The sequence below is a fragment of the Saccostrea cucullata genome, unplaced genomic scaffold (assembly GCF_032062105.1).
Source record: "Saccostrea cucullata isolate Sc308-1 unplaced genomic scaffold, CSIRO_AGI_Scuc_v1 ctg432, whole genome shotgun sequence".
Classification (NCBI taxonomy): Eukaryota; Metazoa; Mollusca; class Bivalvia; order Ostreida; family Ostreidae; genus Saccostrea; species Saccostrea cuccullata.
Window position 1 is genome coordinate 26,708 of NW_026931879.1, and position 133,651 is coordinate 160,358.

Below are 133,651 nucleotides of genomic sequence, written 5' to 3' on the forward strand. Positions count from 1 at the left end.
TTTGCCAGAATGCATAAAACTTGGATTGAAGAAGGGGTTTGGGGTTTTTGTCTCTAAACGTAATTTTAAATTGAATTGTAGTTTTTTATGAAAAAAAAAGTTGGTAAAAATGTATATTTTTTCCCCTCAAAACATTTAAGAGCCTTTAAGGTTTAAGTTTCAAAACTACCTGAATAAACTTTTGATGTCCCATTTACTGATCGACATGACTTCTTTCCCTAACGTACAAACGTAGTTCCTAAAACAAAATGCATATATATTTCTTTTATTAACAATATGCGAGAAGTTTATATCCATGTACATGTATTTGCATAATTGTAAGGAAATAAAATAGATTACATGCCATGTCTTGCCTTTGAGTTCTCAAAATTTGCTAGAGTTGTTCTCAGTGCGTTAATTTCGGCATCTTGTTCCGCAATCTTTGTGTTCAGCTGTGTTTGTATGGTTTGGAACTGTTGCTCAAGAGCTTGCAGTCGTGAGTTCATGAAGCTTACATCGTCTACCAACATACGTCTGCTGCCAAGTTGACGATTCTCTAGTAATGCTGACGTTACTGACAGGAGGCTTACGGACAAGAAGGTTAAGATAGTCATGACACTTGTATTTAGGCCGCAATGCGATGTCGTTGTTTTTCTTTTATGTATGACGACTCAATCGTTTCTTATCTTCATTTCTGATAAAATATTAAACGTCTGCAGAGTGCAAAATTTAGAACTTTTTAGAAATTTGGTATGCAGATTTATCATAAATGTATTTATGTTAAGTTTGGTTTTAGGTACGATCAAGCTATTTTCAACAGAGTTTAGCCATTTTGACGAAGTAAAATATTTTAAGTATTTAGGGGAGGAGTGCTTTGCAAACATTTCTTGTTTTTTTTTCAGTTTTGAATATGCAAAACCTTTATATTAGACATTTTAAATACTGAACAAATTGGTTAGTATTTATTTGAAATTTTGCATTTTAAATGTGATTACATGATACAAACAACACAGGCAACAGTTTGGGAATCTTTGTACGGTGGACATGGCAGTGAACCACATACTGCCTGTACCGGAAAAAATAGTCTACCATCATTATTATACTGTCGAGCACCATCTGTCATATATTCAGGATTTCCATGAAGACACAGATATTCAGAGCCGTAATAAACAGGGTTAGTCAGACTTGAATCAGATGTTAAGAAACCTGAATATTGCTTTGTCCAACCAAGAGGACATGAATGTTTTGCAGGAATCATCATAGAAGATGATGCATGGTGGACAAAACAGACAGCACACGGTACATCGTCATTAACAGCAATATTTTTAAAAGAAAAATCATATTCTGATCCATATAACCGACCAAAGCCTGAAGAAGAAGGAAGACCAGCCGGTGCCGACTCTGGATCATGAGGCAGACAGAGTGTATTCACACCACTTCCTGCTTGTCTGTAATCTCTACCCGCAGTAAATCCTACAACATACATTATATAGAACGAATTACCGTAAAAAGACATCTAACTCAGATCAAGAGACAAGACAGATGACCCAGACCCATAGCATCGAGAGTAAAATTGAATATTGACCCGAGATTTTATAGTCTGAAGTATGATTTAGCGATACCTGATATGCGGTGACATTTTTAGAAATGAAAATCAATGGTCATTTATTAATAAATATATGACGAAGCAAAAAAAATTGATATTGAAAATACAAAGATCAATAATTTTTAGAGATATATCAATTTATACAGTAAAAAATAACTGCCTACGAATGTTTTAGGTAAACTTTTACAAGTGATTAATGATTGATTGATTGATTATTGTATTTTTACGCTGAGTCGGCAATATTTCAGCCAAAAAAAAAATTTGAATACTGTATGAATTTTTTGGGCAAATCTCTCATGGCGGCAACGTTGAATGAGCCCACCTTTTTTTTTTTGAAAGATAATCCTAAAAGTTTGCAATAAAATATACATTTTTTTTGTTTACAAAAACATGGAGCGAAGACCCACTTTACCTTAAAAGTACACTTTTATGACAAAACATTCGCATCATCTTTCCGAGAAATACTTCCAAGTCCATTAAGTCAAGGGTTATATTACAAACATGATTTAAATGCCCCACTTCATCATGAGCCGTGTAACATAGTGGTAGCGCGTTAGTCTCAAAGCAATTTGATACGTCGGATTTTTATTGCTCGGGAAGAAATTTTTAAAGATATATACTATCGAATATTTACGCTTATAAAAGAAAAATTTTTACAAGCTTTTTTTCTCTCAGAAAATTTTTTATTTCCCATAATTTCATAAATTTCAATAATGAGAAGTTAATTTAAAACTCTTTTACACTACCAAAGGATGCTTCCAAGTCATGGCTTTGTTGTTTTTGAGAAGAAGGTTTTTATGACTATGACTTGGTGCTCTTGATAAGAAGATTTTTAAATATATTTTCCTGTAATTCTTTTATGTGGTCTCCCATTGTAGCCCACCCTATTTCCGGGGGTCATCATTTGAACAAACTTGAATCTATACTATCTGATGATGCTTCAATTTCAATATGATTAATCATTGCTTTGTTATTCTTAAGAAGAAGATCATTTTTTAAAGATATTTTTCCTATTTATTCCTAAGTAAAAAATCATTGTGGCTCCACTTGACTCTCATTTGAACAAAAACTTTTAAATATATATTTAAAAAAAGGTTTCCTATTAGTTTGAACTTGTTTGGCCCAGTTGTTCTTAAGAAAGTTCCCATCAAATTCACTATTTCTGAATCATGTTGCCTTAAAGATGAAATCTTCCATATCAATATGATCCCCATAATCAAGGCTTTGCTATGTGGCTAGTTTGAAGATTAATTTTAAAAGATGTTTTCCTATTTATTCTTAAGTAAAAATGTGATTCCCCATTTTGGCTCCACCCTACTCATGGAGCTCCATGGTACTGGAGAAGAAGTAAAAAGTTTAGAAACAGACGAATAGACAAGGTGTGATCAGAAGAGCTCACTTGAGCTTTCTGCTCAGGTAAGGTAAAAACTACAATTACCAGCATAGACCAAAGAGGTTCCGTTGACGACTGGACATGTCTTTCGTCCCCATCTTATGTAAGTCGAACCTGTGTACCAATTAAAAAGAGGAATTGCACGAAATGTTTCATTAAATTCATGCATTTAAAACACTTATACAGCAAATATCAAAATGAAAATGACATAAATTATAAATCTCTAAAAAATTTAAAAAAGGTAATCAGAGATTACAGAGCTCACCTCAACGAATGTTTGTCTTTAAGTAAGGCAAAGTCCAACATTAAACTAATAATCTAGAAGTGTTCATCCCAAGATCACTCATCTGGAAAATTTAGATGCAAGCCCGATAGTGTGCATCACTAGATGTATCATCCATGCAAGTTTGGTTAACATAGTGCTTATAGTTACTTCAGAATGAACCTGCTCAAAAAACTTTAACCTGTTCACTCATCCGGAAAATGTATGCAAGAGCAAGCATCTGAAGCAAGCAGGTAATATGAATCCTTAGATGTATCACTCATGCAAATTAGTCAACATTATAAGGGCTTATAGCTACTTGGAAAAGAGGCCTGCACCAAAAACTTTAACCTGTTCAATCATCCAGAAAATGTAGGTCAGATACAGCATCTGAAGCAAGTTTGGTAACTTATGCATCCTTAAATGTATCAACCATGCAAGTGTGGCAAACATAGGGGTAATAGTTACTTGGAAGTAAGATCTGCCTCAAAAACTTAAGTCTTCTCCAAAAATATTAATCCGGTCAATCCTTAGCTGAAATTGCAGCATCTGAATCCTTGATTGGTACAATGAAACACACTAGAAGCATCTTGCTTGCATTTTAGATCAAATATAGGCTTCACCAAAAACTTAAAGAGACAAAACACCGACGCCGAAAAACGTCGGTAACCCACGGGTGATTCACATCGATTCTCTCTATGAAGCTTGCGGACTCAAAACCCGTGGTTTGCGACGATGGGGTATCACATAAGCTCCCCCCAACTTCGTCGAGGTGAGCTAAAAGTCGTCGATTTTCTTTTATTCTTTAATTTGCCATTCAGCATCGTTTTTAAAGCAATTCTATACAAACTTGTAAGAATGCAAAATTACCTGAAGTTCTAATGCTTAGTTGATTTTTCAAATCCTGAATTTCTGATTCCTGAGAATTTATTTTAGCGTCTTGGGCCGAGTTCCTAGTTTTTGTTTCAAGCAGATCTAATTTTAAAGCCTGTAATTCATGTTCCAGGGCTTCTAGCCGTGAATTCATCATGTCAGGATCGTTATCACCGGAAACAGAAATTAAGCAACTATATAAAAAGCAAAAGAAGAAAACTGAATTCATGACAAGGAACATATACTCTCAAGGTGGAAAGAATATAAAATTCTTCGCTGTAGGCTTAATTCTCCTTATCATTATCAGTTTGGTTTGGTTTTGATAAGGATATGTGTGTGTCTATTAACTTGAAAAATGGCCATTTATTGCTTTATTTCATCCAAACCAAATATTTTTTTCTTGGTTTGCTGTACAGGAAATCTTTGGAAGACATGATATTTTTGATAGAGATATCGAAGTTGTATCTTAGAATGAGACGGGGAACATAAAAGATGTGATAAGGATTTGGAAGGACTCAATTGCTCTATTATTTGTAAAATTTGACAAAGTTGTAAAAGAGGGTCGAGACATCATTTCAAATCATGCTTTGGTGTCTAGATATTGAATTTAAAAAACCTCTATAACTATATAACATTTGAAATCAATTCAACAAATTATGCTGTACATGGTGTCTAGATTATTAATTAAAAAAAAATCACTAACTATTACCACATTTGAAAAACACTTCATCAAATTATGATATGGTGTGTTGCAACCACTATTGAAATGCGACCACTATTGAAATAATTATTTCAATAGTGGTTGAAAGTCCATTTCAATAACAAACATAGGCTACAACCGCTATTGAAATACGACCACTATTGAAATAATTATTTCAATAGAGCTTGAGAGTGCATTTCAATAACAAACGTAGGTTGCAACCACAATTGAAATACGACCATTATTGAAATACTTCTTTCAATAATGGTTGAGAGTGCACAAAGGTTGCAACCACTATTGAAATACGGCCACTATATGACATAATTATTTCAATAGTGGTTGAGAGTACATTTCAATAAGAAACATAGGCTGCAACCAGTATTGAAATAATGTTCCATTTGAAATTAAGTTTTCAATGGTGAATGAAATAATGATTTCAAAAGTGATTTAAATAATTTTTTTGATAGTTGCTGATAATCAATCAAACACAAAAACCACATTGCAAGACTTATTGAAATAACTTAATTATTATAAACTATAAGGATTAATTGTTCATTATGTTCTCCAACATTTCAATTCATTCATTGAGTTTACTATCAAAATTACGACTACATGTACTTGTAAATTATTGCTTCAAAAGAAGTTGACAATACTTTTGAAAACACCACCACATTTTAATAACTATTGAAATAACACCCACCATATGGTAATAAACCAAATACTGACTTCCCTAGAAATTTAGTTATTTATTGTCTTGAAGAGTAGACTTGGCTTTACTATCCAAATTTGTAGTGTAGGTAATCCCATGAATATGAGCGACAATTACGTTCTATTCTATATTCTTTTTATTAAAAATAACTATATTTTCATCAGAAAGTTTGTACGCAAAGTTATCAGTCTTTCTTCTTTTTTCAATGTAGTCTAGGTATTCTAATTTCTACATCTAGATGTATTTATGATCCTTTCCTTTCCAAATCAACGACAAAAATGAACTTTATATTATTAACAAATTATTTCAAAATAGCATATATTAATTGATTGTTGGTTTTCGCCGATTCGACCAAATTCAGTGGGAGCTTGCTTATAACTTTTGCCTACAAGTAGGCCAGTTCAATAAAAAGTGTCCGTGTTACTGTATTAATTGAAATTTCTACAAAAAAAAGGAAAACATAAAACAACTTTACTTGTCATATTCTAAACTCAATAAAATAGTTTATTGTGTTAGAAAACAGAATGTGTAATTCATCCTCATATTTGTTTTATAAAGGGTACTTAACACAAACAAAAATTTGATGCATGGATTAAAGATTAATTAGAAATTAAAGTTTTTGAACACAATACGTAGTATTGGGAGGGGGCATGTGCAACTCCCAATTTTCCAAACATTATCTTTACTGTTGGAAGAGACAGGTTGGTTGCTCCACTACTTCTTGTTATAGCATAGATAAATCATGGGAATTTGGTAATGTAAAATAAGGAGATGGGTGAACATGACAAGCGAAAAGCCTATAGCAACGAGTCAATTTCTCACACTATAACACCATTTTTCGATATGAGTAAGCTCCATTTTTTAAAAAAGTTAATCCCCAAAGTTTGCATAAATATATACACTTTTTAGTTACCAAAATTATGGAGCAAAGACCCACTTTACCTTAAACATATACCTGTATGACACAACTTTTGCATCTTTTCATTGATTCTAGTAGTTTTGGTCCCAACCATTAGGCCCCAGGGGGCAGGGACCATAAAATTCTTTTTAATAATAATTTTTGTTCCCCTTCATCCATAGATGCTACATGCCAAAACTGGTTGAAATTAGTTGAGTGTTTTCAGAGAAGAAGCTGAAAATGTTTAAATGTTAACGCACGACGACGGAAAAAAAGAGATAGCAATAGGTCACCTGAGTGACTCTGGTGAGCTAACAAAAGACAAAAGAAACTTATAATAATTATGTTCCCCAAACGAAGTTGGGGAACATATTGTTTTTACTCTGTTTCTTATTATTATTATTCTTATTATTTTTCTTCTTCCTGGGAAAATTTTGTCCACGAGTGATCTTGTAAACTTCACATCCGACATAGGTGAAACCTTTTTAGGGTCAGTAGGCATGTTATGTAGAGTTGCCGAATGAAGGTCATTTTGCGCGCACGTGCTTGCAAGAGCGCGCACGTGCAACACGTGAAATGACCAATAAAATGGATATTGCCGTAACTTTTCTATTTTTTGACGAAATTTTTTGAAACTCATAATGTAAGGATACATTAGTAGTATAGACAAGATAGCATGGTCAAAATAGCAAGATCTCACGCGCATGCACGTGTGCTTCGCTCTGATTGGTTGAATTTAAAGTCTCAATATCTTTCTTGTTTCTTGTCATAATCCTTTGAAATTTTTAACATAGACCTACATTATGAAGATCTACCGCATGATATATAAGAATTTTCATGAAAGTATGCGCATGTGCGCGTGCTGCAAGCTGATTGGCTGAAACTTTAAATGGCTATATCTCCTTTGTTTTTTTGACGAAATTCTTTGAAATTTAAAATATAGTCATGCAATGGGATATCCTACAAAATGATATAGAAAAAATATCATGAAATCACGCGCATGCACGTGTGCTGCAATCTGATTGGCTGAAACTTTAAATGGCTATTTCTCCTTTGTTTTTTGACGAAATTCTTTGAAAATTTAAATAAAGTCATGCATTGGGATATCCTACAAAATGGTATTCAAAAAAATCATGAAATCACGCGCATGCACGTGTGCTGCAATCTGATTGGCTGAAACTTTAAATGGCTATAACTCCCTTGTTTTTCAACCAAACAGGATGGGATTTAGAACATAGATAGATGTAAGGGACTCCTACAAGAAGGTATGATCATCATGCACGTGCACGCACGTGCGTGCATTTGAAACGAGTATATTTAAAAATACACTTGAATGAGTGATTTTTATTACTTTTGGACTGAATGCTTTAATATATAGTATATTAAAATATATAAATAGTGTAGACAAGATGATATGGTCATAACGCACATGCATTCACATGCGCTCGGGTGCAATGCTAAAAAATGAATATAATTGGTATCCTTCTGGGAAAACGTTGTTAAAGTCAAAAATGCACAGAGTTTGGGAGTTGGGGAGCGTTTGGGGAACATCTGTAACGGTTCCCGTTACAATTAGCACTAGTTTATTTTTTGAATGGACATTTCAATACAATTTTCATGTACACATTACTATTATTCATATTGCAAAAAAAAGCATATTTACACTCTCTTAACATAACTGATACTTGATACATTCACACCTTAAACATTTCCAACAAAACTGATTCATTACTCAATTATGCTTTTCTTAAATTAAAGCCTTCAAGATATCAACCTGACATATGAATTTATTAAAATCAAAGTAAAAACAACAACAAACATTCACTACCATATGTATAAAAGGTAACATTTTTACTCTTTGACAGTTGTAAGGAGTAAAAATGCATTTTGAGCAAATTAGCTACATTTCTGAAACATACATGTAACTGATAAACTGTTGTGTTTTTTGAAATCCCTCCATGGATGAGAAAAGAACAGTAATAAACCAATATTAATCAATGATTAAATATAAAGAGATCCATCAGCAGGGCCTATGTATCCTACAGCAATCAGAATCACGTCCACAATTGTCCACACCCCCAGACCCCCGAAACTAAACAGCTTCCCCAGGGCCTCCTTCCACTGGCCCAGGTAAAAACGGTCCACTCCAAACCCTCCAAGTGTAACACTGTAATAAAACACAGAAAGGTTTAGACACAGAGAGGTAAAGTATGTAACACTGTAATAAAAATCAACACAGAGAGGTAAACCATATAACAATGTAATGAAAAATAATAGAAAGGTGTAAACTATAAATCGTTGTAATAAAAATCAAAGAGAGGTGTTGCCATGTAACACTGTAAAAGAAACACAAAAATGTAACTATGTAGCCCTGCAAAAAGAATGAAATAGAGATGCAACCATGTAGACCGAATACTGTAATAAGAATCAAAGTGAAATGTGATGGCAATTAAAATCAAGAAGAAGTGTAACCATGTAACACTGTAATAAGAATCAACAAAGATTTAACAGTGTAACATAACAGTGTAACACTGTAATAAGAATCAACAAAGATTTAACTGTGTAACACTGTCATGAAAACACAGATGTGCAATAAGAATGAAAGAGAGATGTAACCTTGTAACACTGGAAATAGAATTAAAGTGTGGTGTAACCATATAACTTGTAATACCGTATACGAATCAGAGAGCGGTGTAACCATGCTACAGTATAAGAATCAGAGGTGTAACCAAGTAAAACTGTGAAAATAAAATTGCAGACGTTTACCCATGTATCACTGTAACAGGAATCCAACAAATGTGTAACATGTAACACTGTTGTTATCTAGCATTCTATATGTATATGTACATTTATGATTTATCTATTGAAAACCCTGTTGTTTATATGTATACCTTAAAGCCAGTGCTGTTGACCACTTGTATCCACTTGTCCAATTACAAAACTTTCGCTTTTGAAAAGTCCTGTTTCCTAAAGAAGATAATAAAAAAAGTTCACTGTTTTAAGATACATATTGCAATCCAATTACTTTACATGTGCATTATTTTAAGTTTGTGTACAAGTTTGAATATTTATTTGTAAAAGAACATTGATAAATGTAAACTAATTTAATGCAATACCATTTTAATGAATATGTATAATACTGTTGTTGCATTAAACAAAATTATACAATGTGAAAATACAATCTGTGTGAATTAACCATGTGCTCATATATTTACCTAGACAAAAAACATTTTCCTTGACCTGACACTGGGACACGTATCGTTTGCGTGGAGCATCCCTCACAGCACAGGTTGCATTCACTTTACTGCATGTGTAATTGGATTCATGCAGCTGGTAGCAATACCTGCAGTTTAATTTTCTTATTTGTTCCCTAGAGCCCTGTGCCAAACAAAAACTTTTAAGGATATTTTCAAATTGATGTAAGTAAACAAAGCTGTTAAAAATATTCTGAATATAATACAGGGGATTCCTTATTCCTCAGCCATTCATTAACTTGCTTATGATGAAGAGAAGATCATATGGCAAGTCAATACAAAGAAATGAAAGACAGAAGAATCAACTGAAAATGGAATATGATATCTTCAGCTTGTAGTGCAAGTACCGTATATACTCGCCTATAAGTCAGTATTTTGGGAGTTAAATATTGGTCTAAAACTCTATGTCCGACTTATAGGCGAGTCAAAAAGAGATTGGTATTTTTCTGGAGGCTAAAATGTAGCATCTTATGTGCATGTCCGATGATTATCAAAGAAAATGTCTGGATATATAAGATAATCTACTATGTATTCTTAGATTATATATATAAAATACAAGTATTTATATATTTTAATAATTTTATTTGTATTTTAAGTGAAGCATTGCCTTTTCTAAAAAATAATTCAAAATTAATATCAGTGTCATTTCGAAAAATATATTAATTGAAACCAGGTTAAAACATCTATGGATGTACTTGAAATTGTCACCAGATTTTGTCAAAAAATTGTATCGACTTATAAGCGGGTCAATACCAAATCAAACCAAAATAACGTCAAAAAATACAACCGACTTATAGGCGGACCGACTTATAGGCGAGTATATACGGTAGCTGCAGATCTGTAGCTCACTGGTATGAAAAAATTGGGATGGACAACCAGAGAGCTACAATGCCACCCATTGAAAAAAAGTGTATATTTATTGCGCAGAAAAAAAGTGTGTTATTTCTCTATCTATTTCTCTATATCAAACTGCCATCTAAAAACATCATTAACTGTATATTCTAAGCATCTTTTTTACTTCCAAGCTCGTTCATTTGAACAGCCAACTTGTGCCAATACCCAAGCGAAACATTTCCCAAAGTCCCTGTTAATAGCCCCCCTGAGCCTCATGACTTGTATGTGCTGTTTTGTTGTGGAAGTAGTTAAAGAACATCTTAGGAACACAGTTAGTAATATTTTGAAATATACATAGAAATAAACCAAGAAACAGCACACTTTTACTGCACAATAAATATACATTTTTTCAATGGGTGGCACTGTAGCTTTCTAGTTATCCAACCCAAAATTTAACAGACAAGCGAGCTACAGATCTGCAGCTTATAGCCTAGAAGTCTTCGTGCAGTAGCTACATTCTGTTACAGTATGTGTAGTTTAAAATATATTTATGTATGTGTCTGACGTAAATGGTAAAATCCACTCTTAGGAGGTATAAAGTTTAATATCTGTAAACATGGCCAAGACAGAGTAAATTCGATGGGTCATTTCCATACAAGTAAAACCATAATCAAAACCCAATACCAGTACTCTGATACCTTAAAAAACTTAAATTATTGCCAACATTTAATTAACTTCTATGACTGAGTCCCTCCTTACCACGCATTTTACGCCCTCTTTCACTGTACAATTCACAGAAGTATCATCTCCATAGGTACAGTGATAATTGAACTGGCAATCGAGACATTCTGGTCCTAGTGAGTGACACTGAGCCCCATCTGGACATCTAAGGGGCACCACATGGGGAGTGGGAGTTGACACTTCAGTAGGAGTGTATGTCAATGACGAGTTTCCATCTGGAGATGTGTTCTGTGATGTAGTGGCATTAATCTCAGGTAAATCTGTGACTGTGTTAACAGATGATAGTTTTTCTGTTGAACCTGAAGTATTTTTTGTAGAGAAATATTTAAAACAAATAAAGTTCTAACCAAAATAGGCTAGACAAACACCATAAACACCAATTTTCTGACACCACTTCCTCATGAAATCCAGTCAAAGCGCCCCCTAATAAAACCATCCCGGTCAAAGTGTTCCTTGATTTTGGTCAAAGCGTCCCCTGATTTTGGTCAAAATGTCCCCTGATTTGGTCAAAGCGCCCCTTATAGAATTTTACAGTAAAATGATGTTTCAAAACCACCCCCAAATATTGGTCAAAGCGTCCCCTGATTTTGGTCAAAGCGCCCCCTACATGTTTTTCTTAGAAAAAATCGTCTTGGAACCATCCCCAAGCAATGGTCAAAACGTCCCCGATTTTGGTCAAAGCGTCCCCTGATTTTGGTCAAGGCGCCCCCTAATATATTTTTACAAACATGTTACGGAATAAAGCAATGGTCAAAACGTCCCCAATTTTGGTCAAAGCATCCCCTGATTTTGGTCAAGGCGCCCCCTAATATATTTTTACAAACATGTTACGGAATAAAACTGTTTTGTATTTATAATATTATCATTGTTTTGCAGTTACCCGAAAAAATTCTATAAGGGGCACTTTGACCAAATCAGGGGACATTTTGACCATTTCTTGGGGATCGACAAGAAAACGTTTTTTTTCCCCTGTAAAAATATATTAGGGGGCGCTTTGACCAAAATCAGGGGGCCCTTTGACCAAAATTTGAGGGCGGTATTTTTTTCTATAAAAATATATAAGGGGACGCTTTGACCAAAATCATGGGACGCTTTGACTTAAATCATGGGATGCTTTGACTAAAATTGGGGCACGCTTTGACCAATATTTGGGGACGATATTTTTTCTATAAAAATATGTTAGGGGGCGCTTTGACCAAAATCAGGGGGCGCTTTGACTAAAATCAGGGGACGCTTTGACTAAAATTAGGGGACCCTTTGACCGGGACGTTTTTATTAGGGGGCGCTTTGACTGGCTCCCTTCCTGATAAATAAAATACAGTCCCACCAGTTATGCCTTTTATACTATATATTGTCATTGTTTAGATATGTTTTGAATAAAATTTTGTCACAAAAAATTTAGAAGCCGGTTTGATAACTCCTAAGAATATACAAAACAGTTTAGTAGTTTCCTAAAAGATATAATAATTTTATTATTAACAGAATCCTTTTTGCACAAAAATAATCTTATCATCGATTGCCTCATTCAGTTTAAGAAGTAAATTAATTCTAATATCTGACGGTATTTTTAACCATTGTCAAGTATTTGCATTAAAAGAAAAAAATTTATCGAGGAAATTCGAAATCATAACAAATCGTCCTCGTATCTCTCTGAAATCGCCTTGACTACAGAATGAATAGACTAACTTACTTTGTGTGACTGAAGTAACAGACAAGAAAACTGATGAATGTATAAAGAAAACGAGTATGATTCGTGTCAGCTGCTGTTGATTTCTTTTGATGACATCCATTCCGTCATTTTTTTTCCCGGAATACGTAAACAACGTAGTATTTGATTGGATAAAATCATCCAAGGTAGATCACTCTAATATTTTGATTGGCAAGAGATAAAATGACAGCACCTGTTGTATACATTACCAGAATAGAAACGTTCAGCGCCTGTCATAGGTTACACAGGTAGATATATAAAGTTAACTACAATGCCTGCTCAATAGATTTTTTTCTATATACTTCCATTTTTAAAATGAAAATACCAATTTAACGATTGTGTTCTGAGGAAGGTAGAAGTAGGGAAATAGGTCTGGCGGTAAAATCTAAATACTTGTCATTATTTATCGAGTAAATTTATCTTTTATTAAATATATCTACTTTTAAGGACTATAAAGTTAATGTTTTACCAAACAAAATGAGAGAGAGAGACCAACTCCTGTAATAATTCACGATCGATATGAAAGATTTTCAAAAGACAAATGCAATCACAAAAGGAAAAGAAAAATTAAACTTTGTACTTCGTTAAGCCATGAAAATGTTCTCATTAATTGTTTTAAATGATTATTTATTCTAATTTGTTACTTACAATTGATTATAGAATACATTGTCAATCAGGTCAATTACGGAACGTTTCTCTTGTCTATTGGCAAATATTTTGGAAGTAGCAAGTGCTTGACAAATCATGTAATGTGTGTATTCAACCTATTCAACAACTTAAAAAAAAAATAAGGTAAATTGTCAACTTTTTTACTCTTTCATTTTTAATTGAATCAGATGTAGTAAACTGTTCACTAGCAAAAGATACCCTTTCCTGTGTTTGTATAGCGCACGTGCGTAACTTCGGTCACTGATTGTCATGTACCTGATTATGTAATATGACATAAGAATACTACACACCTGTCACTAGATCAATTATTTAATCACTGTGTATACACAGTAAACGTATTATTTCAGATGTCCAATCACAATAAAATCAAATTAATTTTGTCTTTATTCTTTTTATCATAAATAGTAAAATATGAAACTTTCAAAACAGTTTGTTATCTTGTATACACAAAAATGAAATAAATTTATAATTTTTATTGATTTTATTAAATTTCTTTAAATATTGCAGTTCTTTTCTGTGCTGAAATGAAAAAGTGTATAATGAATTATTTTCCTCAGAAATAGTGTGAACATAATTTAATGTCATTAATTTACGAACTGGATCGAGCAAAACTTTAATTCATACATACAATATTTATAATATACGTCTATCAACCATTCCCTTCGATCCTTGTGAATTATACAATGTACCAGGGACATACATAAGTCCCTGATTATACCCAGCATATAATCTTATAGTTAAATGAATAAAAAAATAAATTTTGATTAAAGTCATACATGGCATATATTGTTGTTTATATATACTAAACGTAAAATCTTTTTATTTTGATTATACATGTAACTTAATATATACATTGTTCATATAAGATTTTCCAGTAAAATTACACATGAGTCCTCCTTTTTTAGAAATCAAGAAAATACGTCAATGATATTACAAACAAAAATTTTATATGAAAGAATAACTTATTGTTAGAAATATATATAAATGAAAAATGGGAAAAATTAAAAATAAAACTACTCTGGCACGTGTCTGTAATCAGTGAGAGTTATCTTTCTTTGGTACATGCACAAATACTTACGCTAAAATTATGAAATTTTAATTTGGTATCTAGGCTTTAGAACAGTTAATTTCATCAATATTTAATATTTTTTTTATTCTTAACAATATAAGGGGCTTTTCGGTGGCATTTCGGTGATTTCTCTGGACATTTCGGTGATTGCAGGGCATTCCGGTGATTCGTAGTACCGGTCTTCAGGTCTTGCTAGTACAGTCATTTTACACAAAACGAATCGGTTTCTAGTTACGTATTAAATACAACCCATATCTTTGAATTTCCAAATTTTCTTTGTTGTTGTTTAATTTGTATTTCTAAGCTCTACAAACAAGTAGTATAAAAATTTCCAAAATATAAACGGTACAGTGACATATAGCTGTCAAAAAAACACCCCCCTTTTTTCCTAGTTTCGAATCGATTTTTCAGTATCGAATCAGGTGCCCTCTATTGTTGATGACTTAATAAATGAAACCGGTTGGTCGAAATTATTGTAGTAATATACGTTCAAGAAAATAATTCTACATAAAGTATATAAGTATTACTTGTTGATTCAAATGATTATTTTTCTAAAACTAAACAATATGAAAAATGTTGCATTTTATGAGAAACTTTTAGTGACATGCGTTATTATAATTAAATCAATCATCTCTGAGTCATAATTTTCATGGAATATTTTTGTTTATAAATAGTTTTGATAGTATTTTCACTCCTGTCAGCTTTCTTTGTTTTTTTTGCATCCCGTAAAACGGCATTTTTCGTTCTTCCAAAATTCGTAATTCGTAACTAAGAAAACAACACGTGGTAAGTTTAGATGTTAAGTTTCATTCAAAAGTCAATTTTCCTTGAATTTAATATTCTATCTTTTTGTATTTATCCTAAATATTGATTACATTCACAATCTGGATCGACAACATATCAAATTTTTTATTTAGACGCATTTCTCGACACACTTTCGTTTTCTTAGACTTGCACTTGCGCGTGTTAAAATCTACAGTAGTGTAGGTCATCGGTTCAAATTGTAAATATTGTGGGAAATAATCATGCAGATATTACAAAAACACAACACAGTGATAGAATATTCATCCTTTTATTGTATTAACCTAGTAAGATTTTAAAAACCCTTCACTATGTTTTTCTAGAATATTTAAATAAAAAAAATATTCGATACTGGCAAATATTAGTTACTGGTAATATGACTGTATTTCCAGAAAAAAATTTATATATGTCTTGTAAATCATTTCACTTTACAATTATAGCTTGGAACTTGGGGAGGAAGAAAACAAAACTATATTCGGAAAATGTAACAATCCAAACGGACATGGGCATAATTACAAAGGTATGATACAATTGATCTTATCTATTGGATCAGTGATAAATGTATCTATAAATGTGTGATAGCTCAGAAAAGGGTGCTTTATATTCTAATAATTAAGAAAAGTGGGAACAGATGTGAAATAAACATTTACTGATGTCTCATTTAATGTATTAAAAAAAAAAATATTTCAACTTCGTTTTTTCAGTGGAAGTTACTGTCAAAGGACCGGTAAGTATTGAAAAAGTCTATTCAAAATTAATAATTATAATAAAATCCCTCTAAGATAATCCCTCTAAGATATTTATGCCCGGCCTGCCTAATTGAAGACCTACAGAAGACCTACAAAAATGTGGGTTTATATACAGCAAAACTGATGTTATATTCTGATTAAGCATGTCCTAAATACATAAGATACACAAAAAAGTTTTATAAAAAGAAGTTTTAAAGTGTATTTTTTAAGCGTGGTATGGGGAACTATTTCTGGGGCAAAATACAGACATTAATTTTTTACTCCCAACTGCAACCTTACTGTTCCCTTTATTGTGTTTCACCCGATAGTGTAAAAGTTTCAGCTTTGTAAAGTTTTAAAATTTTACTGATTTTATTGACTAATTATTTTTTTTTTAACAAAATAGAATTGTCTCTGACTGAATATTTCATTTTATGTTTTAATCTTTGATGTATTTGTCTAAAATATCTCCAATTATTTTTTTTTCGTCATTAAATATAATTTATTTAATTACATTTTTCTGATAATTACATTTTCTTGATATGTTTTGGTGAACAACTGATTTGTTATTTACCCGAGTTATTATTCTTGCTGTAGGTCGTCTGAGAGAAGAAATAGTTCCCCTTACCAAGCTTAAAAAATACACTTTAAAACTTCTTTTTAAAAACTTTTTTGTGTATTTTATAAATTTAGGACATGCTTAATCAGAATATCACATCAGTTTTGCTGTATATAAACCCACATTTTTGTAGGTCTTCCTTAGGTCTTCTCTAGGTCTTCAATTACCTGTAGGTCTTCAATTAGGTATTCCCATTTATGCCCCTGGATCAAAAGATTGTGGGGTATATTGTTTTGTCCTGTCTGTTTGTCTGTCAGTTTTTCTGTCTTTTGTCAGCTTTAACCTAGCCCATAACTTCAGTGGGTGGGGTTATAGCTTTCATATTTCACAGGTTATTCCTTATGAGAAGACCTTTCTTTGGGTGCCATCAAATTTGACCTTTTGACTTGACTTTGGAGTTTGACCTACTTTTACAAAAAATACCACACTTTAATGTGTTTAACATTGGCCATAACTTTTGAACAGTTGAAGCCATGCAGGGCTTTCATACTTCACATGTGCATTTCCTGTGACAAGACCTTTCAGCTGCTATAAAAAAGTTTTGACCTTGACCCAAGAGTTTGACCCACTTTTTAAAAACTTTAAGTTTGGTCATAACTTTTAAACAGTTACTGAGTTAGAACTAGGGCTTTCATATTTCACAAGTGTATTCCTTGTAACAAGACCTTTCTTTTGGTTCCAACACTTTTGACCTTTTGAGTTTGACATGCTTTTGAGAGAATTCAAACCTTGCCATTAGCTGCCGGATGGAGGTTTCAAAGTTTCACAAACACATCTTGTTTTTCCAATACTTTATCTCTCCCTATTTTCATTACATATGTTGTTTAATCCTATTGAATGTAATAAATATGAATATTTATGAATAAACAATTGATAAAGGAGATTTATAAAAGTAGCAAGATGAGTTTGTGAAACACTGATTGCAGCTTGTGGCAAGAGTTAAACTTTCTCAAATGCATGTCAAATTCCAAGATCAAATGTCAAAAGGTCAAAATTGTTGGAATCCAAAGGAAGGACTTGTCATAAGAAATAAATCTTTGAAATATGAAAGGCCTAGTACTAACTGTTTAAAAGTTATGGCTAAGATTAAAAATATTTAAAAGTGGATAGGGTCAAGGTCAAAAATATTTATACCCATTGAAATGTCTTTCACACTGGTTACACATGTCAAGTATGAAAGCCCTAGCTAGCACTAACTGTTCAAAATTTATGACCAAAGTTAAAGTTTGGTAATTTATAGTAAAAGTGGGTCAAACTCCAAGGTCAAGGTCAAGGAGGTCAAACTTGGCTGTACTCAAAAGAAGGTCTTGTCACAAGGAATACACCTGTGAAATATAAAAGCCATTAACCCACTTACTCAAAAAATATGACCAAGGTTCAAGGTTTTACGAACAAACAGATTAACATCTGAACAGACACACCAACAAGGCAAAAATTTATATCCCCAAATCTTTGGGGCATTAAAAAGAGTGTATACATATGTGGAGCAAATAAAACTTTGTTTATTTTTTGAAAAATCCCTACATGTATAAGAATTGATTTAAGGCTGCAAAATACAATGTACTTCATAACTAATTAAAATATTTTGTAGGTTGATCCAGTAACAGGAATGGTCCTGAATATTGTAGATCTAAAGAAGTTTATGCAGGTATTTATGTTTTCATTAATAGCAGTGATACTAAAGCATAAATTCTGAGAGAATTTTAAAAGCAGATAGACCAGGTTGGCTGCTATGGGGTCATTTTAATAGATGATGCCAATTTTTAGGGGCCAAAAAAAATTAACAGTTTCATGGATGGAGTATTGCCTGGTCAGACATTCCATGAAAAACATAGGCTAGGGATCCACATTTACTGAGTAGTTTTGATACTAGTAAGAGTATCCAAGTCCACAAATATTGAACCCTAACATTACAATACTGTTGAACTTAGTTCTCTCAAACAGAGATATAAATACTTGGAATATTTCAAAGTGATTTGGCAGTCACATATGCCCCCCTCCCCAAAATAATTGGAATTTTTCTAAGTCAAAGGAACATAACTCTGTCCAAAATGGCCGATTCTACCCAAAAGAGAAGTTGACTTAGATATTCTTATGATAAATCTGTATACCAAATATCATTTTAATTTGTGCGACCTCTGTGAAGAAAATGAACGGAAACTGACAGACAGACCGACCGACAGATTTTTGATAAATCTGTACATGTATACCAAATTTCATTTCAATACTTGCAACCTTTGCAAAGAAAATGAGCAGAATTTTTCTAAGTCCTAGGGGCATAACTCTGTCAAAAATGGTCCATTCGTACCCAAAACAAAACTTGACCTAGATATTCTTATGATAAATCTTTTTACCAAATTTCATTTCAATATGTGAAAGCTCTTCAAAGAAAATGAATGGAAACAGATGGTGGACAGACAGACAGACTGATCAACAGACAGCAGCAAAGCAACATTCCCCTTCCTTCTTTGAAGGAGGGCATAAAAATGTATGGAAGAAAAAGTGGATCCCCCTCACCCACTGGATCTAAATGTACCTGCTTTATCATTTTCAGGATGCCATTATGGACACACTGGATCATAAAAACATTGATAAAGATGTTCCATACTTCAAAGACAAAGTGAGGTAATCTTTTGTTGTACAAACATTAAAGTTAAATGTATGGTATTTCAGTGATATTTTGTGACCATGCACTTTTATATCTTCACAGTACAACAGAAAACTTAGCTGTGTTTATTTGGAGTGAATTACAGAAGAAAACACCTAAGGACCTACTTTATGAAGTCAAGATTCATGAAACAGATAAAAATGTGATAGTCTATCGAGGAGAGTGATAGAAGGATATTGTGTAATTCATGAAAAAATTTGATTTGATTCCCATTTTTGCTGCATCACAGTCAATGAAACGGGTAAGCAGATCAGGAAGACTATTAAATGTATAAACTTAGTAAACTTGACAATGCTGCAGTTTTTAAAATTAGATTTTGTTGTACCAATTGTATACTGTACAGCATTATTATTATTTACATGTAGTTGTATTTTTCAGTGAAAAAGCTTATTTATTTGTGAAGAAGCGTTTTTTGAGTGTGTGTGTTAAGAATGGGAGTACCGTATATGAATGTAATGACAGCTTTGTACATGTAACTGTGCTGGTAATTGTTTAATGTGAATAGCATGTAGTACATTTGTTCGTCATTGATCCTTAATCTTTTTTTGGGGGGGGTATTTTTACTACATATTACATTTATATTATTATTTAGAATGCTCTAGCATAATCTCATTTTTATCAAATACAAGATATTGGTTTTGTTTTATCTTTTTATACAAGTATAACCATGTTCCTTAAAATACTGTATAATCACATATTTTCGTTGGGTCAAATTTTCAAGGTTTGAAGAATAAAATATTGGTTTGTGGGGATTTGATTTCTTGGTTGGAGAATGTTTAGTAGTAATGCATATGAAATTTTACATTTTGTGGTAGTCATGAATTCTTGATTCTCTCCATGGCTCGAAAACACCAAAAATTAAACCCCCACGAAAAGTTAGATTTCACAGTTTAAAACATTTTTGAATGCTCATGATAACTGTAAAGGTATTACATTTAGCGATGTATTCTAGCGATTTTGGCGGAAAGCAGAGCCCACTAGTTCAAGTACACCGCTAAATGTCTTGTATATTAACTGTTTTAACTCGCAAATTCAGATAGCGCTAAATCAAATCAACGCTAACTTGTTGAAAATTGAATTCCCGCCAAATATCGTACACGCCAAATGTAATACATTTACAGTATGTACATAGTTAGTTTATGTACAGAAACAGCAATGCATAGGTCTTGAGACCTATTTGTCAACAGCAGCTTTTTGTGTTGATTAAATCTGAACAGTTTGAATAAAAATGCATGTAGATTTTTCGGTTTCACTTTGATGTATATCAGAGATGTTGTTAAATACGTATTTTTAAAAGATATTGAATTTGCTATCTTATGTCACCAGAACCTATAGACTGATCTGCAATTACATGACTTTGTATTCCCGTGTATTGTTTCACATACATCTTTGACTTCCCTGCCATATTAAGTTGATTATGGTACAAAACAGAAACATGCTGGGAAACAAAAGTAAAAATAAAGAACTGGTTTGAACTTATATAAAGTACTTAAGCAGCGAAACTTTACAACAGTAATAAGTAGAATAATGATCATTGACAAAGTCTCTTTATGTTCTTAGTGTAGTCTACTTGTGTGCCAAGTTATATTGAAATCAGACCAAAACTGTAGAAATATTTTGAAACAATTTTAGACATTTCTATTTTTAATAACCACGGCAACACCGTTCATCAAAATTAAAATTTGATACACAGAATTATGTATCTTAGTGTATTCTACTTGTGTGCCAAGTTATATTGAAATCAGACCAAAACTGTAGGAGGAGTAGCATTTTGAAACAATTTTACAGATATTTCTATTTTTAGTAACCAAGGCAACACCGTTCATCGAAATCAAAAACCAATACATAGATTTATGTATCTTAGTGTAGTCTACTTGTGCGCCAAGTTTTACTGAAATCAGACCAAAACTGTAGGAGGAGTAGCATTTTGAAAGAATTTAACAGTAACCACGGCAACAATAATCAAAAACCGATACACAGAATTATGTAAAGTCTACTTGTGTGCCAAGTTATATTGAAATAAGACCAAAACTATAGGAGGAGTAGCATTTTAAAAGAATTTCACAGAAATTTCTATTTTTAGTAACCACAGCAACACCGTTCATCGAAATCAAAAACCGATACAAAGAATTATGTATCTTAGTGTATTCTACTTTTGTGCCAAGTAATATTGAAATCAGACCAAAACTGTAGGAGGAGTAGCATTTTAAAAGAATTTCACAGAAATTTCTATTTTTAGTAACCACGGCAACACTGTTCATCGAAATCAAAAACCGATACACAGAATTATGTATCTTAGAGTAGTCTACTTGTGTGTCAAGTTATATTGAAATCAGACCAAAACTGTAGGAGGAGTAGCATTTTAAAAGAATTTCACAGAAATTTCTATTTTTAGTAACCACGGCAACACTGTTCATCGAAATCAAAAACCGATACACAGAATTATGTATCTTAGTGTAGTCTACTTGTGTGCCAAGTTATACTGAAATCAGACCAAAACTGTAGGAGGAGTAGCATTTTAAAAGAATTTCACAGAAATTTCTATTTTTAGTAACCACGGCAACACCGTTCATCAAAATCAAAAACCGATACACAGAATTATGTATCTTAGTGTATTCTACTTGTGTGTCAAGTTATATTGAAATCAGACCAAAACAGTAGGAAGAGTAGCATTTTAAAAGAATTTCACAGAAATTTCTATTTTTAGTAACCACAAAAACACTGTTCATCGAAATCAAAAACCGATACACAGAATTATGTATCTGAGTGTATTCCACTTGTGTGCCAAGTTATATTGAAATCAGACCAAAACTGTAGGAAGAGTAGCATTTTGAAAAATTGTTTACAGAAAGACCCGGACGGAACGCCATCGCATAAGCTCATCCCTAGAGCTAATAAAGGCCAAAGAAGATCAAAATAATATTTTTAAATCTGTAATATTCCTAAACATACGACTGATGAATATTGCTAGATGAATCCCTCTGCCTGAAGTATGTATGATCTTGTCCTTTCCAAGGGTAATAATTAATAAAAGCAAAAATAGACTAGGATCATGAAAATTTTCATAACTGATACCAGAAAGATAAACCTTATGTAACAGTAGAGGAGAAAAATGCAGCAGACCAGACCGGGATTGGACCCTGGTCCCCTGATTCTCCAGTCAGGTGCTCTACCCACTGAGCTATCTGGTCACGGGCAATCGAGCCCCTTGACCACCACATTCCTCCCTCCTTAAAGGTCTTTGGCACTCCATTCCAAAGACCCCAACCCAGACTCATCCCTAGCAGGCCTCTCACCTGTCAGTTCTAGGGCATGGCACGGCACCAGATGTAATAGGAAAGGAGAGAAATACAGCAGACCAGAACTGGGATTCGAACTAGGGCCCCTTGAATCTCTGGTCAGGTGCTCTACCAACTGAGCTATCTGGCCACCAACGATCGAACCCTGCCGACTTCCACACTTAAACACTTAAATGACAACTTCAGGACATAGTGTATATTATACATTTATTGACTGGGTTCAAGGGCAGTGTGCCTTTTGTCACACCCAAGGACCAAATTATTTATCGGTCTTGGGCAAACGGTTAGTACATAGTAATGAAAGAAAATGACTCATTCTTTTGGAAAAAATGTTTTTTCTTTCTTTTTATCCTGCATACTTGCTTTGTCATTTCATAGCTTATCTGCAACATGACCACAACATAAGGATAGATCTTTAATTTCACTTTAGTATATGTATTTGCATCCATCCTTGCCATACTGAAAATAAAGAAGACTGTGTCATCTCATTTTATCAATTTATTATGAGCACAATAGAAATTTACATTACGCAAGTCTCCATTAATAATAATAAAAAAAAAAGCAAAATACATCTGTACCATACTGAATGAGAAATGTACAAGAATGTTATTTACAAGGATTTACATGTGAGAGTGTTAAAAAAAATTTACACATGCATACAGTACATATAATTTATCTTTGAATACACACACATAAAAGTAGCTTTATTTTAAACACCAAACATTTGGTGATATTTTTTTTTTGAGTGTAGGCAAGATGTCTTGCACGGTGATTTGGTTTTATAAAACATTCAATACAACCAATTCCAACAGTTGATCATTTTTCAGGACAAGATGCCTGTTTTTATCACATCCGATGACTTATGTACAAAATAATGATACAAACAAAATTATGTAAGCAACAATTTGGGGATTTGTTGGTAAATGACAAAAGCCTACCACATAAAACGTGGTGTTCTGCAGAAAAAGAAGGGAGAGAACAAAAATCAATAGTTGGTTCTAAGGACCGTTTATATAATGAGGAGGCATGATCTCCTGCACCAATCAATTTTTTTTGTGCTGACTACTAAGGCACAAATATCAAATCCATTCAGTGAAAACAAACACCAAGCTACAATAAATACAATGGATTTACACCTTATATATAAAAATACCTTTACTGCCATTTCTTACAGATATATCCTCATAACTTCAAAATCCAAAACCTAGAATGATTTCCCCAAATAGCACAAAGACTATTTTAACACAGCAACACAACTAGTGAATGTACAGCTATGACCAATACAAAACGAATACAAGGAAAAGAAAAGAACTATGTACAATCTCTTTCTATAGGCCTTCTTGATATTTAAGAATAACACAGATTATACGATGGATAAACTATTTTCCTTTCACAAACAAGTTCTGCGTAATGCCTTTCACCTATGCCATTGTGAGCGACTCTCTTAACACCCAATTATTTATCAACATGATTTCACACTGTAGACTACACATCTACATCGAAAACTGAGATTACATCAATAACTCCAGTTCACACTTTTTTTCCGTTTTACTATTTTTTTGGTTAGATTTTGTGCTTGTTTTAGTTGTTCCAGTATCCTCCCCCCACACTGTAAGGCTTGGCTGTGTTGGCCTTGGACTGGGATGTATTTTGTGCTTGGTTACCTCGGCTTGCACCAGGGCTAGAGTCCTACAAAATACATACATATATTACATTTTTTCACACAATATCAAATAACTCAAATATAAACATTTCTTCTTTGACATGTAATAAATAAATAGTTGAAACTATTAAAAGTGAAAGAAGCATTTCATGACATGGAAATTACTGGAGGACCATCCCTGGGCCAATACCTTGGCTAGGTCTAAGTCTCCTTTCTCTTCCTGACTAATGAATATGTAAATAATACAGTTGTACATGTACACATTTGAATAAACTTGATGATTTTTATGCATGAATGATAAACGTTACATTGAGTATCTGAGCCAACTAGTCCCACTAAACATTACATCTCAATAGTTCAATGATATAACTCCAGAGAGAGGTAAATTTCCAATAGCATTTTTACCTGGTGAAGTCCAGGGTGCAGCATTTGAGAATGGGGCATCATGGGAACAAATGGAGCTGGGGTTCCATAAGGATTTGTTGGGGCTCCCATGGGGCCAGCTTGTGTTCCCGCTGCTAGAGGCAGGCTAAATGGGGGAGGGGTTCCTGCAGCAAATCCTTGCTTGTCAAATGCCTACAACACAAAGAGAAATTCATTTATACCTATCATGGTTAAAAAAGAAGTGGATTCAGTATATTTCAATTAGTAGATATGGTTAGAAACAGTAACTTAATAATACCTGTTTATTATCACAAACAAAAAGTGACAATACATGCTAATTGCCAGTTATGCCTTTCTCCCCTTTTTTAAATTTTAAAATCTGGCTAAAAAAATCATATTTTCTATAATTTGTACAACTTCAACAAGACAAAGATTAGATATAAGACAACTATCCACACTAATTATATTTCCCATGACCACCAAATCAAAACATGCTTTAGTGTCTGCACAGTAGAAGGAAGGTATATATTTACATCATGCGTTCGTTGGTGTCTGGGAGGATAGGATTTTGTAACTCGGTCACCCAAATTAAGCATCTGAAAAGCAAAACACTAACTTTCATGCCCATTAGTTATTTATCTTACCGATAAAGGGTACAATTTGAACAATACTTTGCACTTTAAAATATCTTTAAAAAGATCTATTGTCACCACTTTAATACCTAGGATTCCTACACATTTGATTCACTTACAATGTTTCAATATTATTATTCCTGTTGTTTTAATCTATTCAATTTACATTGAATCTAGCTTGTGAATACACTGCAATAACTTCTTCCATGCCAGTTTACACTTGTTGACGAACAGTATTTACAGGGCTACCAATTTAGTGATATTCAGGTACTAGTACTTATTGAATTTCTATAATATAAATGCTATATTCCCAAAATGTGCATTGTCAGTGCTTTTTAGAGTCTGAATAAATACAGTGTGTATTGATATTCTCAATCTATGTTATATATATAAATAAGAAATACAAAGTCATATGCATGTTTCTGATATATGTATATAACCTATATATATATATGTTTTGTTAAATGTGGGTAAGCCATAACCTTTCTACAACTACAATACTACTTTTACGTAAATCACCTTCTGAATTTACTAAATTAAACAAATGTTGATTAAAACAATTCTTATTCAAAATCATCTTTATATATATGTACATGTATATGCTATCTTGCAATTCAGAAAGTGATTTACCCCTCTTTTTTTACACCTTGTGCTTTGTTTACCTGTGTATGAGATTTGCCATATCCTGTACCAGTTAGATCTGCAGCTGTCACTGTTCCTCCTATACAAACAAAACATAACTATCATTAACATATCTTCTACTGGAAAAAAAGCATCATCTTTATTTATAACAAACTTCCTTACCAGTAATATTCAAGTTAAAAATGTAACCTTAACAATTATACCAATAACTTCTGATGTTGCAAGAAAACCATACACTTCTTGAGATGCAAATATCAAAATGTAACCAAGGTACAAGTACATGCATAATAACCTGATTTATTTACAAATTTATCTTTTATTGAGTTCGAATGTCTGTTTATACTGTCATTGTCTTAAGTTACTTTAACTGGGATGTTAAAATTTTAGCATTTGGGCCATATAAAATTGAAATCTTGGTTCTCAGGCCCGCGCGCATCCGTTTTGAGGTAGCCACATTGCCGATTTTATTGTATTTTTGATAAAATAAAAAGTTGGTATTGCGGTTCCGGGAAAAAAAATAAATGTATTCAAATATCACTTCCGGTAGCCATTTACAATGAGATTTTGGCTATTAATACGAGGACATTACCTACGATGTTTGCTGTTAAGCAATGGATAAAGCAGAAATTTTAACCAGAAATGGAAAGTATATCTGTGATTAAAAAAATTTCTTTATGTTAAAATCTCTCTCTCTCTCTCCAGGGAATTAAAAATAGCCCGTATAAATATTTAAATGTTGTAAATTAATACAAAATTCTCATCTCTCTCTTTCTCTCTCTTTTAGTTAATTCTCATTTATAACCTCAAAAACCTCAGTACATATAAAATCATTGCCCTGTCTCTGTTGTTAAAGAAATTTTGTTTAACAAATAGATCAATAAAAGAATCACCTAGCAGCTTATCGGTACAATAGCAACCTATACAAGACCTAATACTGCTTCCAGGTTAAGTTGATAATATTACCTGAAACAGAGGAAACTTTATTCTGGGACTGATTCAAATAGCTGGATTTAGAGAAATCTGATGGCTGGGTCAAGTCTTCATAACCTGAAATGGACATTCAATTCTGTCATTTACTGTCCAAATTTATCCCAGGTGTTCACACCATTCATCATTTTTTTTTAAATACATACATGTAATTAAAAAAATTTATATTTTTTTGGTACAGCAGTTTATTGAGACTTCTAATCTGAGTACTTGTTGGTCTTGCGTACCTTGTTTACTTCCATAGTGTGATCCATACTTCTGAAACTGAGCTGAGGCTGTTGTTCCAGCATGTGCTGTGTTTGTTACAGGGGGCACCTAAAATTGTATAAAAGTATATTTACATTCAACAGGTATTCCTTGTAAATTTTCAATATTTAATTCCCAATAATGGTTGTAAACAGTCAAATCCTGTGAAGGCCGAAGGTTAAAGTATATCATTCCCATTGAAGTTTATAAACTTGTTATTTATTACTTATATATACATTTGAGACAGACAATTGAATATTTTCGAATTTAATTTATTGCACTAACCGTCCGTCGTAGATTTTGAAAAATGACGCAAGGTGTAAATCGGCTTGCATGGCGGTTACGCTTCAAATTCATTAGGCTAAGGAATCTATTTCGAAGGGAATATTTTGTGAAAGGCTACTTGTGATCAGTAATAGTGAACAGATTGTTGTCTGGGAATATTTTATTCGTGAAAATGATAATCGATGCTGAAAAGACACAAGAAACACGTCCGAAGTTTGATGATAATTTTAAAAAGTTGGAGGAATTTCGGTCGCTGGAAAGGGATGGATGGATGGATCCGATGGACTGAGACACTTGTCCGAGCCAGTTAATTTGCAATTTGATCAAAAATATTCCACGGTTTCAGTAACTAAAGGCATACATATCGTAAAACACTGACAGCTTTATATTGAACTACGAAAACACCGAGGTGTTTGGCAGCTATTCATGGCATGATTGCAAAGATATTTTCCAACAGATTTACACATTTATTGTGAGTAAAATTTAAAGATAAAATAAAAGTTTATCATGAAAATTTAACCAAAGGTCTATCCAAAAAATAAGGATGACCGTTAGAGACTGTGTAGCTGACAAAAGTGAAGAAAAATGTAAACAAATGCTAGGCTCCTAGTTTTCTCTATGTACACAGGTTGAATCGATAGCCCAAAAACTTTATGAAATACTTGTTTACATTTAAAATAAAATAATTATCATTTTACCTGCTTATTTTATTCATTTTTATACACGAAAAGCAAGTAGAGCTAGTCATTTTATAATTTATGTACCGGTAGATATTATTGCACCGTGTGACTAGGTCACGTATTGCTTCTGACAAACTTCATACAGAATTGAAGATATTTTCTCTCTGTATGTTTATATAATGGAGAGATACCACAAATGTATATATTTCCCAATAATGGTTGTAAACAGTATACAGTTAAAGTATATCATTGAGGGAGTCAGCAAGATTCCAGTTCCCCCAAGAGCAAGCCTATTTCCCGAGGCACTTGTGCCAATGGAAATAGGCTTGCTTGAGGGGGACTGGAATCTTGCTGACTCCCTCAATGATATACTTTAACTGTTTTATTATACCAATACAAACATCTAAATCTTCATCAGCTAAAACAGCAAATCTTGAGCTTGCCATTTCTGATGTCGTTTGCTACCAGTAAACTAGTTCTTTTTGATTGATATGGGACCAGTTGACTCGCAATGCATTTCGATTCATTAATGAATATTCATGAGTTTATTCGGAACATTTCTAAGTTTGTCGTAAGTTTAAAGAAAATGCTAAGTGTTCTGAATAGGTGTGTATCAGTTCATTAAAAAAACGAACTTTTTTAGCAAGTAATCAGTCTGTTTTGCAGGGAATCGGTTTATTCACAGTAAATTTCAGGAAATCGGCAAAAGATATCAATTTACTTTTAAATAGTGAAAAATCAGTAGAGGTAGAATAATTTTAAATAGCTGAATGAGTTCTATTGGTAAGCTACAGAATAAAATCATCAATCAGTTTATACATCCATGTGTGCAACATAAATACAAATTGAAAGCACTTGTGAATTTAAATGCCATTATTAATAAACATTATCAATAAAAATTTTCAACTGTCAGATGCAGCGATGTAAAACATGCAACTCTAGAAAAATACCATGTAGCACTCAGTATGCACATTGGTTTTTGCTACCTTAATTAACTTTGAAGATACAAGAACTGTATACTTAAGGTCACACCTACACAAAATTTTTACCCAAACTAGTTTTGAATTTTCAATATGTAAACTTACATAAATTGTCCATAACAATTTCCATACATGGAGACAAATGAGGATAAGATATAATATATATCCTTAACTTTGGATTTACATATAATGAGACAGATGAGGATTAGGCAAAAAAAGGCAATATATCAGAGTATGACTCCTCCCTCATCAATTCTTGAGAGGAGATATGAAAATAATAACAATGTTAATCTTACAGGAAACATGGGGGTTCCTGGGAACTGGAAGCCTGCGGCGGCAGCAGCATTCGGTAGTACAGATGGGTAGTAGTATCCGTAGGGCAGGTTGATGAAGTGCTGCTGCTGTTGTTGTTGCTGCTGGTGTGTGGACTGAGTGGACGCCTGTGTCGTAGGAATGGGAGACTGGGCATCCACCCTTGTCAGCTTATTGTCTGTTCCTGAAAAGTAACTCAATCTTTACATACGCCTCTGCTTACCATTCTGTCTCCTTTCACACTTATTTATAGTTTCAGATTGCACAATTTTTTCGTGTTGCTTTACAATTTCTAACAGTCTACAGACACCAAACCATGACACAATTTTTTAGTGTGGTATTATAATTCCATTCCAATGACCCTACCTGAATATGGCACATTTCCAAGTGTTTGTTGGTCTCGTCCGGCTATTGTTGTTGGAACTCCAAATCCACTGAGATCATAATTGTAACCAGGCTTTATAAAAGAAAATAATGAAACATTTCACACCACAAACCACTGGCTGCAGATGAAAATTCTGGCAAATTCTTATTTGATCTTCAAATTCATTTTATGTATTCCTCCTTTACCCAGTAAATTCGAGACATTGATTTTCCCCTTGCTCATAAAACAAACACTATGAATTACATAGTTCACAAGTTCTGGTTAAAATTAAATTGAATTCAAATGCTGAGCAATATATCCACCCAAACTTTCAAACTGTAATAAGCTCTAAGGTAAGAATTATGTAATAAAGCAGTCTTTCAAAACTCTTCTACTGACAGTTAACAGATGCAGGAATGAACATAAATCATATTGCCAATTGATACAAAAATTGTCACCAAAAACAAACTACACTCACTAAGGGCAATCTCTGTTGAAGCAATTGTAGATCCTCATATCCATACAAAGGTTGTTGTAGACCCTGGAAAAACAGATTCAAAGCTCAAATATAATATACCACTTATGTGCAATTGAACAGAAGATAATAGATTTATCATTTAAGAGGTTTGCTAGTTTCCTGACTTAAGAGTTTCAGGTTTGATTGACTATCCCCCTTATCGTTTATACACTCACAAAGTACGGTAGTGTGCCTTGTCCGACAATATACTGTGGATTTCCTAGAAGAACCCCTGGAGGAAGGTTTGGAGGAGCTTTACTGCTCGAAACTGAAGCTGAAAACAAAGTTTACTTTCTTATTTGCAAATTTTCAATGGCATCACACATTCAATGAACTTTTCACTCATAAAAAGAAAGCAGCAGCTAAATTCCATCTTCAAAACACCTGCATTTTAAACTAAGCAAGCTGCAGAACTGGGCCAAGAATGACTGCTAGAAGCTAATGCTTTAAAGAGTTTGAAATTTCCTCTTACTACTACTATTACTGGTGATGGAGTAAGTTTTGGATACACTGTTACCGGCTGTAGACGGCAGGGACGATGACGTTGTCGAGGGCGTACTTGTTCCTGTGGATAACGATGCCGTGCTTGTTGTACTTGTTAGGTTAGCAGTTGTTGACGACGATTCATACTGTAAAGAAGAAAAAGAAAAATATCGTGGTTATTCTGTACACAAACAGATGTGCAAAAGTAGCAAAAGACATTTACTGATTAAAAAACTAAGAATCTATGACATGCGGAGTGGACTATACTCAGTACCACATACTTAATCTACAAAAGAGCAATAGTAAAATAGTTGGTACTGTGTTTCACTTCCCTTCATAGAATGTTTTTTTATATTGAGCTGCATTATTTAGTGCAAGAATTTCAAGAGCAGTCTCAATGTTTTGCTGGTTCCCTTCACATTGCATACTTCTTATGATTGCAATCTGAAGTCTGAAGTCAAGGTAAGAAAAATTCTGGTTCAGTTCATATCCACCTCAATTGCACCTCTCCATGTTTTTAGCTTGAACTCCAAATATCAAACGGGTCTAAAGATGTGCCTAGTATGGTGTTTTAATTGACCTTGAAGAACTGGGCCAAGATCAAATATTCAAATAACGTGTATTTCATTGATCTGTGTTCCAAGTATTCACATTTTTTGTCTAAAACTTATTTGTCGTCTGGATGTTTTTAAAACTGATCACAATTCAACAACTTGACCAATATCTACATTTTAAGGCATTCATACCATATTTCATATTTGAAGTTACAAAACTGAATGGTACTCAAGTTACAGCCAGGACATTTTTTTTCTCTAAATAGGCAATAGCCAAAGTCAGAAATTTGTTTGGATACATCTATTCTTAAATTTTTTTTCGTTGAAGTATTTCTCAACCTGTGTTACAAGTTTTTAAGTCTTCGTTCATTTAATGTTCTAGATATATTCAATGACTTAGGTGCAAGTTTCGTTGCTTTTATTTTGACATTGTAAATAACTTTTTAAAAAGAAATCAATGCATTTTTTAGCTAAAAAAATTCGGAGAAATTATAGACAGTAATACCTTTCTATTTACATTTTAAAATAAATTCTCGCTACAATCTTGCATCATTGATCTATGTTCCAAAAATAAATTAGTTCTCCATGGAAAAAGATTATAGATATTTTCAGATAAATCTGTTGTTTCCGAATTTTGTTTATTGTTTTATACATGTCAAATGGACTTTTCTGCCAGCCAATTTTGTTTTTTGTTTTTATCCTATCATGATAAGAAAGTGAATCTTACCGTAAAAAATTACTGACAAGGGTGACTTTCAATTAGGATAATAATACTCCATTGTTTGCATCATTTAATATTTGCGGAGTGTTAATTAAAGTCTCATTTTTCGATTAATAGCCTTATTTTTCAACTTTTCATTATGACTCATAAGAAAAACAATTAAGGACATAAGTATTCTTTAGAAAAATTTATAAAACTTTTTAACAAATTGTAGATTTTTTTTTTACCCAACTTGTTTTGAAAACTCATATATCATAGCACACTACATGTACATGGAAAAAGACAAAAAAGTTCATACTAAGTGACGCATGTCCCTAAGTAGCAAATTACAAGCACATTTATATTTCAAATCCATTTTATACCTGTGGTGATTGCCTTGTGTCAATTGAAGAATCTTTCACAGACATCTTGGACAAAGAATCTCCAAGTTTGTTGGGATTGAGAGGTGAAGTTTGTAAGTTAGATGGCAAGCTGTTTTGATGCTGGGATGAGCCATAGGACTGAGATGAGTATCCACTCTGGCTCTGTGACACAGTGGTGGACAGCCCCGACTGACTACTGTCTCTTTGGTATGAATTGGACTGGCTGACAGTGGCCGAGTATGCACCGGGGGGCTGCGAGTCCCTGTGGTAGGACTGACTATTCTGTTGGTAAGATGAGGGCGATGACTGATGATAGAGAGAATTCTGGCTGTTTTGAGAGGCCGGGCTCTGATTTGGGTATGTCGTGGGTACAGACTGATACAGAGAGTTCTGCGAGGACTGAGAGGTGTTATAACTACCTCCACTTCCGTATGAATTTTGATTGGGGAAAGATGAACCTGACTGTCCATAGTTTTGATGGTACTGATTTTGATACTGAGAAGCACTGGAGTTGTAGGAACTTTGACCAGATTGATACTGGTTCTGACTAGCTTGGTATTGGCTAGACCCAGACTGGTACTGGCTCTGGTAGGAGTTCTGTTGAGTTGTGTTAAAGGCAGTGCTACCCATTCCACTGCTGTTTGACAGACCAGTAGAATTGGAGAGTCCTGAACTTTGGAGATTCCCTGTGTTTGATAATCCAGATGAATTACTCAGGCCAGGAGCACCTGTTAGAGAAGATGGATCCCGAGAACTTGACAATCCAGAGGAATTCACTAATCCTGATGTGGTTGACATTCCTGTTGAGTTTGTTAATCCACTTGAGTTTGAAAGACTTGACACTGACAATCCTGCTGCATCTATTGATGCTAAGACTGAGGGATCTCGAGTAAGACCTGGGGCCTCTCGAGTGAGCCCTGGGGCCTCCCTTCCAAGTCCTGAAGAGTTTGAAAGTCCCGAGGAATTGCTGAGTACAGACTGAGATTGGTATGAAGACTGGTAACCACTCGGGCCAGCCTGAGAATAACTCAATGTGGAATCTGTTTTGCTCGTTTGCATGGAATCTGTTAAATAATGCAATGAAAAAGATTAAGTCCATGATTTGTTAAACATAATGGCTCATTATCATTAAGATATTTGCACAGAGTATTTTTTGAATTTTTTTTTACAATCAGTTCTGTGATTATGAGGTACTTACTTTGATTTGATCCCGGTCTTGTTGATCCTATCATTGGACTGGATTTCCTGTCCGTCTGAGATTGAGGGAATGGCATTGACTCATGAGGACTCCTCTGAAAACAGTGATTACCATTTTAAAACTTGTTAATTGTTTTTTTCAATAAAGAAAATAATTATCGTCCTTAACATTTTACACTTTCTTCTTAAATCATATATATTTAACACTAAATTAAGCCTTAAATTTCCTCAAAATAGAAATTTAAATATTACTTCCAATTTTAAAATATAGGTGACTTTTGACCATAAGGATCATCTTACCTTGTTCTGGCCAAGAGCTGGGGGCTCCTTCTTGGTAGGAGTTGTGTAGGGTGAATTATGAAACATGCTGTTTCTGGGAGATTCCTGACTGGCCAAGGATGAGCTGCTATTGGGAGGGGTGGTAATCCCCGACACCATCACAGATTCGTTTTGTTGAGATATGTGATTGTTCATTGAAGTATTTGTGCTGAAGTTAAAATATTTCTATGCCAATGAAATCTATCACATCTTTCATGAATGAGTAGTCAATCATAAAATCATTTGTGTTTAAGATAAAAACATTTCAATGTCAATTACATCTATTGAATCCATGTTTGATGGATAATTAGTCAAAAACATTAAAATTTGTACAGTCCTACTGTCCTTTGAAAACCCACTACTAGCTTTCAAAATTGAAAAGGTCTACAATAATAATGAAATCAAGTTACCTGCTTGGTAGGCTACTAGCCATGCTCTTGGAGACTGGTGAATCACTGGAGGATCCAAAACTAAAGAGAGAGGACTCAGCAGAGGACTCCCAGTTCCCAAACTGCACATCTAGATTACCCATCTGGTGATTCTGGTGTCCAGGCATCTCTACAGCTGAAGCAGGAATCTGAAGAAGAAAAGACCAGTGTGCTATAAATCTTTTCTGCTGCATTGATATTATTGTGATTTCATTTTCCTTGGACATATGCTAAATCCAGCTCTTGAGCAAAATTGGATTATTTCATCAAACTGAATAAGCCCAACAAATGCTTCGAACAAATTTTTACTTTGTAACAAACAATAGGCCTAGAAATGAATACCTTTGAAGGAGGAGGTAACTTTGACCTCTGAGGTTTAGGTCGTTGTTGCTGTAACACAGACTGTAGATTCCCTGTAGATGAACTGTCTGAACTGGAATTCTGTGAAACAACTGGCAGTAAATTACTGCTACTTATTTGGTCCAAGTTGGCATTAGCTGCAATGTTCTGACCCTGCTGTGTAAATGTCGACACCAAAGCATCCACAGCGGCTGAGGCCTGAGAATTGGAGAGAGAGGAGGTCATGTCACCTGCTAGGGAGCTAGGGAGCTGGGAGGCCAGGGAGGAGGTCTGTAGGTGATCGGTCAATGCTGAGGTTGTCAGGGTACTGCTACTGTAGGTAGACCGGCTGGACTCCTGACTAGAATACTGAGCTCGATTCCCAGAACCAATCTGTACAAAACAACAGGGGTTTAATTATTAAAAGTCATAATAGCTTTACATTTAATATATCAATAACTCTGACCCATTACTTTAGATCTGAATTTGTCAAATAAGAAATAACAAGGAAAGCAGATTTAACATTAGATTTAACATCGTCAGTTAAATCTGAATTTGTCAAATAAGACATACATGTAATAAGGAAAGCAGATTTAACATTATCAGTTTACTTACGCCAATTGAGTTTTTAATGGACTCTGTAGCTTCCTGGTTGAATTGGGAGATAAAAGCTGATTCTGTGTCATTGTTGGACTTTTGAAGTAGAGTTCCAAGATCTAATCTTTTAACAGTATAGTGGTGATTAAATAAAATTGTATTTTACAAAAAAAAACGTGCATCATACATGTTCATCAGACAAATGCCTTAAATTATTTCCTCAAAATTCAAATTCGTTTGCTGCTAATACATCTATGCCTATATCCTGAAAAATGCTGCTAATGTAAGCAATAAAAGAAAAACAAAAGTTTTCTTCATATAGGTAAACCCTCATCACAGATGAATGTTCAGCAAAATGCATTAGTTACAAGTTCATCATTGGAGATCTTTCATTAATGACTGAAAAATGCACATCATTGGAGTATACATAAAGCTGTTAGTATTGCATTTCTATAAATGCACATCTATGCTAGCTTGGCACATAAAGTTTCTTGGGAATGAATCTTCTTTGCAAACTTTTAAATTTACAGTTAGATTCTTCATAACATCTAAACGGACTCTGCCAGTGTGAATCCCTCATGATTTCAACATCCATGAAAGTTTGGTCAAGGTAGAGCTTATGACTGCTTGGGAATAAGCCAGTTGCAAAATTAGATGCAGCATCTGGAGTATGACTAAGAACTAGGCATTCCTATTTGCATTACCATTTCCCAGAGCTAAAAATGAAATTCATTTTACCTCTGACCAATTCCATTTGAAGAGTCATTTAAACTGCTGGTATTTTCAGATTTCTGAGTGTTTTGTGTTGATGCTGTAAACACCTTGCTTTCAGTTAGCTGCAACAAAGGAAGTATTCTTTAATCAAGAAACAACCCTTGAGGGCATTGAAATTACTGTAAATAGTAACAATCGTTTAGGAGATGAAGTATTAGTTATACATATTACAATAATTAAGTAAGTTCTACACTTTAATCTGATTTATATGCACATAAATGTTCACATTATTATCTTATATATGTTTTTGAATATCAGAGTTGAATATTCATACATTTCCTGTCCACTGATCTTCATTCCAATCTTCTACATCTCCCCAACCACCTGGTAGAATAAAAGGTAAAATGTAATATATAGAAGTTCTTGAGAAATACAAATGTCTAAAGGGATGATGGATTCATTTCTCCTCTGAAATTTGCATGTACATGTGAATACGAATATGTATGCATTGTTTTAATCCAATGTCGAGTTTTTGAAGGTATGGACTAGAAAATGTCAGCAACTAGTCACTAAAACATTTTAACAGTTCAACCTGAATTCCGTGTCTTATATTTGCATAATAAAAGTACCTATGGAGGTATTCTCTTTCTCAGCATTCGCTGCCGTCTCATTGGTCCATGTGTCAATCTGAGGACCCCCCTCAAATCTCTGTGGTCTGTTATAACTTCTGCAAAGAAAAAATACAACTTTTATTCCTATTTTACATAGATCTCGTTCTCTTAAAGGACCTGGCTTTTTTTGTGGTTTTTTTTTTAATTTTTTTTTTTTATTTTCCTGACCAACACTGGTGCATAAGATGTTCATTCACATAAAATCTATAAAGGAAATTTGCACTTTGTTTGTGACATTTCTTTTGACCACAGCTTGTTGTTAATACATTTATTTTTCGTATGTAAAAATAAGAAAAAAAAGTTTTTATAAATTATTCTCTTTTAAAATGTCAATCCAATTTATACCAGACTATTTTTATGTTTATAAAACCACAGAAAGAATTAAAATGAAATATTCATATTTTGTATGAATTCATGCTGTCAGTGTTTTGTTAAATTTTCTTAATCATATCATTATTCCATTTAGTACTTCTTATTTTACCTTATTTTTTATTTTTATTGGAGGGGGAGGGAATATTGATTGTATGTGTTCAATCTTCAAAAAGGGTAATTAATTAATAATGTTAACATGGTCCAATTCAACGTGGTCTTTGTGTTTTTCTGTGAAAAATGAAAGCTGCATGACCTTTACATAAACAACTATGACGGAGAAAATGCCTTTGTTTTTCCAGCACGTACATCATGCTATTTGCATGCTTTACATTGAATGCAAGCGAATTTGTCAAACATTCACTGTACTCATATTTGTGGATAAGGCGACCATAATTTGATTTTTAGTTTTACGGATTTTTTTTCAAGAAAGGTCCTCGGAGGACGAAAAAAAAAAAAAAAAATCAAAAATCATTCTAGCAACGACCTTTTTCACATATAAAAAGTCACACATTTCACTGTAGTATAAAACAAAACAATAAACAACTTACAAGATATGTTTTTTTAATATTAATACACATTACTTGTATAAATGTTGTTATTTATAAAAATGACAACTTTTAATTCAAACATTGTTTAATATGAGAACCATTTAATATTTGAAATTATATAAATTTAATTATGTTCTTCACTGTATAGTTTGCACATTCATTTGAATGTCATTTGAATAATAAGGGTAAATATCGAAGTTTAACTTGGCAATTAAAAGATTTAATAATATTCTGCAGACGATCTGAGTTTCAAGCTTTTAACTGATGGATGAATGGATTTTTCTCATTATAAGGAGCAAGACAACTGTTTCCTGGATTTAATAAAGATCTGAAATTGAAGGAATTGGAAGTACCTGTTAGCCAAACTTAAATCTTTAAACATTTTTAAAAATTACATGCGTAATCTATTGAGAATGAATTAGATGGATTCTTAGATCCTGCATTCTTTTTTTCACTCTTAGTACATATGATATCAAAGCATTATTGTAGTCCTGTTCCAATCTGCTAATATTATATTTTGAAATTCAGAAAACTTTATTACCCTGTTTAGCTACTTAAATTCAAAGAAGTCTTCTACAGGTACTGTCAAGTTGCTCTGCAGTTTCAAGGGCTTTTATATACTGGTGTTGATGTAGGATTTGCTAAGTCACTGAATCTCATAATACGCAGTGTTCCCTCTGCAGACTCTTTATTAGTTACCATGTACTTGCTTTCATTTCCTCTTTAAATTATTAATAAAGTACTATAGTTTATGTCTTTCCTGGTCACCGTATTATTTATGGTGGAATTGTTTTGTTTTAGGCGCATATAAACTTGTTTGCAGCAAAGTATCAAAAAAATTCATATCGTTATTTACCGCCCTTTTTTGCAAAATTTCCACATCTGGTATCTCTGTCTTTGATAAAAAAAAACACTTTTTATGAGGATAATGAGCAATTAGAACTGCAATTACATCTGGTAGCACAGTTGACACCTTGATTATTACCTGTTATCAGTGGCAATAAGCAGATTAGCTACCGGTAAACACTGCATGACAGCCATTTTTGTTTTGACTTGTCGGTATTTTACAAATCGAAGAAGGTAAAAAATGCCGGATATTTTCGAAATCGGTAGAAACAGCAATTAAAAAAATAGAGAGAGACATGCGATGGGGAGGTTTCAGAATTGGTAGACTCTCGATAAAATCAAAGTTGACAGCTCACCTTCTACCATTCTGCACATGTGTTTTTTTTTACGTTTCTGACTGATTTGCTTTTATAAAACACAGGTTTGACACGAGCGGATTGAAAAATTCCGATTTTATTTTTTTTTTGAAATGCAAATTTTTAGAGTCGGCGGATCCGTAAAACTAAAAATCAAATTATGGTCGCCTAAATCTTTACAAATACATAAAGCATAAAAGTAATACATGATTATCAACAGTGCCTCTTTAAAAAATCTATAAAACAAGTTACCAGAAGTGTCTGACTGTCACTCTTACCTTCCTCCTCCTCCACTGCTGCCCCCGCCTGCACCCCTGGCCCCTCCTCTACCCCAGCCCCTCCCTTCTCTGACTTTTACCTTCCTCCTCGTCCACTGCTGCCCCCTCCTGCACCCCTGCCTCCTCTCCCCCGGCCCCTCCCTCGGCCCCGCCCACGACTTCCCTCTCCGTCACGCTCTTTGTTACTGAATGTTCCAAAATTACTATCACTAAAAATAAATTATCATTTTACTCCAGTGAAAATATCATAATTAAACACAATGCAAGTATGTATTCTCATTGCAGTATTACACATACAATGACTTCATTTTTCATGTATTTCAAATGCAAGAGATACAACAAGGAAAGTAGCATCCTTATTTTTTCCTAAAATAACAATGATATTAAAACCTATGCCCTATTCCTTAACTTTTGCAACAAAGGAAGTATGTACTCATACCAAATAAAAATAAAACTGGACCTTTTTAAACATGAAAAACATCCCCTCTACAAATGTGATAAATGGAAAATAATCACTTCATTTTCAATGTTTTTTTGAAGAGAAGCATAAGATATGTTATTTACTAGATTTTATGTGCTGATCCAATTATTTTTCTGTCATCATTAAATTGGAAATGCTTTTCTGTAAGTTTTTTTTTTATTCAAATATAATGGTTTATAGATTATAAAGGCAGTTCATTGGCAGTTTTTAGTTGCCTTTATGTTTATTTTAAAAGAGAAAATACAAAATTCTACATATATACCCCCTTCTTTTTTTATTTATTAGAATGCAATACCACCTAACACATTTTTCCTTAGACCTAAGGAAATTTGCTCCAATAACAAGCATTAAAACTGCTGTCTTTATAATACTGATATTTATACTTTTTGGGTGATAATTATATGCTACTGATTATATCACATGCAAATGAATAAATATTTTTCATTGAAATGTAATCACTAGATTTAACTACCTCTCAGTATCACCGTTCATCTTGTCATTACGGAAGTAGTCTGGTCGGTCTCGGCCCCTCCCCTTGTTAGCCAGGCGGGGAGGGCGGGTGTCCGGTCGTTTGTTTCTTCGGTTGCTACTCTCGGGTCGATCCCGGCGGTCAGGTCTCTCGGATTCTGTGTTCTGTTCGGGTTTAGGAGCCTCCTCCTCAATGTGATTACTGGTCGGGTCTGATTTGGAGTTATTGGAGTTAGAGGAAGGGGTCTGTCTTTTCTTCTTCTTTGTTGTCTCCCTCCATTCACCCATTCCCTGAAAAAAGATATTTAAATGATAGAGACACATGTATGAAATATCATTCAAAATCATGAATTTCTATAAAGGAAGGAATCTGTTGGTTTTTTAAAACACTTTTTAGTACCTCCAACTTTCTACAATTACTAATTTTTGAATTCTTGTTCGGATGAGCTTTGAACTGAGTAATTCCTACAGGATACCTTGGGCATGCATGTATAAAATATGTGTTTGTTTAAAAATAAAATATTCTATTTTCAAAATTTTGCAATCATGTTACACTGTTACAGAGTTTAGCTATACAACAGTTAAAACTCGTTTTAAATAATTAGACTACTTGAATTCACTCTTACTAATGCATAGATTTGTAAAATTTCATGTCACTGGAGGTTTCATTTCTTTTTTGTACTGTTTATTTTTGTTCTGAATCATTGAGATGTCAATAAGCCATTGCTATTTAATCAACTGAACCTGATTTTTGACAAATACGAACAGTGTGATTTAACATGAAATGAGGGAAAATGAAACAAGTTTTACCTCCTCAAAATCATTCTCCAGCAGCATGTTCACTGCTCTGTCTGTGTCATTTTTGCAGTCTTGTAAAGCTATTTCACACACATTTTTGTCTCGTCCAGTAATTTCCATAACCTGAAAAATTCAAACATTAATAGAAAACATTCCTATAACAAATATTTTCTTTGATATTTCCTAGAAAATTTCTGATTTTTAAAAACAGGTGAGTAGTGAAACAGCTTGTAAAATCCAACAATTTACTCTGTTTGATCATAATATATCACTTGATGCAGAAAAGACATATATTTTGTTGGCAGTAGCTATACATTTCTCTACAAATCAACTTGAGAACTTGCACAATTTTACTTATTATACTTTCACCTTAAATACTAAAATTTGATTGGTTTTGACGCATTTAACAATCTGTAATGTTACCCTCAGTGTTAGCAATACATTTGATAATGGGTAACATTACAAAAATGTTATGTTCATGCAAATCAGGTGTGTATGGTACACCATAGAATTCTCAGAATATCAGTTGTACGTTTGAAAGAAGCCACACAAACTTGACACTCATGTGCACTCAATGGATGAAATTAACTTTTACCTCAACTCTTGATTCAGAAAATATTTTAAGGTCACTGTACACCTCTTTACCCTTAATCTTTGAGTGAAGTCTGAGCCCTTTGTATCAAGGGGAGAGAAAATATGCTCAGGACAAATGAAAATGGACAGAGAGGGACAGAATGATCACCATAGGGTACCAACTTAAAAATCCCTAACAACCCTGGGTCAAGAAGAATCCGCAGATTATAAGCAATGTTCTTCAAGTATAAATTGTTAATGCTTTTAATTCCTTTAAAAGTAATGGTCCTGGCATGATTGCAAGCAGATGGACAGACAAATGAATAGGGTGATCTCACGTATCCCCCAAATTTCTAGCCTGGAGGCCATAAAACTTAGATGAGCTCACTTTTACCAAAGGAACTAAAAGTGGAAAAGTGAGACTGAGATCAAAAGTGAGCTCATTTAAGTTTTATGGCCCCCTAGCCAGAGTAGCGAAAGCAAGATTATCAATAAGTCGGCAAATTGATCAAATTATGGATGAGACTTGATTTGAGTTGACTTAAACTTATTCAGTTTGAAACAGTTGAATAACTACCTGGTTGACTTTCTTTTCAAATTCTTCATCCTCTTTTGTCACAGATGTAAGCTGTGCTAGTCTCATTTGTTCTGGAGTGGCCTGTTAAAAAAAAAGGAAAAGCCTCAATATTTAGAGATTACAAATATCAAAATGATAGATGTTTTAAAAACTATAATTCCTCAGTCCTACAATTTTGAACAATATTACCCTGCTGCTTGTTGACATGTTCAACACATTATTTCCTCTCTTGTACCATATTAATTGATGAAACACTAACAAGTAATGAAAATTCATAACAAATTGTATAACCTTATATCTTTCAGATGAAACATAGACAATATACTGTAGAATGGAGCATTCAGGGTTTTTTATAACACAAAATAAAGCAGTTGGCCTATTTTGATTCATTAAGTCAGCATACCTTGGCCTTATCTGATGGTCCCTCTGCTCTTGACTGTGTTGTGTCTTTAGCAGTTTTGTAATGCTTCTCCTTATTTGGCCGGTTGCTGGCACGACTCGTGCTCAGTGTGGTACTCATAATACACTTTATTTACACACTCTATATACAATAGATATATCTGAAAAATAACAACAATGATTAGTATGCATTAAATTTGATTAAAAGCAAAATTAAATAAAGGCGGAATACAGGACTAATTATTTTGGTAAAACAAAGTTCCTAAAATATTCCTCTCCATGGTTTTTCACGATTCACTACAAACACATTTTCTTGTACGGTATGATCAAATATTGTCATTGGAATGGTGAAAGTTCAAGAGAAATGGAAGGCATGGTTTCATGAAAACCAACACTGCATTCTGTAACTATGACCATGATGACACAGGGCACAGCAATAAATTTTTACACCGAGAAATATGATAAAGAAAACATTTTCTTCGAATTTCATCATCAACACTAAATACACAGCAATTCTGACCAAAGACATGCTTACTATGCTTATAACCAAGACGATAAATTTTGTGAAATTGTAGCAACCGTACAAACCGAAAAAAGAACGGGAAGTTAATTCTATGACAGCAACGAATCTTATGTTCACTTACAGTATCTTCAATAAAGACATATACAACAGATTCGTCAAAATTTATAAAAATATTACTTTAAATATACTACACGTTCTGACACATCCCGCATTTCATGAATAACAAAACAAGGGATACGAACATGTGACGCCATGCTCGATATTCATTTACGCTTCAACTTTCGTTTCTGGTTGAGAAAAAGATTTACAACTACAAGATCCGATAAAATCATCACCTAAAGGATCTTGTTTCTTATACTCAGCTTTACAGTTTACTTAAAAGTGTTATTATTCATGTGATTTTTCCATCTTATTCCGTCATTCATTACCTGGGTCTCTTCGCTCACAATGGCATCGGGTCACGTGATGAAACCTAGAATTCGCGCCGCCATATATAAATTTTTCGGAAAATGACGTCACGTTGGATTTCCCTTTTGCTTCTTTTATAAGAACCCATCTTTGAAAAATGTCTTGTACAATTGAAAAGGATTTATTATTTTGAAAATTTAATAGTCAATAACACTTTATAAGGATAGACAATCAACGCCCAGGATTTGACAGAAATAGTGTTGAGAAATTGCACTTCCGGTTTGTTTTCCGAATCTTCCCGAATGTTAATAAATACTAGGGGGAAATAACTCCTGGGCAACAAGCTTACACTTGTCTGAAAAAAGGGAATATATACCACTTCTCGATTAATTTTTTCTACCGTCTTCAAATTTGGTTTAAAAATGAATTTTTAAACATAATTATACCTTTTAATGTAAAGCTATCTGAGCTAATAAGTATAGAAGGATATGGAAATAACGAACAGTATTCAATCTCAACGTCCATTAAACAAATATACAAAATAAGAGCAGAGCAAACACGGACCTCCGAAACATCAGAGGTGGGATCAGGTGCCATGGAGGAGTGAGCATCCCCTGCCGACCGGTCACACCCGCCGTGTGCTCGTTGTCATAATCAGGAAATAACGGAAAAAATCCGTGGTCAATTCAGTGTATAAATAATGGACTAACAATTGGTATGAAAAACGTCAGTCAGCATTTCATTCAATATGATAAATATTGTATTTGCTGACAAGGTCATTGTATCGACCATAGAATTTACGAAATGATGACTTTAAACGAGACTGTTGATATTCTTGTTTCATCAACTTGCTTGTCAATAATTTACCTCGTTTAAGAAATTGTTCATACGTAGAGCATGCTCTTGCGTATCGAATCAACTGAGATATAAATACTCCGTATGCAGGTGATGAAGGTATATTGCTGCATAAGTAAGGGAAGTTGACGATAGAAAAGTTAAAGTCATCACGTTTATCATATAGCTTGGTTGTTAGATTACCATTAGTGTCTATTTCAAGTAAAATATCCAAGTATGAAGCAGAAGTGTCGGACTCTGTGGTATCTTTTATCTCAAGCTCACCAGGATATATCGTGTCGACGTAGGAATGGAAATTATCATTATTAATTGACAATACGTCGTCGATATATCTAAATGTCGAGTTGAAGGCCACAGCAAGTGTTTTATTCTTTTCACGTAAAAGATTTTGCATAAATTCTGCTTCATATGAATATAAAAATAAGTCTGCTAATAACGGAGCGCAATTTGTACCCATGGGAATTCCAATAGATTGTTGGAATACCTGGTCTCCAAAAACCACATAGATATTGTCAATCAGAAACTCAAGCATCTTCTTGATGTCAACTTCAGAGTACTTATGTGTGCAATCAGAATCTTTTTTAACAAAATAATTTTTCAAATGACCAATGACGAGGTAAGTAAATTTACGAGTTCCATTTTTGTTGAAGAAGCAGCTGTCAATGATATCAAAAAGCCTGGATTTTAATTTGTCGTGGGGAATTGTTGTGTATAAAGTTGAAAAGTCGTAAGTTTTTATGCTGTTGATTTTTGTAAAGTCTTGTGATTTCAAATTGTGCAAAAGTTCTTTAGAATTTTTAAGTATCCACATCTGATTGACACCACTTCTTGAATATATAGTTGTACAGTACTCTTGAAGTTTTTCCTTCACTACTGTCAATATTTTAGTGAGAAGTAACGAAAGAGGCTTGGTTGAACATTTACTGGAACCTGCAATGTATCTTTGTTTGTAAGGATTCTTATGAAGTTTCGGAATCCAATATATATAAGGTAGTTCAAATTCATTTTGGCTCTGTGAAATATTAAAAGTATTCAAAACTGACAGGTGATTTTGAAGAATTTCTTCCTTAGAAAGAGAAGTATATGTATAAGTAGGATTACCACTTGTAGAATTAAATCCAAGTTCTTCTAGAATGCAATTTATATAATGAGCCTTACAAACGAAGACAATGTTGTTACCTGCTTTGTCGGCAGGAACCAGTACGTACTGATCGTGTAATCTATCTAATTCTTTTTTCACTTCTGGTTTATTGAACACAGAAGGATAGATGGTTTTCATTTTGCCCCTCAATCTTTTAATACGTGACTTTAACATGGATCTGATACATTTAATCCATTCTGACAAGGTGTCAATGTCTTCTTTTTCATATCTAGCCCATCGTCTGGCGTAATTTTCAACAGAATCCATAATATTTATGAAATTCCGACGCCAGTTGAAGGATCGGGGTTCCCTATATTTAGGACCTTTTAAAATAAGTGATCTAAGGTCCTCATTATGAACTATTTTTACGTCACCTGTAATAACGTGTCCAGCAGGACTATAGTTATAGGGCGAAGAAGAACATGAACACGAAAGGGGATTATTTTTCAGATAGTCGATATCCAGGCCATGTAAAGTGTTTTTGTAATTGAAAAGTTTGGAAGCAATGGTCGATGTAAATTTGTAGGAAATACAAGGCGTAGTCGTTAACTTGAAATATGGTGGAATACAAGACTGGACCCTTTTGTGATTAAGAATATTACTTATATTAACCGCGTCAATTCCTTTATTGGCATATTGAAGTTTAAGGAAAAGACGGATTGTTTTAGCTGCATTTTCTTCCGTGAAACGTGCGGGTTTAAAAAGCCTATGATGTGCAATATCCATAATCACAGAACCGAGCCTATATTCAGGTGTCGAGGAATCTAAATTTGGATGTTCCTTGGTCTTTTCAAGAAGACTATTTAAAAGTTTCAAAGGGACAGAGTAAAGTTTGGTTCGAATATGATGTAGACCTAATAGATGTACATGATAAGACAAAAGTTATATATGATGAAATTAAAATTTTCACCGATTTTATTCTAAATATATTTCCAATTTTAATTTTTTTTCTCTGTGATATCTCTTTGAAAGTTATCGGAGTTAATTTCTTGATAATTCTACCGGAATGTAAATTAGGCAGTTCAATAGGTCAGGAGCTAAGGAGGCCTAATATGCATGCAAATCTCGTGCGCATTTGTCCAGCGCTAAGGAGGCCAGATATGCATGAACATCTCGTGCGGATGCCGTTATGTGTCAAGTCAGTGGGCGAAGACTATTGAAATTGGGATGGGAATCCTCGTGTGATTTAAATCTATGTCTGCATTTTTAAGTCTAAATCTACAATTTTATATAACAATGAAATGGATATAAGGAGTCACTATCCAGTTAGTATAGTATGACAGGGACATCAACAATAGTGGGAAACGTGGGATCATTTATGCATAACGGGCGAATTATCCCATGTTTCCCACTATTGTTGATGCCCTGGCATATTATACTACAATGAAGCGCATTGAAGTGGTAAAATTTTCCGTTCGAATGGAAAACGTTTTGAGCTATATTTAGAGTGTTTATAGTCATCTTTTGACACGCCCATTTCTTTAGAAATTGATAAAACGGTCAAGTTGTTTCTTCAAATACCTGTAGAACAGGTTTTCCATAAATATAATAGCCAATCAAATTGAGGATCTAAATAAACACCGAGTAAACACGTGTTCGACCGAAACATGTGTTGTGGTAACTTCAATAGACATGATAAGTTCAAAAATATGTACATATTTGTTGCAATTTGTGTTTAACAGAAGCGGGGAGTCTCTAACTCCCTCTTCTAATTTTTTTAAAGCTCATGTAACTCATGATGCTTGTCGCGAAGAATGGGATGTCCTAAAACTACGACGAATATTACTTTCTCGTTTCTAAAAATATGGGCGTGTCATTATGTTATAATTGACCTTCAAAATATGACTCAGAACTTTTCATCCAAACGGAGAATTTTACCACTTCAATGCGCTTCATTGTAACTAGACAATGATTCCTTAAATAACCTTACATTTCTATTGTTATATTGACTTTAAACTTTGTCTTATTTAGATGAATCGGCAAATAAATCGATTATTTTTTTTTTAACTTTTGATATCTTTGAAATGCGATCAATTAAATATATTGTGCAATGTACATGAAATTTAAAGTCGTATCTTTATGTAAAGTAATAAAAAACTAGTGCTAATTGTAACGGGGACCGTTACAGATGTTCCCCAAACGCTCCCCAACTCCCTTTTGGTGCCATATTCCCTGTAAGCTTCATTAAATCAGACAAACTCTATGCATCTGAGATTTTAACAACATATACAAAGAAGTGTACAAAGATCATTTAAATTTTAGCATCGCAGGCATGCCCATGTGAATGCATTTGCGTCATGACCATATCATCTTGTCTACACAATCTATATTTATTAATACACTAAATATTAAAGTATTTAATCCAAAATTGTTAAAAAATATGCTCATTCAAGTGTATTTTTGATTTTACTCATTTCATGTGCACGCACGTGCATACATGAGCATTGTGACCATACCTTCTTGTAGAAGTCCATTAGATCTATCTATGTTCTAAATTCCACCCCGTTTGGTTGAAAACCAAGGGAGTTACAGCTGTTTAAAGTTTCAGCCAATCAGATTGAAGCACATGTTTACGCACGTGTATGCATGTGCATGGTGACCATCCCTACTTGTAGAAGTCCATTATATTTATATATCTATGTTTCAAATCCCATCCTGTTTGGTTGAAAACCAAGGGAGTTATAGCTGTTGAAAGTTTCAGCCAATCAGAATGCAGCGCACGTGCATGCACGTGTTTTCATGATAATTGCTTTATTTCATGTTGTAGGAGATCCTAATGCATGGCTATGTTCAAAATTTCAAATGATTTCGTCAAAAAACAAGAAAGATATTGAGACTTTAGTTGCAGCCAATCAGAGCGAAGTGCACGTGCATGCGCGTGAGATCTTGCTATTTTGACCATGTCATCATGTCTATACTACTAATATATCCTCATATTATGAGTTTCAAAGCATTTCATCTACAAATAGAACAGTTGTGGCTATATCTATTATATTGGTGATTTCACGTGTTGCACGTGCACGCTCTTGCAAGCACGTGCGCGCAAAATGACCTTGATTCCGCAAATCTACATAACATGTCTACTAACCCTAAAAAGGTTTTACCTACATCGGACGAACAGTTTACAAGATCATTCCCGGACAAAAAAGTTCCAGGAAGAAGAAGAAAAATAATAATAACTAGAGCAAAGCTCGTTGCAAAGCAACGAGTAGGTCTTCCGTCCTGTTTGACCGGAAGCAACTCATTTTTTACAAAAATGAGTAATAATGCCCCAAAATGGTTTAAATCCTCTAAATCCATGTTAATTCATGCAAAAATAAGCCATGTTTTGCTACTTCCGGTTTGACCGGAAGTGACAACGACGGATAGAAAATTGAATGTTATGCTCCCATTGACAGATGTTATACAAAACTTGTCAAGAACGGCAAAAATATGCATTTTCTGACTACTTCCGGTTTGACCGGAAGTGACATCGCCGGACATATTTTAACGACGCCACTGGATTAAGCTTGACATTTTGAACATCTTTGCTTCTTTGATATATTACAAATTCTCAATACTTTTTGAGATATAAAGGAAAAATTTTCGGCCCCTCTAGGCCCTTAATTTTAGGGGCCAGCCCTTTTTTGAGTTATCATTTAAAAGATCGTGTATTTCTACACTTCTTTTGTTCTATATGTTTTAACAAAATATTTCTAGGTAAAAAGTTATCGTAGAAAAGGTGTTAAAAATTTTGAAATTCTTGATAGGACTATTTTCGGGCCATAGCGAGCGTCGGCGCTTCGTACTTCCGGTAGTTGTGATATACAAAAGGCACTTCTCCAAAGATTGCTCTAGCATCCCTGAAAATGTCACACTTCTATCTTCAATGGTTTTTGAGAACATTGCCGGACAAAGTGACCCTCTAAAAATGACAAAATCGCAGAAATCTCCGAACCGGAAGTGACGTCATCAAAGCAAAAAAATATATACCTAGATTTTTTGATGTTCTATCAGTCCTGAAAGTTTCATGAAAATCGATCAAGCCGTTTTCGAGAACTCGCGTGCACAAAATATGTAAGAAAAAAAATAATAAAAACTGTGGAAAAGAAACCTAAGAATAACAGAAAGGTCTTCCGCTGAAGACGGAAGACCTTAACTAGAGCAAAGCTCGTTGCAAAGCAACGAGTAGGTCTTCCGTCCGGTTTTGACCGGAAGTGCCGAAAGTGACATCAAAAAAGAAAGCAATGAGCTAAGTCGTCTCCAGTGACTTTATAATTTCAATTTTGCATCAAAAACCTTCAAAATAAGCCATTTTTGGCTATTTCCGGTTTGACAGGAAGTGACGCCGACGGACGGAAAATTAATTTTTATGCTCCCAGAGACATATGTTATACAAAAACTTGTCAAGAACGGCAAAAATACGCGTTTTCCGACTACTTCCGGTTTCGCCGGAACTGACGACGCCGAACGTAATTTGACGACTCCAGTAGATAAAGCTTGACATTTTGAACAACTTTGCTTCTTTGATGTATTACAAATTATCAATACTTTTTGAGATATAAGGAAAAAACTTCCGGCCCCTCTAGGCCCCTTATTTTAGGATTCAGCCCCTTTTACGAGTTATCATTTGAAAGATCTTGGAATTCTACACTTCTTTTGTTCTATATGTTTTAACAAAATATTTCCAGGTAAAAAGATATCGTAGAAAAGGTGTTAAAAATTTTGAAATTCGCGATACGACAATTTTCGGGCCATAGCCAGCGCCGACGTGCGGCACTTCCGAAAAAAATGAAATACGTTATACATATCTATAGACTTTGGTCTATCATACCTCAAAGTTTCATGATTCTATCTTGAGCCATTATTGAGAAAGTCTGGAGACAACCTGATCCTTCAAAAATCATAAAATCGACAATATCTCACAACCGGAAGTGACGTCATCAAATCGGAAAAAAATGCATAAGGTTCAAGTTATGTTACGTTAGTCCTGAAAGTTTCATGGAAATCCATCGAGCCGTTTTTGAGAAATCACGTGCACAATATCGGTAAGAAAAAAAGAATAATAATAAAAACTAGAGCCGAGCTCGTTGCAAAGCAACGAGTAGGTCTTCCGCGTCCTGTTTGACCGGAAGTAGATTTTATTTTTAACAAAAGTGAGAAATAACGCCCAGAAATAGCTTGAATCCTCTAAAGCTATGTTAATCATTGCAAAAATAAGCCATTTTTTGCTACTTCCAGTGTGACCGGAAGTGACGACGACGGACGGAAAATAATTTTTTTATTGTCCCAGAGACAACTGTTACCTAAAAACGTGTCAAGAACGGCTAAAATTCGCGTTTTCCGACTACTTCCGGTTTGGCCGGAAGAGACATCGCCGGACGAATTTTGACGACGCCAATACATTAAGCTTGACAGTTTGAACAACTTTGCTTCTTTGATGTATTAAAAATTCTTTATAGATTTTGAGATTTAAAGAAAAAACTTTTGGCCCCTACAGGTCCCTAAATTTAGGGGCTAGCCCTTTTGTCGAGATATCATTTGAAAGGTCTTGGAATTCTACACTTCTTTTGTTCAATATGTCTTAACAAAATATTTTCAGGTAAAAAAATATCGTAGAAAAGGTGTAAAAAATTTGAAATTCAAGATACAACTATTTTCGGGCCATAGCGAGCGCCGACATGCGTCATTTCCGGTAAATTTGATATACCTTATGCACCTTTCCAAACTTAGCTCTACCTAACCTCAAAGTTTGAAGTTTCTATCTAGAGCCGTTTTTCGGGAAAACTGTGGACAAAATGACCCTTAAAAATCAGAAAATCGACGATATCTCTAGACCGGAAGTGACGTCATCAAAACGGAAAAAAACGCATAAGGTTCAAGTAATGTTCCATAAGTCCTGAAAGTTTCATAAGATTTTGTTTGGCCGTTTTCGAGAAATCGCGTGCACAAAATCGGTAAGAAAAAAAAAATAATAATAAAAGTGAAAAAGAAACCGAAGAAAAACAATAAGGTCTTCCGCTGAAGACGGAAGACCTTAATAAAAGTGAAAAAGAAACCTAAGAATAACAAGAAGGTCTTCCGCTGAAGACGGAAGACCTTAATAACTAGAGCAAAGCTCGTTGCAAAGCAACGAGTAGGTCTTCCGTCCGGTTTTGACCGGAAGTGCCGGAAGTGACATCAAAAAAGAAAGCAATGAGCTAAGTCGTCTCCAGTGACTTTATAATTTCAATTTTGCATCAAAAACCTTCAAAATAAGATATTTTTGGCTGCTTCCGGTTTGACCGGAAGTGACGACGACGGACGGAAAATTAATTTTTATGCTCCCAGAGACATATGTTATCCAAAAACTTGTCAAGAACGGCAAAAATACGCGTTTTCCGACTACTTCCGGTTTGGCCGGAAGTGACGACGCCGGACGTATTATGACAGCTTCAGTAGATAAAACTTGACATTTTGAACAACTTTGCTTCTTTGACGTATTACAAATTCTCTATACTTTTTGAGATATAAAGAAAAAACTTTCGGCCCCTCTAGGCCCCTCATTTTAGGGGCCAGCCCCTTTTACAAGATATCATTTGAAAGATCTTAAAATTCTCCACTTCTTTTGTTCTATATGTTTTAACAAAATATTTCCAGGTAAAAAGATATCGTAGAAAAGGTGTTAAAAATTTAGAAATTCGCGACACGACAATTTTCGGGCCATAGCGAGCGCCGACGTGCGGTACTTCCGAAAAAAATGAAATACTTTATACATATCTATAGACTTTGGTCTATAATACCTCAAAGTTTCATGATTCTATCTTGAGCCATTATTGAGAAAGTCTGGAGACAACCTGACCCTTCAAAAATCATAAAATCGACAATATCTCCAAACCGGAAGTGACGTCATCAAATCGGAAAAAAATGCATAAGGTTCAAGTTATGTTACATAAGTCCTGAAAGTTTCATGGAAATCCATCAAACCGTTTTTGAGAAATCGCGTGCACAAAATCGGTAAGAAAAAAAAGAATAATAATAATTAATAACTAGAGCAAAGCTCGTTGCAAAGCAACGAGTAGGTCTTCCGTCCGGTTTTGACCGGAAGTGCTGGAAGTAACACCAATAAAAGAAAGCAATGAGCTAAGTCGTCTCGAGTCACTTTATAATTTCAAGTTAGCATCAAAACCTTCAAAATAAGCTATTTTTGGCTACTTCCGGTTCGACCGGAAGTGACGACGACGGACGGAAAATTAATTTGTATGCTCCCAGAGACATGTGTCATCCAAAAACTTGTCAAGAACGGCAAAAATACGCGTTTTCCGACTACTTCCGGTTTGGCCGGAAGTGACGACGCTGGACGTATTTTGACGACTCCGGTAGATAAAGCTTGACATTTTGAACAACTTTACTTCTTTGAGGTATTACAAATTCTCAATAATTTTTGAGATATAAAAGAAAAACTTTCGGCCCCTCTAGGCCCCTAATTTAAGGGGCCAGCCCTTTTTACAAGATATCATTTGAAAGATCTTGCAATTCTACACTTCTTTTGTTCTATATGTTTTAACAAAATATTTCCAGGTAAAAAGATATGGTAGAAAAGGTGCTGAAAATTTTGAAATTCACGATACGACTATTTTCGGGCCATAGCGAGCGCCGACGTGCGGTACTTCCGAGAAAAATGAAATACATTATACATATCTATAGACATTGGTTTATCATACCTGAAAGTTTCGTGTTTCTATCTTGAGCCATTATTGAGAAAGTTTGGAGACAACCCGACCCTTCAAAAATCATAAAATCGACAATATCTACAAACCGGAAGTGACGTCATCAAATCGGAAAAAAATACATAAGGTTCAAGTAATGTAACATAAGTCCTGAAAGTTTCATGGAAATCCATCAAGCCGTTTTTGAGAAATCGCGTGCACAAAATCGGTAAGAAAAAAAAGAATAATAAAAGTGAAAAAGAAACCTAAGAATAACAAGAAGGTCTTCCGCTGAAGACGGAAGACCTTAATAATAATAAGAAGAAGAAACAGAGTAAAAACAATATGTTCCCCAACTTTGTTTGGGGAACATAATAATACAAAGATTGTTTAGTTTTTGGTTATCGGAATTATAAAAAAAAAAGAAGAAGAAGAAGAAAGAAAGAAAGAAAACAACACAATATGAATTTAATGATTTGTAATTTGTAATAACGTCCTATATGACACAGAAGTCAACCATAAATTATAAAGCAATTCAGTAGTTTACCATTAATTTTACAGAAAACGGAAAATAACTTGATATGGCTATAAATCTAGGAGGTCAATTAATTCGAAAAAGCTATATAGGAATTGATGTACATATTTTAATATCTTTGAAATGCCATTAATTAAAATTGTGTAATTTACAGGAAATTTAATTCGTATTTTCTAGGTAATTTAAAAGAATATTTTTTTTTATTTTGGTTATTTGAATTAATGCAAAAACAAAACAAAAAAAACAAACAAAAAAAAAACGCAATATCATATAAATATATCCCTTTGATGAGGTCGATCCATAAATATATCGACTTCACAGAAAAGCATATCGATTGAGCACGAAGTGCGAGGTCGATATGCTTCTCTGTGAAGTCGATATATCTATGGATTGTCCGAATTAAAGGGCTACATTTGTTATATTATTTTTTATATAGATTGATAAAAAAGAATGTGAAAATAATAAGAACATGGCTCAGATTTTCTTTCTTTTACACTATGAGACTAGATATTAAAATATATATTTATATTGATGGAGTAATTTAGAGGATTTACTTTATCAAAATACTTTTATAATCTATTTGATTATGTTTCTATCAATTTTTGACAAATATATCCAATATGTTTCAATTTAAAGTAGATCCTAATTCAAGGCTTCAAGGCATTGTTGTCACTGACTCTCATCAATTACAGAAAATGAAATAATACGTATTATACAAGTTGAAGTAAACATTTTTTTTTTTTTTCAGAAACATCTAGTCCTATTCTGTATTGGTAATAATTGTGAAATCAGAACTATTTTTCTTTTATAGAAAATTATCTCCATTTTAAGAAACATCAAGTCGATATGCATTTCAGTTTCTATAAATAGTAACTCAAGTCTTTATGCTGTTATATACTTAATCATGTGATTATGTATGAGCCAATTAGAGAGCTTGCAACAAATGATAAAAATAATATATGACCATAAAGATTTCTAATATGTAATAACGTCATATATGACACAGAAATCAACCGAAAATTAATAAGTAATTCATCATTAATAATTACAATTTATAAAAAAGGGAAATATGGCTATAAATTAAATCTATTTAGGAGGTCAATTAATTTGAAAAGGCTATATAGGAATTCAGTGCCCCTTCTCCCCCAATTTCACCCCGCTGAGTTTTACATGACGCTTTTATGATATTTTTTAAACATTGTAGCGTACAGAATATTTTTTCTTATTTTGCATAGTCGGGGAAAAGCTGGGGGTGTCACTCCACCTTAATTTGCAAAATTCCGAACTATACCGAGGAAAGTTTCCTTCATAATTATGAAAATACTTAACCCCATCAAAGGGGTGTAATGTTCATCCTTACAACTGTAGCTCTCCGAAAAAAAAAATTTATAGACCGGAGATCTACAGTGCCACCCATTGAAAAAACTGTATATTTATTAAAAAGTGCACTTTTTCCTGATTTATTTCTCCATGTTTCTAAAACTGTCATCTCAAAATATTACTAACCGTGTGTTCCTTACATATTCTTTCACTGTTTCACAGAGGAGTAAGGACTTTAATGAAATCTGGCTTTTGCAATTAAGGTGAGACTTTGGAAAAATTAATTCAGAACCGAGCGCACTTTTTTGTGTGCAATAAATATACATTTTTTTCAATGGGTGGCACTGTAGCTCTCCGGTCTTTCAATACAGTTCTGCAGCTATTGGTAACCAACCAGACCATCTAAGGGTTTGTCACTCTTCCTTAATTGGTAGGAATGCTTTGGCGTGCTACCCCTTGCTAACAATACTATAATTAGTGCCACTCCTCCTTAGTTTGGAACCCACCATACTAATGTATTCCTGTGTAAATCCTTCTGAATTGACAAAATACAAAACCATCCCAACAGGGAGGAGGGGGTGCCTTGACTCCTTTAAAAGTAACAGGCAAAACCAGCAATTGCTATCAATAGCCATCCTCCTAAATTGTAACATTTCAAACCATTGTCAACATACCATTTTAAAAGGTTCCACCTTTTTTTCTTTTCTTTTTCATTTTTCCTTCTTTTTTTTTTTCAACCACCTTATGTATCCATGGTTAATCTTTATTAGTAAGCTACATGCCAAAACATTTCAAAATTGCTAGTAAGGAATCCCCCTAAATTTGCAAATACCTAACCTACCAAGCGTAAACCATTACTCTGATACATACCTATCCATTCTGAGGGGTATCACCCCTCCTTCATTCAATGCACCTATAACTATTACCAGGGGTACCGGTGTTTCTCCTCTTAATTTGCATCATATTCCAAACCAAGCCAAAGGTTCCATTTCTTTTAAATGGTAACAAACTTTCCCACACCAAGGGCTACCATACCTCCTTAACTGACAATTTTCTAAACCATACCAAGCAGTGTCAAGACTCTGCAATTGGCAACCTACCTATCTGTACAAGAGGTGCCACTCCTCATTAATTGACATTGCACATATCAATTTAAATGGGTACTAGTACCACAGCATATATAACCATTCCAAGGGATGTCACATTCTGAATAAAAATATACTAAACCTGAATGATAAAAGGGATTACCGGGTACCACTCCTCTGTACTAGGAAAACCAACAAATCATACCAAGGGGTCTCACTTGTCATTATTTGGCAACATAACCAATCATAGCAAGGGCAAGTGGTACCATCCCTTCTTTTTTGGCAAACAGGTACATACCTTTAATATTGCCAATATCTTGTTTACATCTTTTGTAACTGGAACTGAACTGTAGGAGGACTAGTAATTTGAAAGAATTTTCAAAGAAATTTCTATGACAATGTCTTTGTTGAAAGCCAAAAAAAAAAAGAGAAAATAATAAACCAGAATTCAGAATTAGGTTTCTTAGTACTGTATACATATTTACCAAGTCCTTTTAGAATGAGCTAAAACAGTGTGAATAGTATTTTCAAATAATTAAAAAAACTTCTTTTATATATCAGTGTATATCAAACATGCCAAAGGCCTTGTCAAAATCAAAACAAAAACTGATATACAGAACTACATGTATGTAACTTAGTGCATTGTTCCCTTTTACCACTTCATACCAAAATTGATCCAGTAAAACTGTAAAAGACAGATAGATTGACCCATTATTATCACATAACCTTTTCTAGTCTGGACAGATTCACTTTTTTTTCAACTCGTGGCACCAAAGCTCTCTGGTCATCCATTTTAATGTTTTTCAGACCAACAAGCTATATTTATCGGCGGCTTCCATTGCGTATGATTTTCCATATGCTGAATAGACAAGGCTATTAAATAGACTTTGTAGAGTTACTTTGTCTGTCCATGCAATTAAAGTAAAAGTACCGGTAATTAAAACTACCGGATATGTGTCCCAGAGATTTAGATTTATACAGTAAAACTTGTTTAGTACCGGTACAGATATTGCAATTTCACAGATAGTGTGAAGTTATCTTGGATCGCCAGCTACATAAATATAACAAATTCCTTATATGGATACAAATTACAGATATAGCAAAGTTATTTCATAGGTCCCAGTGACTTCATTACAACCAAGTTTTACTGTACTGGGTGTAAATGACATGCGATGATCAATGCATTAACATTTAATGCCTAGTATATTGAATCCTTTTCTTTAGCTTAGTTTTAGTTACTTCACTTTAACATTGAGCTCCAGTATCTCTAACATGGATATCTTGAATATCATATGTTGATGTACTGTAAATCACTTTTAATTCGTGAAAATTTAATTCTCGCGTATAATAGTATTCCTTAAGATTATATTATACACTTATCCACTGGTTGTGAGTGGGATAGCTCTTTTATCAAACCCGCGACAGGGAACTATTCCCCGAGGGCTTGCCCAAGGGGAATAGTCCCTGTCAAGGGTTTGATAAAAGAGCTATCCCACTCACAAACAGTGGATAAGCGTTTTATTATACTGATGTATAATATAATTTCTGAGGTTTGAATTTTTTTGGAGTAAGGTAATACTGCAAGAATAATCTGAAATCCTGATGACATCACAATGCTACTGAGGTCATTGTGACATCATCAGTCAATAGATTTATCGCTGGAAATCAAAATTGGAGGCAAAAATTGCATGAAAATTTTCCGAGGGTGGATAGCAAAAACTATACCCCGGGGTATAGCTTTGCTATGCATGAACTATAAAAGATAGCTATTTTACCTTCTGAACTTTATATAGGAAACATTTAAGCAGAAGTATAATAAAGAGCATTAACCACATTTCTTGAAAATTTTGTCTCACTAATCAAGAGTCAATGACTATCTCGCGAAAATAAGGTGTCACGAAAATTAAGTGATCTACAGTAATTTGGAGGTCCTAATCAAGTCCCCACCAAGTTTTTCTCTTTCCCATCAAGGTAAAGATAATGAAGCTTGACTCTATACATTTGTTTAAAAAAAACAACAAAAACAATGAACTCCAATAAAGTAATTTATAAAAGGACAACAAACTGATAATAAAATTTTATTAAAATAATTAAGTTTTAAAAAAGTTACATAAAAACTTTGCAGATGAACATATGTCTATGAAACAAACAAGTATAGTAACCTACAAGAAAAAAAACGGGTTACTTTTGACAAAGCCTGGGAGGTGTAAGGAAGAATCTTTTTATGTGATTAAATTAACTACTCTCTCCTCTCTATATCTCTCTTTTTCTATCCTTACTCTTCTCTCTCTCTCTTTAAAAATCTTCAAAAAATGTATATATGTATTGTAAAGCTATGTATTAGAATCTGTGAATTAAAAAAAACTTTCTCAAGCAAAAAAGTCTTCTAGTATTCACCTACTTGGGTTAAGAATGTACTGCAAAGAATTGTACATGTAGTTTTTACCACATCTTTTTCATACATTCAAAATCTTCTAAATCATACACCTTTACGTATAAAATAACCAATTCACATGTTACAAAATAAGGTTTATTTTCAAATAAAGCGATTTATGTTAAAAATTTCATGTACCTATGTATTTTTGTGGATGTAAAATAAATGTGTTTATCTTTTTGTAATTTTACAAAACCTTTAATTTGTAAACCCGGTTCTTCCAGTGACCCAGTTTTACCGCGCGTCCATAAATTTTGTCAAGGGCCTTAGCTGTTTTCAGCCAATCAGATTACCGTGCAAGGCTTCCTATTTATATACTTCTTGTTTACTCGGAGTGCTGCCGCGTAATTTTTGTGAACAAAAAAGCAACCACCACCTCCACTCCATCCACCACATTTGTTTAATTAACCACATAATTTTTATTTGTGTGTCCTGAGGCACTTTTTATGCACCACTTTTGTTTCCAATAAATTTTGATGTTGTGTTTTACCACATTATCACATCTGTATGTTGTAACAATATTGTGGCTGGCAGACCACTATTTTGTAATCATTTATTGAATTGCATTTCTGGTCAAGCTTTCCATGATTCTGTTATGTCTCCCAGCCAAATTCTTTGGTAATTGTTTTTATAAATGGATTTCATTTTTCGTCATTCAAATGAATGACAAGATTTTTACACTTAACATGTCTTCTGTTATGAATTTTGGAAACAAGCTGAGCTGCTATATGTTGCCTTGGTCTGCCAATAAAGTTTTAACATAAATACATGTATGTGTTACAAATAATTTGTAGCTTAATTTGTTCTTTCTCTTCTCCTTTTAACAAATACATGTACTTCATGAAGCAGTATTTTTTCTTCATATGTGCATATCCCCAATTTCTTGTACGTATTTTGAAATGAAAAATAAATGTGGTGGCATATTCCATATTCCAGCAATAAATATTCACATGTCCCAATTAACAGATTGTCACATCTCAACCCCAAATCCCATTCCCTTCCCCTCCCCACTGCGGCTTCAATTAATCTACTGTATCAGTGGAAATTTTAGCGAGAAGCAAATTTAGCGATTTGTCCTTAAAAATTGTTTTTTTTTTTAGCGAATGTAATTTTAGCGAATTTAAGAAGCTCACTAAAGAAGTGATTACAAAAAAGTGCGATTAATTTTTAGCAATATTTAATTTTAGCGATCTTGACACCCTCGCTAATAATGCCAAAATTAAATCCACACTAAAAATTCTGCTTAGGCCATTCCAAGTTTTTTCTATGTTTAGCGTCTGTGTGCGCCTTGGTTTTTGACACCCCATATGAGAAAAAACACACAACAACAGCAGTCCTGAAATTGATAAATTTAGTCGAAATTTTTGAATCTTGTAAATTTCTCCAAATAATTCTGTACAGTAAGTTATATTGGGTGTATTGTAAGCATTTAATCCGCTGTTTTTGCTTAGGAATAGATATTTCTTCTATTAAAGCAGTTTAGTTAGATCAAATCATTTGAAGGACGTAATTTTTATGACTTTTAAGCTTGTGTTTTATGTTTTGGCTTGTGTGTTTTTTGCGAATAGGTAGGTAGGTTTTTGAAAGATGAGTGGACGCTAAACAGAGAAAAAACTTAGAATGGCTTTATACAGTATGATGCTTGACAGTTGATCACAGATGATGCTTGACAGTTGATCAATGATATGTGTTTTGTCACTTGACCACAGCTGGTTATAATGTTGATGTGTCTATGACAGTTGATTGTGTTGTTTATTGCTGAAGTTGATCACAGCTGTCAATGATGTTTACTGAGTGTTGCTTCTCTGTCGGACATCTGAACGTCTCTTCTCACTTGTCTGTTTTCTGTGATGTAGAAGATTATTAAAAATTAAACTTTGTAGTCAGGTGAATTGCATTATATCTTAGACATGCAGATAACTTTTAATTCATTCTTAACAGAATATTGTAAGCATTATATGATAAGTTTGCCATTTGCTTAGGTCCATGCATAAGGAAGATGAATTAGAATGTACTAACAAGAGGCCCACAGGCCACATCACTCACCTGAGTAACTTAAGCCATGCTGTTCTTTACCAGATTTCCCTCTTGTAATACCTACCGTGACCCCACCTACCCCTAGGGATCAGACAATTTAGAATCTACACTACCCCAGGATGTTTCAGTTTTTTTGGCCCAGTGGTTCTTGAGAAAAAGATTTTCAAAGAGTTTTCCTATATATTTCAATGTAAAACATGTTAGATTTTCTATTAGTAAAAATCAAGACCCCCACCCCCCCACCCCATCCCATTTCAGCTTTTCTGTCCCAGTGGCTCTTGAGAAAAAAGACTTTAAAAAATTTCCCTACATATTTTAGTACAAAATTTGGATTCCCTACTGTTACTATTGTGCCAGGGGGTGGGGTGGGGGTCAGGATTTTTAAAAGTTTAGTTCTACACTTCCTCAGGATGCTTCCACATAAGTTTCAGCTTTTCTGCCCATGTGGTTCTTGAGAAGAAGATTTTTTAATGACCCCACCCTATTTTTTTTATTTTCTTGATTATCTCCCCTTGTAAGGGGATTTGGTCCTTCCGTCAAATCCCCCATATCCAAGGATGCTTTATAAAAAGTTTGGTTAAAATTGACCCAGTGGTTCTTGGCAAGAATTTGAAAATGTGAAAAGTTTAAAGATGGACGGACAACTTACAACAGATGATTAGAAAAGCTCACGTGATCTTTCAACTCAGGAGAGCTAATAATGTTAAATTTATCTGTGTTACTTACCCCTGGGCATTATCTAGGCCAGCATTTGCCTCTGCCTGTTCTTCTCTGTGTTTCCTCCTCTTCTCACATAAGTAAATGACCAAACCCAGCACAATGACCTCCAATACTATTCCAATGAAAGGCCACACAGCTGCGTATTTGTCTGTAGGAATGAAATTGAATATAATATACCCTGGTACTATGCAAATGCATGCAATAATTAATTTATTATAAAAATTTGAATGGGTTATACTTGATCATCTCTTGATAGCAGCACGGAATTGTAGTTAATTAAAATTGTCAAACAATTCCACCAAAATTATTGGCATAGTACTTAAGAGCAAGCTAATGCCAAATTTTACACCCACAAGAAACCGTCGGTTTTTAGGGAGTTAAATTTTGGTCCAAAACTCTATGTCCGACTAAGAGGCGAGTCATGAAGAGAGTGGTATTTTTCTGATGGGCGAACTGTAGCATTTTATTTACCGGTACAATTTGGACAAGTTTTGAAGAACAAAGTCTAGATTTATATAATCATGTATGCATTTAAAGATTACACAGAAAGTATTAGTATTTATATATTATAATATTTTTATTTATTTATATCTTAAGGTAGAGACTGATAGCAATCACATGATAGAAAGAATGCGCATATCTGCAAGTGCTGTTTTTCCTGAAATGTTCCCACAAAACAACTTCTGACTTGCTGTTTGGCTTAATAACAAACTTTCATAAGTCCATTTTTATATTTAATGACAAAATTCCTTAATCTAAGTATATTGCCAATATATCGATATTACAAAATCGTATTGCGATACGATATTTTTTGTCATTGTATTGCAATATATTGAAATTTATTTCTTTAATGATTCAAAATTAAATATCATCGACATCATTTTCGAAAAATTTTAATTGCACCCAGGTTAAAACATCATTCAATTGATCTAAAATTCTCAATGGATTCTGGCAAAAAGTTGTTCCGACTTATAGGCAAGTAAATGGCAAATCCCTCCAAAATAACTCCAAACAAGATGTGATTGTGAAACACTATGCGCCCGGTGGTAACAAAGTTAAAAAAAACATATATTTAGCATATAGGTTCACAGTCAAGGTCACAAGGTCATTGATGGTGGTGTCATTTGAAAGAACTTGCTTAGTGAAGTATGCATACCAGATATGAAGTCTCTCTCATACCGTATATACTCACCTATAAGTTGGTCCGCCTATAAGTCGGTTGTATATTTTGAGGTTAATTAGGAGAGATTTGCCATTGACCTGCTTATAAGTCGGTGTAACTTTTTGCCAGAATCATTTTGACACTTTAAATCAATGCACCGATGTCTTTAGCGGTTTTATTAATATTTTTTTGAAATAACGCCGAAATTTAGTTTTAAATCACTAAACAAATGATTAATGCACAAATAGGACACAGTCAAGTTCACAAGGTCATTGACCTTTAAGTTTCATGAAAGGGCTTAATCAGTGGTGTATGCATGCCAATCATCAAGTCTCTATCTTTCTTCGTTCAAAAGTTATGGCGAAGGTTAAAGTTTACAGAAAAAAACTATGTTTAGCATATAGGTCACAGTCAAGGTCACAGACCTTGGTGTCATTTGAAAGAGCTTAATTAGTGGAGTATTCATACCAAATATGAAGTCTGTATCATTCATGGTTCAAAAGTTATGGCCAAGGTTAAAGTTTGCAGACAAACAGACAGGACAAAAACAATATACGCCTCGGATCTTTTGATCCGGGCGCATAAAAATACAATGAACTTATAGAGGGACCAACTTATAGGCGAGTATATATGGTAACATTTACTATACAAGCATGATTTTTAAAGGAATATTTAAGTTACTTTACCAACCCTTTACTCTCACAGTGATGGAAGATGATGTCACTGTGTTTAAATCTGATCTTCCAGTGCAAGTGTACATTCCCCTGTCTTCAAACTGCACCTTAACCACCTTTAATACAGCATTCTGGTACTTTCCAGTAGGGTCTGTTGATAGAGTTCTCCTGCTGTCGGGGCTAATTTCCACACCATCAATCTGCCAAGTCACATTGGGGTAGGGATACCCTGACACTGGACAGGTCAGTTCTAGGTCTTCGTCCTGGATCAGGTTCACTGACCTAGGGAGACTCTTCTCGTCAATTCTCCCCTCTCCTGCAAGTGTTTTTGTTACAGCTTTTTAAGAATATCAAAAACAAATTTTGCTCAAAACGAAAATTGATAAAACATGAGGCTTGTGGGCCTTAACAGTCACCTAATTATCATGAGTTTTTCAGAATATAACCACAGACTTAATATATCACTTATGTTTTACAGTTTGATGATATGTGATCCTATACCCCTAGCTCACAAAAATATTTTTAGATTTTTAATTCTTATTCCTATATGAATTGTTGATCCCATATTGTTACCCCACCCTTCCCAACAACCATGACTGGAACAAACTTGAACGCATTTTCCTTACATATTCCCATGTATTGAATATTTTATCCCCCAACTCATCCTTGGCCGCTATGATTAATGAACAAACTTCTGATTCTGCACAGAGTAGCTGAAGATGTTTTTATAATAACATGACTAATATAGCACTGTTGTTCCTGAGAGGGTTTTTTTCTCAGAGATTATTATTATCTATACATAAAATTTTGACCCCCACTTAACCCTAACCATACTCTAAATCACCTCTGAGGAATTGCTTCCAAAATTAATAAGATTTTTTGTGACATTCAGTCTGATTAAAATCAGATCTTTGTTATGCTCCAAAATTCTCATGGTCTTTGTACAGCGATCCATCAGAATTTCTGGAGTTTAACAAAGATCGGATTTTAATCAGACTGTGTGGATTTTCCCCGTATTCATGTATGTAAAACGTTGAATGCCAATGTGGCCCCACCCAGCCACCAGAGGGTCATGATTTAAACAAGATAATTCATTTGTTCGTTTGAATTTAATTGGCCCCATGGTTCTTCAGAAGTTGAAAATGTGAAAAGTTTATACCGACAGACAAATATCTAACCTGAAGGAAAAACTAGGGATGGGTATCGCCAAAAAATTTCGTATCGCGATATATCACGATTTTTTCCCACAATATCACAATAATATCATGATATTTTTAAAAGCAGTTTTTACAATGATTTTATATGAAAAGTCATTATTTTTCTAAAAAAAATGCTAGAAAAACAAAATTTTACTTTCTTGAAATTTTTCTATATATAAAATCAATTATGTTTGGACGGTAAGATGCCGTTCTTTTCACTTTTTACAACATTTTTTATACTTTCTGTAATTGTAATTTGAAAGATTGAACAAATAAATAAATAATTTCTGGACTTTAAAATATGTACCTCAAAGACCGGTATTTAAGTCTCCGTATCACGATACGTATCACGCAACAAAAAATCACGATATACCGGTGTACCGATAAAATCGCACATCCCTAGGAAAAACACTATACATTTACAGACAAAATATGATAGGAAAATTCTCACTTGGACTTTCAATTCAGCTGATTTTAAAAAATATACAGTGGACCTTCAGATATCTGGATGCCAGCTATCCAGATGCTTTAATATCCAGATGAATTTTCATCGAAACGGAAATTTTTTAAATGTTATTTTGTCATGTTTAACTGGTAATTCAGGTATCCGGACACTTCACGTATCCAGACAAATTAACTAGGAACCAAAGCGTCTGGATAAACGAGGCTACACTGTACTAGGTTGAATATACTAGCTAGTTAATACTAACCTGTGAAAGCCACTGTGTTATGTATTACTTTCGTACCATCTGTACTCCAAGAAACCGTATAATCACAGCTGTACAGTCCAATATCGGACCAGACTGTAAAGTAAATGTACATTATTTTAAATCATTAATTGCCAACTAAATTAACAATTCAAAAGTAAGTGAGACTTCATAAGCTAATTATGCAATAAAAGACATAATGAAATGCCAGAAAAAACAATTTTAATTCTTAATTCATATACTGTATGTGCATGTACTTAAAAATGTGGGCTTTATATTTTTAGTGCAGACAACAATATGCCAATTCATGAAAATTTAAATAGCAGGATTTTCTAATTCATGATAACGCCAACCACTCAATACTTAGTAATTGCACTAAATTTTGAATACTCTAATTAATGTACATGTATAGTATATCTCATGAGTTCATCCTCAGGGAATTTCTACTTATTTTGCTGAGTCATTGCAGTGTGTTTGATGTGACCATTTTTTATTTAACTAAATGTACATGCATATTGTTAAAGAGGCTACTTTACATTTGGGGATTAAATTTGTATTTTGATAGACAATACTGTAATACGTTTTTCTTGTCATTTTGAGACACAAATTTTATGATAATATTATCTCTCTTATTCTCAATTTATATTCCCCGATTATCTCTAGACAGTAAAACAAATCATTTCATAGTAAACCACTTTTAATGAATTAATTTAAGCTTACATTTGTTCACAATGAATTTGAAAAGTATTCAACATGAAAGCATCCATAATTATAACATATTATGCTTATAATGAAGCCAAACTGTATGTTCCTGGCATTTCAGTAAGACAATTTCAATTTTCATCAGACTTTTCCAGAGATATTCATATCAAAAAATGCGAAGATTACACTTACCTGCATCTTTAATGGTCAGCATGCTTTCGTTAGCAATGTGTCTCACTGAAATCTGGTCAGCTGCAATGTTATCTTTAGACCAAAGCACTTTTTTCCCATGAACCATCTTTTTAGCCTCTGCATCAAGTACAGCAATGAACTCGCAGGATAAGGTGTAGTCCTGCTGCAGCAAGGATTGGTTGTACATCTGTGGTGTTGTGCTCACTTAACATTGAAAATTTTTATCATTAAAAAAAACTGCACATACATTTAACAACAATGACAAAGATACAGGTATGTCTGTGTGTCTCAATTACATACATTAAACAACAATTATGTCTGTGTGTCTCAATTAGAGTAAAAATTCTGTAATATGACAATATGACATTTACCCTGAACAACAGCAACAAAGACATAGGTTGTTGGGCCATCTCCATATCTACAGCTGTATTTCCCTACATCACTGATCTGAATCCTGTCCTTAGACAGTGAGATGTTGACCAGAGTCTGTGTGGCGCTGATAACAGTCCTACGGAAACCACTTTCCTCTGAGAATTCACTACCAGATCCATTATAAAATTTTAACAAGTCTGGCCGGGAAATCGTCTCATAACTGTACGAACAAAAAATCTCAAAGGACGAGTTTTCTTTAAACCATTTTAATCCAGCACCATGAATTCGAGCCTCTCCTTTAAAAAAAATGATCAATTCTTATTCCTTAAGGAAGCTCTAAACACTGCACACTAAAGAGCTCTACTTATAGGGTAGTTTTATGCAGTTAGAGTGATCTGCCCTTAGAAATAAGATTGAAAAAAAATGTTATTTACATGATTAAGTAATTGAATTGATTATTTTCATTAATTTTCCCAATGCAGGTAAACAGCAGTGATTTCTGCTCACAAATAGTCCATTATCTTTGAACATTTTTCCTGAGTAAATAAGGCAGGTATCCTATGTTACAAATGAATAAAAAAAATTCTCAATATGCACGACTTCACGATATATTTTTCTCCAAGTCCAAAAAGCAGTTTCTGTTAGTGTTTAGAGCTTCCGTAAAGGTAATTAAAGTAAACACTGCATAACACAGGTATCCTTGTGAACAAAAATTCAAAGGATATCATATTGAAAGTGGGTCTAATATTATCATCAGATGTACTCTTAGACAATTATACCAGACATTATTAACATGCATAGAAAATTTCTGGATGGAATTCATCAACTGGTCTTTCTTGCATGAATGCAACAGCACCATCAAAACATAAGCCATAATACAAAATTATATGCAGGAAAATGCAATCGAAAAATGGCAATAAAAAAAATTATGGCATGTTACCCACATACTGCAAACATAGTACATTCAGCAGTATATATCTCTCTGCAATTCTTATATAGAGATAACTTTAAAGATAACTGGGATGTGCTGTGAAACCTTACTAATTATATTATGAGGATAAGGGGTACGGGTAAGCAGGGTACAAAGGGGGACGATAGAGGGAAGGACAAAAGGAAATAGAAACTGCCGGAAAATAGGTAGTAAGAAAGAGAGACCCCCAAATCAATGCATACTACCTCTTTGTATGGTGATCTGCACTGTACCCTAGATCATTTTTATATCAATGTACTTATAATAATAAAAAAATATAGGATTCCAATGTTAGACAGTACAATGTACATTACACTAAATATATTTACATGTATATAGTCATTTTCCTATGTAATATAGATGAAAAACAAATTATTTTTTTTTTATTTTATTAAATAATTAGATACAAACATAATAAACAAGGGGACATTCATACAATATGATAAAAAATAAATCAAGGGAATAACTTTCCTGTTCAACACTGGAACTACTGTAAACCAACTCTTATTTGTGTGCGAGAAATATTAGCAAGTTTCTCGACCTACTTTAACTTGTGGTTATTAATCCTTGCGAACCACTAATTTTGCTTTGTATTTGTTAAGAAGGTTCCCTCTGTTGCGAAAATTAATCGTAGTGGATTGTTTCAAACTGACAAATCGCAAATAAAAGATATCACAAATAATAGTTGGTTTACAGTATTTTTATCAAATCCTCTAGACATTTTGTTTGTTTTTAAAGGTTTTTTTTTTCAATATTAAATTTATGTGAAAAGTACTTTTGAAGGGACTTGCTTTTAAAAAATGAAAACAAGACAGAAACAAAAACAGAGAAAAAAAAAACCAGGTTTCTACGGAAATGGAATATAAACACAAAAATCATAAACCATATTATCAGTTTATATACAGTATTTACATAACAGCATTTATTGAAAATGGGGGTATATGAGTAATATCTAGTTGCATTAAAATACATATGTATATGAAGACTTCAACTATCTACACATATCACAAATACCCATACTAACGAAGCAAAGTGCACTGAAACTATTAAAAGAAATGATTTTACATACACTTACATGTAATTTCAAAAAGAAATCATAAATTCAATAATCAAACCATGATTAATTGGTGGATTTAACATTTTTATTTTCAGAGGTTCTGGAATATGTGAAAATTCTACGACAAATGTACATTTTACACAAATGCAAATATTGACTTTGTATACTAAACAGATAGTTCTTAACAGTACACATCACTAAAACCGTGAGACCAGCATCTCCTTAGCAGCTACTACACCTCAGTAAGATTCACTTAGAGGACAGTTCAACAAATTTACTCTTAAGTCATATCAACAAACAGCTAATAAGACAACTAATAAAACCTCCTCTTCTCATATTTAAAAAGCTTTCATCAAAACTTTAACATCCCATATTTAAAAGCTATATTTAAAACACTGAAGGACAGTTTAGTACCTCTCAGAATTTAGCAAACACAACATCACTGCACTCATTCTCATTAAAGCTTACGTTTCTCAAAACTCATCATTCACTCTACATTCACTCAACAAGCCTGAACATTTGAAATTATCATGACCCTTTCAAAGACAGTAGGGAATTATTTTTTCCCTTTTTCTTTTTTAGTGAGAGGTAAGTTACTAATACAATGTACAGACAACCATTAAAATTTACTATTTAAGATACTACACCTTATACAGTGAAGGGTCTTACAGTAATTTATGAAAGATCACATATATTATTTTCAGGAACTCTTGACAATTTTTTTTTTTTCTTAATATTTTCAAGTTTCTAAAAAAAAAATTGACCAATAATGCCCAAATTTTGATATCCTAAAGACAAATATGCAGGTATTATGCATACATTTGATTCTATATTCCAAGCATTATGTTTGTTAGCCTGCAGTAATAATACACAGCAGGCCTTGTGTAGCGTGTCATTAGAATGTTTCTTTTTGTAGAGATCAGATAATCGTCCCTGGGTTTTAGGTCCTGACATTTCTCTGACGGACATCTTTTCCTTTGTGGTCATCAGCATTTCTAGAAAACAATTGAAAATCGGCTTCAACATCTCATTGCTCATATTTTAATCCTATATTATATTTTTCTTTTAATACACATCTTTAATTATTTTGCGTTATCCAGTTACTTACACAACATCATCACCACCATCTGCTTCATCCTCCATTTCACGGCTTCGCTTTTTCTCGTATATGAAGATGATAATGCACAGCACAATGACCTCTGCTACAATTCCCAGGAATGGCCACAAAGCTGCAAACTTGTCTGTAAATGGAAACATATCTTATTTTATACCTATTTTATCTTCTCCATATGCATTTATCATGATAGATTAAAAAAAAAAAGGCATTTTTCTTATTGAATTTTTTTTTTAAAATTTCATGTTACCGGTAATTGAAATTAAGACAAAAATTAAATAATTTTTTAGACTTTCTTAGTTCTTCGAGTTTCACCCAGTTTTATGGAAATTTTCTTTACCTTTAACCCTCAAAGTGATTGTAGCCCCTACTCCAGATGGGTTAACTTCATTGGTTGCGTTACAAGTATACTCTCCCTTGTCTTCAAACTCGAGATTGTTTATGTACAGAATGGCGTTTTCATATTTATTATCAGCAGCAGCCAGTGTGATTCTCCTGTCCTGGGGGAGGGGCTGGCCATTTTTTCTCCAGGTGATGGAGGGGTAGGGGAAACCTGAGACCGGGCACTTCAGCTCCACGTCATCTTCCTGGACTACATTCTTTGACGTATCCATTTTCCCAATTTTTGGTTCTCCTACAAATATAATGGTTAACTGATTATATAGATAAAATGATTTTTGTTTGATAAACTGTAACCTTTTTGTCTACTAAAACTTAAACTTATGTATACACAAATACTAGTTAGTTCATTCATAATTATTATCACATTGTTATGCAGTGGTAGACCGCCATCTATCACCATTCAGGAAGGATGTAACAATGAGGCTAAAGTGCATTCTGGTATATCATGATACTAAAGAACTCTAATCAAAGTATGTATCACAGTATTTCATCTTTTACAATTTTCTATAGAACTTGTGTGTCAGTTCTGAAGTGAGAAATTTTTAATCACAATGTGAAAGGAAATAAGGGAATATTATTCTTCCGTTTACAAATCCATTATATAACATTTAATAAGCTCTGAACACAATAAACACATCAAAAGAAAATTAAAAAGAAATATGTACAAATTGTTATAAATATTTAATATATTCAGTTTTTGTACACATTTTTGTGTATAACGGTAAATAGATTGTGACTTCTGCTATATATTTACTGACAATTTAATTAAATTATTTTTGAACATTTTCATGGAATACAGAGATTAAAGTCTTTACTAACCTTTGAGTGGAACAACTGTAGAGACAGTCTGAGACTGTACAGTCAATTCACATGTGTAGGGCCCAACATCACTCCACTCTGAAACAAATCAATGATATATGAAATTAACCACAAATGACATTTTTCCAAAATTATCAAACAAGAAGCCCATGGGCCTTAACAGTCACCAGAGTATCATGCTTATCTCAGGCTCTGATCAGTTAATACTTTAGTGCCGAAACAGAAACATTTCAGTAAACAAACCATGTGCTGTGAATTGATCCTAGTATATTCCAGGTAACAATGTTATTAAAGGAATCATTGTTTAGTTTGCAGGGCTGATATGGATCTGTAAGGCTGATGCAGGACAAAATCACACCCTTAGTATATTAAACCTCAAAAAACAGTACTTGTGATAATACACATATTTCTCTTGGGTACACATTCCCTTACTGACCCTTAATGCTAACATTTTGATTGTATGGATCATCAAAAGATTGTTTCAAATTACAGACTGGTCACATTTGAAAAGAAGTAGAAACGTATTCAATCCGTGCAAGACAATAAGCTTTATCATACATATCAGAAGTCTGTGCATGATTTTTTGTTTCAAGTTGATGAATAATGTATTTTATTACTAAGTATGTAATAAAGATAATAAAACATACCTTTTCCACATCACATCCTGTATCAGCCCTCAGGCTTTTGGCCCTGTGGCTGATATTGGTGTCTCGGGCTGATATAGAATGTGACATGGAAAAGGGTATGTATTATTCTCTATATATGGCCAAAACCCTATTTCTTTGAACAAACTTGAATCCCCTTTATCCAAGGATACGTTATTTTATGTTTGGTTGAAATTATCTCAGTGGTTCCTGAGAAGAAGTCGAAAATATGAAAAGTTCACAGATGGACAGACGGATGGTGGACAAAATTTGATCAGAAAAGTTAACTTGAGCCTTCAGCTCAGGTGAGCTTACAAATATAAAGTTTTTACCAGCGTTTTCAATGATAAGTGTGTTGGTTCCATTGAGTTTGTGTCTACTGGAAACACTGGTTGCAAGCTTATCCCCCATTTTCCACTTTAGTTCCTCTTGAAGACTACCTGAAGCATTTTCTCGGCTTATTGTGTACTTGCATTCCAATTTGTTGTTTTGTTTATTGCCAAGAGTGGTGTTGTACTCATCAGAGGTTGTGTCAACTGATGAAAAAAAAAATGACTAAGATAAAAAAAAACATAAGTAATCAAAGATTACGAAGCTCACTTCGACGAATGTTATCAGTTTAGGTAATGCAAATCTCACATCATATTTTCGAAACAGTTGGTTTTTATTCTGACAATAATATTCAAGCAAGTTCTGTTTAAATAGGTCTTAAAATTCATTGGAGATTGTCCTTTTACAAAAACTATAACCTTGTGACTCGTTTGGAAAATGTGGGTCAGATCCAGCATCCGAAGCAATTTCAATTGTCCATCCTTTGATGAATCATCAATGCAAGTTTGGTCCGGGAAGGGCTTGTAGTTACTTAGGAATAATCTTGTCACTCATCTGGTGAATGTAGGTCACATCCAGCATCTGAAGCAAGTCTGGTAGTGTCCATCCCTAGATGCATCATCCATGCAAGTTTGGTCCGGGTAGGGCTTATAGTTACTTGGGAATGGACCTGCTCCAAAAACTTTAACCTGGTCACTCATCTGGAAAATGTAGGTCACACCCAGCATCCGAAGCAAGTCTGGTACTGTCCATCCCTAGATGCATCTTCCATGCAAATTTGGTTCAGGTAGGGCTTATAGTTCCTTGGGAATGGACCTGTTCCAAAAACTTTAACCTGGTCACTCATCTAGAAAATGTAGGTCATTTCCAGCATCCGAAGCAAGTCTGGTAGTGTCCATCCCTAGATGCATCATCCATGCAAGTTTGGTCCAGGTAGGGCTTATAGTTACTTGGGAATGGACCTGCTCCAAAAACTTTAACCTGGTCACTCATCTGGAAAATGTAGGTCACATCCAGCATCCGAAGCAAGTCTGGTAGTGTCCATCCCTAGATGCATCATCCATGCAAATTTGGTTCAGGTAGGGCTTATAGTTCCTTGGGAATGGACCTGTTCCAAAAACTTTAACCTGGTCACTCATCTGGAAAATGTAGGTCACATCCAGCATCCGAAGCAAGTCTGGTAGTGTCCATCCCTAGATGCATCATCCATGCAAATTTGGTCCAGGTAGGGCTTATAGTTACTTGGGAATGGACCTGCTCCTAAAACTTTAACTTGGTCACTCATCTGGAAAATGTAGGTCACATCCAGCATCCGAAGCAAGTCTGGTAGTGTCCATCCCTAGATGCATCATCCATGCAAATTTGGTCCAGGTAGGGCTTATAGTTACTTGGGAATGGACTTGCTCCTAAAACTTTAACCGGGACGCCGTTGGTATAGCATAAGCTCATCTCGACTTCGTCGAGGTGAGCTAAAAATTAAATGTATATCTAACTAGTAATCTTTGATAAGACTGCAGCTGTCTGTATTTTTTTTTACAAAGGTGTATCTTTTAGTTAAGTAAACTTTATGATGAGGCCCCAAACTTTCAGCTCAGGTGAGCTAAAGATAGACGATCAAGGAAACATTCATGCAATAATGAATTTCTTGTTCATAGTGCTGGTACGATCCCAACTTAAGTTCAAATGGCTACAAGATCACATGAATTCTTTATATACCCACATGTAAATTACTATAAATACATGACACTTAAATGATGCACTGTCATAATCAAAACTCTTTCAGGTAAAAATAATAACAATTACTTACAGTGTACTACCACAACTTCGGTATAAATACTAGATGTAGTTTTATATTTGCAGACATATCTTCCAGCGTCTGAGCGAGACACCTTTTCTTTCATCAGAGTTACAGTGATGGTTTTTAAATCCTTCATCTTGGGGTCCTGTGTGAACCCTCTGTTGGTATCAAACTTGCTATCGAATCTGTCATAAAATGCCAAGCCTTGCACATCGCTAGAGCTCAGAGTTGTCTGGCTGTTGTAAGTACAGGTGATTGACAGGTTTGAACCAGTAGAATATACATGAAGTCCTTGATCAACGAGCACATCACCAGCAGCTGAAGAAGAGAATATCATTATAAATGATTCTGTTTAAGGAAGATTCTAAATCATTTATTTACATGTAATGTAAAAGTGATACATAAAATATTGAAAGGTTGAAAATTTGACAATTTTGGTATAATAGAAACATGGTGAATAGAATCATTGATGACCTACAAATATTTAATGGTCAAATACTGTAAATCACTTTTTATTCGCGAGAACTTTATTTTCGCGTAATTACGCGAGACAGTGTACTCGCGAAAATTTAAATCTCGCGTATAATAGTATTCCTTAAGATTATACAGAGCAATAACCACAATTCGCGAAAATTTTGTCTCTCTAATCAAGAGTCAATGACTATCTCGCGAAAATAAGGTGTCGCGAAAATTTAGTGATCTACAGTATTAAAATTTTGAAAGAAGAGGCATCCTTTTTCATCCACAACCCTACATTTCATTTTATCTTACATAGGTGTTGGAACCAGGGGGTCCATCCCCACTTTTTTTAAGCAAAGATAGACATTATACAGGCAATAAAAATTTGGACGTAAGTGTAATCCACCTCACTTACAACTGGCATGTTAAAGTTTATGTAAAAAAAATTAAGAATAAGACATGGTTAAAAGGAATAAAAATTATTTATTTCCGATCGGATATAAATGTCGAATATTAATGGAGAAATACATCACTGAAGAGAGAACCGGAAGCTATATCAGTGACACCATTTTACGAACACATTCATGTCACACCACTGTAAGCAAGAGATGATTCTTTTGCACAGTCTCAAATCATGTCAATAAAGGTAGATAATTTTTGATAGCCATTATAAACAAAACAGTGTCAAACAGATGAGAGAATTATTTATTCTGAAGATAACAAAACTCTTGAACACTGACATGTTTATTCAGTTTCCAGCCCAATCATTTTTAGATAAATATTTACAAAGTAAATTGATCATTCAAGCAATCAATTGGGTATCATACCTATAAAATGTTTCCTTGAAAACTTGTTACTGTACATGAACAAAACTGCAATATTGATTTGCATCATCTATTTCCTAGTATTTACATAGACATTATTTATGGATAAAGGATTTTAAAAGTTTGACTCTTAATTGTTAACCAATACTCCAAATTGTAGTATAACATATGAAATATTCAATGAATCCACATTCAGCAGATTTAATGGAGTATTGTTTTTAATGTGGACAATCAAATTCAAGTGAAAAATATTTTTTTTAAAATCTCAAAGGTCTAGTCATATAATTCCATGAAATGCAAGAAAGTTTTGACATTTGAAAATAAGTCAAACTGATCATTAAAAGCAAGTTAGAGAAAAATTTTCTTCATGGACAAGACTTATGAATGCCATGCCTGATGTCCAATACAATTCTGTAGATTGACTTTACATAACAATTTAAATAAATTGCTGATTTAATAAAAAAAAACTTTTTTGGGAAAAGAATTGTTAGTCTTTTTTTTATCTTAATTGTCATTTACTTTATAATTCTAAAGGTCTCTTTCTTTAAACACTGGATGAAGTTAAATTAAAAGAAGACATTTATTAACTAATTACAATTCCTAATCGACTTGAAAAAAAATCTGGGTTTTTTAATGTGAGAAGGAATAAATTCCCGAAGTTCATTTTAATAATTTATGATCATGCATTTTATCTTACTTACTCCAAATAGGAGTAAACTGATATCAATAAAATCTCCATTCTGACTAAATGTAACTTGTCCTCAATTTACCATACAATTTAAGATACCTGTATGACCATGAATAACATAAACATGTAAATGGTGGAATATTTCTACAGATGTGCATTTACCCAAAAGAACTATCGAGAATAATTATGCTTTTAACAACAGCGTTGTTAACCAAATAATTATTGCTGGTGTAAATGTAGCTTGGAGACATATTTGTTATTTGACAATAATAAGTGTTTTGGTCACTGAAGGACTACAGTACACAATTTCAATTTGAGAGTGCACTAGGAAACAAAAACTTCTTAATAACACAAAACGGTCATCAGACTGGATTATTGAGGAAAAAGTAGCAGTGATTTTCTAGTGTATTGTAATACACGTACACTGAAAAAATTACTAAGGACAACTCACTCCCCTAGCTGACAGCAATCTAACACATCCCTATATTGTAAAAATTTCCATTATTTTTAAATCGGTTGATGTTTATATGTTACATTCTTTACCAAAAATATATTATAACTGATAAATTACAGTCTTGTGATTATTTTCCCCACAGAAACTATAAGGAACAGCAAAAAGCAACACCAATTACTTTATAGTTTATAGTATATAGTTTTAATTATAGGTTATAGTTTTCCAGGTTATATATGAGATTTGATTCTTTTCAACAATTCATTATGAACTGTGATCACTAACAAGTAATAATTGAGTTATAAGGCAATACGACTTAAGCCCATTAAAAAAAAAAACAACACTCTTATTCCTAATTGCCTCATATTCCCTCCCCATTGTTTATCCCCCCACCCTCCAAAAAAAAAAAATAAGTACAAAGGAAGACAAATAACAAACATATAATAAAATCTGCACATGCAACCACAATGATACTTTAAAAACTATGGATGAGTATGAGAATCTAGAATTTTTTTATTATGGCCTAAATGAGGAAATAAACCCTAAATAATTTGTTAATGCATTTCTGTGTGTTTCTGGGGAAATAAATAAATCATTAGAGTGAAACAGAACTTTTGAAGTTCATAACAATACACCCCGATACCTTAAATTCATCCTTGCATTATTTTTCAAGAAGCACTAGAGCGTGTTATGAAAATGTGTGCAGAGTCATTTGGATGATTTTTTTCAGGTCACACCTTTGTGAACCTTAACATTGCCAAAAGTTAATCCTTCAACACATGGGCAAGAGTCTCATGCAAAGCATCTTTTTACATTTTGTTGTGCTATGTTTATCCTTTTATAGTTTTTATACAACTCAGTTGGAAAAGGACTGGGGTAATTCATGTCTCATGAGCTATATTTAGTGTATGCTATAATATTTTATACCAAAGGTTACTTGGCCTTGTTGCAGTCCAGGTAGTGAATTAAATCAATGCATGACAATTGACATTGGTTGAAATGGACACATGATGTCACACATCATTAATATTGTATTGTATACACAAAACTTTGTTGACACCAGTCAACACATCAAACGGAGAACTGCACAACATATGCTATTGGGGTACTAACTCTACAGAAATAAGTCTTTATTTAACCTGGCATAAAAATTTCTGTGAGAGCACATGATATTCGTCATTGCAAACCGTTGTAAGTGCGTTGATTCATAAAATGTCAATGTACACTACTTGATCAGCTGATTATAGATGGTGCTTTTTTTTACGTATGTGACCCTAATTTTCGATTGTGAGAAAAAACATATCAGACCAAATTTTCTTACCTTGATCGATACCAGTTAACGCTGTGAACAGTACAGCACATAGAACAAATAATTTGTTCGATCTCATCTTTCTTCTAAGCCGCAAAAAATTATATTTGTCGGTTAGTTTCGAGTCAACCTTGGAGGAGCAATGGCTTCTTTATTGACACACATGCGCAGACGTAATGCAGTCTTCCGCGTTATCTCCCCATTGACTCTATTTTTTCCCGCTAGGGAAAGATAGATAGTGTGAAATATAGAAAAATACTTTTAATTAAAAGTCGGATATAGTATTAATTAGTTAATTAAAATCGAGAGAACGGGGGAAGTGTTAATAAGTGATTACAGATTTTTTTAAAATATGATATATTAGGCATGACAGAAGAAAACGAGATTAAATGCTTTTATCAATTTTCAGTGTGTATGAATAAAAAAAATATATTAGATAACGTTATACATCAGAATGAGTTTCATCCTCTAGAGGTCCTGAGATTGAGCAATCATGGATTAGTCACCAGTGAGCTCAGGGCTCTTGATGCACGACTCCAATAAAGAGTCCATGAGTCCAGATCGACCCCCCCCCCTTTTTTTTTAGATCAGAACTTTTGTTGTAAATAAAAAAGAAAATAAATAAACAACAAAAAATAATTCTAATCGTTTTTCTTTTCTCAAGAAAAAGACGTTTATAATATAGGTGGACTTGTGCAGACCTATAACGAGAGAGGGGGAGAGAGAGAAAGAGAAAGAGAGATTTTGGGCGGGGATTATTTTTTGAAGACAAAAAAAAAATGAGGTTGTTTTTTTTTTCTTAATAAGCTAACCTGTGTTTCCTCCAGTTTTTTGTGTTGTTGATGCTAGCGTTGATTTTGATGTTGAATCCGTTTTACTTGAATTCGTCAGAGTTATGTTTGACAAAGTTACATTTGTTGCTTCGGGGTCATCTGTAACGGACGACTTTGAAAAACTTGCTGTGGGCAATACTGTTGTATCTTAGAGACATAAAGAATGATATGTGATCAGAGGTAGCGACCATTAATTAATACAAATGTTTTATGATACCGGCATATATACATGTCTATAAACTTCAGTTAACAATATATTCACCATATAGCTGGTTATACCCACCTACCTGTATGGCCGTTATGAAATATACTCAATAATATCAAGAAAGTTTGCAACTTCTTAGAAAACATTATAAAAATCCACCTTCAAGGTTAAACCAACAAGAAATTCCTGATCGTGGACTGATATTGTTAGGGGGTTTCGAGCCGGAATAACATCAATTTCCTTTTTTTTTTTTTTTAAGTTGAAGTATATATGGACATGTACAAAACAAAATACATGTATGTGCCAATTATTCATCATCGTAAAGTAGATCTATGTGACTAAACTTTTCATGATTTGACTTTCGTAGTGGATATCAACTTAAAGTTAATAGAAGTGAATGATGCAAGTACTTGAGAATCATATCTATGTAATTGTAAACGTATACGTGGCATAGATCTATTTATAGCAAAAATATCCAATTCTCCAGAATATTGATCAATCTTCTTGGGTACTTTTGATTATTATTGCTCTTAATGAGCCCATGTAACACTAGCTGGGCAATGATGCGCAAAACTATACCGGTATTTGATCACTCGGAGCTCCATTAACCGAACACTATCCTCGGACGTCAAAGGTGTTCGATGTACCATCTTGCAGAGTTAGTCAAGTGATCTTATTTGAATCTCATTCAAATATTATACTTTTTAAATCCGAGTTACTTTGTTGCAGGCTCAACACTGTGTTAATTCTTGCTTTCAAAGACTACTAACATATTGTTGTAATTAACATGAGGAATTACTCAAATAAAGAAATCTTTTCGAAAAACTTTAGGCAGAGCGAAATATGAAATGAGTGACGAGCAAGTTTCCAGCTGAGAAATGTATCGACTTAATGCGTATTACTCCACCTTTCACATCCGAGGTTTGAATGGAGCGTATAGCGGAGTGGGTAGTGGCCAACTTTTTTTCAAGGCCAACTTCCTTTCACTTCCATTTTTTTTCCATACAATACTACATTTCCTTCATATTTCTATATTGTGGTAAGAAGGGGGGGGGGACCAACCTTTCAATGGACATTTTCAATGGTAAAGGTAATGTTGGGGAAAAAAGTGGGGGGCCAGCCCCCCCCCCCCCGCCCTGTTGCTACGTCCCTGCAGTTAATCCAACGTTGCGATACGGCAATGTTAATGATGTAAACAAGAGTTCAATGTTGACGCGATGTCGACTCGATATCGTCCAACGTTGTGATGTCGACGATGCGAACGATATAAACAAGAAAAAAAGAAGGCAATGTTGACACAACACAATGTCATTGTCAACTCGATATCGTCCAGTATTGGGATGCCGATGATGTGAACGATGTAAATCAGAAAAAAATTAAAATGCTGACAGGTTATCTACTTGATATGGTTTTATTAGAGTTCACACTGCTATTGTCCAACATTGCTTTAATACAAACAATAAAATCATAAAAGGGAGTATAATAATGTTCGCACGCCATCTAACACTAGGATGTCAAAATGGTTGCAATAGTTTCAGCAACAATGCGAGTTGAACGAGGAGCAATGTAGAAGTATGCTTTATAAATTAAGATTATAAGTTCATTTTTAAGATGGGGCCTTGATTCAACGTAGATTTTAGTCAATATCAACACTAGATTCATTGGATAAGAAATCATTCAGTAAACAAATTTTCATCTACATCTACCGATAGCTTACGTGTAAACAGAGACCTCTTCAACAGAGCGAACGGTCGCGGCGCTCACCAAATTTCGTTATACCTCCAAAAAAAAATATTCGCGAGCGTTCGCTCTTTTGAACAGGCCTCAGGTAGACGAACGACGGGAGTGAGAAGCGGAAGTAAAATGTATGCTCACCGAAGAACCGTGTTCGAAAGAGAAGTAAAACTATTATGCCCCCGAAACGAAAGATTCAGTGGAGCTATGACTTTCATATTTCACAAGTGTATTCCTTCTGACAATATCTTTCCCTGGGTATCACCAAATTTAACCTTTCGACCTCGACCTTGGAGTTTGACACAAACTTTTACACAAATTACAAACTTTAACTTTGGCCATAATTTTTGAACGGTAGATACCGTACTAGGACTTTCATATGTATTTTTTTGTGACAAGATCTTTCATTGGACACCAACAACTTTAACCGTTTGACCTTGGAGATTTACATACTTGGGGAAAAATCTTAACCTAAACCATAAATTTTGAACGGTTGAGACTAGGGCTTTCATACTTCACATAAAATCCTTGTGAGAAGACCTTTCATTGGATTCTAAAAACTGTGACCCTTTGACCTTGACATTGGATTTTGACCTTCTTTTTAAAAACAAACATTGGTCATATCTTTTGAAGGGTCAGGGCTAGATCTTTCATGCTTCACATATTTATCCTTTTGACAAGACCTTACAGGGCTTTCTTAGAAACCAACAACTTTGACCCTTTGACCTTGACCCTGGAGTTTGACTTACCTTTCTAAAGCTTATCCTTGATCATAACTTTTGAACAGGTGGTGCTAGGGCTTTTATATTTAATATTTCTTGTGAGCAGACCTTACTTTGGGCACCAACATATTAAAATTTACATTCAACAAGGTCCAGAAAAGTTTAATCTTCGCTATATTGACATACGGGGGCATCAGTGTTCCACAAACACGTCTTGTTGGTTGTTGTAATAAGTGATACGTTACATCAAACAAAGTATTGAGTATATTACCTGTCCCTGTAGATATTTTGGAATAAGTACAATCCGGATTAAATACATCCTACGTGAAGTACCTTCTCGGTAACATAGCCACAAGTGGTTCCTCTTTGTGTTTAGCTTTTGAGGCATTCCCGGAATCATTCCCTTTACGGTTAGGTAAGAATATATACGAGTGTATCTTGAGATATCTGAAGATATTCAGGTTAAAAAGTACTTTATATGTTTTGTATCATTTAACAGGTCAGACTATAGTATAGGGGCTCGTCAAGATATGTTTGTCGTCTTTCTATTTCACCACCCCTCTAAAAAATACTGAATGAAAATACTCATGAATCCACTGGACACTAGTCTAGCTTTCTAATTCTATTTGTATCAAACACCTCAACACAGTTCTGAGGATCGGAGCAAGATTGACGCTACACTGTGTTTATGATCAAATATCAGAACAAAGCTTTTCTTTACCATCATTTTTTAAATACAATGTTATCTATACTAATCGTTTGTAAATGATACAATTTGTATTTTATGATATTTACGAAAAAGCAATGTTCTGTCCGGGGTGTAAGCAATATGTTGTAGATGGGATATATACCCCCTATTTTTCTTACGAATGTTACTGTGAAGTAACTGTATCGATGAAAATATTATTCATAATGGTTTATAAGCGACAGTCAGAAAGTGTTGAAAAGCGTTCAAAGTGTTAAATCATGAAGCGGATTATTAGAAGGCGTAAACTGCTTCAACCCAGGTTATAGCAGTTTAACTTGGATTGCTGTTTTATTCATTCCTTATTATTTAAATTCAATTTCAATCATAATTAAGTAAAGAAAACAAGAAAATTTCTCCCTTAAAAAGTCTGCAAATTGTTCATATTTTAAACTTAACGTCAAGCGGATGGATAAGTTTTTGACGGAGGCAACCCAGGTTATACAATTTAGATGAAATTTTTATCCAATTGAATGACACATTACAACCAGAATTAAATTATTGGAGAATAATGTCCACAGTATTTCTTTGTCCTCAGCAATATTAATAGTAGAAGAATTTTTAAAAGTATTTATTTAATCTCTCGAATCTTTGAATATCTAATTTTTTTCTCAGTCCCATCATTTTGAGATATAAGGATATTTAACTGTATTGATCAATACAAGTCATACTGAGTTTACTCTTATATTGAAAGAAATTTGATTGGTTACACCAGCAAATTACATTTATTTTATTGTAACATGTAGCAAACCTTGAAAAATCAATCATTAGAAAACCCTGGTCAATCTAAGTGTTTTATGACCTAGTCTGTCTGCATCTCTAAACCTTGATATGTGTCTGATATCCATCCAATGTCAAAACTCATTTCATTGTCATGTATGACGGTATTGTTAGAAATAAGTGCTTTGTAGAGTTTTTAAATATTTAGAGTTTTTCATTTTCAGTCTTAATTCCATCTGAGTAATCAACAGAACATAATTCCTGACAATAAATGAATTGAATTCCAGATTCTTTAATTTTGTGTGATTGAAATGTTTTTACTTGTAAGTAACATTCAATAAAGTGATATTTTACTGTAACTTTATATATTTTTTTTTCTTTTAATCTAGTTTGCTGCAGCTAAATCCTAATGAGAATGCTTGCCAGAGAAAAGCAACAAGGATGACCTACAATGAATAAAAAGAGAAAATTTCCTGTTTCAAAAATCCAGTCAAAGAATATTAGCAGCTTTCAAGACAGCAATGAATACTTGCAAACATATAGAAAAATATTTTTGTCATTCTGCAAGAGCACACATTTTATAAATTTTTCCTCAAGGATATCAACATGCCATCCCAGAGTTATGAACTGACCTTATTCTCAACAGTGATAATTGTGGCAGCAATATTTATATTTCTGGTGGGAGCAGTGACTATACTTCTCAAGTGTGTCAGAATTATTATTTCTCGGTTATCTCTGCTCTTTGGAAGTTCATCTCATCCAAAACAGGAAGTCCAGTTTTATGACAAGAAATCAGACTAACCAGAAGAAAGGTCTTCAATGTGTTCAGTTTTGTTAGAAGAACTTTTTTCAATGTGTTCAGTTTAATTTTACGTGTGCATTTTTTATTTTCCTTATGTTAATTTATTTTATGCATTAAAAATTTGAAATACATCACTATTTCCTGGTCATTGTGTTTTGATAACTGTTCACTATACAACATTTCAGATATATTTTGTTATTTCCTTTTGCCAGGACAACCAAAGATCAGTTAATGAAAAACACAGAGATCTATTTTTACATGGATTTGACTACATCATCAGTGGTGACTTCCAGGTGTATAAACCACTCCAATCTGTCTGTCTGTCATGCTTTTGTCAGTCTGTCATGTCAATCTTTCATGTTAGTCTATCACCAATGCATTTTTTTAGCCTGTCATGCTAAGGAGGGTACCTTTGTGTACTATGTCTCCAACAGTTTAAAATCAACATTATTAATTACGCCCCACTGAGTTAGGGGCTATATACACTTACTATTGAATTACATTGTCCATCTGTTTATATGAAAACAATTCTTCGTAATTGGGAAACTAAGGAAGTTTGAACTTGACACAAAACTTCCCTAAGGTTATGTCATTGTTCTGACCTATTCATTGTTATGACCTATTGTCAAATCATCATGTTAAAGGTTCATTGCCAGAAGATAAACTTTCTAGTGGAAAAGGGTTCAATTTTTTTAACACTATAAGTGCCCCTCCCTGCATCTTGTTGAGCATACAAACAAATGTAATGGTTTGGGCAGTGGATATCAGCCTGGATGGCTCAGTTGGTAGAGCACTGACTGAAGATGCAGGGGTCCTAGGTTCGATTTTCGGACTAGCCGTACATTTTCTCCCTTCCTGTTACACAAACATAAAAAATCCACAGGTACACAAAATATAAAGATACAAAACAAATTAAGTAACACAAAAAAGAAACAAACAAATACACATGTTAAAAGGAGAACAAATGATAAATTATTTAATTTGTAACTGATTATCTTTAAATGCTCACATTTCTTAGAAAAAAAATTTGCACTATTGTTTTAAAACTTGTCATAAAAAAGGTAAAGATAATAAATATGCATAGTCGATTGATCTAAAAAAAAAATCTATTAAACTATACAACTTTGCAAAGAGGGCATAAACACAGACCTCTGGAAATTCCAGAAGTGGGATCAGGGATAAGGAGGAGTAACATCCCCTGTCGACCGGCCTTACCAGCTGTGAGCATATGTACTGATCAGATGGAATATTCTGTAGTCAAATTCAATATAAAAACAAACAATCTGATTAAAATCAAATCCTTTGATCCGCTCCCGTAGATCGCTACGTAGCGATCTACGGGAGCGGATCAAAGGATTTGATTTTAATCAGATTGAAAAACAAAGGCCTACCAATTGGCTTTAAAATTTTCAATTTCAATCTTTACTTTTATAACAAAATAGAAATTTTACACTAAATAATTAATCAAGAATAGTAATCGGTAATCGATGTCAATTTTTGAATTATTAGCTTTACAAATTATTTCTTGTCAGTTTTTTTTTTAAATACAATAATTAATATTAAATGAAATACTAGTATTTCGTAAATTCACTTTTTACAAAAGATATTCATATACATTAAATAAATATTTATTCTTCCTGCTCATGATACATATGTAAAACACAGGCTAACCCAGGTAAATCCTAACCAGAAATCAGACTATAATTTTTATCAAAACATATTTCACACCTATTGTTCTATACCTAATTATTGTGCAAAACGGGAACAACCAAAATAAGTCAGTCAAAATATGTAGCAATGGAGGGACATATTTGCTAACAAGGTCATTATAACAACTAGTCAACTGTAAAATTTACGTAATGCCGACTTAAAATTAGGATGTAGAAACCCTTGCAACATCAACTTTTCTGTAAGTAGCCTCCCTTGAATTAATACTACTTCAGTATCAAAAATACTTATTTTATTGTAGAAGCATCTTTTAGGAAATCATATAAAGCCCATTGTTTCAAGCCAGGGTCTTGATTTCGCATATAGCTCTCTTCAGAAGGGAGAAGATTGTACCTTTTGGCTGTGATTTGCTACGATGCCTCCTCCCCTCTAAGCCCTCTTACCAAGTTCCCTGCAACTTGTTTTTAATGTATTTGATATCCCAGTAAATCACCAATAATCTTTCATCTCTTTATCAATTTCCCTCCTTCCTCTCCAAATATTCTTTCATAACCGGTCGGATGTAAAATGTATAAAAGATATGTCTTTGGTTTTTATTTTTGTCTTCTGTGTAAAGATACGTTCTTTATCGTTTTCCCTTCACATTAATTTTTTTCCCTAGTCCTCATTATTTTTAGAACATGCTAGAGCCCAGTACATTTACTTAAAAATTAAACTATAGGCACGTCATGGATTACATAACTGAGCAAGGTCAGTATTTACACGTACTAGTATATCACTGGTTCACCATGTGAATAAGCTACGCTTTTATATGGCAAGTTATTACCAAACAAGGAAAACTGTCTTGGACCAGGTAATCAATTAATCATTTATTTGAATCTCTTCATTTTACAACAGTATACAGAAATTAAAAAAAAAAAAAGAAAGAAAAGAAAGAAAGAAACAACAAAAACAAACATCAGGTGATTTTATACATAACCATAGACCTATAAGGCATGAGTGAATAAAAAACTAAACAAAAAAAAATTAATACGTTGCTATAAATGTGAAGTATGGGAATTTTAAGCCGGGGAGTTTATTTTATTTAGCTTTTTTTTTAGAGTACCACAAACAATCTACAACAAATGAGGTGATCATCCTTTTAAGTAAATTGAACAAAAGAATATGGGCTTCAACTTCTCAGCGCCAAAATTTTGCTCAATCACTGCATTATCTATATACTAGTATATTATCCTAATTTGACAGTGGTGCAACCAAAACTTGGGGCGTTGGGGTTGGTTGTTTTCAACCGAACTTTCAACGTACGTTTTCTATCGTAAAAACATATTATGTCTGGTAAAGAGTGGGAGCCCTGCGTCACATTTTTTGTAAAAGTATATATGTCTCTCACATCCTATGACTAACACTATATTGATGAAAAATGTCAGCTGTGGTACTTTTCTGACCAATTATTATACTCCATGCAAAATGTTACGGGGGGAGAGAAAACAGGCACGTAGCAGCTGGTGGAAGCGTTCCCCGCACCTTTTTTTCCAAACATCTCTCTACTTTTAAAAAATCTTCGTTGCTTTTGAAGACCACCGGTAGCTTCCTCCCTCTGTTTGTTACAGTAAAGCCAAGCAAGATTTGGTGCTGAAGGAAGTGGGACCTACACCCCCCTCCTCTAACTAAATAGGAGTTTCGTTTTTATTTCTCTGGCTTGCCCCCCCCCCCTTTCAAAACGCTGGTCACTATGATATTTAATACGTGTACTGTTGACATGTATGTATGTGAACACATTCTTATTCTACTTTTTTTTTATTTTAATAAGAGGAGTTGTTAAATAATATTGCAAGGATAAATAATCTAAATAATCTATTAAATACATGTTGTATCTGTATATTTAATACATTTTGTTGAACAATTAATTTCAGCTTTGAGGTCTCGTATTTAATTATTTGCCATTCTTTATTTGGTAATTGGATATTGTGTTTTAATCAATTGTTTGTCCTGTTCAAACCAGATATACAGGGAATATAGTTGTTTTCCCCGCCTTATTTATACAAAAACTAAACAACATGAGATGTTTTATTTATATCACTAGAGTTCAATCAGTGAGCATGCGCATATTTAACACTAGTGCGACACGGGTTGTCTTAATCGAATACACTCTAGGCACCATGATATACATGTATGTTCCCTGAAATTTCTGCTGTGAATTTATCGCAGTAAGAAGAAAAAAACTGTCTCTTGTCTCTTCCTATTTTGACAATAATGTTGTTTCTAGCAAAGAAATATGGTGTCCAGATAGGGCCATTTGCTAAAGCTCACCATCGCGTTCAGTAAAACACGCCGTCGCACTAACACGAGTTCGCACAACACCAGGGATGGGGTAATTGAAAAAAGTAATTGTAATTGACTGTAATTAATTACATTTTTTGAAGTAATTGGATGTAATTTGTAATTGAACATTTTTTTCAATTACTTGTAATTGTAATTTAATTAATTACACTGAAAAAATACCATGTAATTTCAATTATTTTTTCAATTACATTCAATTACTTTATATAATACACATGCATGATATATTGTCACCACGACCTCCCCATTACACTGTCTTTTATTTTATTGCAACATATAAATCCTCAGTCCTTTAATTATAAAGACAGATTATCTTATAATTTTAATGTAGTTCCTTTCTAATCATTATATAAAATTTAATTTTTTTGTTTTATGTTTATCTACATTTTGCACCACAATTCTTTAATAGGTCTATTCAGCTATGAAACGCACATTATTTATTATATTTCAGTCTCTGTTGCTTGATCAATGTAGAATAAGTATGTATGTGTCAAGAAAAAAAGAAAGGGAATGTGTGTGTCATTAATGAAGTTCACTCTTGGTGGTATTAAGAGATAATTGCCCTCCAGATCATAGCTGTAAATTGCAATCAAAACAAAGCAACCCCTCTAAAGACATATATTCATTCCATGATTATGATGACAAAGCCACTGCATGTGGATAATTATTTCAATTAAAAATGCTCTGCTAGTTTGAGAAAAGAAAAACTTTTAATTTGATAATTATTTTTAACATCTGAACAGAATTTTATGAATGAATTTTGTATCTGAAAAAGATATGCTTTATACAAGTATTATATAAATATGAAGTAAAAATGTACAACATAAGTAGCAATTTAGGATGTGAAGGTTGCCTTTAAAAGAAATATCTAATTTGAGGGGTTATAATTGCGACTTATTTTACTCAATTAGAAAAAAACCTGTTTATCAAATATCTTAGCCCATACAATTTGTGTACATGTACATGTAGGTTTTGTGTGGAGGCAATTGCATCAAACTGATCTTGAATAGTTCTTTACTGTTTTGTAAATAAAGGTTATGATTTAAACCACAAAGATACACAATGCCTACAAGCATATTATTTCTTGTATTGTTTATGCAGAAGCTGCTCTTATATACAAGTGAATGATCCCTGTTTTGCATATCCATATGATTATAGAAAAATTAAAAAAAAATTGAAAATGTAATTTGTAATTTAATTAATTACTTTTGTAAAGTAATTGTAATTTAATTAATTACATGTCTTAGAAAGCCTGTAATTTAATTGTAATTTAATTGAAGAAAAAGTCAAAGTAATTGTAATTTAATTAATTACATTTTAAAGTAATTGACCCCATCCCTGCACAACACGCTATCGCGCTAACACACAACACGTTGTCACGCTAACACGAGTTCGTACAACACGCGCTGTCGCGCTAACACACTTTCAAGCAACATGCTGTCGCGCTAACACAAAACACGCGTTGCGAGTTGTGTGTGTTAACGCGACGGCTTGTTGTGCGAACTCGTGTTAGCGTGACAGTGTGTTGTGTGTTAGCGTGACAGCGCGTTGTGTGATAGCGTGTTTTTCTGAATGCAGAATGCGCTGTTTAGCTTTTGCATAAGGCCCTATCCGGACACCATAGAATTGAAATATTCTCGCCACTTTTATAAATCAAAATATTATCCTTCTACTTGAATTAAAAACTACCAGTCCATCATGTGTTATATTCTCTGTAAATTTTGAAATACCTTGTTGCACACAATGCCGATAATTTTCTAATCAAAAAATTAAATTATTTTATAGTTTTATTTATTCAACAAAAAACTTGACGAAAGGATATATCTTGTTTAAAGACGCAATTTCGAAAATTCGAATATTAACAGACGTTTTTCAAACATTGTTACATGTAGGCCATTATTTTCATACTGAATCGATGACAAGAAACACAGCGATGACAAGGAGAGGGCGTGGCCAGTCGACATGGGACGCTTACCCCTCCATGGCACCTGATTCCACCTCTGCTCCTGATTTGTATTGCTAAATTAATGTTGGACCTGTAAAACATTCGTTGTGGTGGTGGGTGTACCCACTACATTTCCATACAGTAGTGCTTCCTCAATTTAATTCCTTCTCAAGGGAATTATATGTCGGTATAACCCAAGATCCCATCAAAAATTTGTCCCCCCTATTTTCCTGACGTTTATAAGCCTTTAATATCTCCAAAAAATTATTGAAGTATTTGCTTGCAAAAAAAATGTGGGAATTAGATATATTGTGTTTAAAAGGGATTACTCTTTCCTCCTATTTATTCCTTTTATTCCTTTCTTGCCTCCACTGTTAAAAAATTTCTAAACCAACCAATTTGTGTCATTAGTGTAATCTATCATAAGGTTTAATCAATTAAGCATGCGTATTAAAGGTATTAAAGATAATAAAACAGGCAATATCATCTATGAGCAGCGGCAGTTGGCAGTAAGCAGTGAGCAGTTGACAATAAGCAGTAATCAGTTGGCTGTCGTGTATGGAATTCCATAGTCTTTTGTTTCAACAACACCTTATATTAATTTTACAAAAGTAAAAAAAAAAAGAAAAAAAAACAAACCCGAGATTCTTTTGGGATGAAAGGCTTTGAATATCTGCCTGTTTCAATTTTTTTTATTTGACTGCAAAATAAAAATTTACCACATTTGGACAATTCTCTTTAGAGACAAGCTTTTGTTTTGACATTCAGGCAAAAGTCTGTCCACTTATCTCCCTCGTTTCACTCCTCCGCAAATAAATATTTTCTTGACTAATTTATGGTCGACCCTAATTTATTGAAAAACAAAGAAAAAGAATATACTGTAGGATTGTTTCGTTCATTACAAATCGCATTTTTATTCAAAACATACAAATCAAACTCACAAATTTTTAAAGATAAACAATGCAAGGGCTGGGAGGGCAGGGAAAGCCAAAGACACAAAACAACCTGCGATTCTTTGTAACGAACGTCGCATTAATCGAACATTCCCCGGTAAAAGTACCGTTCACGGTAGCTCAGTCGGTAGAGCGCTCGCTCCGTGATCGAGAGGTCGTGAGTTCGTATCTCGGGCGCGACTGACTTAGTCGTTAAAATGGGTAGCAACTGTTCCTTCGCCATGCGCTCGGCACTTTGAAGTGAAAGTTGCGGGTCCTTCGGATGAGACCTTAAAAACCGAGGCTCCGTGTCAGCGGCATGCGTTGGCACGATAAAGATCCCTCACTGCTCAATGGCCCTGAGTGCCGAGTAAAGGTCAAAATTTGAAGCCCTTCAAACGGTGCATACGGTGACGTCTCCATAGGAAGTGAAAAATTCTCGAGAGGGACGTTAAACAATATACAATCAATCAATCAATCCCCGGTAAAAGTATTTATAGTGAGCGGTAAATCGCTCGTGCATGAAAAACCAGTTTCTTTAGATACGAAGTTTCACGGAGAATACCGAAGTAAAAACGTAAAGAAATAAATTTCTCTAAGAAAAAAGGAAAATTTGACATTTTAAAACATTTAAGGGGATCTAAGTGGATAAGATCATGGCTCACATATTATAGTAGCCTAATATGTATCTTCCCACTGCTTGAAAGAGAAAACTTACATGTTAGCACCAAAATTTATAATGATCTTCATCGATTAACCTATAGAGTTACCTTCCTTTTGCCTTTTCCAATGTTATCAGGACGTCGATGTTTAGATTTCCCGCCTTCTGTCAATAGATCATGTGACCTACTTGTCCAAAATGGTGGACAATAATGAGTTCTATGGACGCTGCAACACATGAAAATGAAGGAGCCTCACTCTCCAGATCCTGGGAAAGGATTTTTAAAAACAAAAAATAAATTTCGTGAGTTGAACAACCCGTTATATATTCATTGTAACATTTGATAGTCTTTATAACTCATTAAACTATTGAAACTGTTTCATGTGGTCGATCTCAACATGTCACAATGTGTACAAATATTTATAGTTTTCAAGATACTGATAAATGTTTTAAGGGTTGGAATCCTGATTCAGATTTGCATGAGGTTTTTAGTTTACTTAAAATATTGTAATTTGATAAAAATATAATTGAGTAAATTTAAGTAAATGGACGTTTGTTACTAGATAAAAAGGTTAAAAGTTTTTGTAAATATTAGTAAGGCCACGCTCCTACTAGCACTAGCTAGTGGGTTAGCCTTGTAGAAGTTGATGGCTCGTTTTCATACTCATCCTCAACTTTCAGTTCAGAAATCAACTTAATGAAAAACCAAACCAGACCTCACTTCGATCAGTGTTTTAGGTCTGATGTAGCTGCAGAACTGTAGCTCTCCAAAAAAATTTATTGACAGACTGGTCTGTCAATATATATATTTTTTTTTTTGAAAGCTACAGTACTGCTTAGTTCGATGCGATATCATAGACATAGTTTGGATTCACATGTATATAGATGAAAGGTGATTAATATCATACATGTTAACTCTACAGCTTTAGGCGGAAGTTACTGTAAACCAACTTTTATTCGCGTGCAAGAAATTTTCGCGAAGTTTGTGAGGGCCTCAATATCACGAATATTTCTTGCCATGAAGCAGTCCATTAAGTCTTTGTGTCTATAAATAACAGATCAAAAAAGGCTTGATCGCAAAAATTAATCATCACAAACTAGTTTAATCCCGGTAAATCACGAAATAAAAGTTGTCGCGAATAAAAGTTGGTTTACAGTAACCGTTTTTATATCCCATCTCCTGCCTATCGCTTTTTCCATTATTCCTAAATCTACTGTTTTTCTTTAACTCTCGTAAAATCCCCTTATAGATATCATGTGAGTGACATGTGAGCAAATGTTACATTTTGTAGTGGTCATATTAAGGCAATATATATACATGTATATCTTCCTAAACCCATGAGTTAAACAATGCGCGCAATGCTACCTTTTCTGAGGGCTGAATCGATCTCCCCCTTTTTCATCACAGTGGTTAACATGTAGGTTAACAAGTATTTTAATATACTGATCATTATATTTTCTCAATAACACTTTTAATGATCTATAGTGACACATATTTGCAAAATCTGTGTCACTAGATTTGTTCATTCGTTAAAAAGTTTAGAAGATGAATTGTTCAATGGGCATATAGTGAGTTCTTTATACAGTTTATCTTCTTAATAATGAAATGATGGTCTTTACATACCACTCTTTTGATAAAAACTGTTGTCAATGAATATAAGTGATTCTACTTTGTTTTGTTTGTTTCCTAATCCTTTTATGAAGCATAAAGGTTTAAGAAAATACAACCCCAAAGCCTAGAAAAGCTGCCTATATTTACAAATTATTAGGTGAAAGGTTTTAGTATTTGTTTGGCAGATAAAAAAAAACTGTTAACATTCATAACAATATTCTGCCTTCAATTATGAATGTAGGGAAAGTGGCACTTCACTCATGATATGAATATCACCCCCCCCCCCTTGGCCCCCCCCCCCCCCCCATTAGTCTTATTTATATTGTTTCAACAGACATTTGAGCATGATGTAACTGTTCATTATCTCCATATTTGATACATTTGCCTTAATTTAAACAATAAAATGCTTTCTTTATTTGTTATTACTGGAATTAACGGAAGCAGCTGTTGCAGAAAAAATAAATAACCCGCTATGTAAATTTTTTCTGCAATAGCTGCGACCGTTAATTCCAGTAATAACAAACAAAGAAAGACATTTTATTGTTTATATTTGTATCTGTTTAAATAATCATTTAAAGAAGGATTAAAAAGTTTAATTATTGTATTAATGATGCAAATGTCTTTGTATGTTTCATTGATGGAGCAGCCATGCACTGATCAAGAAATCTGTACAGGCGACATGCCTTATGTAGTTCATGCAGTGATTAACGCAATGGGTTTTCTTAAGAAATAAAGGAGAAAATATTCAGTGGATGTAAATATAGCATCTTAATTGATTTGTGAAATCTCATTTGAAAACAGTGCAGTGACTGAGTGTAATACATGCCCAAATGAAGCATTTATGCAGAATATTGAATGGTAGTGGTTATGGTGCCTATTAATTGATCCATTTCAGGCTACAAGCAGCCAGCTACATTAGTGACATTAATCTGAAACTCCAAAATTGCATAAACATTAACTTCATTTTTAGGAATATGGGTAATACTTGCCTGAAGCTTATAATTATTGCTAATAAAGAATACATGCATGCACTGTGACTATGGTTATCGTATCTGCTGTAGCATTTACAATGCTATAGTATATGACACATTGTGGCTATTGAGTTAATTAGGTGATAGCAACCCTTTGACATATTGTAGCTATTGAGTTTATCTGATGATAGGCCAAAAGAATCATATGTCAATTCTACATTGAACGAATGAGGCTTATGTTCCTGTGTATAAGATGACCTCTGAATGTGTTTTATATTATATCACCAAATGTGAAGAGTAATTGATGTTTTATATTCCATCTTGGTTATGGATTTTACTGTAGTTTTGTGTAATTACATTGGAGGTTTGTTAAACAGATGTATGTACTAGTATGGAGTGTATGGGTATAGATGTGGACTATAATTAACAAGAGTGCTTGTAAACTGAAGTAAAGTTCTTTTAATCAGTGGATATGGGAACTAATAGTGAATCCAGTAAGTACATGTAAATGTAACTTAAAGATACCGACGAGGAATATCTTTATTGTTTAATTAAGTTAGGATCAGGTGAAATAAAGATAATGAAATAGGGTAGCTAAAATCATTGTTATAGTTTTAATTAGATATAAAATAGTCAATAAATTAAATTTGAAAAGATATAAATAAATGAATTTAAAAAGAAAACAAAAACAAAAAATAGCAAAGCATGCAGTTTTTTAAAAATGTATATATCAATGTATGTTTTTTCATTTCTTTTACTTACACAGTTAAGACCCTTTTAATGTAATTGCTCTTTGATGGGTATACATGTCAACATGTCACTTTCAACCCTCCTTCCCTGACATAAATATTTCATATCATTTTAAATGATAAATTGTAAAATACACTATTCATGATCAACTTCTATATTCATCATATTGAGCTTTCCCTGTGAAGAGATGTTTGTGTATGTCTACCAGTGGCTATGATGAGTATATACACATAAGTCGCATTACTTAGCCCCTGTAATATATGAGTTTTTAAAGCTTCTGTTACAGACGCTAACACTCTAAATCAATATGTATATCCTTCACTAACCAGCAGTCAGCTTATTTATCATGAAACAGGGGACAGATATTGATCTGCACAAAAAAAACTCATAAAAAGGGGGAGAACTTTATAAAATATCATGTTTTGTTTAACACCATTCAACAAATGACAGATGCAAAAAAACATAAATATCATGCACAATTTCAGAGAACTGGAGAAAGCATATATATAAAAATACATCAGAAGTGACTATTTTGGATAATTTATCATAAAAGCTCATAGGAACCTTTTTTTTTTTGACTTGTCAACACATTTCTGAGGTAGGATTTTTTTTTGACCCCCCCCCCCCCCCCCCTGATAATATTTATAGTGCACTTATAACATTTCAAATAAATCTGTAGTATATAACTGTTCCAAAGAAATAATTATTTCAGATGATTAACAATTTAAAATTACTTTTGGTAAAGAATCTTTTATATTTTGATTTGAAAACATATATTGCATTAAATGTCAAGAAACAACAGAACATTATCATTAAATGTATAGCAAATTAAGGTTAGGATTTTTTTACTCTGTTTCTTATTATTATTATTTTTCTTCTTCTTCTTCTTCTTCTTCTTCTTCTTCTTCTTCCTGGGTACTTTTCTGTCCGGGAGTGATCTTGTAAACTGTTCGTCCGATGTAGGTAAAACCTTTTTAGGGTCAGTAGGCATGTTATGTAGATATGCGGAAAAATTGCGCGCACGTGCTTGCAAGAGCGTGCACGTGCAACACGTGAAATTACCAATATAATGGATATTGTAGTAACTTTTCTATTTTTCGATGAAATTTTTTGAAACTCATAATGTAAGGATACATTAGAAGTACAGACAAGATACATGGTTAGCAAGATCACACGCATGCACGTGCGCTTCGCTCTGATTGGCTAATTTCAAAAATATATCTTTCTGTTCTTGTCATAAGAAATTTTGAAAATAATTATATTTCAGATGATATAACAATTTAAAATTACTTTTGGTAAAGAATCTTTTATATTCATTGATTTGAAAACATATATTGCATGAAATGTCAAGAAATGCAGTGTAGACAAGTATTCATGCACATGCATTCAACATCTTGGGTGCAATCATATATTGGTATCCTTTTGGGAAAATGTTATAGCAAATGAAGCTTAAGTTAAAATTCTCACTAGTTCTCATTTAGTTTGTTATACCTTTAGGTTCACGGATATTAGCTAAGAAGCTGATACATGTTCCGACCAGTCGTCTGGTGGCGTCCAGTCACATTCTCCGTAACACCGTCCCCACCCAGGACTGTGATGTACTTGTCACCTTCCCAGCCGACACTGACACCACCACCCTCGTGTGGCTCCTGGACCGACTCAGAGCCAGGTCCCCCCACCTCATCATCCATGTCCATCACCATAGCAACACCAAAGGCTCCATGTTCCATCTGACTGCAACTTATGAGGGGTGAGGCTTTTTATCATTCATCTTATGTACAGTCAGATCAGCTTTAAAAATCACTCAACTGACAATTCTTTGCTCATCAATTCATAAAGTGACAGGGGTATCCCATCCAGTTTTATCCATACATATTATGTGGGCTTTCCCATGGCATTAACATGAAATGGACTTTATACAGTTATACTTATATGGGAGCAAGGGAGATGTCACAGCTCACAGTATCTCAAGTTTTTGGTTTCTTTTTTACAGGCCCTTGGATAAGACTAAGTTCTCAGATATATTGAAAATTCTTTATACTTTTGAACATCTGCCTTATTTACAGACATTTATCATGTAAACTCAGTAAAAGTATAAATTTTATCAAACTTAATCATGTAGTGTCAAATGTGGTTACCTTAATTTAAAGCACAGGCTTCAGCATCAGGGTAATTTATATACATGTATTATATGTAGCTCTGTGGGCTAAAAAAACCCGAAGTCCTTCTCAATTGTTTAAAATTAATGAGTGTAAGATCTGCCATTAATATTAAAAATGCCGAAATTTTAAAAAAAGATTTCAATCCTGAGCATTACAGAGGCAAACATGATGCTGTTTGATAATGAACAGAACTATCCAATTTTGTCGCATTTTTCTAATTTCAGTCTCAGGCAAGGATTAAGTTGGTCATCACATGCGAAACTCTTGATATTCACTGACAAGTAACTAATCGAGGCCTGAGGGATCTTCACTCTGTTGTAAAATAATTTTTTAGCAAAATTTTCCAAGAAAAAGTAATTACCTCTTTGAGACTGGATACTCATTTCTTAAAATATAAGCTAGATGTTTAAATTTATTTAGCTTTAATTAACTACATTGTATTAACATTTGCTAAAATTTTTCTTGAGCTAATACTCTCTAAAGAGAAAATAATTCATAAAGGCAAAAGGTAACTTAATCAGCACGAAAAGTAAGAATTAACTCCTAGAGATAAATAGCCACTAGGTGATGAGGTGGTTGTTGTTTTAGTAACTGACCTACAGAGTTGGGTTTGTACAGCACTGTGTGGAATGTTGGGTATACAAGTTACATGTACTGATATTTATAGCATTAGAAGAACTGTGGCCAAAGAGCAAATCATTTCATGACATCTGGCAGTGATCATCATATGCTTCCAATAAAAAGGATGAAAAGGATTTTTTTTCCTGTTCTTAAGACAAAAAATTTAAGTGTGATGTATATTTAAAGATGTTTTATGATGCAATTATCAGAGGAAGTGCAAGACTGAATTTTCTTACTAGCACAGTGTATATGAATATTATTAAAAAATTATTTCTTATCATATCATACCTTTGTTTTGTACAATTGATTATAAAACAAGGTGCTACTATTAAGAAAAATAGTCATATAGTACTCCGTGATTTGGCTTAATTAACTGTAGGATTATAAGAAAAAATGTCAATCTAAAAAATTACGGGTACTTAGAAAGTAAGAAGATTTCAAAGAAGTGATTAAAATTTAGAAATTTTAAGCTAGTTTATTTTCCAGAAAGTAATTAAAATTCACATGCAGCCAGTATCCTAAGAGTCTTGACTAATTCTATCACATTTTTGTGCTAATACATTACATCTGTGCAAGGTTTGTTTATTGTTACCTGGTATTTTTAAACAGATACCAGCTACTGACAAATAAATTGATGTTACATGGATTTCAACACCCCCACTTTACTTCATCATTCTGTAAATACTATGGTTGATATAATGACCTTGATAGCAAATCTTTGGGTTGTATTCTAGCTGACTTGTGTCATACATGTTTGTATACAAAATTTGATTAAGGGATATTTTGTCTACCTGATACAATAAATGGTGCTTATCATCCTAATAGTGTTTGATTGGTCAGCAGGGGATGCTTACTCCTCCTAGGTACCTGATCCCACCTCTGATATTACTGGGGGTCTGTGTTTTATGCTCTGTTCACATATTTATATTGCACAATTACATACTTAAAATTAATATAAAGAGCTTTCTCTTTTTTAAAGAGATTGAAATAATATTGGCATTATACTGATTCTGTCAAATAATATTAGAAGAATTATAACCTTTTTGTATTTTCATTGGTATTTTTTAAATTAACAAAAAGCACATACAATTATCCAATTAGCAAATAATCACATTTTTTCAGACTTCTTAAAGGAGCAGAAGAATTAGGAATTCAGAAACTCCTGAAAGAAGAACTTGGAGGTGGAATGAAAGAATTTTCAGTTGAAGAACAAGAGTGCTTTAAGAACATTGAGGATGAGAACCTCTTCTTTAGTAGTCAGGAGAGACAGAGCATTATATGCCATCTGTTGGATAATCTGAGAGCTATTCAAGGGGAACAACTGGGGAAAGTGAAATTTGTGGAAGGCCAGTCTATTGGTAAATTGCTAGCTTTGACATTTTTTGACAGAGCAGTTTAGATCACTGCAGCCATAGAGATGACAGTATCTGGACTACACAGAATTTTTTTTAATAACATTTGTTAAGAAGTGTATGGAACTATATAATTCAAGGAAAATATGGACAAAATTCCAAAGTACTTGGAATTTGAATAAAACAAATTATACTAAATATCTCATTAAGTAATGCTTGTTATAAAGTACTATTACTATCTTTTTTTAGTTCCACTGTTGGAATCCAAGAAAATCATTTCCCAAGTGTTCCCTCTCCACTGTAAGCAGTCCGTTAAGGAGTTGAGGAAGACCTGGGTACAGGCAGTCTTCTCCCCTCAGCCCCTAGGTATTTCTATCTTAAAGTTTTAAATGTTATGATTTACATATATGACCATTATCCAAATCATTTATATGTATGGCAAAATGTAACTGTATGGTCATAGGCCTCCTGTGTTTAGTTTGTCCCTCAGTCATGATGTTTTCACTCCTACTGGCTTATATCTCTAAACAATTGGCAGGGATATCATTTCTATCTTTAATGCGTCCGGCGTCCGTCCGTCTGTCCGTCTGTCTGTCCGTCTGTCTGTAAACAATTTTTCAAAATGCTACTCCTCCTACAGTTTTGTCTAATTTCAATATAACTTAGCACACAAGTAGACTACACTAAGATACATAATTCTGTGTATCGGTTTTTGAATGAATGGTGTTGCCATGGTTACTAAAAATAGAAATTTCTGTGAAATTCTTTCAAAATGCTACTCCTCCTACAGTTTTCGTTTGATTTCAGTTTAACTTGGCACACAAGTAAACTACACTAAGATACATAATTCTATATATCGGATTTCGATGAGTTGTGTTGCCGTGGTTACTAAAAATAGAAATTTCCGTGAAATTCTTTCAAAATGCTACTCCTCCTACCTGATTTCAGGATGTTGGCAAACAAGTAGAATACACTAAGATACATAATTCTGTGTATCGGTTTTTGATTTCAGTTACTAAAAATAGAAATTTCTGTGAAATTTTTCAAAATGCTACTCCTCCTACCTAACTTGGCACACAATAGAATACACTAAGATACATAATTCTGTGTATCGGTTTTTGATTTTAAACGATGTTGGCGTGGTTACTAAAAATAGAAATTTCTGTAAAATTGTTTCAAAATGCTACTCCTCCTACAGTTTTGGTCTGATTTCAATATAACTTGGCACACAAGTCGACTACACTAAGATACATAATTTTGTGCATCAGTTTTTGATTTCGATGAACGGTGTTGCAGTGGTTACTAAAAATAGAAATTTCTGTGAAATTCTTTCAAAATGCTACTCCTCCTACAGTTTTGGTCTGATTTCAGTATAACTTTGCAAACAAGTAGAATACACTAAGATACATAATTCTGTATATCGGTTTTTGATTTCGATGAATGGTGTTGTCGTGGTTACTAAAAATAGAAATATCTGTAAAATTGTTTCAAAATGCTACTCCTCCTACAGTTTTGATCTGATTTCAATATAACTTGGCACACAAGTAGAATACATGATACATAATTCTGTTTTTGTTTTCAATTGATGAATGGTGTTGCCGTGGTTACTAAAAATAGAAATGTCTGTAAAATTCTTTCAAAATGCTACTCCTCCTACAGTTTTGTTCTGATTTCAGTATAACTTGGCACACAAGTAGACTACACTAAGAACATAAAGAGACTTTATCAACGATCATTATTCTATTTAATGCTGTTTATAAAGTTTCAAATCCCAGCTGCTTAAGTACTTTCTCTTCCTTTGCTATAAGTTCAAACCAGTAGAGCTTCAGTCTCGACAGAGACTTTTTTTTTTAATATTTGGTACAAGGAAATGTTGAAAAAATTAAGATAATGTGTATTTTGTTAAAAATATTTATAGGTAACATTGCTTGCCATATTTCCAATTTGCAGGCAGGTTTTTAATTCTACTGATTTTAGCATCGTTCTTTTGTTTCAGATAAAATAAAGGATTACTTTGGAGTAAAAATAGCCCTGTACTTTGCCTACCTAGGACACTACACCCTGGCCCTGTGTTTACCAGCCTTTGTTGGACTAGGAATATGGATCATGCAGTGGCAGGCAGACCAAGTAAGCCCATGCTTCCTTTGTTCCTACACAGGCAATATCTGTATTCAAACAGACATGTCCCTATTTTCTTTTTATGATAAGTACTTCACAATGTCCTTTTTAGGAGTGGGATGATGAACTTTTTATTGGCTTTGCCTTGTTTAATGCTCTCTGGGCCACAATATACCTGGAACACTGGAAAAGGAAAAGCTGTGAGCTGACCTATAACTGGGGCACTCTAGATTCACATAAAGAGATGTTAGAGGACCCCAGGCCCCTGTACACTGTGAGTTACCTCCTCCTGTTAGTGAAATGTTTATTTATTTTGCTCTGTGCGAAGAAAACAAGGCATTTAGACTCTAAAAAATAGTCAAATCATTCATTAGTATAAACCAGGTTTTTACATTTTCTTGTGTTCATTTTCTATTTATGAATTTTCTGTACAATTAAAAAAAAATCATTTTATGGTTGAATTGGGGGAAAAGGTACTAATATTAATGTATTTTCAGTGAAACACCAGATGGTTTTGTCATCTTTCAGTAACATTATCAAGAAAATTCTGTTAGTTGTAAACTTTTTCTGCAGGGGAGACTGGAAGCCAGTCCTGTGACAGGCAGACTGGAGCCATTTTATCCCTCCTGGAAGAGAAATCTGTTTCGATATTTTGTGTCCTACCCTGTCATTGTTTTATGTCTTCTGGTTGTGTTCGTTATCATGCTTTTAATTTTTGAGGTAAGTACAACAGTACAGCATTAGTACTGCAAGTATAGGTTACATCATAGAAGCCGAGTAGTATTGATTATATCGTTTTCATGGGGCGTGGAAATGATATAACCAAATATGAAATCACAGAAACAAATATCAAGGAATTTAACGATATAAAGTTTGGATATTTTACCGTAAGTTTCAGAATGGATTATAATCTTTTGAATGACTGGAAACTTTCAACTGAGTTAAATACACGTATTTTAATTTAGTTAAGGGCTAAGAAATAGCTAAACATGTTCATTTTTCTGTAGTTATGAACTTGTGAAATAAAATTAGTTTTTTTTCTCATGACCCGATTTCTGCCTCCTGCAGTGATATATGAAGGGGCATGGAAAGTATTATCGCATATGTGATATGGGATATATCACCACAGAAAGATCAAAGAAAATCACCGCAGATATGCGACAATGTTAAATATTTTGCACTTGATATTCCAGACTCTGACCCAGGTTGGAGTCAGGGTTGGCCATAATACTGCCAGGGATTCAAACTCTTTAATGCACTTTGTAGAAATTGTTCTATAAAGATATCCAAAATAATTCTGATGCTTTTTTTGGCAACCATTTTCAAGTTATGTATGTTTAATTTAATCAAGTAAAACCTAAGGTTTATAACTATTCAACATGTCCAAAAAAAAAGAGAGCTTTTTGAGCCAGTGATCTTTTGTTTTGATTAACGACAAAAGAGTTGAAGTAATTGACTTTTAATAATATTATCAGGTCCAGGAATGGATCAACTCTCTTGTAAACAATGGTGACGTTCCAGGATTCTTCTCCTTTCTCCCCAAAATCCTCCTGGCTGTGTCCATTGGAGTGTTAGATGAAATTTATAAAACCATTGCTAAATGGCTAAATGACTTAGGTATGAAAAAAGTGCTCTTTATTTACACACAAAATCATTTGTTATATGAGAATTAATTTAATATTTAGATCATATTTTAAATATTTCATATTTGTTGATTCTTTCCAGAAAATTACAGACTAGAAGAAACATACTGGAACCACTTGATTGTAAAGTTAGTTCTGGTGAGTCTGTTTATCTTTAAATCCGTGATTCTTCAAATGTATCAGTGTGTATTTCTATCAGTATGTATTTCAGCTGTGATTTTATAGTCTTCTTATTTGTGTTTAATCTGAAGAGTGATTTGTGTAAATTTTTGTCCCTTTAATTTGCTGTTTTATCATACCTTTCAATTTCATTTTTCATTAAATTGATTGCACTAAAAACTTAATAGTGTTTCCTTTTAATTAACTGTCACAAAATGCTATCTTTACCATTATGATAATACTTCTTTAAACCTTCAAAAGCTCATAATAAAAGAGTACAAAATCATTAGAATTCTTTCATTAGACATATGTATTTTATGTATATTACTCTTTCTAGTTTCAGTTTGTGAACTCTTTCCTGTCTCTCTTCTACATAGCATTTTATTTACGAGACATGGATAGACTCTGTGATGTAAGTGCTCATCATTTTCTGTTGTAGAACTCAAATACATTTTGATAAATGTTTGGATATGATAGAATCCATACATATTTTTAGCTATATCCTGGTCAGAGACCAGAGGAGATTTTGCTGATAATTCTTATTTATTTATTTTTTATTTTGACCAACAGTGTCGCCATGATAGCTAAAAATAATTTTCTTTTGGAATCCATTCAAAATGCTATATTTCTTTCAATTTTCAACAAATGTAGACTTTATGGAGACAAGCAATTGTTTTATGTATTCTTGATTTTGACAAGTGGTGTTGCCATGGCAATGAAAATTCTTTCTGTATAGTAGTATATTGTATTTCTGACAGTCATCTTGCTTTTGTTATTAGAACCTAAAATTTCTTTGAAATTCTTTCAAAGCACTTCTCTTAATTCCTTCGGTTTTAGTCCAATTTCAATAAAATCATACACAGATAGACTATAGTAAGATACATAATTCTATATAACACTTTTAGATTTTAAGAAATGATGTTGCCATGGTCACTAAAATAAAAAAAATCTGTAAAATTCTTTCAAATCACTTTGCCTCCTAAAACTTTGGTTTGATTAAACTTTTTCTACTTATTAATTAAAGTACAATTTCTTATTACATTATAAATTATTCATTAAAGACTTCTGGTTAAAAAAATGAAAATTTCAGTTTGACAAAGAGAATGAAAATGCATTTAATTCATGTGTAATTGACACAATAAAACCATGTTAGTATTTCAATATTTATTTAACAGCAATTGGCAGCAATCTTAATTACTCGTCAAATCATTGGGAATCTAAAGGAGGCTTTTTTGCCATACCTACAATGGAAAGCCAAACTCTACAAAGTCGGTTACGAAATGACAAAAGATCTCATTATTCCTGAGGGGAAGGCAGTTTCCTCTAATCTCAAGGCTTCATCGAATCAGGATTTTCCAGAATCCATTGTGAATGATGAGGAGTTATCTTCTCCTGAACAGCCTATCACTGATAAGCAGGAACCTGTTAATGGGGATTTTATACAAAGTGACTGTGTTCAGGGTTCTTGTGATGTTAGACAGAGAAAAACCTGTGAAGGAGAACTAAAGGGAGATAATGAACTCCAGGAGATCAAAGAAAAATGGGGAAAACCCCTCTCTCTCACCCAGGCTGAGGTGGAAAGTGCCATGAAACAGGTAAAAAACAGAGCAGTGTGTAACAAGTCGGATAAAGACTTATGTAGAAGTGAGGATACTGTAGACATACTTTTTTCCACGGGGTCATAATTTTGCGGAATCTCAATTTCTGTTTAATCCGAGGGTAGAAAATTACGCAGATTTCTTAGACTGTCGCTATATGCCTTACATTTACGTTAAGTAAGCTAGGACAAAATTCCGCGGAAAATTTGTGAAAGTGTACATAGCGTAAATTATTACCATGTGGAAAGAAGTACTTCTACAGTAACTGCAAACTTCTAATCTTCATGGTTTAATTTGGAAATACAAAGGGATCACAATAAAAAGGAAATGGTGACTTTTTTAGCCCACCTGAGCTGAATGCTCAAGTGAGTTTTGATCACTTTTTCTCTGTAGTCAGTCTGTCCATCCATCTGTCTGTCTGTAAACTTTTAACATTTTCGACTTCTTCTCAAAACCACAGAGCCAATTTCAACCAAACTTGCCACAAAGCATCCTTGGGTGAAAGGGATTCAATTTTTGTTCAAATGACGGGCCCCGCCTTCTTTCAAGGGGAGATAATTAAGAAATAGTAAAAATTTGGTGGCGTGTTTGAAAAATCTTCTCCTGAAGAACCACTGGGCCGGGAAAAATGAAACTAATGTGGAAGCATCCTCAGGTAGTGTAGATTTAAGTTTGTTTAAATCACGACCCCCGGGGGTAGGGTGGGGCCACAATGGACGATCAAAGTTTTACATAGGAATATATTGGAAAAATCTTCTCCAGAACCATTGGGCCAGAAAAAATGAAACTTATGTGGAAGCATTATGCAGATGTTTATACAGTTTGGTTTCATCTTTTTACCTTTCTATTTTTAGCTTGAGGATTCTTTAGAAGACTACCTGGAGATGGTTATACAGTTTGGTTATGTCTTTTACCTTTCTATTTTTAGTATGAGGACACCTTAGAGGACTACCTAGAGATGTTTATACAGTTTGGTTATGTGACCCTCTTTTCCTCTGCCTTCCCTTTGGCTGCTCTTTGTGCTCTGCTGAACAATATAGTGGAGATCAGAAGTGATGCCTTCAAACTCTGTATGACCTACCAGAGACCATTTGGTAGATCTGTAGAGAACATTGGGACATGGCAGGTATTGGAAAAGTTTGGGAAGAGTTAAAAATTCTTGTCACATGGATAACTCATTTAATTTGTCTATTTGCCTGTCATTTTATTGCTTTTGGCAATAACTTAAAGTGTGTCATAAGCTTAACTCAAGGTTATGTCTCAGAGGTCAAGGCGATATAGTTAAATCCAGGAATGGAAGGGAGCTATAATTTTCATATTAAAAAAAAAATCTTAGTACCTGTAGCAGATTGAAACATATCTATCCAAACAATTAGGGCTTCACATGCCTTAGAACAATGCCAAAAATGATTGTTTTAAAATTTGTCTGATGTAAGGTTTTTAATTTTTGTCAGGATGCCTTGGAGTTGATGGGGGTCATTGCTATCATTGTGAACTGTGCTCTGATAGGAGTATCAGGTCAGGTCCAGAGAATGGTTCCAGGGGCCTCCACAGAAACTGTCATACTTATCATTGTTCTCCTAGAGGTAATCAATATTCTACAGCTTATATTCTGTTATTTTACTGTGACATTTACACATCATCTTCAGATTTATTGGATAATGGAGATATTTTGTCAATGAAAGGAAATGATCTTTCTATTTATTTTGAGATTGTAGTTGCTGTATAGCTTCAAGTTTAAAAATAAAGTATCTGATTAGCATATTTAGTCACCTGAGTCACGAAGCTATCTGTTTTTGCCATTCGTAATTCATTATGTCTGTGCTGTAAAGATTTGAGTATGTTCAGCTTGTACTATAGAACTGCTGAACCAGTTTCAATTGATTTTGGCTTGTAGCATTTATGAGTGAAAGGAACACACGGTTTCAATTTTGTGGCCCCTTCCTTTATTCTGATGATGGGGCTAAAACCATCAAAATTAAATCAATCTTTCAAAACTTTTCTTCTTTGCTTTTGGACATCAAGCGTCAAACTGATGGCATGATCAGGGAACTTGCTGGGTTAACTGTATATAAATTTTTCCTATGTACACTGTTCCATATATACAAGCATTATTGTGCCATCTAGTCTGGTGATATTGACAAAGGGGGAGGGTTGTAAGCACTGACAAATACAAGCAAGTAAATAGAATTGTTTTCATTTCTTGGATCCTTTACAGGATTGTTTTATGCTCAGGAGACTTTTGTTCAATCTACACTGTACTCTTTATATTTTTAAAACTTTGTCCACCTAACCTGATTCAATTTTTGATTATTTTCAGCATATAATTTTGGGGCTGAAGTTTTTGATAGCCTATGCCATTCCAGATATTCCAGAGACGATAGAAACCGAAAGAGCCAAACTAGAGTTTCGAAGGAGGGAAGCTCTAAAAGTAAAGCAGTTTTTGAAAGTTCTATTCTTCAAGATATTTCTTCTGGTTCAGATATAGATATATCATTATAAGATCAGTTATAAGTATGTACCAGAAGGCTGTTCAACACAACATACTCACATGAAGTTACGACTGAATAAATGATCTTTTATTTAAGAATGATTTACAGATTCAGTTCATTCCACTTGAGCCTCAAGTGGGCTATAACTTGGACAATTGGTGCTAGAGTTTTCATATTTATTGTCCCAGGGCTATTCTTTTTGTACCAACAGTTAAAATCTATTGTCTCTGATTTGATCTTGCTTTTGAAAAAAAAATTCTGACAAGGCCTTTATGTACTAATATTTTTGACCTAGACAAGGCCTTTATGTACTAATATTTTTGACCTACACTTTTGAAAAATTTATACCTCAGGAAAGAGCAGCCAAACAGGAACATCAGCATTTCACAAACATTCTTTTATTGTTTTAGAAATTTGAGGCAGAGATGCAGTCTATAGCAACCAGCAGTTCAGCTGAAATTCGGGAGAAGATATTGGCTCGACAGAAATCTCGTCGTGAAAACTCACATCAAAGTGAGGCTAAACAAGAAGCCACAGAGAAAGATATAAACATTACAGGAGAAGAAACACCCACTGACAAAGAGGCAGCTCTCTAAGGAAGACATATGTTTTAATTCCTCATTCCATCTTCATTTCTTTCAACCTTTCTTTGATCATGGCAGATCTTTATCCTCACAAACGATCCAAAACACAGAACCTGAAAACAGTGCATTTATGAATTATTTATGTAATTCAGTGGATATTACCAACATTTTGCATTCTAGTTGGACTCGGTAGAAAGACATGATTGAGCTCACTTTCATAACAAATTAGGCATACTGAAAACTTTGTAATTTGGTGCATCTATTGATCTTTTTTATTGAATCGATTCAGTATTTCAAGTGTATTTAGCTTTACTTTTGAAAAGGGGAGGGAATCTGAAATATTTTCCCAACAATAGAATATCGGTATTTTTATGGCTAAAGTTTTTGTGCGCATTGAAAATCTGCATGAAAAAAAATAGCTTTTTAATCAGAAGCCATGTGAAAAATTATGAAAATGTAAATGCTTTTAGAAAAACATATTTTAGAATGATGTTTCTTTTTTTTAACTTCTCTCTGATATAGAATTTGCTCAACTAAAATTACTTTTTGTGTACACTGGTTTTAAGGTCCTGTTTTAGAGCATATGGGTTGAGAGTACTCCCCATGTTTGTCACTCTGTCCATCTGTCAGTTTGTTGATGTAATAATGCCTTATCTTTAGTATCTTTCAACCTACTGACTTCTGTGACAAACAACGTGTATGTAAATGGAGCATGGCCAGAAGAAGAGATGTGTAACTTTTTTTTTGCTCACTTGATCAAAGGTCAAGGATATTGTCAGAATAATTTTCATTATAATTGACATATTATTTTGTATAATTTTGATCTTACTGACTTCATACATGGAGTGTAAATGCAAGGAATGGTTGGAAAAAGACAGCTGCAGTTTTCAGGGTTTCTTGGTCAAAGGTGAAGGTCAAAGCTGGAAAATATTGATATAACCATTTTAGAGAAAACATTTTAGAGTCACTTGGTCAAAGGTTAGGGGATAATGATACGATTATCTTTATTTGCAATACCTTGGATATATTGTATCCTACGTACTTCATAGAAAGTATATGTGTGTACATTTGATTTCTTCTTGTTTAGAGAAGGGTGAAGGTTATACATACCGGGGTACTTTATGATGTTAAATCAAATTATTTGGGTGTTTGAGACTTGATTGAATGTTTGTTGTATTTAAAGTGTAGTGTTATCATTATTAAAGGTCATGTATAGTGGGAATAAGTAGATATGCTTGATAAAAGGTCGGGATTTTTAGATTTGGGTGCAGACTGCAGTATAATTTGTTTTATCCATTTTATCAGTATTTCCGAGTCCTTTTTTTTAAATTCTCATTTGTACAATTTTTTTTATATTTTATACTTTTTAAAAAATATTCTTTCTTTTTTTATGTGGCAGGGTTATCATATGAATTTTTATCATGTGTTCATATCACCATATGACCCCCGGGGGAAGGGCGGGGCCACAATGGGGAATCAAAGTTTTATGTAGAAATATATAGGAAAAATCTTTGAAAACATATGCATTCTTGGGTGGTGTAAATTCTAAATTATAGGAATCATGACCCCCGGGGAAGGGTACCATATCTGTGAAACCCAGCACAGTTAAAACCTGCTTATAACGAAGTGCTAGGAATTGACAATTTTGCTTTTTTGTAAACATTATGTATCATATTCATTATTTTCACAAATATATTTTAAAGTAGCTGATATTAAAAATCACTTTGCTGTCAGTGTTCATTTCATTATAAGCATGTTTGTTTCACTGTATGATCAGATCAGTGTTAATTAAGTTTACATCCACACTGCATAATTACACTGTATACTTTTTGAATTACCGGTAGTGCTTCCATTTTCTCTGTGCAATACATACAGCGCTTCTGTCTGTTCAAGCAATAAACCAAATCTTGATGCCTATCTGATTTACAATATACTGAGTATGAATAATGACTTTTTAAAATCTTTTAATATAAATCCCAGTAAGTGTTCATATATTTTGCAATTTATTAAATATATAATTTTTTCTTAGACACAAGTAATCCTTTACATTTATATGTTATTGCTTATTGATACTTTTTAAGAAGTTTAATTTAAATATCGTTTCGTACTGTTCACTGTCATTTTTTATGTTGATGAGTGAGTAATTAATATGTTATGCATATCTTGGAGAATCTCAAGTCTTTGTTTTGTTTTTTTTTTAATGAGATTTTGAATTAAGTTTACCTGTATTTTCAAACAATGCATAATAGTGTCGGTTGTGTATATTTTATGTATTTGATGAAATCCTCAAGGGGCTGTAATTTTTTTAATTAATTTAGTTTCAAAACACATTTAATATTTATTTCAATCAAGTTTATTATTAAATTGTCAGTTTTCTTTTTTTCAGTTTTTTCATACAAAAACAGTAAGTTACATCTCAATAAAGTTTTTGAGTATTCATGGTCCAAGGGCTTTGGTATACATGTATATATATCATGTACCAGAGGTACTAGAAAAAGGGGATTTTTTTCCTTAAACAAGGCAGATAATGAGGAAAAATATGTGTTAAACAAAAGTAGTGGTTGCTGAAAAAAATCTTTTTCTTAGGAACCATGGGGCAGTTTATAGGAAAATTTATGCATAAGGATGAGGATATGTTTTAGATTAAAAATTGTTTTTTTGTTTTTTTTTTTGGCTACTCATTTTCAAAATATTTTTAAATTATACATTCTTTTTATACTGAGAGGTTTAGAAATATCAAATTTTGTAAGTTGAAAGTATGGATATAAGTTGGGAGTTTTTTTTGTCAGATTGTTTGTTATGAAAATTAATGACAGTCAATGTTTTATTTCTTTCTTTGCCTCTTAGAAAATAAACCATTAAATATACTCTTTGTGTATGACATTTTATTGTTATGGACTTCGAATCAATTAAAGTCTCTTTTAGGAGTATCTAGAATCCCTTGGTCCATTTGTCAGACTAGACAGATATTGTCAAAAGTATGTGCTGGTCATCTGTCACAAACGCAATGACTAAATTGTTGTCTGTTCAAATGATCTGGATATCCAGGTTAGCTGCTACAATCTTGAATCCTATCAAGAGATTTATTATTTGAAAGATGCAACCATGCAGGAATATTAACATGCACTTTGACTATATAGACTCGAAAATTGAAATTTCTTAGTTGTAACAAATGAGCCAAATTCAAATGAAAATGCATATAAATTCAATTTGCTAGGAAGGAGAAAACAGTCTGAGATTAAATTACATGTAAGTTATTATCTCCCATCAGTGATGCAAAACAATATATCATCAAATATCACATCTAGCTTCTCTACTTCATGGCTGTTAAATCATATCATACAAGTGTGGCTCTACTTTGAGTTAAATAAATGCTGAAATCTAGAAATTGCACATTGGACTCTTGTCACTACTGCATGTGTGTCGGATTGAACTAGATTTTTCCTTTCTGTACACATTTCACTAAAGAGTTACTTTCCTTTGTGTTAATACCATATACATGTAGCTGTTTCTTTAGTGGGTGTAAAATTTGGTGTTTTATTCAAAGGTATGGCCGAACTTTATCTGGCAGACACAGAGTTTAATAACATTGGGAAAGAGGAAATTCATCTTTTAGATAAATAAGCCAGAGTTAGCACCCCACGAAAAAGGCCTGCTATATATGGTACATTGCATTTTCCTTGTTAAGTCACATGACAACTGAATGTATGAGAAAAAACTACAAAGACAAATAATGCTTTTTATAATTTTTATTACTGCTTTATATTTTTATTCTAACAATCTGGGTTCTTCCAAACCAATGACTTTATGAGAATAACTGTTATGGACAGAAACAGGCTAATGTTCTCCCCTGTTTTATTGTATGTTGTGAATAAAATTCTATATGGGGGTTAAATTGATGGAATGTTTACTTTAGCAGGTGATTTTGAATGCCCCAAATTAAAATCATCAATATTAAAAATATTTAGTCTTGTTCTATGTTATATTCCCTTGCCAACTCTGCACAAGGTATTATACTGCACCACCAAAATAACCCTCCATAATTGATATACTTCACACTGTATAATTCCCAGTTTTCAGTACTGCAAATAAATAACAAAATAATCAATACAAATAAACACCTTATTCACTTCAATTAAATGCTACAAAGTCATTATTGTTTCTGCTGTGTTCATAGAAAAGGAGAATATTATAATTTGGCACCAATGCTAACATTTGTTACGTTTGCCAGGTAGTTATAAATTTATTATGCTATATTAGCAGAGATTCAGTCTGACTCAAATAAACGAAAAACTCCAAATTATAACATCAACAGAAGCACTCATCATACACAAATTATAAACTTATACCTCTAACCCGAGAAGACAAGCATTTGGCATTTTTCTTATTCATATATAAATTTGTATATAATACAGAACACACCATCATAACAAAATAATACCAGAAGTCTCTGTCGAGACTGAAGCTCTACTGGTTTGTACTTATAGCAAAGGAAGAGAAAAGTACTTAAGCAGTTGGAAATTGAAACTTTTCAACAGCAATAAATAGAATAATGATCCTTGATTAAGTCTCTTTATGTTCTGTGCAGTCTACTTGCATGCCACATTTATATTATAATCAGACTAAAATTGTATTTGGAGTAGCATTTTGAAAGAATTTCACAGAAATTTCTATTTTTAGTAACCACGGCAACACCGTTCATCGAAATCAAAAACCGATAAAGAGAATTATGTATCTTACTGTAGTCTACTTGTGTGCCAAGTTATATTGAAACCAGTCTAATACTGTAGAAGGAGTAGCATTTTGAAAGAATTTCACAGAAATTTCTATTTTTAGTAACCACGGCAACACCGTTCATCGAAATCAAAAAGTGATATACAGTATTATGTATCTTATTGTAGTCTACTTGTGTGCCAAGTTATATTGAAATCAGACTAAAACTGTAGAAGGAGTAGCATTTTGAAAGAATTTCACAGAAATTTCTATTTTTAGTAACCACGGCAACACCGTTCATCGAAATCAAAAACCGATACAAAGAATTATGTATCTTATTGTAGTCTACTTGTGTGCCAAGTTATATTGAAATCAGACTAAAACTGTAGGAGGAGTAACATTTTGAAAGAATTTCACAGAAATTTCTATTTTTAGTAACCACGGCAACACCGTTCATCGAAATCAAAAATCGATACAAATTATGTATCTTAGTGTAGTCTACTTGTGTGCCAAGTTATATTGAAATCAGACTAAAACTGTAGGAGGAGTAGCATTTTGAAAAATTGTTTACAGACAGACAGACAGACAGACAGACGTGAATACGGACGACGGACGCATTACTATCGCATAAAGCTCTTCTCAAGAAATATCAACTACACCAGTAGAGCTAAAAAATAACAAGAGGCCCACGGCCTTATAGGTCACCTGAGTATCATGTGACAACTTTCCAACAATTGAATTTGATTCATGTTTAAACTAGAGGCCATGAAATTTACAATTTTGAAAGAGGCACCATTGCCTATCATAATTATACACTCAGCATGCTTATTTTGGTTACTTAATACCCAGAGGTAGATCAGAGTAACAAAGAGAAAATGCATTTCCACTTTTAGTGAATTTCAGGGCCCCTGGATCAGGGCTTCTTGTGTTAGGGTGGGTCCACAGTTGAGCTACCTATCCCACAGGAACAACTGACCCTGGGGCCACATCTTTCAAAATTTTGGAAATTTTTAAAAATTTTAATTCATCATGCTGTTGATTAATACCAAATTGCAGATTTCAAAGCATTAAATTATTTCAGACTATGTTACACCCCCCCAAAAAAGTACCTCTGTCCCAGGGGCTAGGAAATTAACCATTTTTGGAAGAAGCAGGTTTTTTTGTCATTAATATATACTAAGATCATTGTTCATTGGAAGAAGTAGCCTTATTCAACATAACTATGTATTTGGTTAGTTTATTTAATACTCAGGAGCAAAGAAGAAGATTTTCAAAGAAATAATTCATTTTTTACTATATAGTCCCGCCCTAGCACTAAAACCCCTGACCCTGGAGCCATGAAATTCACAATTTTGGAAGAGGCAGCCTTATTCAACATAGCTTTGCACTTGGTTAGTTTATTTAATGCCCAAAAACAGAAAAGAAGAATTTCAAAGAATGCATGCATTTTCACTATATAATCTATATGGCCCCAACCTAGCACTAGAACCCCTGACCCTGGGGCCATGAAATTCACAATTTTTGAAAAGGCGGTCATTTTCAACTTACCTATGCACTTGGTTAGTTTATTTAATGCCCAGGAGCAGAAAAGAAGAATTTCAAAGAAATAATGCATTTTCACTATATAACCTGTTTAGCACCACCCTAGCACTAGAACCTCTGACCCTGGGACCATGAATTTCATAATTTTGGTAGAGGACTCAATGCTGATTACAATCATACCAACAGTTTGACTGCTTGATGTCCAGGAGTACAGAAGAAGATTTTTAAAGATTGCACTAATTTTAGTGGTTTTTGCCCCACCCCCGAGGCCCCAGGGGGGCAGGGACCATGAAATTCACAATTTTTGTTTCCCTTCACCCATAGATGCTATATGCCAAATTTGGTTGAAATTGGTTCAGTGGTTTCAGAGAAGAAGCTAAAAATGTTCAAATGTTAACGAACGACGAACGACGACGGACGAAAACAGATAGCAATAGGTCACCTGAGTTTACTCAGGTGACCTAAAAACAGATATACACTGTATTTACAATTTGTGTATTAAATGTGAATATATTATTATTGTGAATAAAAATATACTATAATAATTAAAGCAGATTGTTCCTCAAGAAATATACACAACTTACACAAAGCAGTGAAGACAGTAAAAATTTATATTTAACATGTCGTATGTGTTTACCAACAGAATACTGGTCTATTACAAAGAATATTATGAAATAAAGCATTTTTTAAACAAGAAATTGTAATTTAAGCAAAAATACTACATTTTTAACAGGGAGACTTTTTTCGTAAGGGATCTAGAATTTATTCAAATTATAAATGAACAAGTTAATGGTATTTTTTAGAATAAATATTTCAGTACCTTATTTTACAATACTAAAAATCAGCAGTGTATCATTTCATGACAAAGGTAGTATTATCACAGTCAGATGGTTAAAAACAACATACCCGGGTATTTAATGCACTATACACACCCATAAAACCAATATACCATAGCCAGAAAGTCTACTGATCAAAAAACTGTACAAAGTATTCTGTATAAACATTTGTTAACTGCACCATCTAACGACCGGTCTTCTAGCGTAGGCTAATTTCCCCCCTAAAATCTTTCCCCCGGAAAACTGGCTCTAGAGTAGACTTTCCCCCCGGAAAACTGGCTCTAGAGTAGGATTTCCCTTACGGAAATCCCACACCAGAGTCAATTTTCCAGGAGGAAATCCTACTCTGTGTTGTAGTTATAGAGTGCGATTTCCCCCATAGCCAATTTTCCCCCCAATGAAATATAAATTAAGGACAGATGATATAAACAAACCTTGAAAATTAAAATTTAAGTTCTATTTAAATAAGTAAAATGAAAGTTAAAATTTTCATCAAAAGTTTCACAAAAATGAGATTTAAGGAGATTTAATATGACAAAAAAATTGTATAGACTAATAAGGATGGTTACAGAAAGGTGGAAATTTGAACATCGTAGTAAGTTTACAATTTTGTAATGTTTTAAAGAGTTTATTATTGTAATCATTTACAACCAAAATAGGTCCAAAAATATACTGAAAGGAAAAAGAAAAGCAGGGTAGCATAATTTTTGAAAAAATTTTGACCGCATGACCGAAAATTACGAAAATTGGTCAGATGAGAAATTTAGTTACTATTCACCAAAATCAGCGTTGAGAATTACTCAACCATAAACAGTATGACGTCACGTAGGGAAGCTAAAAAGTCCAAAACACGTGCAATTTGATGATGGCGAGTTTGTCAACAAATCTTGTTGCACCATTTGATGCATCTGAGGTATACACATCGTTTTTCAATATTTAGAGACGATATGGATTTCTTGCAATCTTGATACAGTTTACGGAAGCTCCGTGGGGTCTGGTTTTCGAATTGCCTAATTAATGAAAATGACAACAACGGGTAATTAAGCAGTTTCTTGTAAATTTTCCCCCATAAAACTTGTTACCCGTTATCAGAGAGGGCCTGGAATGGTTTTCAATCAACCGTGACGATGACTTTAACGCGAAACAGAGTCATGGTACGGGCGGTTTATTCGTCCTGCCATCTCTCCAATCGCCATCTTATTACCATAAAAACTGCCAATTACACAGAAGACTATGATAATCATTACATTCACACGAAAAATGAAAGAAAACATTTCTGCAATTTGGCTTTTTGAGCCGGTAAACTTCTCACTGGCGCATGCGCGCGTCGTTTGACTAATTTTTTGGCGTGGTTACCAATGCCCAAAATAGCCATGGTTTGAAAGATAAACACTCTGATAAATTCCATGCAAAGGAAAAAATAAGGCTCTGACAGACCCGCCGTGTGCGTTGTCATAATCAGGATATAACGGAAAAAATCCGGTGTCAATTCAGTGTATAAATAATGGACTAACAATTGGTATGAAAAAGTGGGAGAGACAATTGGAAAATAATGAGTTTTTGATTTCCACTTCTGGGGGGTATCGTCATATGAGCTTCAATAACTTATGAATTATTAGACAAAATCAAATGGACTTTTGGTTATATCTTTTTGAAAGATGATTTTAAAAGTTAGATAGGAAAACTAAAAAAAAAAATTAAAAGACAAATAATTTTTTTCACCTCAAAAGTTTACCCTGCGTTTCTTTTTCCTTTCAGTATATATACCAATCTAGACATCAATTGTTGTTTGTTTCATTATATTTTGAGAATATTTACATTTTATTTGAAAGCTATATATTTTGGTTGAGATTCCATGATTTGCCTTACAACATAAGTCGAAAAAAAAAACACAACCATTTACCTTTTAAAAATCAGTTTTCGTTTGTCTTCTTTTTTCACAAAAATATTGCGGCTATGGTTTATATTGACTTTATATCGTGGGGGAAATCCTGCTCTGAGAAAGAAAGAGGGGGAAATTTGGCTATAGTGTGAGATTACCCTTCGGGGGAAAATCCTACTCTAGAGTACGATTTCCGGGGGAAAGCTGGCTATGGGGGAAATCCTTCTCTACAACACCGGTACTTCTTTTTGTCTATAGGCTTTGATGGTCTTGTGTATATCAGTAATATTACTACAGGTGCATACCCTTTAAGACAGGTGCCCCCTTTGCCATTTTCAAGTATCTGTGTAATAAAAACTATTTTTTAAAATTTCCCCCCTAATGTCCTTGATGAAATTGATATTTTCTATGAAACATCTTTCATGTTGTTTCATCAGCAAGAAGCCCCTATTGTTTCCCTGTCATTGGGGGTTACTTCTACTTTTCCCTACAATAACCTGACTTTGAAACATTGTTGTAACAGACACTTGCAGCTTAACCTTTGAACTGTGATTAAGTACCTGTCTGTGTTAAATGGGCAGATTTTTTGCAGTTTTGAGTTGTGGCTCACCTAGAATCTCTGCAAAATGCATCACATTGCATTAAGAACTACTGGTATAACAGATTTGACTATCTCTTGTTTTAGTGATCACATACTCATCAGTTTGCCAATGATTTTTTTGACATATGGTACGGTTTGGTACCAGATACTAGTTGACAGACAGAATTTCTGGGATTTGTATGTAGAAGAATATGGGGTGCCGTTTTAATATTTTTAAGGTATTTTCTGATATCAAAAAATCCTTTTGTGATATCAGAAATTGGATTTTTTTTATATCAAAAAATCATTTTCTGATATCAGAAATTCGATTTTTTGATATCAGAAAATAAACAATGTTTTTTTAATATCAGGAATTCCAATATCTGATATCAATAAAACATTTCCTGATATCAAAAAATCCTTTTGTGATATCAGAAATTGGATTTTTTTTATATCAGAAAATCATTTTCTGATATCAAAAAATCGACTTTTCTGATATCAGAAATTCGATTTTTTGATATCAGAAAATAAACAATATTTTTTTAATATCAGGAATTCCAATTTCTGATATCAATAAAACATTTCCTGAGAACTCTTGATATCAAGAAATATGTCATCATCTGATATCAAAAATTCGAATTTCTGATATCAAGAAATCATTTTCTGATATCAAAAAATCGACTTTTCTGATATCAGAAAATGATCTTTTGATATCAGAAAATGATTTTTTTTTTAAAATAGAAATTCAAATTGATTTCTTAATATCACAAAATATATTTTTGATATCAGAAAATAAAATAAAATGGCGAAGAATCTTCACAAATATAATGAATTCTCCTTTGAACTGTAAAAAATCCCGAACTTCAGTGCCAGGTTTGTTTTCTACTTTGTTGATTTCAGATTTTAAGAATTTTTTTAATGAAAAAATTTAATAAGTGTTCTCGGTATTTTTTGGTCATATTTATTTCCAAGGAATTCAAATATGTTACTTTCTGTGATACATTTGTAAATCTGAGTAAATAATCTAGGTGTGCTTTAGGTCGGACTTAGACTGAGAATTTCTCTGTAACCCGTTTTAACAGCAGCCATTAGCCTCTGTGTAAAGTGATGTTACATCACAGCTGATCAGCAAGTACTCGTTCATTCTTCAGTGTAAACTCTGAGCTACCCATGAAGTTTGTGCGTAAGTTATGTGTGCAAAATAAATTATTAAAATATAAAATAATGCAAAAGAACGACGGCATCCTAACTTCCAGACATGTCTTGAACTTGGAACCCTGAGCAAAAGACGACGGCATCATAACATCCAGACATGTCTTAAACTTATAAGAATCCAACAAAGTTCGCAAAAAAACTGTGTGGAGGGAAGCTGTATGTTCATCATGGGGAGCATTCATTAAGTCGATCGTAATTTTATTTCTGTTATCAAAAAATCGATTTTGTGATATCAGAAAATACTAATCATTTTTGATATCAAAAAATTATTTCCTGATATCAAAAAAAAGAGGAATTTTTGATATCAAAAATGATTTTTTGATACCAAGAATTCGATTTCTTGATGTCAGAAAACACAAGTTATTTTATGATATGAAGAATTTGAATTCTTGATATCAAAACATTGATTTCTTGATATCAAGAATTTTTTTTTCTTTTTATGATATCAAAAAATAATTTTTTGATATCAAAATTCGATTTCTTGATATCAAAAAAATCATTTTCTGATATCACAAAATCGATTTTTTGAGTATCAGAAAATAAACAAGACTTCTTGATATCAAAAATTCGAATTTCTGATATCAGAAAATGATTTTCTGATATCGAAAAATCTATTTTTTGGTATCAAAAAATATTTTTTGATATCAAGAATTCGAATTATTGATATCAAGAATGTCTTTTTTGATATCAGAAAATACCTAAAAATATTAAAATGGCGCATCATAGGCTGGGTGGTTGTGGCCATTTTTAGACTGTATTGACCTCCTTTAGAAGAGGAGCTCCATATAAATATATACAAAAATGATCAAATTTTGAAACTAAAATGTATGAAATTTTCCCTTGCCAAATGATAGTTGACCGCTTAAGATATCATATCTAAAAATGAGTTATATCTGATGATTAATTTGTTACCCCCCCCCCCTCCTCCTTAATTAAAATCCTAATGCATGTTGACCCAGAATTCTGGAAAATGTTTTATCACTTTCTTTTCCTTTATTAAATTCAGGTGCAAGTAAAAACATGCTGAGATACCCTAACAAATTAATACTTAAGTACATGTATCATATTCAACACTGTCAGAATGTTCTCAATAACAGACCAAATTGTTTTCATGACTGGAAAGATTTTGATACTTTACAATTTAACAAAATTCATCTACAAATAATGAAAGCTTCATTTTCTATATACTAGTATTTCCATTTAAAATTGCATTCCCAAACATGGACCAATTGCCCCCTAAAGTTGTGATTTGAACAGTGAATCTGCACTTTCCATTTCAATGGTTATGTATGGTTAATTTTGTAAAAGATTTGTAGACGGACCAACCCCTAAATCTTCTACATTTCTGGGAAAGGCATTTAAAAACCTTTTATGTAATTAATTGTAATCCATTGAAATTAGGATTAATGTGATTTATAGCACTTTATCGATAGACATTTTTCAATTATAGTCAATATTTATTGTTTTCATGTGAATTCAAATTCAATTTTGTCTGTGAAAATGGTCACCCAGTTATCAAAATTATCATAATAATTATCATAATAATCTTCCTGAATCTTGCAATTAAAAAAAAAAAATCCTGGTATGTCATTGATACAAATGCAAACAATTCAATAATATTTGTATGGGAAACTCACTGCCCAGGTACAATGGTAAATTCTTATGGAATAAGCATTCCAACCGACTCTCGGTCAAGACCTTGATTCATCATCAAATTTAACATGAACTTGAGGTACCGTGAGCAATGAATTCACTAAATGATACCCCCGCCTTCCATATGAATATAATCACTGTCGTGATCCCGTGCCGGATTGGACAAAACAAGATGGCGGCGGGAACAAATCGAAAAAGGTAGGTACCTGAGATTTCGGTAAATATCCCCCGTTAACCGTCAGATATGCTTGATCCGAAGATACTGTCGAATTCCTAGTAAAATGTTTATTAGTGTGTTTAATTGCTACTTTTCCTATCGTCTCTTAAACTTGAACATTTAACGACTGAAGACTGCAGAATTTCTCCGATTGAGTTTGAAGCGGCATGGAGTTGTTTTTTTCTTCGATTTTGACAGTTTTATGCATCCAGCAGCAGGAGAGTGGCTAACAAATGATACTTTGGAGTAATTCTGACCTGGTGTTATATGTTTATTTGTTATAACCCATTTTATTGCAAAAATATTTCGATTTAAAAATGTTGACATGTGCTGGATTGGAATCGGTTAATTCTAATGGAAATTGTGCCGGATAAGACTGCGTTTTTGGTGCCGGATTGGATGATGTTCATGATAGTCATTTATATAAATACTTTTTTTCTCTTTAATTTTTAAGATATGGATGCATCGTTTAATGACATATTCGAGAAGGAGGAATTTAAATGATATAGCTTATCTTACCGAAATAATATTGTTATCAGTTATGGTCAACCCCCCCCCCCCCCCGATTAAAAATCTTTTTTTTTTTCCTGTTTCTTTTTATCTCAAATCTTATTGTACCCATATTTCTTTTACAGAGACCACTGATTTGGTAAACCTCAAAGAGCTCGTGGGGCCAGAAAAAAGGAAAGGAGGAACCGTTAGTAAGCCAGAGGAATCGTCCGCAAAACCCTTAAGCATACGAGAATTTCATCATGCACATGAGGCGAAAATCGAAATTGCATCATGTTACTTATTAGGGCCTTTCCGTCAGAGGTCAGAAAAACAGCCTCGAATGTATCATCATCAACGGGTGTTAAAAATTTATACATTTCCTGTTTATTTGAATATAGGATTGAAGGGTTTAGAAGTCCCTTCTCTTGTATATTTTAGGTAATATCATTGCAGTCAATAAAGTTAAACTTCATACTCCACAGATAAAAGGTCTTCCAACATTTATTTCAAAGTTTGTGAAAAGGGGGGTTGTCATGGCGTTAGTACATGTACATTCGAGGTTATTTTTAGACTGCTAGTAGGAAAGGCCCGAGAGTTTGCCATTGGCGAAATTCGATCCTACTTAAGAGTACCTACGTACGCTAGTACAAAAGAGTGCTTTAGGGTACGCTAGTAAAATTTTATAATTTAAATTTTAATGCAAATAAACTGCTTTCTGTATGTTTTTCTAAATTAGTTTAACATAATAAACATATCATTTAAATAAAATGTGTATGTGTTCTTTATGAAGTTAGGCCTATTTTAATTTTTGATTTCAGATTACAGTTTAACGCTTGATCCCGATATCGATGTAATTTAACTTCAAATGTTTCGTTGTTATTGTGTAATATATTACATTTTAAGTAATGCAATTAATTTAATTTTTGATGAATTAATTTTAAGTTGAAATTAATAAGTCTGAAACAACATTACTTATGCTATAGTAAATGTTCATTGAAGGGCTAGATGGCCCCCAACTTTTTATGATATAAGGTAAATGTAGTATTCCCCATTTTCAAAAGGTGAGTTGTTTCTCCTGAAGGGAGCTCTTTTACTGTGTTTAATACGCATGCGCTATAAATAAAGTCACTTCCGCGGACGTTCTTGATGTAAACATGTTCATGGTGTAATGTCTCTGTCATATGGAAAAATGTTATTGTGTTTGTGAATAAAAAGAAATCTTAACTGATTCGTATTTTTTTTTAATTGCCCACTCATAGTCTCTTTCTGGATTTGTATTAATCTGTATAGTACTATAATAAGGTGCTGTGTGACCCCCCCCCCCTTACAAAAAAACCAAAAAACAAACAAATTACTGATAAAATGCTGAAACACATTCGAATAGGCCTACTTAAAAAAAAACAAACAAACAAAAAACAAAGAAAAAAGCTAATTTTCGGTAGAGGATGTTCTGCAGACTGATCATCATTATTTACAAAATGTGCGGAACAAATTTTTAGTTATAAAATTTTTACGAATTAATCTAGCCTGCTGCAGCCATATTTTCTCTGTATCTCTAGGAATTTTTTGGAGACTGATGACATGTCCATCTACAGTTTTACCTCTGAAATTGCTGCATATTCAGCAGTAGTTCGTCTTCCGCGACCCCATACCAAAAACTGCGTTTTTGCTCGATTGTTTGTCATAACATAGAACTTTTACTTACAAGAACACATTTGGTGACAACTAAAGGCCTATTTCATTTGAATTACCCGTGTTTCTAGAATTTTTATTTGTAAAATAATTGATTCACTGTATAGTATTAAAACTTTGAATGGAATTCTAAATGAATAATTTAATCTCATGTGCTCATGTAACGTAGAAAGACTAATTAAAATAGCATCGATCTGAATTTGTTACATATGTCGTATAAAGTCTGAGCTGCATTTAATCAAAGTTTTAGTGTAGGATCTAAGCATATGTACATGTATATTCCCGAGTAAAATACACATTTTGTTTTAGATCAGAGAACTGATAGCAGAAACACGAAATTGATAAAATAATTTCCTAGCGTATTTCTCGTTAATTAACGGAAAACATTCTTTTCTCAAGTGTTATTTATTTTTTTTAAATCCTTTCAGTGTAAGTACATGTATTTATTTTTATAAGTTATAATTTTTTGCAAAGTGTGTAAAAAACAATATCAGAGAGAGAGAGAGAGAGAGACAGAGAGACAGAGAGAGAGAGAGACTCATGTAACCCCGTGTAACTGACATACATGTATATCTGTGAAAAAATAAATGTACCGTAATTTTATTGAATTCACAATTAACAATTCTAATAATTTTTAATTTTCACAACTATGGTTCATATTCAACTGTTCAACCCATTTACATATTCGTTCTCTGTACCTGTACGCACGGGGGGGGGGGGGGGGGGGGGGTCAAGGGGCTAGCCCCACCCCCACTTTTTCCAAATATTACTTTTTCTATTGAAAATTCTCTACTGAAAATGTTCATTGAGACAGGTTGCCCCCCCCCCCCCCCACACACACACAGTTTATACTACGGTAAAGTTATATAAGGGAAATGTAGTATTGTATGCCAATTTAAGGAACTGATACTGAAATAAGTAGCTTTGGGCAAGGTTTTTCTTTGCTTGTCAACTTTTCCAGGTAAGAAAAAAATATGTCTTTGGCTAACCCCCCCCCCCCACTTTTAAAGACGATGCTACCTGCCTGGCTAATTCGTATTATAGCTTTCTAGAAAGGGGGGCTAACAGACCCTTTATAAAATAATTTATTATCTTTAAAAAAATGCAAATCGTTTCCTTCTTTTAAAATTTTTAAATACAGCGTGTAAGTTGATCACTATATTATATATTGTTGGATTATCACGTAGTCCGCGGAAGTTATGCTAGTGTAGAAGAGTTCCGATTTTGAGGGGAGATAACTCACTTTTGAAAATGGGGAATAAAAAATTGTTACTAAAAGAAGTTGGCTTTGAAATTGAAATTTCTTTGGCTCCCCCCCCCCTTTCAAAAACGATGCTTCGTGGATGTACTGTACAAAACCATGAATATGATCGAGTAGAATACTAGAATTTCAGATTTGATTGTATTTCAGAAAACAAAGTCAAAATGTTTCTTCTGTTATACGGCAAGTTAAATGAACTTACCGTAAAATTGTTTACAATAAATTTTAGTAAAATAGTAACTTGCTAGAAAAAAGTGTCAATGTAGACAAAGGCATTCCTTTATCTACTACGGGGAAGAGATATTCAAAAAAGACGAAGAAAATTTCGGACATTTTTTGTTGAAATTTAGTAAAATAACAGTCATGAACATTTTTTGTGTCTAACGATAACAAACCAAAAAAAAGTAGAATGCGTGAAAGAAAATTAATATAAAAAAAACCTTTGAAACCATATGAATGAGAGAAATCAGTACAATTGTTTTGAATTTGAAATAATCACAGATATACCTATCTAAGATCCTAAAAATATTTTGGTCAGTGTCTGTACCTCGGACTTTCTGAATTTCTCTATGCCTGTTTTTGATGTACATGTACCGTCGTAGGTTGTACTTCCACCTGTAGCAGCTGCCGTAGATAATGCATCGATACCTCTCTGCTGCTTCATGGTCAATTCTTATGTGCTTGTAAAGTGTCATCTCTACAAAACTCCTGAGTGCAGATGCTTAGATAAGCTTTATTAAATTCCTCCTGGTATTTCATTGAACTACGCATCCATAGCTTAAAAAAAGAGAAAAAAAGTTATTACATAAATGACTATCATGAACATCATCCAATCCGGCACCAAAAATGCAGTCTAATCCGGCACAATTTCCATTAAAATTAACCGATTCCAATCCAGCACATGTCAACATTTTTAAATCGAAATATTTTTGTAATAAAACGGGTTATAACAAATAAACATATAACACCAGGTCAGAATTACTCCAAAGTATCATTTGTTAGCCACTCTCCTGCTGCTGGATGCATAAAACTGTCAAAATCGAAGAAAAAAACAACTCCATGCCGCTTCAAACTCAGTCGGAGAAATTCTGCAGTCTTCAGTCGTTAAATGTTCAAGTTTAAGAGACGATAAGAGAAGTAGCAATTAAACACACTAATAAGCATTTTACTAAGAATTCGACAGTATCTTCGAATCAAGCACATCTGACGGTTAATGGGGGATATTTACCGAAATCTCAGGTACCTACCTTTTTCGATTTGTTCCCGCCGCCATCTTGTTTTGTCCAATCCGGCACGGGATCACGACAGTGATAATGGCAGTGTCTATGTTTTGCTGTGGCAATACCCAAAATATGTCTTGGATCAAAAAGTAAAATAGGAGATGTACATTGGCAATATGTAATAAAGATTACGTGAAAGTTTCATCAAATTTCCTTTGGTGGTATGAGAGGAGTTGAGGATAAGAGATGGGTACCCCAAAGCGTAACAGACAGACGGACGTACAGACGGACGGACATACCGATTACTATATACCCTCCCGCTTTTCAAGCGGGGGGTATAAATATATGGAGATAACGAGCAGTAGTCAAGCTCAAGGTCCATTAAACAATACAAAATAGGAGCAGAGCAAACACGGACCTCTAAAACATCAGAGGTGTGATCAAGGAGGAGTGAACATCCCCTGGCGACCGGCTACACCTACCTTGTGCTCCTTATCATGTTTGGGATATAACGGGAAAGTTCGTCGACAATTCAGTATGTAAATAATGGCCTAACAATTAGTATGATAAACGTCAGTTAATAATTAACTCAATGCTAACTTGTATTTGCTGACAAGGTCATTGTATCGACCATAGAACTTAAGAAATGATGGCTATAAACGAAACTGCTGATATTTTTGTTTTATCAACTTGTTTGTCAATTATTTACCTCGTTTTAGAAATTTAACATATGTAGAGCATGCTCTTGCGTGTCGAATCAACTGAGAGATATAAACACTGCATACAGGTGATGAAGGTATATTGCTGCATAAGTAAGGGCAGTCGACAATTGAAAAGTCAAAGTCATTACATTTATCATAATTAAAGCTTGGTTGTTAGATTACATCAACGTCTTTTTTCAAGTGAAATATCCAAATATGAACAGATGTGTCAGACTCTGTGGTATCTTTTATCTCAGACTCACCGAGATATGTCATATCGACATAAGAATGGAAATAACCATTTAATTCTCATAAAGATTAGGTTTTCCACATAGCTAATAGTTATATGGTCAACATCAAAGTTGTACACACAAATATATTGAAGCATCCTCTCCAGAAATGAAATGCACCTAAAACTTCAGTCTCTGGAGATAAATATAAAACAAGAGGTCCATGGGCCACATCGCTCACCTGAGCACTGTGGCTGGGAAAAGTAGAAATTGGTTTATTATTGAATAGTTTATATCCAAAAGTAGTCCCATGACCAATCATGGCTTTGCTATTCTTGATAAGATGATTTTTCAAGAATTTTCCTATATATATCTATGTCAAACTTTGATTGGCCATTGTGGCCCCGCCCTACCCCAGGGGTCATGATTTGAACAAACTTGAATCTACACTACCTGAGGATGCTTCATTATAAATATGATCAATTATGGCTTTGTTATTCTTGAGAAGATCTTTAAAGAATTTTCCTATATATTTCTATGTAAAACTATGGTCGGCCATTTTGGCCCCACCCTACCCCGGGGGTCATGATTTGAACAAACTTGAATCTACACTACCTGAGGATGCTTCCATATAAGAATGATCAATTATGGCTTTGTTATTCTTGAGAAGAAAATTTTTAAAGAATTTTCCTATACATTTCTATGTAAATTTTGGTCGGCCACTGTGGCCCCGCCCTACCCCCGGGGGTCATGATATGAAGAAACTGGAATCTACACTACCCGAGGATGCTTCCATGTAAATATGATCAATTATGGCTTTGTTACTCTTGAGGAGAAGATTTTTAAAGAATTTTCCTATATATTTCTATGTTAAACTTTGGTCGGCCATTGTGGCCCCGCCCTACCCTGGGGGTCATGATTTGAACAAACTTGAATCTACACTACCTGAGGATGTTTCCCCATAAGTTTCATCTTTCCTGGCACAGTGGTTCTTGAGAAGAAGATTTTTAAAAGATACCACCAAATTTTCATTCATTCCCAATTATCTTCCCTTGAATGAAGGCGTGGCCCTTTCATTTGAACAAACTTGAATCCCTTCACCCAAGGATGCTTTGTGGCAAGTTTGGTTGAAATTGGCCCAGCGTTTCTTGAGAAGAAGTCGAAAATGTGAAAACTTTACAACGACGACAACGACGACGACAACAACGACGACAACAGACAACGGACAAATTGTGATCAGAAAAGCTCACTTGAGCCTTTGGCTCAGGTGAGCTAAAAAGTAGGGGGGGGAGGTATAGCACAACATCTGTTCTAAGCTCGGTGTTGTTTTGGCATACAGATATAAAATTTAAAAAAAAAAACACTACTAATAACTTAAATACAACGCTCCAATATACTATGACATGAACTGCTTTGTTACTCATCTGAGCAGGATTTAAATACTGTTATTTTCAGATATATGATCTTGAAACCCTAATGTGGCCACACCTTATCCTGGAGGGGTAATGTGCCAAAATTTTCACTATCTTCACTATTTTAGAAAACTTTCAGAGAAGTATCATCGTGTTGCTCCCGTGGCTCTCAAGGAAAAGTGTTCACTATGTATTCTTCTGCAAAAGTTTGGCCCCTTAATTATTGTGACCCCCCTAACCCTGGGGGTCATAATTTGAACAATTTAGAATCTACACTACACCAGGGTGCTTCCACATATATTTAAGATTTTCTGGCCCAGTGGTTCTTGAGAAGAAGATTTTTAAAGATTTTTCCTATATATTTCTATGTAAAACTTTGATTCCCTATTATGACCCCGCATTACCCCCGGGGGTCATGATTTTAACAATTTAGAATCTACACTACCCCACACGTTCCCACATAAGTCTCAGCTTTCCTGGCCCAGTGGTTCTTGAGAAGAAGATTTTGATTTTTCCTATGTATTTCTATGTAAAACTTGGATTCCCTATTGTGGCCCCGCCCTACCCCCGGGGGACATGATTTTAACAATTTAGAATCTACACTATAACAGGATGCTTCCACATAAGTTTCAGCTTTCCTGGCCCAGTGGTTCTTGAGAAGAAGATTTTAAAAGATTTTTCCTATGTATTTCTATGTAAAACTTAGAATCCCTATTGTGGCCCCGCCCTACCCCCGGGGGACATGATTTTAACAATTTAGAATCTACACTATAACAGGATGCTTCCACATAAGTTTCAGCTTTCCTGGCCCTGTGGTTCTTGAGAAGAAGATTTTAATGACCCCACCCTATTTTTGTCTTTTCATGATTATCTCCCCTTGTACAGGGACTTGGCCCTTCATTTAGCAATTTAATCTCCCCTTTACCCAAGGATGCTTTGTACCAAGTTTGGTTAAATTTGGCCCAGTGGTTCTTGAGAAGAAGTTGAAATATGTCAAAAGTTTACAGACAGACGGACAGATGGACGGACGACGGACATCGGGTGATCAGAAAAGCTCACTTGAGCTTTCAGCTCAGGTGAGCTAAAAATGGGTAAACTGTGAAAATTTAAATTGCAAAAAGAAGAACAAAGCAAATCTATAATAAATATCTACAATTATTAACAAAAGAACATGGGTCAAATATTCCACTCTCAACTCGCACTGTGCTGCTGCTGACAACTGCTATTGGAAACTGCAATGAATTAAAAGCTGCATATTGCAGTTAAACAGATACAGATTAACTATTCGCTTCATCTGCAATGGACTTTGAAAACTATATAATCTTATCAATATTCTAAGACCACCAGTGCATTTAACATATTCGTAGGAGTTGACACGAACTGTCAATTCTCACTTTTGAATTTTTTTAAGTTCTGAAGATTGAAATAATTATTAGAGCTCCAGTATTTAATAAGGAATGATTTTCTGCAAAAATTATTTCATAGACAATCCAGCATCAACAAATACATGTAGATTTCTACAAGACAAATCTACAAATATGGAGACTATTTTGAACGATACAGCATTGTTCACAGCAAACCTTACGGGAATTAATGGAACCAAACTTTACTTTTCACAGGACTTGGAAATGGAGCCTTTCTATGCTCTGGCCATAGACTTGATAAGGTATGTGCTCCCTATCATCATATTTGTTGGAACATTTGGAAATGTAATGAGTTTTGTTATCTTGGTACAAAGAGAAATGCGACAGACCTCTACATTTTTCTACTTGGCCACACTAGCGGTGGCTGACACTGGAGTCCTGTACCTAAGTGCATTCAAAACTTGGTTTAGAGTACTAACTGGATATGAACTGCTACACCAGAGTGATGCTGCCTGCAAGATCTTGATATTTCTGACCCATTTCTTTGTCCATTTTTCTGCCTGGTTGATTGTTGCTATTACAGTAGAGCGCTTCTTGGCTGTGTGGTTTCCACTTCGAGCCACAACGATGTGCAGTCTGGCGAGGGCCAAATTTGCCACAGCAATGATTGCAATGATCTTCATCTTAATCAACAGTCATATATTCTGGACAGCTGAACTGTACTCATTACCCAGCGGCCAGGTTAGATGTATGTCCTATGCCTATCAGAACCTTGTCTGTGTAGTTTTTCCCTGGATATATCTCGTTTTGTACTCCTTTCTCCCTGTGTTAGTATTGCTTTTATTCAACACTTTGATTATTGTAAACCTAGTCAAGACCAAATCCTTGTTTCAAGCCATGACCAAAACTGACCAACAGATGCGTTACGATCACCAAAAACTGGCTATCTGCTTACTTGTCATTTCCTTTACATGGATCTTCACAACTTTGCCACGGCCACTTTACCAATTACTTATGAAGACACCAACAAGTACTGAAAAACAAGCGGAGGCACTCTTTGTCCGTACACTGAGCTTTATACTGATGTATATTAACCATGCTGTGAATTTCTTCATCTACGGAATCACAGGGCAAAGATTTAGGATGGAGCTGAAGCGTTTGTTTCTGTGCCGTGTTCATCTCAGAAAACCAAAGGTCAAATCCACTAAGATACGTACATCCAGTGGGGTTGGTTCTGGTCACGAAACGTCTTTTTCCTCTTGTCAGCACACCTCAGACTGAGATGATTACCTCTGCATGTGAGACATATTTAGTTTTTTCCCCCCTAGAGTGCTTTTTTTTTACTGTACATATTAATAAGACACAGTTTTATCCTTTTCAATCATACAGTGTATGTTGTACGGTTAATATCAATACAGTTTTGAGTATTTTTTTAAGGAATATAAATCTAAATTACCAGCTATTACTTTGTTTTCAAAGAAATAAATCAAAACATTACTGATGAAATATTATTAAAATATATAATCTTATTTCAAAACACAAATAAATTCTATTTTAAGTACAATGTACTTATTAGCATGATAAAACTAGAATCTACGACCGGGCCAAAATGACAGATGCTGCTAATTCTATCAGAAAGTATCAGAAGACTATGCAGATACTTTAGATTGATTTAAAAAGTGCTTTATTAGAGTGCATTTTTTGCGAAATCACTGAACAAAGCATTTTGTTCATCTAATTGAAAAAAAAACCCTGATAATTGATATTTAGAATAAATAACTTGTCTAACATGATGGGTACCCTAAGGAAAAAGACACCCGATTTTCCTCCATTACTCAAATTTAGTCCGGAAAACAGTTTCTTCTGTCAATCTTTTTGAGCTTTATGAATCTTATAAACTTTAGTTACACCATTCCCATTTCTGCTAAAAAGTTATGGTACATTCAAAATTTTTGATATGGTTAACCGAATAATCGGTCGAAACTTAATTTTGGGGGAGTGTAGCTTTGGATCAATAAATTTGATGTGTAGTATCTTAAATACAGCAACCCATTATAAAGAAACTAGGGCTGACGCTAGCATGCAAAACCTTGCTACTTCAATGTTAACATCCAAAGTTTTATACTATTATGAAACTCTCCACCAAGTGAGCTGACACTTATTTCTAGTCTCCCAGAGCAAATCATGGGCTTTGCCACTATAACCATATATGAGGCGGGGGTATCATTTAGTGAGTTCAATGCTCACAGAGACTCTAGTTTTTTATTAGCAGGAAGATTTTAAAGAATTTTTTTCTTTCTTTATCTTTCCTGGCCCAGTGTTATTTAAAATTATTTTAAAATTAACTATAATTACAGTAGGGAATTGGGAAAATGTCACTTAAATTTACAAAGATAAGTTCTAACATTGAACGATCAAAATAACTCTAATTTAAACATATTTTATTCAATAAATTCAATAAAGACTGGGGTACAAGCAAAACCTTTATCAACCCTCTCATTATTAAAAATCTTCGTATCAAAATAAAGTTAATTAAATTAAATAATTTATATTGCAGAATGCTTGCTACTTAATTCTAGGGAGACAAGCTAATTCAGAGAATTTGTGTCCCCCGCTTAGGGAAAAAGTATACCATGCGCAGTTCGAGGAGGGGGGTTGTCGGATCCCCCTGACTTAAGTTGAAAAAATATTAAATGTATACATGTACACATACTGAAGCAAATAAAATATGCCAATATGGATATAAAGATTTGATTGCTTATTCTTTATTATGAGTATAGAAGATTCTTTTTATATGGAATATTTATCACTCTGTGATGATGATTCTATGAGTTTGTAGAAGCCACACCTTATAAATTTTTCATTTCACATGTTGAATACTATCATTTAGTTAAAAAAAAAAAAATTCAGAAAAATAAAGAATATACGTCGTCCTGGACTCGAACCCGGATCTCCCGCACATGAAGCGAGAGACATACCACTACGCCACGAAGCCTCTCTACTCCCCACTGTTTATTTAAACTATTAGTATATACAAAGATGAAGTCACATACATGTATATATTTTCAAAATTTAACACAATGCATTGTGTCTAATTTAACCTTTATTAAACAGTTCTAATAGATGTAGTAAGAATATAGAGTCCGCCGAGAACCTGTTCTATACGTAATAACTCTCCTCATGTCCCTGTGCTAAAAATAGCGACATGTAATACAATAAATACTTCTAAAACAAACGGGGCGGGACACTTTGAGATGGGCGATAGAGATCTTAGGGACTTTTGGTATAAAATTCAATTGCAAAAACTCAAAATCTTGAAATATCGCCTGTAAAAGAAAGTGTTACACACAGACAGAATGTATAAATTTACGACCTTGAACTTTGACCTTTTGACCTCAAAATCAATAGGGGTCTTCCTTAGGCCATAGGAAGTTGTTATGTAAAATTTCATGGCAAAAGCTCAAAGGGTTCTCGAGATATCGTGTGGAAACGAAAGTGTTATAACAGACAGAATTTGCGAATTTATGACCTTGAACTTTGACCCTTTGACCTCAAAATCAATAGGGGTCTTCTTTAGTCCATAGGGAGTTGCTGTGCAAAATTTCATAGCGAAAGCTCAAAGGGTTCTCGAGATATCGTGTGGAAACGAAAGCGTTACAGACAGACAGAAAGACGGACAGACGGACGGACGGACAAACCCAAATTAATATCCCCCACTTTTCAAGCGGGGGACAAAAATATCAAAACTAAGATAAACTTACTGAAAACCTAATACATCTTTTGACACACAACAATATAAATTTTGAGACAAACTGCTCATATACTAATATATTTATCACATCCATAAGCAAAGGCCCTTGGGCCCATGCAGGATACCGATGCACTTGTCTGTTCATGCATCCTAAGCCTTGAAAGTATCGGTGTTGTAGAGTAGGATTTCCCCCATAGCCAGTTTTCCCCCCGGAAATCGTACTCTAGAGTAGAATTCCCCCCCCCCCCCAAGGGGAAATCTCACACCAGAGCTAAATTTCCCCCTCTTTCTTTCTTAGAGTAGGATCCCCCCCATTATTATAGAGTCAGTATATAAACCACAGCCGCAATATTTTTGCGAAAAAAAAGATAAACGTCTGATTTTTAAGAGGTATAAATGAGTGTTTTCTTCTACGGAAGCCCGTTGAGGCCAGTTCAGAGAAAGAAATATTTTTTATTGCGTTTAATCGCAATAATTATTGCATTATGGGGGGACCTATGTCCGAAAAGTCTCTGTATGAATTTTCAAAACTTTGACATTTCTTTCCTGACCACTTGCTCTTAATTTTTAGGGATTAAAAACAATACCTTTATATGCTTATTTTTACAGAGGAGCACGTGCAAAAGCAGTGTGAAATGCTAAAAATGGATTATTTTCAGACATTATTGTCCTACCCCAAATATGCGCTAAAAAGAACCAAAAATGTCAAACGACATTCAAAATCAACGGGTATTTAATCTATATGACTTGTATCTTTAAAATGAAAGCAAATTCATTGTAATTCATCTCGCATGAAAAATTATAATGGAGCACAATGTAATTATCACCCATTTTGCGTTTAATCGCAAAAGATTGCGTTTAAACGCAATTCTTTTACGATTAAACGCAATAATTATTGCGTTTAAACGCAGTAATATTTTTGCGTTTAATGGCAATAATGTTTTGTTCATTTTTCGTATACATATGTTTAATACATCTGGTCGCCATTTTGAAGAAGGGGTATACTTGTAGCAATGTGCCAACCATTCCTCCTCAAAAATAAGTACTGCAATTATATTTCATTGGGGGGGGGGTGGCTCTGGGGGAAATCGCACTCTATAACTACTACACAGAGTAGGATTTCCCCCCGGAAAATTGATGTTGGTGTGGGATTTCCGTAGAGGAAATCCTACTCAATAGCCAGTTCTCCCGGGGGGGGGGGTCCTACTCTAGAGCCAGTTTTCCTGGGGGAAATTCTACTCTAGAGCCAGTTTCCGGGGGGAAAGATTTTAGGGGGGAAGCCTACTCTACAAGACCGGTATATCAACCAAAAAGTAGGTTACAGTGACTTATGCAATTTCATGGCTATATTTGAATATTTTAGATACGTATGGCTTAGAATCATTAAATTTTGTGCAGTTAATGCATCTTGTGTCCTTGGAGTGTGTTATTGAAAAACAAGAGGTCCATGGGCCACATCGCTCACCTGAATAGCTTTGACCATGCTGTTCTTTACCAGATTTTCCCTTTGTAATACCTTTTGTGACCCAACCCTACCCCACGGGTCGTAATTTGGACAATTTAAAATCTGCACTACCCAGGGATGCTTTCGCATATGTTTGACCTTTTCTGGACCAGAAGTTCCCAAGAAGATTTTTAAGATTATTCCTAAATATTTCAATGTACTTAAGTTCCCTATTGTGGCCCGCCCTTCCCCCAGAGATAATGATTTTAACAATTTAGAATCTACACTACCCCATGATACCTCAATATAAGTTTCAGCTTTTCATTTTTTTTTCCTATATACATGTATTTCTATGTAAAAACTTTCCTTCCTTATGGTGGTTCCGCCCTACCCCCGGGAATCATGATTTTAACTATTTAGACACTACCCTAGGGTGCTTCCACATAAGTTTCAACTCTTCTGGCCAGTGGTTCTTGAGAATAAGGTTAAATTTTTTTCCCCTATATATATTTCTACGTAAAACTTTGATTCCCTATTGTGGCTCCTCCCTACCCATAGGGGTCATGATTTGTACAATTTAGAATCTACACTACACCAGGATGCTTCCACATGAGTTTCAGCTTTTCTATCCCAGTGATTCTTGAGAAGAAGATTTTTTAATGACCCCATCCTATTTTTGTCTTTTTTTTTATTATTATCTCTCCTTGCAAGGGGACTTGACTCTTCATTTTAACAATTTCCAAAAAAATTGACCCAGTGGTTCTTGACGGACAGACGGACGAACAAAGGCGATCAGAAAAGCTCACTTGAGCCTTTGGCTCAGGTGAGCTGAAAATGGATCATGAACGTTCCATTTTGATATTCCATTGCTATATCAAATTACATGTATTTGGATAA

The 133,651-nt window shown here is 33.8% G+C and overlaps 7 protein-coding genes and 1 long non-coding RNA gene across 14 annotated transcripts; 4 read left to right on the forward strand and 4 right to left on the reverse strand.

Moving 5' to 3' along the window:
• Positions 1-354: 354 nt before the first annotated feature.
• LOC134233877 (short-chain collagen C4-like) lies at positions 355-4,748 on the reverse strand. Its single transcript, XM_062715932.1, has 3 exons — positions 4,111-4,748; positions 3,024-3,092; positions 355-1,452 (listed from the first exon to the last, which is right to left on the reverse strand). The coding sequence occupies exons 1-3, from the start codon at positions 4,352-4,354 to the stop codon at positions 971-973; spliced, it is 795 nt and encodes a 264-aa protein (XP_062571916.1). The 5' UTR covers positions 4,355-4,748; the 3' UTR covers positions 355-970.
• Positions 4,749-8,009: 3,261 nt separating this feature from the next.
• LOC134233861 (TM2 domain-containing protein 3-like) lies at positions 8,010-13,090 on the reverse strand. The gene is made up of 5 exons (XM_062715909.1): positions 12,940-13,090; positions 11,268-11,548; positions 9,636-9,798; positions 9,312-9,387; positions 8,010-8,587 (listed from the first exon to the last, which is right to left on the reverse strand). The coding sequence occupies exons 1-5, from the start codon at positions 13,037-13,039 to the stop codon at positions 8,422-8,424; spliced, it is 786 nt and encodes a 261-aa protein (XP_062571893.1). The 5' UTR covers positions 13,040-13,090; the 3' UTR covers positions 8,010-8,421.
• LOC134233862 (6-pyruvoyl tetrahydrobiopterin synthase-like) lies at positions 13,083-20,750 on the forward strand. The gene is made up of 6 exons (XM_062715910.1): positions 13,083-13,205; positions 15,937-16,016; positions 16,201-16,223; positions 18,435-18,491; positions 19,398-19,468; positions 19,554-20,750. Exons 1-6 carry the CDS (start codon positions 13,141-13,143, stop codon positions 19,675-19,677), a joined length of 420 nt encoding a protein of 139 aa, XP_062571894.1. The 5' UTR covers positions 13,083-13,140; the 3' UTR covers positions 19,678-20,750.
• Positions 20,751-23,293: 2,543 nt separating this feature from the next.
• LOC134233863 (protein lingerer-like) lies at positions 23,294-43,642 on the reverse strand. 4 transcript variants are annotated; one of them, XM_062715913.1, is made up of 26 exons: positions 43,534-43,642; positions 42,587-42,743; positions 42,184-42,264; positions 41,046-41,156; positions 40,240-40,526; positions 39,367-39,495; positions 36,845-36,942; positions 36,550-36,599; positions 36,240-36,337; positions 35,520-35,625; positions 34,908-35,297; positions 34,548-34,714; positions 34,120-34,306; positions 33,821-33,914; positions 32,623-33,686; positions 31,020-31,131; positions 30,679-30,776; positions 30,464-30,526; positions 29,988-30,078; positions 29,606-29,805; positions 27,346-27,433; positions 27,095-27,178; positions 26,152-26,210; positions 25,391-25,453; positions 24,879-25,049; positions 23,294-24,499 (listed from the first exon to the last, which is right to left on the reverse strand). In XM_062715913.1, the coding sequence occupies exons 2-26, from the start codon at positions 42,701-42,703 to the stop codon at positions 24,392-24,394; spliced, it is 4,116 nt and encodes a 1,371-aa protein (XP_062571897.1). In that variant the 5' UTR covers positions 42,704-42,743; positions 43,534-43,642; the 3' UTR covers positions 23,294-24,391. The 4 variants fall into 4 exon arrangements, with proteins under 4 accessions (XP_062571897.1, XP_062571896.1, XP_062571899.1 ...); XM_062715912.1 differs by having other exon boundaries at positions 30,975-31,131; XM_062715915.1 differs by lacking the exon at positions 25,391-25,453.
• Positions 43,643-58,178: 14,536 nt separating this feature from the next.
• On the reverse strand, positions 58,179-78,439 carry LOC134233872 (hemicentin-1-like). The gene is made up of 14 exons (XM_062715928.1): positions 78,301-78,439; positions 77,993-78,160; positions 73,459-73,767; positions 71,654-71,857; positions 70,678-70,755; positions 69,797-70,090; positions 69,451-69,583; positions 69,306-69,337; positions 66,315-66,611; positions 65,944-66,147; positions 65,053-65,145; positions 63,160-63,459; positions 61,314-61,455; positions 58,179-60,395 (listed from the first exon to the last, which is right to left on the reverse strand). The coding sequence occupies exons 1-14, from the start codon at positions 78,362-78,364 to the stop codon at positions 60,338-60,340; spliced, it is 2,376 nt and encodes a 791-aa protein (XP_062571912.1). The 5' UTR covers positions 78,365-78,439; the 3' UTR covers positions 58,179-60,337.
• A 47-nt stretch (positions 78,440-78,486) lies between these two features.
• LOC134233878 (uncharacterized) lies at positions 78,487-83,184 on the forward strand. 2 transcript variants are annotated; one of them, XR_009985082.1, is made up of 3 exons: positions 78,487-78,514; positions 82,529-83,091; positions 83,170-83,184. It is a non-coding gene; the product is annotated as an uncharacterized LOC134233878 (long non-coding RNA). The 2 variants fall into 2 exon arrangements; XR_009985083.1 differs by lacking the exon at positions 78,487-78,514 and adding an exon at positions 81,048-81,089.
• A 2,108-nt stretch (positions 83,185-85,292) lies between these two features.
• On the forward strand, positions 85,293-107,984 carry LOC134233864 (anoctamin-8-like). 3 transcript variants are annotated; one of them, XM_062715917.1, is made up of 15 exons: positions 85,293-85,359; positions 95,318-95,570; positions 97,726-97,961; positions 98,205-98,321; positions 99,952-100,082; positions 100,186-100,347; positions 100,647-100,793; positions 101,549-101,690; positions 101,799-101,854; positions 102,213-102,287; positions 103,051-103,470; positions 104,402-104,599; positions 104,928-105,059; positions 105,794-105,904; positions 106,376-107,984. In XM_062715917.1, exons 1-15 carry the CDS (start codon positions 85,338-85,340, stop codon positions 106,559-106,561), a joined length of 2,388 nt encoding a protein of 795 aa, XP_062571901.1. In that variant the 5' UTR covers positions 85,293-85,337; the 3' UTR covers positions 106,562-107,984. The 3 variants fall into 3 exon arrangements, with proteins under 3 accessions (XP_062571901.1, XP_062571902.1, XP_062571900.1); XM_062715918.1 differs by lacking the exon at positions 85,293-85,359 and adding an exon at positions 85,380-85,462; XM_062715916.1 differs by lacking the exon at positions 85,293-85,359 and adding an exon at positions 90,622-90,790.
• Positions 107,985-127,730: 19,746 nt separating this feature from the next.
• On the forward strand, positions 127,731-128,840 carry LOC134233879 (growth hormone secretagogue receptor type 1-like). Its single transcript, XM_062715933.1, has one exon. It carries the CDS (start codon positions 127,734-127,736, stop codon positions 128,838-128,840), a length of 1,107 nt encoding a protein of 368 aa, XP_062571917.1. The 5' UTR covers positions 127,731-127,733.
• The last annotated feature ends 4,811 nt before the right edge of the window (positions 128,841-133,651 follow it).

Excerpts from the sequence above, each read along its gene's own strand:
- LOC134233872 (XM_062715928.1), bottom strand. The coding sequence starts at position 78,364 with ATGTTTTCTAAGAAGTTGCAAACTTTCTTGATATTATTGAGTATATTT. Across the intron at positions 66,148-66,314 it reads CTTTGTTGCTGTTGTTCAGG|TGAGCACAACACCACAGATG; the intron begins GTAAATGTCATA and ends TTCAATGTTAAG. Across the intron at positions 60,396-61,313 it reads GGCCTAGATAATGCCCAGGG|AAAACAGACAAGTGAGAAGA; the intron begins GTAAGTAACACA and ends TCTACATCACAG.
- LOC134233863 (XM_062715912.1), bottom strand. The coding sequence starts at position 42,703 with ATGAGTACCACACTGAGCACGAGTCGTGCCAGCAACCGGCCAAATAAG. Across the intron at positions 36,943-39,366 it reads AGCAGTGGACGAGGAGGAAG|AAGTTATAACAGACCACAGA; the intron begins GTAAAAGTCAGA and ends TTTTCTTTGCAG. Across the intron at positions 30,777-30,974 it reads CATCACCAGTAATAGTAGTA|CTTCAGTTTCGAGCAGTAAA; the intron begins GTAAGAGGAAAT and ends CTTTGTTTTCAG.
- LOC134233862 (XM_062715910.1), top strand. The coding sequence starts at position 13,141 with ATGACAGCACCTGTTGTATACATTACCAGAATAGAAACGTTCAGCGCC. Across the intron at positions 18,492-19,397 it reads ATCTAAAGAAGTTTATGCAG|GATGCCATTATGGACACACT; the intron begins GTATTTATGTTT and ends TATCATTTTCAG. Across the intron at positions 19,469-19,553 it reads TACTTCAAAGACAAAGTGAG|TACAACAGAAAACTTAGCTG; the intron begins GTAATCTTTTGT and ends ATATCTTCACAG.
- LOC134233877 (XM_062715932.1), bottom strand. The coding sequence starts at position 4,354 with ATGTTCCTTGTCATGAATTCAGTTTTCTTCTTTTGCTTTTTATATAGT. Across the intron at positions 3,093-4,110 it reads ACTAAGCATTAGAACTTCAG|GTTCGACTTACATAAGATGG; the intron begins GTAATTTTGCAT and ends ATTGGTACACAG. Across the intron at positions 1,453-3,023 it reads AACCTCTTTGGTCTATGCTG|GATTTACTGCGGGTAGAGAT; the intron begins GTAATTGTAGTT and ends TGTATGTTGTAG.
- LOC134233861 (XM_062715909.1), bottom strand. The coding sequence starts at position 13,039 with ATGGATGTCATCAAAAGAAATCAACAGCAGCTGACACGAATCATACTC. Across the intron at positions 11,549-12,939 it reads TGTTACTTCAGTCACACAAA|GTTCAACAGAAAAACTATCA; the intron begins GTAAGTTAGTCT and ends AAAATACTTCAG. Across the intron at positions 9,799-11,267 it reads AAGAGGGCGTAAAATGCGTG|GGCTCTAGGGAACAAATAAG; the intron begins GTAAGGAGGGAC and ends TGTTTGGCACAG.
- LOC134233879 (XM_062715933.1), top strand. The coding sequence starts at position 127,734 with ATGGAGACTATTTTGAACGATACAGCATTGTTCACAGCAAACCTTACG.
- LOC134233864 (XM_062715916.1), top strand. The coding sequence starts at position 90,724 with ATGAAAATGAAGGAGCCTCACTCTCCAGATCCTGGGAAAGGATTTTTA. Across the intron at positions 100,083-100,185 it reads TGCAGTGGCAGGCAGACCAA|GAGTGGGATGATGAACTTTT; the intron begins GTAAGCCCATGC and ends TGTCCTTTTTAG. Across the intron at positions 105,905-106,375 it reads GAAGGAGGGAAGCTCTAAAA|AAATTTGAGGCAGAGATGCA; the intron begins GTAAAGCAGTTT and ends TTATTGTTTTAG.